This window comes from Alosa pseudoharengus, unplaced genomic scaffold, assembly GCF_046254945.1.
Source record: "Alosa pseudoharengus isolate Yale_2024_CS ecotype anadromous, Long Island Sound unplaced genomic scaffold, YU_APseudo_1.1 YU_APseudo_1.1_scf_18, whole genome shotgun sequence".
NCBI classification, from domain to species: domain Eukaryota; kingdom Metazoa; phylum Chordata; class Actinopteri; order Clupeiformes; family Clupeidae; genus Alosa; species Alosa pseudoharengus.
Genome location: NW_027468650.1, coordinates 3,348,927 through 3,453,926, shown reverse-complemented (window position 1 = coordinate 3,453,926; position 105,000 = coordinate 3,348,927). Strand labels below are relative to the sequence as shown.

General features: G+C 44.9%; 8 protein-coding genes across 11 annotated transcripts in view; 3 read left to right on the top strand and 5 right to left on the bottom strand.

Annotated features, from left to right (window-relative positions):
- The window catches only part of pcyt1ba (phosphate cytidylyltransferase 1B, choline a), a 7,634-nt gene extending 5,958 nt beyond the window's left edge, over window positions 1-1,676 (top strand). The window contains exons 6-8 of the mRNA XM_076291209.1: window positions 106-248; window positions 696-884; window positions 1,434-1,676. Coding sequence (XP_076147324.1) covers window positions 106-248; window positions 696-884; window positions 1,434-1,676 — 575 coding nt within the window. The remainder of the gene's footprint in view (window positions 1-105; window positions 249-695; window positions 885-1,433) is intronic.
- Window positions 1,677-7,259: 5,583 nt separating this feature from the next.
- Window positions 7,260-19,892, bottom strand: pdk3a (pyruvate dehydrogenase kinase, isozyme 3a). Its single transcript, XM_076290076.1, has 10 exons — window positions 19,532-19,892; window positions 17,693-17,834; window positions 17,215-17,286; window positions 16,527-16,711; window positions 15,924-16,091; window positions 15,686-15,762; window positions 14,123-14,224; window positions 12,748-12,861; window positions 12,446-12,559; window positions 7,260-10,161 (listed from the first exon to the last, which is right to left on the bottom strand). Exons 1-10 carry the CDS (start codon window positions 19,632-19,634, stop codon window positions 10,018-10,020), a joined length of 1,221 nt encoding a protein of 406 aa, XP_076146191.1. The 5' UTR covers window positions 19,635-19,892; the 3' UTR covers window positions 7,260-10,017.
- Window positions 19,893-20,242: 350 nt separating this feature from the next.
- Window positions 20,243-33,637, bottom strand: slc51a (solute carrier family 51 member A). Its single transcript, XM_076290074.1, has 8 exons — window positions 32,118-33,637; window positions 25,985-26,136; window positions 25,796-25,869; window positions 24,430-24,588; window positions 23,547-23,658; window positions 23,176-23,322; window positions 21,349-21,454; window positions 20,243-21,020 (listed from the first exon to the last, which is right to left on the bottom strand). Exons 1-8 carry the CDS (start codon window positions 32,188-32,190, stop codon window positions 20,863-20,865), a joined length of 981 nt encoding a protein of 326 aa, XP_076146189.1. The 5' UTR covers window positions 32,191-33,637; the 3' UTR covers window positions 20,243-20,862.
- An 84-nt stretch (window positions 33,638-33,721) lies between these two features.
- zdhhc20b (zDHHC palmitoyltransferase 20b) lies at window positions 33,722-46,129 on the bottom strand. The gene is made up of 13 exons (XM_076290075.1): window positions 46,003-46,129; window positions 45,281-45,307; window positions 44,692-44,786; window positions 44,214-44,334; window positions 42,802-42,871; window positions 41,573-41,605; window positions 41,118-41,238; window positions 40,117-40,249; window positions 39,427-39,553; window positions 38,933-39,022; window positions 38,234-38,346; window positions 37,637-37,684; window positions 33,722-37,295 (listed from the first exon to the last, which is right to left on the bottom strand). The coding sequence occupies exons 1-12, from the start codon at window positions 46,118-46,120 to the stop codon at window positions 37,641-37,643; spliced, it is 1,092 nt and encodes a 363-aa protein (XP_076146190.1). The 5' UTR covers window positions 46,121-46,129; the 3' UTR covers window positions 33,722-37,295; window positions 37,637-37,640.
- Window positions 46,130-46,547: 418 nt separating this feature from the next.
- nup58 (nucleoporin 58) lies at window positions 46,548-65,184 on the bottom strand. 3 transcript variants are annotated; one of them, XM_076290071.1, is made up of 13 exons: window positions 64,767-65,184; window positions 63,956-64,134; window positions 63,723-63,761; window positions 63,258-63,518; window positions 62,656-62,833; window positions 62,262-62,327; window positions 61,210-61,384; window positions 60,482-60,561; window positions 55,933-56,051; window positions 55,282-55,364; window positions 53,334-53,535; window positions 48,324-48,422; window positions 46,548-47,350 (listed from the first exon to the last, which is right to left on the bottom strand). In XM_076290071.1, the coding sequence occupies exons 1-13, from the start codon at window positions 64,844-64,846 to the stop codon at window positions 47,181-47,183; spliced, it is 1,731 nt and encodes a 576-aa protein (XP_076146186.1). In that variant the 5' UTR covers window positions 64,847-65,184; the 3' UTR covers window positions 46,548-47,180. The 3 variants fall into 3 exon arrangements, with proteins under 3 accessions (XP_076146186.1, XP_076146187.1, XP_076146188.1); XM_076290072.1 differs by having other exon boundaries at window positions 48,324-48,419; XM_076290073.1 differs by lacking the exon at window positions 48,324-48,422.
- Window positions 65,185-65,536: 352 nt separating this feature from the next.
- mtmr6 (myotubularin related protein 6) lies at window positions 65,537-81,824 on the top strand. The gene is made up of 14 exons (XM_076290070.1): window positions 65,537-65,751; window positions 67,559-67,678; window positions 70,641-70,803; window positions 72,005-72,162; window positions 72,874-73,002; window positions 74,286-74,423; window positions 74,935-75,067; window positions 75,196-75,305; window positions 75,625-75,750; window positions 76,565-76,614; window positions 76,863-77,063; window positions 77,681-77,815; window positions 80,523-80,649; window positions 81,054-81,824. Exons 1-14 carry the CDS (start codon window positions 65,728-65,730, stop codon window positions 81,396-81,398), a joined length of 1,959 nt encoding a protein of 652 aa, XP_076146185.1. The 5' UTR covers window positions 65,537-65,727; the 3' UTR covers window positions 81,399-81,824.
- Window positions 81,825-85,958: 4,134 nt separating this feature from the next.
- amer2 (APC membrane recruitment protein 2) lies at window positions 85,959-89,016 on the top strand. The gene has a single exon (XM_076291208.1). The coding sequence runs from the start codon at window positions 86,183-86,185 to the stop codon at window positions 88,361-88,363; it is 2,181 nt and encodes a 726-aa protein (XP_076147323.1). The 5' UTR covers window positions 85,959-86,182; the 3' UTR covers window positions 88,364-89,016.
- A 10,441-nt stretch (window positions 89,017-99,457) lies between these two features.
- Window positions 99,458-105,000, bottom strand: part of phldb2b (pleckstrin homology-like domain, family B, member 2b) — an 83,862-nt gene continuing 78,319 nt past the window's right edge. For both annotated transcript variants that reach the window (XM_076290069.1, XM_076290068.1), the window contains 3 exons: window positions 104,373-104,592; window positions 101,495-101,580; window positions 99,458-101,263 (listed from right to left, as the gene is read on the bottom strand). In XM_076290069.1, the coding sequence (XP_076146184.1) occupies window positions 101,123-101,263; window positions 101,495-101,580; window positions 104,373-104,592 (447 nt within the window). In that variant the 3' untranslated portion in view covers window positions 99,458-101,122. The remainder of the gene's footprint in view (window positions 101,264-101,494; window positions 101,581-104,372; window positions 104,593-105,000) is intronic.

The window sequence follows — 105,000 nt, the reverse complement described above, 5'->3', positions numbered from 1 at the left end:
GTATCTATCTATCTATCTATCTATCTAGTGATGGGGCCTATTAGGCCAAATAGAATTAGATGTTTTACTACATAAGCATAATATGTGCTAATGTCCTCTTTGCAGGTATGTTTGTGCCCACTCAGAGGACTGAGGGCATCTCCACGTCTGACCTGATCACGCGTATCGTGCGAGACTATGACGTCTACGCCAGAAGAAACTTGCAGAGGGGTTACACAGCCAAGGAGCTGAACGTCAGCTACATCAACGTAAGAGCCGCTGCCGAGATGCCTGCCAGAGGTCATGACCTGAGGCTGGACTGGTCATTTATTGAGCCTGTTTATTCAACCACCGGTGGTATACAGAGTGATAACTCCTGACTTTAGTTATGTCCATTCCAGAGCCTTTAATTTTGGACAACGTAGGAATCCAATCCAGTTACACACATAACATTAGAATATGGTCATTTATTTGGAGGGTTTAAACTTCGGAGAATGTAATTTTACACTGATTTGGTCTAGATGAGTTATTTTCCACCTTATTTGTTTGCTTTTAATTAAATGTTTCATTACATGTAAAAAGTGGACAGGCATGTTGATCTTCAACCTAACTGCATTTGTGTCAATCCAGAGTGCTTTTTGTAACCTGCAATTAAAAGGTTGTGTGGTCCCCCCTCCATTAGATTAGATATTGATGTGCTGCTGATGTCTTTGAAGGAGAAGAAGTATCGTCTGCAGAACCAGGTGGACCGTATGAAGGAGAAGGTGCGCACGGTGGAGGAGAAGTCCAAGCACTTCGTCTACAGGGTGGAGGAGAAGAGTGCCGATCTCATCCAGAAGTGGGAGGAGAAGTCACGCGAATTCATCGGCAACTTCCTGGAGCTGTTTGGCCCCGATGGAACATGGGTAAGACTATAGAAACGGTACCAACGGTTACCGTGTTTAACAGGTTTATGTTTTGTTTGAGCTGTTGTTCTCTATATGGCCTTTATAAAGACACAAATTAAGCAAGGAAGAAGACAGTTAGTTAGGTCTTCAGAGTTAGGGTCTTCATGCAAGAGCTGTGTCTATGTGTGTGTGTGTGTGTCTGTGTGTGTGTGTGTGTGTGTGCGTGTGTGCGTGTGTGTGTGTGTCCGTGTGCGTGTCTCAAACCTTAACATTGATGACTCAGTTCAATGCTTCCACATGCCACAGTAGTTCATGCACAAGAATTTGACTAGTTGACAGACTTTGCCCACAATTCAAATCAGGCCCCCTGTGTTTAGACTTTTCTGTGGAGTAGACAAACTCTTTAGAAGAATTCAGAATAAAAAACTGTTCAGAATAATGATCAGTCTGACACTATGATCATGACAAGAGAGCGCAGACCAGATCTCCAGACAAGTGTGTGTGGAAACGGCATTTTTGTTGATTTGCCGTTTTCTTTTTATCCCTCCGCGTCGCCCCTCCTGGCAGAAACAGATGTTCCAGGAGCGCAGCGGACGCATGATCCAGGCGTTGTCCCCGCGCGGGTCGCCTAGCAACAGCCCTCCACGGGAGCTGTCCCCTCTGCGCTCGCCCTCACCCCCGTCCCTCTGGGGACACGCCCACTCCCATAGCCACGCCCACTCCCACGCGCGGGCCTCCTCGCCCCCCTCCCCTAAAGCAGCCTCCGCCTCCATCAGCAGCATGAGCGAGGGCGACGAGGACGAGAAGTGAGCCATCACACACACACACACACACACATGCATATGCACACACACACACACACACACACACACACATGCATATGCACACACACACACACACACACACACACATGCATATGCACACACACACACACACACACACACACATGCATATGCACACACACACACACACACACACACAAACACACACACACATGCATATGCACACACACACACACACACACACACACACACACACACACACACACACATGCATATGCACATGCATATGCACATGCACACACACACACACACACACACACACACATGCATATGCACACACACACACACACACACATGCATATGCACACACACACACACATGCATATGCGCGCACACACACACACACACACACACACACACACACACACACACACACACACACACACACACACACACACACACACACACACACACACACACACACATGCATATACACACACACACTCACATGCATATACACACACACACACACACTCACATGCATATGCGCACACACACACACACACACACACACACACATACACTCACATGCATATGCGCACACACACACACACTCACATGCATATGCGCACACACACACACAATCAATCACACACACTCACACTCACACACACTCACACACCTACACAAATACACTCACACACATTTAAACGGACTCACATATACACACACATATACATACACACACTCACAAACACACTCACACACACACACATATACACACACACTCACAAATAGATACAGTACATACATGCGTATGATGTGTGCACCCTCTCTTTCTCTCTCTCTCTTCCTCTCTCTCACACATACACACACACACACACACACAGATGCACAGTCATTTGCACGCACACATGTAAACTCAGTCACACTTGTCTGTAGCTTCTCAAAACCCCCTCTTCATCACACACACATAATGCTAACCAAACCCCAGCACCACGCCCAGACAAACACACACACACACACACACACACACACACACACACACACACACACACACAGTCAGACATGCTTATTGATTCCACCATCGTACCTCTGTCCACACCCACAAACACACTTGCTTGAAAACCGCACCTCTCGCAAACACACACACACACACACACACACACACACACACACACACACACACACACACACACCTGTTTCATCAGACTTTCCTGTAGAGCCCGTCAACTTTTCCCCTCAGACATCAGCACACACACACACACACACTCACACACACACACATTTACACACCGGCAGCAATGACTGAATGCTATATATGATGCTAAACCATAAAAAAATCATCACTGGACTACAGACAGCATAAAGCTAATCATGTGATCATGTGGGCTGAAATAGAGAGCTTGAACATGCAGCATTGTCATCAGTCCGAAAGCCATCACAACTGCCTTGGCCTCCAGTGCAGATGGCCGCAGAAGGGGAACACTACTAGAACAGAGGGGGAACACTACTAGAACAGAGGGGGATGGACACAGAGGGGGAACACTACTAGAACAGAGGGGGAACACTACTAGAACAGAAGGGGATGGACGCAGAGGGGGAACACTACTAGAACAGAAGGGGATGGACACAGAGGGGGAACACTACTAGAACAGAGGGGGAACACTACTAGAACAGAGGGGGATGGACAGACATGTAGAGAGTGAGGGGGGGGGGGGTGGATGCGGATACGTTTGTGTGCAGGTAGAAGAAGACCCTGCTGCTTTTTTTTATTTATTTTTTTCATTTTGCAGTTTTGCGTAGAAAGACACTGTGGGGACACCAGTAAGGCCAGTCCATCAAAGATGCAGTCTGGCTCATGATAACACGGAGTGCCCAGTTGCACTGGACATCAAAGATGCAGTCTGGCTCATGATAACACGGAGTGCCCAGTTGCACTGGACATCAAAGATGCAGTCTGGCTCATGATAACACGGAGTGCCCAGTTGCACTGGACATCAAAGATGCAGTCTGGCTCATGATAACACGGAGTGCCCAGTTGCACTGGACATCAAAGATGCAGTCTGGCTCATGATAACACGGAGAGCCCAGTTGCACTGGACACGGAGCAGAGTTGGATGCAGCACTGGTCAGCCATTTATCATTTGTCTTGCAGGCGTACTCCATAATAAGGGTGCAATGTAGAATCATAAAGAGTTCTAATTAGAACCTTCTAATGAAGGGTTCTTTGTGGAACTCTTTGAGTATTCTTTGTGTAGCATCGTAGCAATTCACTATTGCAGCAGTGAGTAACCATAAAGGGGAAGACGGAGCCTAATTTAGAAACGGGTTCTTTGTGGCAAAGGTTCTCTATACGTCGTTATCTTTTTAAAGAGCTTGCTGAGAACCTTTTTAGAGTGCCACTGAGCTGGTCAAGCTTGCTGATAACCTTTTTAGAGTGCCACTGAGCTGGTCAAGCTTGCTGATAACCTTTTTAGAGTGCCACTGAGCTGGACGAGACATCACTGACATCAAGAGCATTTTAGATTCTTTGTATTTTTTTTTTTGGTGTGTGTATTGCAACAGATTAGCATCAGATTGTATCCTTCGCTTGTAGACATTATGCAGTGTGTCCATCCTGTTGTATATATTCATCCAATCAGACACACGGTCTGAATGAGGGACTGTTTGTGTTTAAATGATTTCAGATTGTGTGAGCACACCAGGTATGAGGCCGCAGGGTAAGGGCTCGTCCGGTCCTCTTGTAGGTCTGACCGCAGAATAGCCACACCTGCTGCACTATCACAAAACTTCTGAACACACAAAGACTTCAAAAATATGATGTCAATCAGATCAAATGTATGCGCACACACACACACACACACACACACACACACACACACACACCTCACACACACACACACACACACACACTCACACACAAAGCCATTTCCACCTAGAGATACTGTAATGTGTATGCGATGTATGGGACCTTGCACTCTGTACAAATGTGTTTTATTCTGTTTGATTTTTATGATCTTATTTTTATGTATGATTTGAAATAGCTTAAAATGTAAATAAATAGTTCAATAACAAATCATACTCGGCAGCCTGTTTGAATCTTTTTGTAATTGTTCAGAGTTTTGTTTACTAACAAGGGTATACAGCACCCTCCACAGACAAAGAGCCCTCTCCTGATACCTATACCATCTCATGATTAGAGAAATATACCATCTCATGATTAGAGAAATATACCATCTCATGATTAGAGAAATATACCATCTCATGATTAGACAAAGAGCCCTCTCCTATACCATCTCATGATTGGAGAAATATACCATCTCATGATTAGAGAAATATACCATCTCATGATTAGAGAAAAGACAGCAGACCCTCCACGGACAAAGAGCCCTCTCCTATACCATCTCATGATTAGAGAAAAGATAACAGGGGGCTTCAGATCATTCTTCTTCACAGAATATCTCTAGATTGTCCAGAACCCTAAGGCCTCTTTTGCACATTCTCATTGTAAAATCACCACACTGGTTTTCCATAGATTCATTTTCTTTTTTTTTTTATTTCTTTTTTTGGGGCTTTTGTATGCCCTTAATTCGACAGGACAGTGGAGAGTGACAGGAAGTGAATGGGAGAGAGAGCAGGGGTGGGATCCGGAAAGGACCACGGGGCAGGAATCAGACCCGGGCCGTCGGCGTACGGTGCAGGTGCCCCAGCCAGTTGCGCCACAGCTGGGGCCTATAGATTCATTTTCAATTTCAATTTAATTTCAATTTCAATTGAAGTCCTCTTTTGCACATTCTCCTTGTAATATCACCCCACTGGTTTTCCATAGATTATAGGATTATCTACATTCAGATTAGGGCAGTGGTTCTTAAACTGGGGGGTCGGGACTCCCAGGGGAGTCCCCAAAAATATGGGAGGGGTCACAAAATGATTTGCATGATTCTTACAGGTTTTTAGACCAACATAGCCTACCTATGAGACTGACATTAATGCCTTTGGTGTTGACATAGCCTACCTAAGACTGACATTAATGCCTTTGGTGTTGATATAGCCTACCTATGAGAGAAAACATCTTTTGCCTCTGCCTCCAATCTCATAAAAATTTTCAAAGTGAAATCAGATTTCGGCAGAATTAGAGAGAAGGGGGTTGCGAGACATGGTCAATATTTTTTGGGGGGTCACCAGACAAAAAGAACCACTGGATTAGGCAGCTGATAAGGGAACTTGATTTTGTGTTTAGTAAACCAATTTTACATTGTTCTGGACATACGTTTTGGATCATCGACCTACTGGATTATCCAACCCTGAGCGACCCACTTTTAGTGTCAGAGGCATCTAGACCTCCATTAGGAAATGTTTCCAATATACCAGCATCATAATGGGCGTACAGTATGGAACATTATGGTACATTAGGAAATGTTTCCAATATACCAGCATCATAATGGGCGTACAGTATGGAACATTATGGTACATTAGGAAATGTTTCCAATATACCAGCATCATAATGGGCGTACAGTACAGTATGCAGTAACTTTGAAATCATTGGTCCTGCCTAACCAGTCACAGTGATCAGTGATTCTTAATGCTACAGTAGGCTACTTCCTACATACTCATATTCTTTACAGACCGATAATATACCACGTCGGGTTCTTTTCAGGATAGCAACTCCAATATTCAGCAACTCCAGCCATTTATATTAATTAAATGACAAGAAAGACTTTTCCTGGCATGGGTTTTAAATAATCTGTAACAGTGACCTAAGGGGATTCCCGAAAGAAGGGTTTTTTTTGCCTCTATGATCATCCTACTGACTGTGCCTAGGGTAGGGACAAACATGAGTCCATTTCCAGGCAAATTTGTAACAGTTCCATTTGATTAGAACCATAAAGCATTCCCTTCGTACATGCTTCCCCTTTGTCTTTACTTCTCTCTCAAGTTGAAATGAATGGGTTACACATTCCCCAGGCATCAACATTGCAGGCGTAACAGCTCTTAATTATTGTTTAACTATATATGTGGGCATTTTCAGGCAAGTATCTGTTTTCATACCCATTTCCTGACTCATCAAGGTCAATGCACCACCTTCCCCTTGTTTGGAGTATTCTGTAATCATGTTGAAGAATGACTAGGGCATTCGACCTCTGTGTGACTATTTTCATACCTTACTGAAACAGGAAATCATGGACTACTGCTTGAAAGATCATTAACACTCTGACTACCTTAAAGAGGGTAAAAAAGATTTATATTACATTTTGTTTATAAGATTTTCAAAGGGTGCCAATAATTTTGGCACTTTTGTTGTCGTTAAAACTATTCCATTCTTCATAAGGATTGTCTTCTTCTCAGAATAAATTTGCTTCCCTTCAAGGTTGGATTTTTCCTCATCATTTTCATTGTGATACAAAGACAAAACGCTAAAATATTTATATATATATATATATATATATATATATATATATTATATCTCTTTTTAGTCATTTTTAACAGAGGAGCCAATAAATATGGAGGGTGCTATCTGCCTGAATGGTCAGAGTGGCCACAAGTGGCCATTAGTTTGTCAAATGAGACACACACACACATGTTTCAAATAAGAACCACACACACAGAATGGTTTCAATAGTGGAATTCTTTAATAGAGGTTTGATTTAATGACGGCTAATAGAGTACAATGGTTTTGCCATTCAACCATTTATACCACAAAGGTATTAAACTGTCTGTGTGTGTCTGTATTTGTGATGATGGGCAGACATTATGCCATGCTTAGACTGCAAGGCTATATAGAGGTACACATATGAAAAGGTCTACAGCACACACACACACACCCACCAACTATACCAAAGTATAGTTGTAATGTCGGCCATGCCTGCAGCCAAGCCTACAATAACAATGAGGAAGTGGGAACACACTCTTTCATACTGTACCTTCTCAGTGTGTGTGTGTGTGTGTGTGTGTATGTGATACAGAAACATTTCTTAGACGCAACGGGATTCATGGCAAACAAAGTGCTTGATTGGCATCTCTACCAGTCAGAGATGACAATTTACAAATAAAGAAATCTTGTATATATTATCCTTTTCACATATTTTCAGATATACTAATCCTCACCTAATAATATATAGTTCTCTTGACAACATGAGCTTGGAAAATACAGGTGGGAATGCCGTCTCTGGCTGAAAAGAGGAGACATACCCTTCCCTTCTCTGTCTCTGCAAGAACCCAGGCTGACACTGTTAGCCTAGCTTAGCATAATTCACTGATAGTGGGCTAGACCAGTTAGCTTAGCATAATTCACTGGTAGTGGGCAGACCAGTTAGCTTAGCATAATTCACTGGTAGTGGGTTAGACCAGTTAGCTTCGCATAATTCACTGGTAGTGGGTTAGACCAGTTAGCTTCGCATAATTCACTGGTAGTGGGTTAGACCAGTTAGCCTAAGCCTATAGCTTCCTTTTAGCTTTAACTGGTTTAACCCATTCTATTGCACGCACAGAGAAGAGGAGGGCATGTATAACTCTGGGGTAGACGGCTAATAAGCTAACGTTCCAAAAAACGTATGTTCCTTTGAAGCCTTCGGCTAAGGAGGCTGCACACACACGGGAGGGTCGCCTAGGAGACCGCTGATTCTGGGCCAGAACTGGGCCCGGTGTGGTGCAAAGTCAGAACCAGTGCCAGAGCTGGTCCAGAATCACGCTTTGAAAGAGGAAGGCACCTCCTGCTGAGATACACAGAACACTCAGATATTATCGGAATAACTGGTTACACTCGGAATAACTGGAATGACAACGAAATGGAGTTCTGCCCAGATCGGTTTCAAAGGGTTGCTAGCAAAGATTTTAGAACAGAGCGCTCTAGAATCTTTGATTGCTAGTGTTAGACACGACCCCTGGGCAGTGATGCACTGTGGGTAGAAAACCTCACTTTTTCACCAGCCCACATTCTAAATCTCTAAGTAACCACTGGCCGGCATATGAAACACAAATATGACAATAACAAAAATTTAAAATCATTTCAATAAACTAATCTCCCCTTCCATAAATAAGAAGTCTGACAGCAAAAAAAAAAACATTGTGTGTTGGACATAGAAGAAAAATGTACACAACAACAACAACAACACATAAAAAGGAAAAGGGAAAAGGAGATTCCCAAGAATTCTGATCATTGCTCCAACTCCAAAAAACCCTGTAATGACTGAAAAGAGCAGAAAGCTGGAGTTCGGTGCTAAGAGAACTGCCCCATGGGAGGTGTGGTGAGTGGAGAGTTGAAAGCATGACTTGCATTGTTCCGTAGGTCCTTAGTTTTCACTCTTGTTGCGTCCCTGCCTTCAACACAGGGTGCACGGGGGTCAGTATTGCTCATGAAGGTGCATACCTGTCTAATTTTCTGCATTCAAAGAAATAATTTTCTTCCCTGCACTTAAAAAAAAAAAATCTGCTCCCTCGTTTTTTAAATTGACCTGTTACATTATTTAGTGCAATCCTCTGTAACTACTTTTAAAGTTTACACATTTGATGTCCTTTAAATTCTTAATTTAATCACATCACGTTTTTTAAATTGACCTGTTACATGATTTAGTGCAATCCTCTGTAACTACTTTTAAAGTTTAGACATTTGATGTCCTTTAAATTCTTAATTTAATCACATCAGAATAAACACACATGCTCTAACTAACCAGACCTCTTTTAAAATACAAAAAAATCATTTCTATATATATTAATGTTACGTTGTTTCTTTCAGAATGTTTGTTCCCATGGTACCTAAGTACACTTTAAGGTATGTGTTCTTTTCTCTCTTGTATTCATCTGGGGTCCCTCAACTGTGAGCTAGCTAGCTGTGAGCAATCACTAGGCCAAGGACTGGTCGTCAAGGTAACGGGTGACTGGACATTTCAGCTTCCACTGAAACGTCCTTTTGTTGCTCTCAGCTGAAACAGTGAAACACCAACCTACTTTCTCAGGGGGGTGGGGGTTGGGGGGTGGGGGGTGGAGAGTCAAACAGGAGCCCCATTATGCGGCAGCACGAACAGAGACCCCCTGCCCTCTCATCCCTGGCACACAATGGCGGCTTTCCCTTTTGCTGTACTGGGAGAAGACCACTAGGGGGCGGCGTAACCATTGTCTCATGCTGGACAATCAGGTATGAGGAAGCCGATGTACCGTCTACATCATCAGGAAAGCAACTGCAGTGGGCGAGAGATCTGGGAATCACTGCTACTCTCAGACACACCAGGAAGGACTGCCGGAGTGCAGGTTGGTTGGTTGACGAGTTGCTATAGCGGCTGAAACTAAGCTAACAGGAAGTGAGAGCAGGGGGAGGAAGAGTGCGGAGTGTTTGCATGGAGTTGGGAATGGGGGTGGGCAGGGAAGGAGAGTTATCTTTTGGCCTTGAACTTGGAGGCATCTCGTGGTTCTCTGCTGGGGTTGCTCCAGTCGTCCGCCCCTGGGCCCATTTGGTAGTGACGCCAGGCGGACTTGTTGAAGACGGGCAGGCGCTCAAACGACTCGCTGGACAGGGCCTGCAGTGAGGAACCAATCAAGAGAGTGTGTTAGGAAGAAGAACTTACCAGCTGCAATTCTGATTGGCTCAGCTTTGTTACATTATATGCCCAACCTAATCACATGATGCCTGTAGTCCTCACATGCACCCTTAAACCATGTAAGTCAATGGTATCTTTGACAAAGTAAAGTATACACTGGCTGAATCCCAATCTCTCCCCTCATAGACTGACAGACAGATGCGTGTTCCCGCAAACTGCGTAAAGGGCCTAGGGCTGTCCGGCTGCGAAATTGTGAAGTGCATGATGACTCACTCACACCCTTTCTGTGCCTTTCCCTAAATCAGCATTACTTAAGCCAGGGAATTACCAACGAGTCATTGTGTTGTGACGTGAAACACAGGATTACACAAAGGGAGGCTGGAAGCTTGCAAAACATCAGTAAACAACTGCCATGGAACATCAGTAAACAACTGCCATGGAACATCAGTAAACAGCTGCCATAAAACATCAGTAAACAGCTGCCATAAAACATCAGTAAACAGCTGCCATAAAACGGAATTAGAAACTTGTGTGCAGCACGTTGTTGGTGTTATCAGTTTAAGGATAGGGTCACAGGTGCGTTTCATTAGCATTTTGAACCCTTACACTTGAGCCTTGCAAACTTGATCACTCACCAACAGATATCAGTTAAGTCTCTGAGGGTTCAGGGCTGAGACCTTAGGGATGAGTTCGGGATTCAGCCATTCCTACTGTGATTTTGTGAGGGACTAAAGTGCCACCTAAATCTGTCACAACGAATGCCTTAAATACAGCATGTTGTTCCACTACATTACATTTCCAAAACATTTGTTCTTCATGTCTTTTGAGACTATATTTGTGTTTATACTCTCTGTCTGCATATGCCTTGGTGCATCTAATGCATCTAATTCTGGTCTAATCTGTCCACTATCACTTCTGAGATCTATATGTTTTTCACCTTCCTATTAAAACTATTAATTAATGAGAGATACAAACATTAAGGTAAATTATCTATTGAACTATCAATTAATGAGAGATTTATACCTTAAGGTAAATGATCTATTAAACTATTAATTAATGAGATATTCATACCTTAAGGTAAATGATCTATTAAACTATGATCTATTAAACTATCAATTCATGAGATATTCATACCTTAAGGTAAATGATCTATTAAACTATCAATTCATGAGATATTCATACCTTAAGGTAAATGATCTATTAAACTATCAATTAATGAGATATTCATATCTTAAAGGAGAATTCCGGTGTGATTTTGACCTAAAGTGTTTTGAAACATGATACCGAGAGTGAACGTATGTCTCATAGCCCATCTCGGCTTGTCCCCTGCACTCCGAAATCTGGCGCTAGTTAGCCGATGCTACCAACAAGGCGGTCAATGGTGGTGCCTCGGCATCGGCATAGCCATGCAAATAAATCACTGTTTTACACCATTTACGAGGCTCAATGTATCTCCACACTTCATTGGTAGACTTCCAAGGGCCCTGACATTTAAAACGAGACATTGAGAACTTTGAAAAAGCACTGGTAGGTTACTTACAAGACGATTTATACAGACAGTATCTTCTCGAAGTTTAGCGTTTGCAGCCATCTTGAATTTAGTCACGATAAGTCGAGCGACGAGTAAGAATGAACAGGTATGATAAGGGATCAGATTCCAAAAATAATTCCGTGGAAATGCATGGATTCCAGTTGCTGCTACTGGAAGAAACTGTAATCCATGCATTTCCACAGAATTATTTTTGGAATCTGATCCCTTATCATACCTGTTCATTCTTACTCGTCGCTCGACTTATCGTGACTAAATTCAAGATGGCTGCAAACGCTAAACTTCGTGAAGGTACTGTCTGTATAAATCGTCTTGTAAGTAAACCACCAGTGCTTTTTCAAAGTTCTCAATGTCTCGTTTTAAATGTCGGGGCCCTTGGAAGTCTACCAATGAAGTGTGGAGATACATTGAGCCTCGTAAATGGTGTAAAACAGTGATTTATTTGCATGGCTATGCCGATGCCGAGGCACCACCATTGACCGCCTTGTTGGTAGCATCGGCTAACTAGCGCCAGATTTCGGAGTGCAGGGGACAAGCCGAGATGGGCTATGAGACATACGTTTACACTCGGTATCATGTTTCAAAACACTTTAGGTCAAAATCACACCGGAATTCTCCTTTAAGGTAAATGATCTATTAAACTATTAATTAATGAGATATTCATACCTTAAGGTAAATGATCTATTAAACTATTAATTAATGAGATATTCATACCTTAAGGTAAATGACAGCATCGGTTCCCACTCCCTCCATGGAGTACAGCTTCAGGTCCCCTTGAAAGTAGCGTGCATACAGTCTGGATATCGGTAAGCCATAGCCAAAGCCAGCCTACCAGCAGAAAACATAAATAGATAAAAAAAACAGTGTCAATAACACAAACTTCCCACCAGCTACTGCAACAGCTTTAGGAATGCTTTTATTGAAGTCTGTGTGTGTCAGATAAGAGCTTCGTATTAGCCAGGGCTTTTGTTAGCATTAGATAGGCCCTAGTTAGCGCTAGCGGAGTGTTCTGTTACCAGAGGCACCACTCGGGCGCCGGGCTCCAAGCTGGGGGTGGGTGCCGTGGAGTACATGTAGTTGAAGAGGCGGTCGATCTTCCTCAGCGGGACTCCTCCTCCTCGGTCACTGATCTGAAAAGTTCAGGCGGACATTTAGAGGCCAAATGTAGCCTAAGTGTTAGTCCAGCGCAGGCTACTGTAAAGTACAAGGCTGATGGGTTACTGGGTGTTATCTTCTAACTGAATGACCTTGACTTGAAAATACCATATAACATTAAAGTCTCATTTTTAACTTGTATGTCTGACGATAGAGCTGACACTCTAAGAAACATAAGAATCATCACTACAGGATGGATGGATGGATGGATGGATGGATGGATGGATGGATGGATGGATGGATGGATGGATGGATGGATGGATGGATGGATGGATGGATGGATGGATGGATGGATGGATGGATGGATGGATGGATGGATGGATGGATGGATGGATGGATGGATGGATGGATGGATGGATGGATGGATGGATGGATGGATGGATGGATGGATGGATGCTTTATTGATCCCCATGGGGAAATTCAAGATCTATTTTTCTCTGCTACACCTTCAGCAGGTGTGACAAACCAGCTGTTTTTATAGCAATGGTGAAAAAAGTCAGACCATCCATGTTTTAATATTGCCGGAGGCTTTCCTTCCTTCTCCTTTCAGAAATCCTCTGGGACTTCGAGTAAGGTGTAACGATATGGTGATACCCCATGATGACGACTCCTAAAATCCCTGCATGTCTGCTGCATGGTGCTCATAACAACTCCATAAAACCACTCAACAAAAAGCGCAGGTGGCCATACATATAGCACTTCTACACACATGCTGTGCATCAAGGTCTTTGCATAAACATTATGCTATTAATAATAATGCTTAATACTTTTTTTCAATACTTGACCAATGGCTGCAACCCTATTACTTCAACCTATTCTTGCACCGATATCATTTTTATATTACTTGTCTACATTATTTTCTTATTATGTCCATATTTATTTTATGCTGGTCTCTAGACTTTATTCACCATGACACTCACTCTCATAGAGCACCTTACCATGCATATGGAACTATAGGCTCAGTCCCTGCCCTGTCACTGCAAGAGCCTCATGCTTGCACACTATGTGGATATTTTATTTAGTTTTTAGTATTTTTTTAATCTTCTGCTGTCTCTATTATGCAGTGGAGTTTTTTTTATATTTATATACTTATTTGTCTTTTTCTGCTGTAAGTGCATGTTGTGTGTGATGTTTGTATGCTACTGAGACCTTGAATTTCCCCTTGGGGATCAATAAACTATCTATCTATTACTGTATTCTTTCCTTCACTTGACTTCAGTCCATCAGTGTGGTCACCTTGATGGAGAGATCCTCCTTTCCCAGAGTAACTTTAGTCTTCACAGGGGGGAGTCCCTCCTCACAGTGCTCGTGTGTCTCCACTGTGGCCCTCATGGAGTTCTGAAAATAAGGGTCAGGTCACAAAAGAAACAGTTGATGGTCACTTTAGTTTATTAGTTTATAATGTTTATTTCTTACAGGAACCTGTGTTGAACTAGCCTAGAAATCTAGACGCACCCTAGCGGCAGCAAGGGCTAGTCTAGCAACTCTCCGTTGGCTTGCGAGCTGGAAAAATTTAACTTCGATAGGGTCAATCACATCATAGACGTTAGGCTGGCTTAACATAATGATTGATGGCAGAGTTGCAACGGTTCGGCTTAAATTCCCTGCTACTTGAAAACAAAGAAGATGGATGTTGCTGTTGGCGAACAGTGTGACACAAGCTAAGCTTTTTTTAAGTTGGCAAAAGTTTGAACTAGCCAACTAGCTCTGCTGGTGGGAAAACGCATGGGACTCATGAGTTTTAGCAATGTCCTATTGCGTGCAGAGGGAATTTGAAAGACAACTGATTATCTCGCCCCTCGGACTGAGCACTGCCAACGGTGAGTCCCCAGACCCTACATTTTAATGTGGGTCTGGCTCATCAGGCTAGTGTTGAACTGCTGGTTACACCCCTCTCCCGTGGAAATATCGTTAAAGGTGCAGTCAGTGATTGAAGATGAGGTCACGTTTGTTTATGTTTATATTTAGCAGACGATTTTGTCCAAAACAATGTACATTATATTTTAATCAAGGACCAAACAAAACACACCAGAGAAGCAGCTCACCCCTCCCTTCAGTAATCACAGAGAAACTCCACAGTGTTTTGTTTTTGTTTGTGGGACAGGCTGCCTCTAATTTGTTTGGGGGACAGGCTGCCTCTAATTTGTTTGGGGGACAGGCTGCCTCCAATTTGTTTGGGGGACAGGCTGCCTCTAATTTGTTTGTGGGACAGGCTGCCTCTAATTTGTTTGTGGGACAGGCTGCCTCTAATTTGTTTGTGGGACAGGCTGCCTCTAATTTGTTTGTGGGACAGGCTGCCTCTAATTTGTTTGTGGGACAGGCTGCCTCTAATTTGTTTGTGGGACAGGCTGCCTCTAATTTGTTTGTGGGACAGGCTGCCTCTAATTTGTTTGTGGGACAGGCTGCCTCTAATTTGTTTGTGGGACAGGCTGCCTCTAATTTGTTTGTGGGACAGGCTGCCTCTAATTTGTTTGTTCCGTTTCGGAACATGGGCTGCTTTTTTTCTTTACAGTGTACTCACGGAATGTACCCTTCTCTTCTCTGTGCGTGCAATAACCCAGTGTGACACCATTAGTCTAGCTTAGCATAATTCACTGGTAGTGGGTTAGACCAGTTAGCTTAGCATAATCCACTGGAGGTGGACTGGATCAGTTAGTATGCCTAAATAGTTCCCATTTAGCTACACTCTAGCTATAGGCTAAACGGTCTGACTTCATACATTTACGGGAAACTGGCCTGGATTGTTTTAATCGACTGCAGGCCTGGTATCTGCCCGCTGTGCCTGCGTGACACACCCACCTTGAAGAGTTCGAAGAGCATGTGGAAGAGATGCGAGGGCACATACACCGCCTGGATGGGCGTCCCAGGGGCCTTGGCTGCAGAGAGGGAACATGTCACGGGCTTTGTAATTTCAACTCAGCCAACACAAAGACTGACCTGAACCACTAATTAAATACACATGCAGTCCTGTGGGTTGCTGTCCAAGGAATTCCTAAAAGCTAAAGTTGGCAAGAATGTGAAGACTACAAGAACTTACCATTAAACTCTTCTATTTTAAGTTCAGGGGATGTAAGATAGTATTGTTCACACAGCATCTTGGCAGTTTCATAGGCATCTTTGACTACATCCGCCACATTGCAGGTAGGGTCGATGCTGCCGATGTGTTTGGGGTGAGCGGGGTTCGTGTCGTTCCCGAACAGGAGGGCTGTGGAAACGGGACACACGACAGGTTTGTTCTAGTGACTGTAGAACACTTGCTTTAGACACATTGCTATAGCCTGCCTGACTGTAGAGTTTGTTCTAGTGACTGTAAAACACTTGCTTTAGACACATTGCTATAGCCTGCCTGACTGTAGAGTTTGTTCTAGTGACTGTAAAACACTTGCTTTAGACACATTGCTATAGCCTGCCTGACTGTAGAGTTTGTTCTAGTGACTGTAAAACACTTGCTTTAGACACATTGCTATAGCCTGCCTGACTGTAGTGATACATTTTTAACAACAGCAGAGGTTCATTTATTTTATAACATGTAATGGTCCATTTTCCAGCTTATCTATTTGCCAAGTTGCCATAATACTGTCTTTTTTTTGGGGACTATTTTTACTGTATACATGGCAGCGTTTTATTTCCATTAACTCACTATGCTGGTTGATGAGCATCCGGAAGGAGATCCGGTTGGTGTAGAAACGATCCAGGAAATACTGAATGTTGCTGCTGACAAACGGATCGAAGCCGAACTTGTCCTTGTACTCGATCACTCCCTGGGCCATGGTGGGAACCACGTCGTTGTGCCTGTTCCGGATCTCGATGAGGATCTCCAAAAAACTAAAAGTAAACAGAACGAGTTGAGATAACATCTCAAAGCAGACGGACAGACAAAAAACTCATTTCAATCTGTGAGCAATTTTCCAAGCACTGGTGATCCGTTAACATTTCCCAAGAAATCGCCTTCATTTCATTCCCATAACTAGAAATCCTTCTCTGGAAATTCACATCAAAAAAGTTTAAATATACAACTGCAATGAGCCTCCTGTTATGGAAAGTTGCTTTGTGCCCTGTCATTGGTTATTTTCTTAACAAATTCTAAAGGCATGAGCATTCATCACTCTTGTACCCAGTCTGGAAGGGGGGGGGGGGGGGGGGGGGGGCAGTGCGGGCATGTTAGCAACTAACAGCACAGATTTTAGTTACCAGGAGCTGGAGCTGGGCCTGTTTGTACATATTTTGGGTGTGCACCCACACGATGCATGCATCACTGGCAAAAGAAGTGCTTCACCCTGAAAAGTCAGCGTTTGGTTTTACTTGACTAAACTAACCCTCTCACTTACTCATGCAGGGCGAGAGGGTCCTCGGGCTTCCTGTTTTCATAATCCAACAGCTCCAGGAAGCTTTGCATGTACCTGCAGGGATGACGCACCACAACAGTCTATATGACATTTACACACACACACACACACGTCGGAACAGAAGCTCGCTCGGAAACAAAAGCTGGTCTGTGTCTCTACCTGAGTCAGTGGTTCAAATAGTAATATAATAATAATAATATTTATTTATATATCACTTTAGTATATAAGCATTGAGCACAAAGTGCTTACAGACAAACATGAAGAGCATATTTCTATGCACAAAGTGCAACAAAATTGCTTCACACACAAGACACAAACAAACAAATAACAAAAATGCCTAACGGAGCGTTTTCCCAGTGTTCAGAAGCATTAGCGGTTTCTAGTTGCGTTCACTTAGTTTAGATAGCAGTGAAAGGAAGGGTACCGCATAGCATAACTATGGCTAGCTGGGCATACTCACCATTTCTGTACCAGTTTGACCGAGGGCTGGCTGACCAGCTTGTCCGGCAGCAGGTTGACCTCTCTCATGGTGTTGGCCAGTCGGACCGGCAGCTCCTTCCGCAGGAACATGTACGAGGTTTTCTCACAAGCATTATCCCTCCCTGAGACAGACAAACAAACAAACAAACAAACTAATATAAACATACACAAGACAGGAGCGGCTAAATGAAGACGTCTGGCAGAAGAGAACCACACCCAACAGGTTCTTACTCGCACACTGACTCACTAACACTGACATATTGGCGCAAGCCTACACGGGTACGATGTGTACAATGTGTATGTGTACAATGGTGGAGGGGGATGGGGCTGGCTGGATAGACGGGGCGAATGTGGGCCTGCTCATTGCTCAGTCAGCGCAACATCCATGTGCCACAGCCATGTGTGTGACCACCGGCACGTCCGTGTTAAAAAGCCTAGGTGTGAATAAGGGGATTAGTCCCGTGTTGGATTAACTTGGAGCGTGACCAAGACCAACAAATTCATTCATCTTCTCCACACACTGCTTTACCGGTCATATCCACACCCTGCCTTACCAATCATCTTATTCACACCCTGCCTTACCGGTCTTTCTATTTAGGTTTACTTATCTAATTGTGCAAAAAGGCACAAAAGGAAAGATGATTAAATCAATCATCCATTAGTCACGCCACTGGAAACATGCTAGTCTGGCAAACAAACTTCAAGCACTGCAGGAAGGCATGTTGCACTAACATGGACCATCTGAAACAGATAAGCCATTTCAGAGGATTGCAGCAAATTGTTTGTCCTCTATCAACTGAATGAATCGGTCACTGTGGGTTTGTACGGTTTCTAGTGTCAATCTTTCCGCAGTCTCTTCAAGTGCCTTATCAGTCAGTCAATGATTACCCAAAAACAATGACTCTCCTTCACAAGTGAGTGACATACCACAACAGTTGCACTGTTTGACTTACTCATTTGCACCATCACCATGACACTCATTCACAAAGAGCACCTTACCATACCTTATGCACAGAGGACCCACTATGTGGATGCTGTTTTTTAGAATTTATTTAGATTAAGTTTTATTTAGTATAATTTGTATTTTAGTATATTTAGTATATTCTTTATCTTCTACAGTCCTTATTGCTTAGTTGTGTTTTTTATATTATATACTTTTAATTACTTTTTCTGCTGTTAGTGAATGTGTGTGTGTATGTCTGTATGCTACTGTGACCTTGAATTTCCCCTAGGGATCAATAAAGTATCTATCTATCTATCTCTCTCTCTCTCACACACACACACACACATCTCTCTCTCACTCTCACTCTCTCACACACACACACACACACACACTTGGGCCCAGTCATATGCTTCCTGATCCCATAGTGTGCTGTCTGATGACAAAAGAAGGTCCTCACAGGCTCAAGGCTTAGATAAATGATTAACAGGTTTTGGAGGGAAAGTTCATAAAGTATGCTGAGTTTTGTTTTTGGTGAAATTAAGGAAGCAAAGTTGTTGGCTAGTGTATGTTGAAGTATAATGGCAGATGACACAAGCTTCTTCCTTGGTAGGCTTTTAACGTTAAAAACACTCAGGATTGACATTCAAGCTAACGAACCTCTCCAAGCCGTTCAGTCGTTAGCTTAAAGGCATGATGACCATGAGCTCTGTATGTAACTTGTTCAGGTAATATTGTTGCAATAGTTCACGCATGATCAAAAACGGCTATATGCCTACTTGTCATTCACAACCTAGAGAGCCATCCAGCCATCCTGTCACAATAACAACAACGGCAGTGCCACAGCATTCAGCCTGGAAGGCATCTGTTTTTACTCACCAAATTCCAAAAACTGTTTGATGGAAAGAGGAGACGGTGAAAACTTGGAATAATATTCAATCTTTGGCGTTGTGTTTTTCAAAAGAAACGTGGTTAACCTCATTGTAAGATGCTGAAAAGTGCCAAAGAATGGCAGAACGATGATAGGTAGGTTTACTGGCAGAAAAAAAAAAATTCTGACAGTAATTTACGGATTGGAAGTATCGGTGAGCATTTTTCTTTTCATCAAGTAACTTGCATGTGTTGGAATCCAGACACGACTGTTTAGTTAAATGAAAAAACGTTAACTTGTTTCCAGAATCGCCCTAGTGCAACATTGTTGCACAGAACAGCACGTACACAAGTATATGGTCTCGACACAACCACCCTTGATAACCAAGTCATTCTTTTGAAAGCAATTGGTTGGTTCAGATTCTTCCTCTTTCATTGCGGAACTGGAGTAGGCAGGCTTTTCTATTGGTCAAAAGGATTGTCTGTCAAAATAAATGTCCTCTTCTGACTTGCGCTTTAGATGGATTCACAAGGTTCTAGGATTACAGTGAATTGTATTCTCACAAAACAGTCATTTTGTAAAGAGTAAGTTCAAGACACTCTTCATGTGACTAATCACATGTTCTTAAAAAAAGGAAAGAACGATAGAAAATAGGTAGAGAACATGGCTAATGTCACTGGATAAGAGACTGGTAAATGTAAGTAAAAAAAAAAACAGTAGACTTTCATAAAATTTATTTGGTCAGTCATAATTTCATGTGTGTATTTTTGTACAGTGGTAGTCGTAGATGCATCAGATTCAATACAGTACTTAATTGTATTTATTGCATGACAATGAAGCATTATCCCTCAACAATAAGATAATAATTCATCATATTATGTCCTAGTAAAAATCTTTAAATGAATTACATGTATACGCATATTCATTTGATCTGATGCATATATTCAACTCTGACTTCACACAGAAAAGAGCACTGAAATGTTCTCATAGTTGTAATATTATTGTGTGTTCATATATATTCATCCACATAGAAATGTGTGTGCACTCTGTCTCAAGCCTTCGAAACAGATTGGATGACTAGCCTTTGGTCAAATTAACCCTTCACTAAGTTTGGTGGACGGGACTTAGCGAAGGGTCAAATTGTGAAGACAGCAAAACCTAAGACAAGCACAAGCACATCTGGAAAAAGGAACCAAGAAGAATGTTGTCTGCGATTACAAGAGAATCTGTTCCTCTCCTCTTCCTCAAAGCAGGACAGGTCACTTCCTTGTGATGCCAGTTAGTGTGTCCCCAGTTCAGTTTACATGCTCACACAAGCACATGAGTCACGCCAGCAAGATCACGCTGCGTTCTCGATGGTCTCCGAGGGCAACACCATCTTCTGGTTCTCGTCGTCGTCCTCCGCGAGGGGCAAAGGGTCGTACTGACGCCGGTAGAGCAGCCGCGTCACCAGCGTGATGATGAACATCTCCAGAATCAGGAGCTGTTGGCTCATCACTGTGGAGATGTGAGGAGAGGCTTACAGAGGGAAACCCAACACACAGCATATCTCACAATCAGTCTGTTCAACTTAAATCTGCATGAAAACACACAGAGTTCTTCATGTGCCTCTAAATTGGGTAGCATACATGATAACCATCCTTTATCCTCCAAATGACTCCTAAATGACCCCTGTACTACCATGCAGTGCTACACGTTGGGGACATCTTTAAACTCAAACTCAAACTAGTGTAGCACTGTAGCTGTCTGGCTGCTCTAGCTGTTGGCTGCAGCTTGGCTGTCGGCTGGAGGAGGAAGACCCAGGGGAGGGAGGGAGGGGGCTTACGGTATCCTCTGGCCTGTGAGGAATAGGGGGGTGCACAGGCAATGGTGCCGTTCATGGCCAGGATGTTGATGATGGCCGACTGCAGTTGACTCAGCACCAGCACCAGCTGGAAAGACACACAATGCATTGTGGGTAAGAGGGAGTAAAACATTTCCTGGAACCAAGAGCGAATTCCAGTAATGAAACTGGTGACAATTAGTGAAACAATATAATATTTAATTTAATATAATATAATATACAATGCTTGTTTTGCATTTCACATAGAACCTGAATAACACGATGTGTGGCATAGCTATTTCAAAACTACTGTTGATAGACATTGTGACAGTATAAAGAAAACAGGTTTTTACATCGTGTTGACATATATATGCTAGACAGACTATGCCTACGCATACACCTACGCACATGTAATGACTCAAGCTAGTGAAATAAGGCCTCTTTGTTTTTGGGGGTAGGACTACTCAGCATGGACCCAGTACAGTGCATTTTGACCAACATGACATTAGCAATTAAAATAAAAAAACAGCAGATTTTTGTACACAATCAAGTGCCTGGATGTACTAAAGCATTGCTGTTCGGAGCAATGGAAATTGCATTTATAATAATAATAATAATAATAATAATAATAATCTTTATTTATAAACATAACAATATTATGATGTGCATAAGTGAGAAGAGTTTGAACAAGCAATTTTGATCTAAATTCACCAAAGCAACTGAGAAAAACTGTAAAATAGGCAAAGAGACAAATGAGACAAAGCTCAGTCCAATTTCTAAAGATACATTTCTACACACACATAGCTAAGAGAGAGCCAGCCCAGTTATATTTCCTAGAAACAGGAGAGACTTCCAGTAATGAGACTAGGGACCGTTACCGTAAGTGAAACACATCAAAAAAGAAAAAAAGACTAACAGAAAGTCTAAGTCAAAATTTGAATTCCAGAGAATTCTATAACTGCCATGTATACAAAGCATGAAGGGTTGGTCCTCTTTTACAAAGTTATTACCAATTCTTGGCATTTTAAACATATATTTCTAATCTGATTCTGCATGAGAAACACTGGTATGGACCTATGGTATGGACATGTGAAACTAAGGTAAATGAATTACCTGTCACTGATTCTCATAATGTGATACTGTAAATCATGGTACTTTCTCTTCAAATAAATTCACATAATATTTAAAATATGATTTCTTCATATCACTGTTTATGTCATCACTCTTTAAGGACAGTAAACCTGGACCTTGATATAGCACAAAGCAAAAAAAAAAGGCATATACTGCAATGGCTTTTAGTGTAACTTCATACCACACCCTACAACCGTAAGCGTTTAACGTAAATGATGAGGCCGCGTTGGGTTTCATAGTTGCTTAACAGCTTATGTATTGGAGGCAAGATCAAAGTCATGTTATGGAAGAACAGCTCAAGGCACTAGACCTCAGATGATCTGAAAAGCATCAAAACATGCCACTTATAAAGAGCGGTAATCTTGACATGGTGTATACATGAGGTGACGGTGAAGCATGCTCACACACACACACACACACACACACACGAGGTGACAGTGAAGCGTGCTCTTACATACACACACACACACGCACGAGGTGACAGTGAAGCGTGCTCACACACACACACACACACGAGGTGAGGGTGAAGCGTGCTCTCACACACACACACACACACACACACACACACACACACACACACACACACACACACACACACACAGACACACTCTCACACACACACGAGGTGACAGTGAAGCGTGCTCTTACATACACACACACACACACACACTGTGTGACGGTACAGTGTGCATGCAGTACCTGGTACATGGCGTATTTGGGGATGATCTTCAGGGTGCGCAGTGTGATGCGTACGTGCATGAACATGATGGCTACGGGCCAGAGAGCGATGATAGTCAGGACGCCCACGAAGGGATTGATCCAGATCGCTGCTCCAGTGATGTTCAACTACAAACAAGACAATCACGCCACTGTGAGATTTTAAATTTGCTATTAAAATGCTGTAGCCATGTTATACTGAACAGAGCATGTATTTTTTCTTTGTATGTTGCATCCATAGGGATGTCATTAGTGACTAAACTTCCGTCAAACTGTGTGTGTTTGTGTGTGTGTGTGTGTGTGTGTGTGTGTGTGCGTGCGTGTGTGTGTGGAGTCTTTTTGGTCGAACTCACATCGGTCAGCTCAAAGTTCCCATTGGTCCACAGGACGATGGAGAGGATCGTGAAGACCATCTTCATCAACGCAAACTGGAAAGAGCCCAACTTGAGGAGGAAGAGACTCCGCCTGGGGTGATAGGAGAAAGGACTTCAACTCCCACAAATCTCTGGGCAAACTGAGTATTTCAGTTGAGTTTTCACTACAGAAATGAACCACTGATTTATAATGAAAACGCACTGAAAAGACATTGATCTGGGTCCTCTGTGTGTGTGTGTGACCTCCGTACCCCTAGGGGGAGCAATGACCTTACGGTGCTGCTTTTGGTGACAGTGCTACTGAACAAACTGGCATAAGAACATGCATATACTGAGGCCATGCTAGAAAAAAAGGGTTGAGCGGCCACACACACACGCACACAGACACACACACACACACACACACACACACACGGGTTGAGCGGCCGGGAGTTCGGTAATCCCAGCTGGCCAACATGCACTCAATTCGCCAAGAGAAACATGATTGATGTCCTGCCAAGTGTGTGTGTGTGTGTGTGTGTGTATGTGTGTGTGTGTCTGTCCTGCCAAGTTTCACTCTCACTCTCCCTGCCCGTGACCTCAGCACCAGACCACACATCTGCCACACATGTTTGGATCTATGGGAATGAACTTGTAGGTGTGTGTGGTATAAGAACACATTGTTTATATGAAACACATCTGCTCAGTTAATAAAAAGTAAAAAGTCACTGAAATTAGCGGGAGTTGGAAGTTGTTGGAAGTGTTGCTTTACTTTAAATGGCATGGTGTGGCGGCACAGGTGTGTCTGTGTGTGTGCGTGTGTGTGTGCGTGCGTGCGTACGTGTGCGCGTGTGTGTGCGTGCGTGTGCGTTTGTGTGTGCACCTTGTGACGGGGACCCTGGGAAGGCATGGGCAGCAGCAGCAGCATGGTCCTGTGCTTATCCTGAAGGTTTTTTTCGCTGACTGCTTCAGGAAGGCTTCATCACCCCCACACTCCTCAATCATCAGAATCAAGAACTTGAAGACCACAACTGCAAAGTATCTGTAGAAGGACCAGAGGTGCGCACACACACACACACACACACACACACACACACACACACACACACACACACACACACACACACACACACACACACACACACACACACACACACACACACACACACACACACACACACACACACACACACACACACACACACACACACACACACACACACACACAGCTTCATACTCTGAGAATGTTTTTTAAAAGGAATGCAGTTTTATCATGCCACATATTTTCATTTAATTGCCTGCAGGTGTACAGCCGTACGCACTGTGCGCACCCACCATAGGCTACTATACTATAATAATACTCTACTATACTACTACAACAACGAGAGAGAATTTCCCCTGTGTGTGAATCCACACCAAGTTGGCCCACCATAACGTCCAAACTCTACACAGTATCCCATTAACGGTATGACAGTAGGCCATAACGTCCAAACTCTACACAGCATCCCATTAACGGCATGACCGTTGGCCATAACGTCCAAACTCTACACAGTATCCCATTAACGGCATGACAGTTGGCCATATGTCCAAACTCTACACAGTATCCCGTTTCCCAAAAGGGCCTGTCCCAAGGAGAACAAGTATTACCTTGAAACTTAAACACACATGGGGAAACTGAACAGTCCAATCAGTAGACTATGATAAGCTAGCCAACTATGCTACTTCGTTTACAATATTTCCAGGCTTCAACCAGACAGCTGAATAGGAGGTAGAGTTGTAATAAAAATAGTAGGCCTAGGCTATAGGTTAATCTGCATACAGTGTGCTGTCATAGGCTAAATATCAGACATTCAGTAAAATCTTTTTATATCAGGATATAAAATAATACTCTATAATAATCATCATGTTATTTAATGAAATGTCTAGACCCCCCAAAAAAAAATAAAGAAAAATCGAGGTTTGTATCGAACCGTGGGTCAAAAATCGTGATACAAACCAAATCGTGAGGTTGGTGTATCGTTACAGCCCTATCATGAATCATTCAATCATGTTTCCTGCTCAAGCTCAAAACTAATGTTGTAACACATTCCAAAATGTTTCAGCAAATGCATCTGTATCTAATTCATCTTCATCTAATTTGTGCAAGTCCACATACAAGAACAAAGGAGATCAGAGAGATTAGAACTGATGATGTTTTTTGTAGATGGTAGTATATGAGAAAGCAGATCATAGTCTCTGATGTAACTCACGTTGCTGAGGTCATGTCAGTAAACATAGTGGCTCTTGGTATCCACATGCCCAAACAAGACATGGTGGCAATTATCTGGAGAATAACAAACAATTTAAAGTTAATGGTAAATGATTCTTCAGGACTTTCTCTTGGTACACATCAAATAAAACATTCTCAATGTCTCTGAGAGAAAAAGGGCAGAACTGACCGGCGCGGCGCCGTTCACCCAGATAATGACGCTCTTCTTATTTGCGGGCACTTTTTTGTAGATATACACGCACTCCTCAATGTACACCAGCATGGCCACGGCAGCCATGAATGTGAGGATGGAATAGAGGATGATTCCAAAAAGGTCTAAATCTGTGGGAAAGAAATCATAGGAAGAAATAAATCAACACATTGAACTATAGGATGAGCTTACTCAAACTAATTCAGGGCAGGCCATGCTTTGTCATTAGTCAAAAATTCAGGAGAAGGCTCTTGATGTCATTGAAGTATTGCTTCGAGTGCTACAGTGCATTGCTCCCCTCAAATTAGAAAGAAAATATTAAGGTAATATACAATTTCATGTCCTATATAAAGTGATGTCCAGAGGGAATATTATACAGAGGAAAAATAAAGAGGAGCCACTTCAAACTGTCTGGAGAGCAGTGGTGTTCCTCATGTCTACTTAACCAGATACTAACCATGTCTACTTAACCAGATACTAACCATGTCTACTTAACCAGATACTAGAGAGCAGTGGTGTTCCTCATGTCTACTTAACCAGATACTAAAGAGCAGTGGTGTTCCTCATGTCTACTTAACCAGATACTAACCATGTCTACTTAACCAGATACTAACCATGTCTACTTAACCAGATACTAGAGAGCAGTGGTGTTCCTCATGTCTACTTAACCAGATACTAACCATGTCTACTTAACCAGATACTAACCATGTATACTTAACCAGATACTAGAGAGCAGTGGTGTTCCTCATGTCTACTTAACCAGATACTAACCATGTCTACTTAACCAGATACTAGAGAGCAGTGGTGTTCCTCATGTCTACTTAACCAGATACTAACCATGTCTACTTAACCAGATACTAACCATGTCTACTTAACCAGATACTAGAGAGCAGTGGTGTTCCTCATGTCTACTTAACCAGATACTAACCATGTCTACTTAAACAGATACTAAAGAGCAGTGGTGTTCCTCATGTCTACTTAACCAGATACTAAAGAGCAGTGGTGTTCCTCATGTCTACTTAACCAGATACTAAAGAGCAGTGGTGTTCCAGCTGCTAGATTTCTTTTTTTTTTTTAAGTAGATTTTTCGGGCTTTTTGCCTCCATTTGGACAGGACAGCGAAGAGCGACAGGAAGCAAGCGGGAGAGAGAGACGGGGTGTGAACCGGGAAACGACCGCAGGTCGGACCCAAACCTGGGTCCCCATGGGCGTCCAGACCCGCACATGGCACTGGCACTGCAGCCCGCTGCGCCACAGCGCCCCCTAGCTGCTAGATTTCTGAAGTTCCCTTACATAAAGGACCCAAGGCGGCCATCTTTGCCCATATTAGGAGATCCGGGTACCCGAAAGATGGCAGCTTTTTTAAATATTGATATATTGGATTCTACACCATAGTCTAAGACTTTTGGACACATTTTATTGTCCTAACAGTCCTCTACTATGACTATAATAGAAAACTCACAGCCTGACATCTTATGTCATTGCTGAGATATACCTTTTCAGTTATGGCTTGACACAACATAGAAAACAGTATTTTATGTGTACCACTTTTTATAATATTCTTCTCAACAAAACCATAATTTCTTTTACCAAAAATGTATACACTCTGGAGTAGTAACTTGTAGATTTCTAATCTCATATTGGAATTACTGTCCTGTACCCACCATTTATGTCCAGTTGATTCAAACAAACCCAGATAAAATGTTTGCAACTGGGAAATGCATCTTTTTTTTCTCAAGTGATTTTGAATTTGGAGCACTTACAATTTCAAAACCTTGCAAAAGTAATGCCCATGAGGGAATTTATACTGGAGATGTTTTGGCATGGTTAGTTGTCTTATTCAAAAACTATAAGCCCTTAAAAAAATAGTGATTTCCCCCTAAAAATAACTATTTTATTGCCCTCTTGGAAGGACAGCATGAAATGCAAATCCAACACTGTTTTTCCTCAGGACATGTCCGAAAGCTGAAAAATAAATAACTAATATCAGAATGGTCAAGTGGGTCAGGTGCTACATGACTGAACAGGTCATGTGTTATAGATAAAATATTAAGGGAGAGCATTATCACATGTCTGTCATACCTTGAGAACCTAATAGCTGATGTTCATTCTCACTTCAGCATATTCCTTAAAGTAACTCAATGTAGGATTAGGAATCAACATACAGTTTAGATAGATAGATAGATAAATAGATAGATACTTTATTGATCCCCAGGGGAAATTCAAGGTCTTTAAGGTTAACATTTAGTGATGAGGTGGTACCCAATTTGTCTAAAACTGACAAAAAGGGTCATGCTCCTAGCCCCATTACTGAGCGTGGCATTCTGAGCGTGGCAATGTACAAGACGCTATTATCCTCACTGTAACTCAGAATGGCAAAATGAGTTTGAAACTGTTATTTCCCATTAAATTAATTACACTGTATTGCTTTAGGGCTGATAATTTATTAATCTTTTCCCAAGTTCAGACATATTCTATGGGGAGTGATAAAAGAGAACACTTTTAAGCTGTCTGAATGAGTGGCATGCAAAAAGATCAAAAGATGACAAACTGGAACAAATCACATTAGCATCCAGCTACACAAAACAAGATAGTCAGTTGAAAGATGATTGTATGTGCTTTATGTAAAAATGTAATCGCTGTAATCCCATATCAATGTAAATGACGATTGAACTGGCAACAAGCAGGCTTAGCAACAATCTACTGTGACAAAGCAAACTACCCATCATCGTTTGTCTGTAACCAATGAAAGTACAAATTGAACAGGTCGGCCTCTTTTGAAACTGAAATGCATTCCTTCTTGTGCTATAAAAGCATGCCTACATGACATGGGGGATAAACTTAATAACAGCCTGTAAGGTGTCCCTATATACAGAATGAATTAACTTGGTGGAGAAAAGTCTGTTTCGCATCGGGGAGGTCTTTGTGTCTGTCTCCTCCATTATTTCCGCATATCAGGAGACCTCGGCGGATGTTATCCCTTACATAAATCCTCATGTCAAAACCATTAAGTGGTTTTAATACTGTCCTGTAGTGAGAATGAACATCAGCTATTAGGTAGTCAAAGGTCATGGGGTCAAAGGTCATGGCCATATGGGGTCATTCACATATGTCCTAATGTTCTCAGTATCTTATCTGTATCGTTTTCAAATTTTAGTCTTGTAGCACTTTACACAATTCAACAATTCAAGCTCCTGAAGTTAGTTATTTTCACCTTTCAGACATGTTTTAAGGGGATGATAAAACAGAAAAGACAGATCTATTGGTTTTAGCTTTTAGGTTGTCTACAAAAAGTGTTTACACCCAATGTTGTCCTTGCAGAAGGGTGGTAAAGTTGACCATTTTGACTCCCTCAGTTGACTTTTATTTATTTTTTTTCCATTATTAGGCATGTCGCGAGGGGAACGTAAAAGATAAAACATTAGATCTAACAATTTTAAGTTGGTCATAATGTGGCATTCTACTGCAAGAAAAAGCAAAAATGGGTTTACATCACACGCTGTCCTTCCAAAAGGTTAATGAAATTGCCGTTTTTATGGACAAATCGCTGTTTAGGTCAACTTTAAAGGTGAATATAGGCAATTGCCCAAGAGATATCACCAGGCACCCTCCCTATTCTTATTGAGTAACCCCAAGGCAACAAGAAACAGCAAAGAATTTTGTTTTAACCGAATTAAGCCTTTGGCTCCCGGACTATATTGCTGGTAAGAACAATGAGAGCAAGGCTGTGTCTCAAACCACCTACTTCCACACTTCAAACTTAGTTTTGAGTATATAGTGTAAATAACGCAAAAAGTCAGTGCACTGAAAGTACCCGGATGACCCCTTAAAAACGGTAAGGGTAAAAAAAACAGTTCAGTGTGGAGCGATGGACACTACTCGCACTAAACGGGGGCCATCTTGACTACATAGCGGAAGGGGAGGGACCAAGGACGTCGGCATTTTTGGCGGACTGGAAAATTGCGTTCACCTGTGTTGCATTGGTCGTGTTCGTCACGCTCATCCCGCTCGTCTTTTCTGGTAAGTGAGTGGCAGTGGCAGTAAGTGATCAGTGCACAACAGCAGTGTAGCCTACTGACGGAGGTGTGGTGAATAACAGCAGTGTAGCCTACTGACGGAGGTGTGGTGAATAACAGCAGTGTAGCCTACTGACGGAAGTGTGGTGAATAAGATAAAGCTCAAGGGAGGAGGCCTGTGCACATGAGTAGGAGCTCACGGATGACAATTGTTGGGATGAAGAACAATAGGCTAGGCTACTAATTGAAGAATATTATTAAAGACTGCCTACATCCTTCCGCAGAAATGGTTTAATGGAAATAACAAAACTGGACACACATTTCCTCAAGGGAAGTGTTGACTGCAAACCATTAAAATTTCATCTTGCACCAACTCCCAAAAAGTGAATCCAGATGCTCTATAAAGGAACTTTCATTTCTGGTGCTTCTGACTCACCACAATATCCTGTTGCAACAACAGATGTGTGTGGTGTCCTCTACTGCTGCAAATAAGATGACTAACGATGATAAGTCTACACATAAATCCAACAATGGGCCCATGGCTACAGGGACTTGTTGTAGGATTTCTCTACATGCTTCACATCATGGAATTAGCTTGTCACTTCATAAATATTGTAGCTGTTCATTTTATCCTGCCCTGCCTTGATCTGCATTTTGCACACAAATGACTGCATTAGCCACTATGAAAGCCTGAGATCATGGGCCCAAAATGAGCCGATCTGCTGTAGATGCTCAGGCTTTAAGTCACTGCAGGTAGTTGTTCTTTAAACTGCTCAAGACCACTGGAATGCTAATCCTTAACCCTTAAAAAGCCAAAGTTCATTGACTCCCTCCTCACTAGACACAAACTGACTGAATGACTGCGTTAACAAATGGTGGCTTGTGTAAAAGCCTTCCCCAAGGGAACATTGCTCAGGCAATGTAGAAATGTGGATTCTAGCAGCGTGTTGGGGTTCAGAAAAGTACACCTGAAAAAGGTAAAATCTCTGACCAAAACCTAAAAATATCATATAAGTTCATTCGGGTCTATTTCCTCCTCAGAAATATAAAACAGGTGGTGCTATTGCTATAGCTAAATGTAGTTTGGTAGAGTGGTTGTGGGCACATCCCATCTTTCTTTAGGCCAAAGTATGGAGCCCGGGAGGTGTCATTACAAGATATCTTTGTATATCGAGAGAATGTGCACTCATTTCACTAAACTGTGGTCTCATTTTACTAGGTTGTGTGCACAATTTAGTATATTGTGTGCTTGTTTTACTAGTGCTCTCGTTTTACTATTGTGGTCTCATTTTATTAGATTGTGCACTCAATTTAGTAAATCATGCCACATTTTACTACATTGTTTTACAAAAATGAAAATAAGGAGCAATTTAGTAAAATGTTACACACCATTTAGTAAAACGTGCGCCCGATTTAGTAAATGGTGCTCACAATGTATTAAAATGTGCGCATGATTTACTAAATTGAGAGTATTAAAATGAGCGCACTATTTACTTCCGTAACAAACGAGCGTAAAACAAAAAAGAGGGAATGTCAGCACACTGGATTTTTTAATTTTTAATTAAAACCATCGACTTTTCGACCCTAGAAAAATCACCTTAGTTTAATTAATGAAACAACTCCACATGAAGGTTTAGGCCGATAAGTCAACTTCAGACGGTCTACGACCCCCCATGATTAATGTAAAAGAAAAAAAACCTCCGCTCTCAAACTGACACTATTGGGAAACAATCCCATATTGCTTCTTCTTCTGAAGCAAATGTGGAATATGTTGAACACAAATAACAACCTTTAGAAACGACACCAAATAGCTGTATTTCAAATGATGGAAGGAAAGTGCACTCTTCAGATTGGTAGACAACTATTTTTCATATAAAAATGTATCTGCTGTGTATCTATTCAGTAAGCAGAAAATACCTAAATAGCCGGCTCATTCAACATTTAAGGAATTCATGGCACCTGCCAAATTCAAAGTTGAAAGCTATGAAACGTTGCGAGTCTGCCACTCAAACACACCCGTCTCCATTTTCGGCCACCCTGGAGCAAAACTGGCTGCTCGTAGGCTACTTGGTTTTAAATTCAGCTGGCATACTCACTTAAGATGATGTCGATCGCGAGTGGTGGCTGCTGCCTGCAGCGAGGATCAAAGGTTTGGTTTGTTACATCCATTCTTTGTAGACTAATTGAGTGTCCTCAGGATAATGAACGGAACAAATAGTTTAGCCTACAAGTGTATTATAATTCAATACTTTAACAAGTTCCCACTGTGGTTCCTTTCTCCCCACACCAATGCAGAGGTATCATTGACAAGCTCGCAGCTTCTTTCGAGCTCGAAGCTGTCTCCGTTATGACAGTGAACAGAGCCTCGGCTAACTTTTTGTAGAAGTAATGAAAACCCGCCCCTGCCCCTGAACAACGCAACAAGCTACACAAATTCGATGCTTCTCATCCAAACCAGCACCTCTGCAAATTGCGTAATTTTCAGTGATGGATCGATCCATGGCACGCCTGTGATTTCGGGTTCAAACGCAGAAAAGTCACAGCCCAGCCCAAACACAACTAACGTAGCCCGTGCAAATGGGAAAATCCATGGGGTGCGAACAGTTTCGGCCTTGCCCCCGAGGAGCGTATTCAAGCGCACCACATCACATGCCCTCGTGCTTCCATGGAAACGCGCAGAGGCTACGTCATGTGATTTTATCTTCTACCAAGATTTCTAAACTCTCTGTAGCCTACTCATTACATTGATGACAAATCTATTGTCTGTCACGACACTATGTTTAAGTATTTCTCAGTTTTAATTTTTATGGAACTATCATTTCGTCCTTCTAACCGGCCAGAGTGTGGCAAAGGAAAAGACACACAAAACATAGTTTAATTCTAACAGAATCAAAGCCCTCAACACACCATCCCACAGCCTACATTCCTTTGCCACATAGTGGTGAGTTTGATTCTTACTGCCTCAACTTTGTTTCAGACTCGCTATGGATGATGCTAGTGTCATAAATAATACACTATTATTCATTTCGGGCCTGTCCGTGGTCCACTGGGCGGATATCCCATTTCTTTTGTATGATCATGCATTGAAAGGAACTGAATACGACACACCCTGCAATAGATTCATCTGTCGTGTAGTAACACATCTCAGTCCAACACATCGTGAGTACTCTGCTGGGCTCCTTATATGGAAGCTTCCAGGTAACAAAAACACATGCAGGTCAATCATGCTCATGTTCAGACAAATTAAGACATGCGAAGGGGGGACAAATTAAGACATGCATGGACTGTTTCCCCAATAAAAGGTTCACACTTTCCTGTGTCTGCATACAACTCTGTAGATGTCTTTGTTAACTAAGGGGGTTCAAACCAGTTTGGGTCCGAAACACGTCGGTCATTAACCCTTGGAAGGTTCAAAAGAACGCCACACACATGCGAGTTTGCAAACACCCCAGCACTCACACACTGAACATAAAGCAACAACTCATTTCTCATTTGCAAAGTGGACATCACCACACATTAGAGGTGTAGGCTACTTGCCTAAATGCTCAATGAAACAGAGCATGCAGTAGAGTGACCACAGAGAGGCTTGGAGAACACTGGCAAACAGAGATCAAAGTTCAAAGAGGGGCAAAAAAATGCAACCAAAAGAACAGGGCATTGAACTCCCATGCAAACAAAGAAGGCATACCAGAGACAGAAGTCATCCTGGAGGTTTACAAAAAGAACATTTATTGTTTCTTCAAATAATTGCAATATATTTATATGCAAGTACTTCATTCACAAAATATTCAACGATAAAGATAATCAGGTGAGAAAAATAAAATGCAAGTTCGTTTCTATGTCATCTCTTTCTCATATGTATTTCTTTTTTAAAACATGATATCAAAAACAAAGGAACCCAAGCTGGCACTAAAATCAGAGTACAAATATCTTTGTACTTCTCATGCAGTAAAACAGGTCTTTCTGTTAACCACCAAAATAAGACTTGAAATGGTCCAAGGTGTTCCTTCCTATAAGTGATTATGGCTTCAAATATATTGTTTTAATAGTAATGATACTTAACAAAGAAGACAAATATAAAATGTTTTCATTAAAAAAACAAATACAATATGAAATGGTTGAAAACAAAAAATCGTTTGTATTTCTACATGCTCGTAAGCCAGGTGCATCTGCAATTGATATGTTCCTGATGTCATACACCATATGAAACTGTTCATGTTGACATTTTCTGCTGCTGAATGGGAAATCAGGGGCAAATCTCCAGTTTGTGTAAACACAGCAAGGATCATGGATTGATGCCAAAAATCTCTGTCACTTATGTTTTTTTGGTCATCTAACAATGACAGCAGCTCTTAAGAGGTTTTGGGGCACTACGTCAGGGACAGGTGGAGCATCCAGGTATCGCCAGAGCTACATTAGGTACCAGGTCTGGAAGAGTCCAATGGTCACTATGGTAACATCCCGGACTGGCCTTTATGTGCATGGCGGAGCAAAAGACAACACAAGAAAATACCACATGGCAAAGTCGGCAGAGGAGCAGAATGATACACACTCTGATGTTTCCTCATACCGCCAAAACGACGACCACCACCACCACCACCAAACCTCAAATACATTCAACAACAGCCACTATACTCAACACACTCAGAGAGCAGCTATGTAGAGACACATTAGTCACCAGAACAAAACAGCAGCCACACAAGTGAACTTTGGATTTCACATGGAACATCAGGACCAAGAAAACATTTCTTTAAAAAAGAAAATCGTAAAAAATAAAATAGGCAAACATCGGAGGCAATTAAAGTCCTTTTTACTGCACATAAAAGTGGATTGACCCGAGTATTGGGGCCAGATATTGCATTGCATGCTGGGTGAGTACTGCCATCAGCTGGCCAGCACTGGTACTGCAGTAGTCCCTTGGGAAAAGGGCAAGTTGAATCATTGAAGTCACCAGGACAAACACAAGTTGTTTCATTTGGGTTGTTTGATGGCACTGGCCATGCTATGGAATCAGAGAGGTATAAATGGACACAAAACTGTAAACAATCCACAGGTGGTCAGCACTCGGGTTGCCCAGTGATTTGTTTGGCAAAAAATATGAGCGACGTCTAACTACATAATCATGAGGTTAGCAGATGCAAACCTCTACATGAACTCAACCTCAACTTCAGAGAAGATCTTCCATGAAAACAGCTTGGGCCAAGTGCACATTGGCTGAGGCTTGCAAAGAATCGCTCACACCGACATATTACACATCCTGTTAATGTCATTGGCCGAGAGATCTTTGATGAGGAAACCAAGCAGGAGAAGAAACATGTGAATTGTACACACATCTCCTGGCTGACTTGCTTTGCACCGTCGCCCAGCTTATAAAACAACTGTCCCCTTCCCATTCTTCAGAGAGGCGGAATTTGGCCTGCCAATTTTAATGTTACATTGTTCTACTGTAAATCAAATCATCCCAAGTGCCAAATGCCAACCCCAGTGGGCAATCTTAGAGTATGATACTTTGGAGAACACGATTTTGTGTGTGCACATTAAGTAAAAACAAAACAAAAACAAAACAAACAACTACTGTATGTACATCTCCTAAAAATAAGTCTTTAAAAGTGCAAATGCCCCTTCGTGTGCTCTTTTCTGCACTAATCTGTAACTGAAACACGCGTCCCAATCATGTTTCTAAAACACTTGTCCCTTTCATGTTTCTGTCTGTAAGGCTTTGGCAGAGAGAGAGAGAGAGAGAGAGAGAGAGAGAGAGCGCAATCCCTTTGATATCTCCAGGTCCTTTCTGAAGGCCAGCGATGGCTATCTAATCTGATATAAAGGTCTGTCCTTTTTTTGTCAGTCCCCCCTTTTTGAACCTGACACATGTAGTGTAAACATCAGGATAGAAATCAGACAGTGAAGTAAACAACAAACAAAAAAGCAGACAGACAGAAAACACCAGCCTGCTCAAACCTCGGGCTCCTTCATTGTTTGTGTAAGGAGCCGGTTCTCCCTCCTTCCTAAAGCAGCATTTGGATAAAGGCCTTTTCCAATCATAGTGCATCTGTTAACAAGCTTTCCACATACAGAATTTACAAGACCAAGGCTGCGCTTGATATCCCTCAACATTACAAATGTTTCTCAGTCTAGAATGGATGTGAAAGCTTCTATTATGGAGCTGTTCTGAACCTGTCAAGGCCCATAGGTTAGACATGCCCACTGACTCATAGTCTGCGTCCTATGCATAAGATCAACATGGCTGCCATGACGTTCAAGTAAAATCAAACAAGTGAAATAAGGCACACGATTCTCCCAGGTGCTTTTGACATGTCGAGTTCTGCTATGACCAAAAGTGAAGGAACAGCTTAGTTCTGGGTCTCCAGCCTCATCCACTGCAGATGGTTTTATGAGTCAAATGCCATTTGGCAAGACCAGGGAGCAGCATTACATTAAAGGAAGAAAAAAATACTTAACTACTAGCAGGTGGCAATAGAGACTGAAATAGATGGGGATGTTCTTATGCTAATATCTACAAGATGTTTTCTCTAGAAAAAGGTTGGCAAGTTGGGAAAGTTCTAACTCACATTTTTTGACAGAAGCTTAGCCACAACCTACACATATCATTAACAAGCACAGTACTTTAAAACTGCGAACAATGCATTGTGGGATTGCTTCACACAGCCACATGGGTCGCATAATGGCCTTCATCTGGCAATGCCTTAACCAACAGACATTCCAACACTAAAGACTCAGAACTGCATAAGGATCTGATTCTGATCTGTTGAGCACTGTTTGTATGAGCTCGTACTGCGCAGAACCCCTTCCTGATCTGAATATGCTGGAGCCGTTACTTTGGGTAGCTGAACACAGGGTTCCGATGTTGTGATTAATGTTATAGGACGTCAATAGCAAGCGTGAATGTACATAACCAAACTAAGATGTGGCAAAAAGGGAGAGGGAGAACAACAACAAACAAACAAACAAACAAATGAATAAACAAACAAATGAATAAACAAACAAACAAACAAATAAACAAACAAACAAATAAACAAACAAACCAAGACTAGAGACAGGAGCAATGGGATCAGTAACGCGATAGCCAAGAGGACAGTGGCCATGCGCCAAACTCAATGCGTGCGGACGGGTTGTCCAACACGGATAAAGTAATCAGATGGAGTCTGTTTAAGGCATCTGATTGGATGGCTGTTCTTTCCCTCAGGAGTCCCCAAACCTGGGCGGCGGAAGAGCACGGAGAGACATCGCAGTCTCCCCGTCAAACTTCACTCACCCTGCGGAACATAGAACACAGCGGAACACAACGTCATCACAACCAGCTCAGACATCACAACACATCAACGTCAGCACATGGAACACTCCAGTGCACAGCCATTCAGCCATGACGCTTAATAGAACACACTAACACAGCCATCAAGTCAAAAACATCACTCCACAAACACTCAGTCACCCCCACACAGTAAACAGCCACACACCATGCCTCATCAAGAGTCACTGAGATGGTGGGCACTAACGATTTCCTGGCAGAAGTAATTAGTAATTGTAAATGCCCCACTAACATGCCATTGCGTGTCATCTTAGAACGTTACCAGACGAGCATTCCAAGACAGCCTACCTGGCTATGATTCACTCTCCATGTACACCGTGATGACCTCAGTTCCATCTGGGGGAAAAAAACTTTAAGTTAAAACTTTCACTTTCACAGAAATTACTGCAGCAGTTTATTATGCCTTCCCCAACATTTTTCCCTTATCATCTTCACACTTTACTTTTACATTGAAAATGTCCTGGAAATAAAATAAAATGCTCAAGCACAACAAAAACACAGCAACAGCTGACAGCAGGACCAAAAGGCTTTGTTAGAGCAGGGCTATTTTCTGGGAAATGCTGAAATTGTTATCGTTGTGGGACAGATAATAAACAATAAATGGAATAACACGGAACAACAACAACAACAACTCAACTGTAATGCATGCCCTCCAACAATTCATTTGAAGACATTTAAAGACATGTTTAGGCCTATCAAAACATATCAAAAACTACATTTAAGGCGTTTTAAGACTATTCAAGGCGTTTGAAGACTATTTAAGACTATTTAGGACTTTCCAATAGTGGGTTTTCTGTACAATCCCTGTCCGTGCTTCTTGTAGTTCTTCTTACAACCAACCAAACAATCTGTTTTAGAGGAGCCATTAATCTGCTGTAGACAGACCTGACTTAAGGGGGTCAATGCTCAAGATCTCATCGCTGATGTGCTGTTCGCTGCCAAGCAGGCGGTTCTGGGAGTCGCTGACTGGACTCTGGGGCACCGAGTCGTCTTCAACACTGTGGGCAGAGGGTGAGTCACTGGCCCGTTAATCACCGGTCGCCGGCACATGCCCACCAGCCCACCCACCCTACTGTCTAACAGCAACTGCACTGCCAACGGGACCCTGAGTCAGAGCTGTCCTGGTTAAATGATGGGCTTTCACATGCAGCATGAGGATAAACACACGAACATAATTAGGCTTGCTTTTTGAAAGTACAAAACTTATTTTCTTAAAGTTTTTTTTTTTTTTGGTCATATTCAGCAATCACTGTAAACAAACGCAGTCTCTGTGGGCAGCCTGTCCCCAAAACAAAAACAAAACCCTGTGTGGAATTTCTCTGGGAATACTGAAGGGAGGAGTGAGACAGCTCTCTGGCATTTTGCACAAAAGCTATTAAATTGAAATATAAATATAAACACAAACAAACATGACATCATGCACAATCCCTGCCTGCACCTTTAAAGGGTGGTGAATATGTTTGAAGAAAGGATGGATCACATGTAGGTTTGTAAGTGTTTTTAAACCATTTACTGACATACTGACATCAAAACAAATTCCTTCCTATCGACCACATTTTACGTGAGCTTTTAAAGGCTGTTTACCTTTTACTGCTATCTGGGTGTTGAATTGCAGTGGGCTGCTCGGGGTCAACATTCACCAGACGGGTTGGGAATGTGAGCCCATCTCCCTGACTACAACAGAGAAAAACAACAAAACCACAAATAAGCATCAACTTACATGCACACAACATAACCTTAAAAAAGGACAACTTACATGCACACAACATAACCTTAAAATAGGACAACCAGATATCACATTCACAACCACCACCATCATCCATCAACTTACATGCACACAACATAATCTTAAAAAAGAACAACCAGATATCACATTCACAACCACCACCATCATCCATCAACTTACATGCACACAACATCATCTTAAAAAAGGGATATCACGTTCACCACCACCACCACCACCATCATTCATCAAGAGTTGGAAAAAAAACATGTCAACGCACAGTGAAAAGAAACAATTTTTCTCAATCATGGTGAGAAGTATAAGGCAGTGACAGTGAATGATATGTTGAAGTTACCTTGTGAAGACAGGCAGTAGCCAGTATTTCTTCTGGTCACCAAACACCTGGGCGATGTTCTTGGTGAAGCCCAGCGAGAAGCCGTTCTTGTCGGGGCCGTTTCTGAAGACAGGGGCCCTAAACGCCTCTGCGCAAAGAGGGGGACCACAAGGTCAGCCCAGCATTAGCACTTTCCTTCACAAGACTCAGTACTCAGACAGTCATAGCTCAAGGTCAGGCAGTCATAGCTCAAGGTCATAGTGTGGAAGAGTGTGGGACATGTGGAACTACTGGGGCCAAAACCCCAAATTCCTTATCAACATTTTCAGCAAAACTGCCAAACCAAGTTTTGTTTAGATTTGTAAAGCAGTCCCATCTTAGTATATATAGGACAAAAAACAAACCTTGGCAGTTAGTGAAACTAACCTTCACCACATGTCATATGTGTGGGTGGGAGTGTGTTACCTATGATGAATCTGGTGATGTGTGGGTGGGAGTGTTACCTATGGTGGATCTGGTGATGTGTGGGTGTGGGTGTGGGTGGGAGTATTACCTATGGTGGATCTGGTGATGTGTGGGGAGTGTTACCTATGGTGGATCTGGTGATGTGTGGGTGGGAGTGTTACCTATGGTGGATCTGGTGATGTGTGGGGAGTGTTACCTATGGTGGATCTGGTGATGTGTGGGTGTGGGTGTGGGTGGGAGTATTACCTATGGTGGATCGGTTCTTTCCCACTAGCCACAGGTGGTAACTGAAGAGGGACAAGATGCTGATACAGAACATGGCCGCCACAAAAAATAAAAATAAAACATGGAATTTGGCGTGAGTATCTGGCAGCTCATTCTGAGAACGAGGGAGAGAAAGAAAGCAAGGTAGAGTGTGTGTGTTTGAGAGAGAGAGAGAGAGAGAGAGAGAGAGAGAGAGAGATTAATGAAGAGAAGAGAGACATAAACAACTCAGGGAGGAGACAAAAACATTTCAATCAGGATAAAGACAAACATGTTAAAACACACACACGGCCAAACACAAACACACACCACAAAAAGTGTGTTAAAAAAAAGTGTTTTCATTGTAGCCCTTTGTGGGACACATGGAGCTAGTGGGGGGGGGGGGGGGACATCAACTGTGATTACCTGTGGACAATTCTCGGCCGATTTCCTCCGGCACAGCTTATTGCAGAGACAGAGACAGAGACAGACTGTTAGACACGAGGACAGCACAGAGGGGCAAGAGGAGCTCAAGCACACAGGAGAGCTAAGTGGGTTAGCACACGGACCATTAGCCGGCCTGAGAGGCCACTTAGTACAGCAGCAGCAACAGCGGCCAGGTGGACAAGGAAGAAGAGAGCGGACGAGAGGGAGGATGTGTGGAGAGACTGAGGAGCTTAGAGGGGATAGAAGGGGGCAAGAGAACCTAGGGGGCAAGAAGAAGCTGGGGGCAAGAGAGGCTAGGGGCAGGACAAACTGAAGGATGAGACGTGGCTGACAGCTTGACGGAAAAAACACAGTCCTGACAACCAAAAGCTGTGGGATGAGCTACAATGAAAATCAATGACCAACACATCCTTTAAAACAATAACTAATAAGAAAAAAAATCATTCACATATACAAAATAAACCAGAAAATACTAACACGTATAAGAAGAAAATGATGAGATGCGGGGGGGGGGGGGGGGTCAGTGGTGTCAGTTTCAACCAGTTTCAAGTACTCACTGTCCAAAACTTAATGAAGTACTGGAGGACTGTGGCCGCGATGAACAGACAGTAGAGCAGTGAGTACGCCAGGAACAGGATGAAGTACTTGTAGTTGGAGAAGCCCACGCAATTGTTTACCCTGAAAACACATTTCATCATTGGCCCAGGCGCACAATCCAACCCTGGCAGATTTACTAGCGCCTGGAGACAGGGTGGAGGGCCAGGCCAACAGCAAAACAATGCCACTGCAATGCCAGTGCCATTCTAAACCACCCCCCTTAAATTCATTACGCTGACAAGCAGCTGATGGGTTCTGCCACTGCTGCAACACGTTTTGGACTTACAAGTATGAGAAGAATTGTTTATGACTTAATTGAAATTAGTCTGAAAAGAATCATGCACACCTTAAAATCCACAGCAAAACAAACACATGACTCACATGCACACGCTGTTAAATGGAAACTTTGACTTACCAAGGACAGTGGTGGTCCATCTTCAGCACACACCTGTTCAAATGGGACACAGTGAACGCATGCTCACTGAAAAACACACCACACACTCATGCAGGAAATAACAAATGTACATGACGAACTTCCCTGTACTCTACACCCTGCGGATCACTGCACTTGCCCATACTTTCTTATTTGCATTGTAGCATTTCACAAGATAAGATAGTCTGTCTGAGTACTGTGCAAGAGCGTGTTTCCCAAAACCATAGTTGCTAACTAAGTTGCAATTTCCTATTGCCAACCAACTAAGTTGCTAACAGGTTAGCAACTATGGTTTTGGGAAACACACCACAGGTTTCTAATGGGGAGCATTGAGTAGCTCTACGCAAAGTGAAAGCAAAACTAGCAAGTTGTGAAAGCCAGACAGAGATGCCTCGGTGCCCTGGGGGCCATGGCTGAGTCAGGAGCATCACTTATAACCACTACATTTAAATTTACTAATAAATAAAATAATAATAAAATGTGTATTCATTTAGCAGACGCTTTGTCCAAAGCGACTCACATGTCAACTACATTACAAGGGCAGTACTTTGTCCTCGGGGTTAAGTGCCTAAGGGCACAACGGTGGAAGCTGGGAATTGAACCCACAACTTTTCTGGCTACTGCATGTTAGCTCAGCTCTTTAACCACTAGGCTACCATCGTCCATATCTACTGCATAACTGCATAGCTAGCTCTACAGGGCACTTACACCTCTATGCACATGACCCATGCACATCCGGCAAGAATTTTAGGTAAAATGTCTTCTGGCAGCTCAGGCTGCATAATGGACAGAGAAAGTGTGAGTACTGGGCCGAGGAGAGGAGAGGGGAGGAGGGGAGGAGGGGAGAGGAGAGGAGAGGAGGGGAGGAGAGGAGAGGGGAGGAGGAGAGGAGAGGAGAGGAGAGGAGAGGAGAGGAGAGGAGAGGGGGGAGGGGAGGAGAGGAGAGGGGAGGAGAGGGGAGAGGAGAGGAGAGGAGAGGAGAGGAGAGGAGAGGAGAGGGGAGGGGAGGAGAGGAGGAGAGGGGAGAGCAGAGGAGGAGAGGAGAGGAGAGGGGAGGAGGGGAGAGGAGAGGAGAGGGGAGGAGGGGAGAGGAGAGGAGAGGGGAGGAGGGGAGAGGAGAGGGGAGGAGAGGAGGGGAGAGGAGAGGGGAGGGGAGAGGAGAGGAGACGGGAGGGGAGAGGAGAGGAGACGAGATGAAACAAAACACTCACATGTCACAGGCGGAACAGTGATGACATCGGTCAGGTTTGATCACCTGACAACGGTCGCAGTAGCGGATGGCTGAGGGGGAGCAAGCACAGCGGTCAGATACTGGTCAGGGAACAACAAGCACACTGGTCAGACTGGGCAGATACTGGTCAGACACTGGTCAGGGAACAACAAGCACACTGGTCAGACTGGGCAGATACTGGTCAGACACTGGTCAGACTGGTCAGGGAATGGGGGAAGAGCTGAAAGATAGGTCCTCAACGCACTCACCAGAGTGTGTGACAACATGCACAAGCACAAGGCCGAGTTTACTCCCCTCTGACCATATATCATGGTCGTTGACAAATGGTTAAAGACAACCACAGAGTCAGAACAACAAAATGACTGTTGCGGTCATATGTATGAGCTGCATTGATGTCTTCTTTATCTTCTGTGCACCTGACTGCAAGACAAGTTCCTGTTTGCGATAATAAAGTGCCTGAACGGAACTGAACAGAATTGAACTGGCGATTGAACTGAACTGGTAAGCTGGCGACCAGTTCCAGGGGGAATAAATGACTGGACTGGGTTGACAGACTTGACTACTGGGCACATTAGTACTTTGGGAAGCATGTTTTTTTTGTTACGCATTAGAGTTCAGGGGCCTATTGCACAAAACTAGGATAAGGGATTAAGCCGGGATATCTTGGTTATCCTGGCTCAATTTATCTGTGATCCAGTTGCACAAAAGCGGGATAGGGGGCAGCAGGATATGTTATGGTATAAATCACCATGGCGATTTATTCTGTGGAGCTAGCCTGCTCCAGACCAGGCTAAGTTCCAGGATCTATTTAATCTCATCCCTTATCTCAGCAGTCAGCAGTCACCACAAACGGAAACCAATAGTTATTCCACTGCCCACTACACATTGTTATCACATATAACTAGACCCACTGTCATTATTTAAACGTTTGTGATCATTAATTAACTTTTACATATCGCCATTCCCGACCTGTCATGCGACAATGTGACGTCACGGGAGTGCCTAACCATTTCGCCCGTGGTAGTCGCGGCATTAGTTGCAATATTCTCCTAAACAGAGGTGCTGCTGTTTGTTGCTGTTGTGAAAAGGCTATCTACCTACTTCACACCGTAGAAGAAGCAATGAAGCCGCTCTAGTTATGTCTAGTTGCCATGGTAAATCAGTGAATCTGTGATCGGTGGCGGCGTCTATTTGAGCGCACACTTATCCAGGATAGGTTTCACCTGGCTTGATGAATCCGTGTCTGCCCATCCTGGCTTGCTCGTTGTGCAACCAATTAAGCCTGTACGCTCTTGTTTTGGATTCATTGAGCGCAGCTCAGTAACTTATCCCGGATGTCTTAATTCTGCTTTTGTGTAACAGGCCCCAGGAGTGAGCAGAGCAGACACTCACCTCCTGCCCCAGTGCGGGTGTAGAGAGGCAGACTGCTGGCCACTCTCTTCAGGATCTCCTGCTGGTTCTCTGGACGTTCCTCCTTCTCATACTGCTCCTTCTCCACTTTTGGCAAACAGAACTGGATGGAGAACACACACACGAACACAACACACACACACACACACACACACACACACACACACACACAGAACTCTCAGGGATTACGATTCTCTAACCGACTGGCATCAGACACTAAAAAAACCAAAGATGGGCCAACGTACTAGCATCAGACAACAGAGCGACATTCTGAAATATAAAAGAAGGAGTTATGAAGCTCCCAGACAAACAGTTGCTGTATTGAGGACACCAATAGCTCTGGCCAGTAATTAACATATCCAGAGCACGATAACTAAACACCACACTTTTCAGCATGACTTGTATGACAGTTTCACAAAGACAATATCCAGGCAAATCAGGAGCTTGCGAGAAGTGTTACCTCTTTGGAGGGGTTTGCTGGTCTAGTGAAAATGGTCTTCCAATACGACCAAACAAACATGATGAATGAGAGATGGAAGAGCACCAGGTACACAACTGCAAGAGACAACCAGTTAGGAAAACACCGACACTCAATGACAAAACAGACACATACCCAGTGGATGGTCAACACTGCCAAGACCTAGGGACTCTTTACATTCCACAAGTAGGTTACACACGGCATGGCTCTCTGGTGTATAGGCCTATAGCCGTGCTCGCTGTTCATTCATGTGTTGTTTTTTGATTACTGGCGCAGTATTCCGTGGTTGTCTGGCCAGCTGCACTCAGCACAATAACAGCAAATGAAGCCTTGAGCTTCGACTACAGGCTCCAGCGTAAGATGCTGGTGCCAAGCTGACAAGAGGCCAATTTAAATAGCCACATTTCATTAGAATCAGACACCCACAGACCACAGACAGGCTATTTTTATGATGGAATGATACTTAACAAGACTTTCAGTCAATCGCTTCAAGTTTTTCCTCCATCTTAAAAAAAACTTTTCACTCAATTTCATAATTGAAATCCAGGGAGTGGATTTCTACTGGACTTACTCTTTTCCCCTGTGCTCGGGATGGTGACTGTAAAGACAAACACAAAAAAGACTTAACAGAATAACAATCTGGTGTTACATTAGCGCCACTGTTACAATTTAGCCACATACTACAAGGACTGACGCTAGTGCTGTCGCATCACCGCTGAACCTTAGGGGATTATTCAGAGATGAGAAGTCAGACCTCGAGATTTGACACCATTTATTCAGTGCTACACATCTACTAGACTAGTTGGTTGAAGTAAAGACTAGTGACATTTGGCAAGCTCCGTATAAGGTAACCATGCTTTTGGGCGTCAAACTTTATTTAACATTAATTTGCTGTCTTGTTATGCAACGTCCATTCTAACGTTACAGTCAGAGATCATTCAAGCTTTTTAAGTTGCACTAATTCAGTCACAAACCAGAGCTTTCATAGACTGATATGGTGGTTGCGGAGCCCTTTGGCTGAAACTAACATTGACACTAGCTCTGTCAACACAATACAGTTACACTGCCGCATTTTAACATTTATTGCGATACAAATCAAGTATCCACAAGACCACGTCTCTATGTTCGCACCTTTGTCAATCACTTCCTCGTTCTCACAAGCCAAGAAGCCTCTTGGCTTCAACTGGCTAGCGGCAGGTTAGCTAATGTCTTCGCTAGCTCACCTCTTCTAAACTGCTCAAACTATTGGCTTATTTTTAACAGATATAAAATTAATGAAAGCATGTAACTTACTTATGCACAGTTCCACAACATACGCGTAATACGACCAACAGACCACTAAGGCAATAAAAATAACTGGAATCCAAGCTAATCCCCGTTGGCAGCATCTTAATACATGCGTGGGCGCCATCTTTACTCCCTTACGACAAAAGGCAGTGGTATCTAGTCACTGACGGCCGTCACTTACGTTCAAGGGTGGTAACCAAATCTCAAAGGGGAAATATCCCTGAAATTAAAATAGCCGCAACACATTTAAAATAGCCAATATTCTGTATTTTGTTGACCTTTGTTAAACGTGGAAAGTCCCCCCCCCAAACCTGTGTATGTTTTTTTCCTCTCAATTTTTAATGTAGGCTACATCCATCATTATCCCTCTTTTTTAGGCTTTTTATCATCATAATACTGCTCATCTAAGTATTTTATTTATTTATTCCCAAATCGTGTTGCGAGTGTTGTCAGTTACTGGTGAAAATGTGGAAATGTGAACATTATCAACCCGATATTCTATAGGCTTTGCATGGTATGGAAGCATATAAATTCAAAAGGTAAAACAAAAAATCATTCATTATTTTTATTATTAAACTGCTCTTTCAAAATTGAAAAATACACATATACACATAACTTCTGCGGACTTGTACAAAAGACCTTTTGCACTATTTGGTAAAGGAAACAAAGGGAGTTCAGAGTAACAAAGAGAACCGACTGACTTTTACACAGGCAAACCAGGCTCCTTGACTTAAAGAAATACAGGACTAACACGTTGAATCAAGACACGGTAAGAGGTCCACACACCCCCTCCCTCACACACACAGTGCACATGCATATGAATGCATAATCAACACAAAGCAAGAAGATTTGCAAGTGTGCTCCAAACTTTCATCAGTTGCTTTAGGTATTCTTAGAAGTTCATCCACAACATCTACAAATGACAACATCAGCACAAACTTCCTGCGTCCATCTATCAGACACAAAAAGGAAGAGGTGCATCATAATCAAGAACGCAGGGAAAAAAAAACACAAAAAGAAAAACAAAGACAACAGAGAGATCTCATTTTTTAAATGTGCTAATGACTTATCCCTTACGTCCCTGCCTGATGTATAAAAATAGACATTTTAACACAGATGCTTCTCAATCTACCACTGCCCTGGACGACGTCTAGCTTTTTACCCCCACCACTCCGCCGGGGGGTTTATCTTTTGCCCCGTTTGTTGCCCGCGGGGGGCTTCTTCAGCTGTAGGAGGGGAGCAGAGGTGCCGAACCCTGCCGCCGGAGCGTTGGACACGCCAAACGTCAGCCCAGCTGAGGCGTTGATACCAGGGTTGCTGAAGTTAAAACCTGACGTGCTGGAGCTGCCAAAGCCTGAGAGGGTGTGGGGGGGGGAAAAAAAAGAGTTATAAGTACAGTATGTATAGCAAGTGTGTACTGTACAGCAACATGTAACCGAGATATAAATCAACAATTCTGGCAAAATGTTGGAGATATTTTGCTCTTTAATGGTGCAACATGTTAATATATCAGTAACAAGTCAATTAGCAAGCTTAAATGCTAATATGTTTTATTTATAGACCAAGGACTGTGTATGAACAAGTCTGAATTGAAAACCTAGACAACCACGATGAGCCATTCTCTGAATTTGGCAAAATGTGGTGAATGGATTACAATCGTGGACAAGATATTATCAACTGCTGTTGAGAGAACTGCAAAGTCTAAACTTGTTTGAGTGATGAGAGCTTGAAATTCGGAGTTCAGGCTAATCTGAGCATGTCATTTCAACTCCGTCTGTTTTACAGGACTTGGGAATTCCATTCAAGGGATCAGCGGAAGCAGGGGATGAGCAGAGGATGAGAGGAAGCAGGGGATGAGCAGGGGATGAGAGGAAGCAGGGGATGAGAGGAAGCAGGGGATGAGCAGGGGATGAGAGGAAGCAGGGGATGAGTGGAAGCAGGGGATGAGTGGAAGCAGGGGATGAGCAGGGGATGAGAGGAAGCAGGGGATGAGTGGGAGCAGGGGATGAGAGGAAGCAGGGGATGAGCAGGGGATGAGAGGAAGCAGGGGATGAGCAGGGGATGAGTGGAAGCAGGGGATGAGCAGGGGATGAGAGGAAGCAGGGGATGAGAGGAAGCAGGGGGTGAGCAGGGGATGAGTGGAAGCAGGGGATGAGTGGAAGCAGGGGGATGAGCAGGGGATGAGTGGAAGCAGGGGATGAGCAGGGGATGAGTGGAAGCAGGGGATGAGTGGAAGCAGGGGGATGAGCAGGGGATGAGTGGAAGCAGGGGATGAGTGGAAGCAGGGGATGAGCAGAAGATGAGTGGAAGCAGGGGATGGAACACACCTGCACTCAGACTGCCGCCTGAAGGCTTGCTGGAGGAGAACCCGAACGAGGAGCTGCCCGGGGCCACGTTGCCGAACCCAGGCCCGCTTCCAAACGCTGCTGGACACAAGAGAGGGCAGGACACCTCTGATCAGCTCAGCCAGTTACACTGGTCATTTCGTCACTTATCAAATCAACCCCACACACACACACACACACACACACACACACACTTGCTTACTCACTAGCAGCCAATGGAGAATTCACTCACTCACTACCTCACTTTCACTTCCTGAGCTCATGAGGAAACACAATGGAGATGAAATAAATCACAGCCACAGGAGGAGGATCGGACGAGTGCAGACATGGAGCATTGAGCAGTCTGAGTGGTCTGCCACAGGAGGTGAAAAGCTACCTCAATCTAATATACGAGAACACAGGAGGGGGTAAGGAGGAGGTGGAGGGGGGAGGAGATCACTTCAATAAGGAAACAACACTGGGTCTCTGTAGTCATACTCAATAAGCTTTTGTCCACATGATTAGGTTTTTTTTGGGGGGTGGGGGTGAGGGGGTGGAAATAGGCAGAGGCAAGAGGTTACACAAGTGGCAAAGCTGAGATGACAGTACAGGAGTTGAGGTACCTCCGAGGCCAGAAGAGCCCATGCCTGGGGCGAAGGGAGCCCCAAAGCCAGCCCCCAGGGCGGCCTGTGACCCTGAGACAGAGAAAGAAAGCACAGGAACTTACTCCCAACGGAGGACCCTGCACCTACCCCCGTGCACTCAACACTCACACAGGACACAAAACAAAGAACAAAAGGAAAAGGAAACAAACAAAAAAAAGCTTCCGGGTTGTCTCCACAGCAACAACATGAGTTCCAAAGCCAAACCTGCAGTGAGGGTTGGAGGGGAAAAACAGTGCCGGTGTGAAGGCCAAAAGCAGTCCCCTGGGTCAGTGTAGAGGCTACTCATGAAACCAACAGTTGGCCTGTCGCTGCTCTACACCTGACTCGCCAATACCCACTTGCTCACTTCTGAAACCTGTACTTCATGCCACTTACCTGAGCCCCTGACTTGCAATACTAAAACATCTGGCTATCAAAAGGTCAGAGGTCAAAGGTTAACACTTTTACCCCCCCCCCGGTCCGTGTGAACCTGCATGCTCCTGTCTCGTTTCCTTTTAGCTGGTTATAACCATCAAGCTTGATTGGCTTATATAATTTAAGAGATGCAGCAAAGAGACATGAATGTCTGCATCTTGCTATCAATCCAATTCATTGTTGAGAAGTTACTTATCAGTCAAAAAGAAACCAAGACAAGGGCTTTTTTTTTCTTTAGAAACGCATTTATTGTCCATTAAACAATTCACTTACATAAAACATGACAAACAGTTGAAGACAAAACTGATTGTTATTTTCTTGCTATATTTCATTTACATGTGTCAAAATTGTCTCAAAGATCGAAGGCTAATATGTGCCAAAAATGCATTTCAAACATGTTATATATATATATATTGTATCTAGGTTTTAAAAAGGCACACCATATAATATGCAATCAACAAGCAAATGTATACTGCACTCATCTTAAACAAAAGCCCTCAAATTAAATAAACTTAGAGACCTGACATTTCTCTGTCTCTCTCTGTAAACTTCCTGATCAAACGCCCCACTAGTATCATCAAGACATAAGCCTAACTATGGAACCTGACCAGCAAGGGGAAAACATCTGGGATAAAAGCTGACTGCCTGTACCTCTAAAAATAACATGATACACAGATCATGACGTGTCATATCTTTAAATAAAAAACATACAACTACAATACAGACAAACAGAAATGCCTGGGAACATAATTTTGTAGAGTTCGGAGTTGTTAAGACGACGTTCCATGACGTGAACTAGGCCAATCTCTTTCTGTCACTCGGACCTCAAAAGCGGGAAGCGGAAAATGTCCCCGCGCCAGGTTTCACTGAAGAGGGCAATCACCACGACAACGAAGGCCTCATGACCGCACTCGAGAGATTATTAAACAAAAGCACCACTTCTACCAAAAAAAAAAAAAAAAAAAAAAAAAAAAAAACCCACAATCCCAGTCTTCTGAATTCCTCAAGGACAACCCCTTTGAATAAATTACCATACTGTTCTCACACACAACGGTGCAAGTGCATAAATAACATTCGGCAGATTGATGCTATCATACTTTCACCAAAACCCAGGAGAAACCACTGCAATACTCATCAGGACAAATCCATGTCATTTCCCATTTTTACTGACAAAGTCATCAACATTCTAGTGTCGTCACCCACCCACTGAAGCACCAAATAGAGTTAAGTCAGAAGCAAGAACTCCAGTTTTGCAAGGATCTGGACAAATGTCCAGAGTAGCAGCTTATTTTTGTTGTGTTTACAGCCAAACATGGCCAAATGGTGTTATCCAATACTGCTTTTGGCATTAAACTACATGTTAACTTGACGAACAGTACATCCACACCTTATACAATAGTAAGCGGTAGATCACTGTAGCCCTTCAATAAAGTGGACTGAAAAATAGAAATTTGATTTCACATTTCTTTGCTGTGTAGCTACAGACTACGCCTTGAGTTTGCTTGAATAGTCCAGATAAACTACACAAGGAAGCCTACAGGTGATGGGGAGTACATTTATATAGATGGTGGATTCTTCTGCATATATTAGGGGTAACATCTTTTATGTTTCTATTATGGCACTGAATATTAAGCATCTTGTCTGTGATTCTGCTGGATCTGGAGGCACATTAAGACAATTACTTGATGCTTTTGAGTAGCTATGCTCCCTGGCAAAAATATCTACCATGTTTTTTTTTTTTTTTTTTCCCATTTCAACTTCAAAATACTATGCTAAGATGTGTACATGGCTTCCAGAACTGTGACTATTCTTGTTATAGACTGTGAAAACCTACATCAATTGCGATATGGAACCTGCAAGTACTTCCATTTGGTCTCCATGGAAACCTGAAGGGCTGCCACGGTTACGGTGAATAAGGAATGGTAGAATCAAATTACTAAAGATGGTGTCAAATATTAATTCCTTCACACAAATGTGTATAATAATAATATAAAAAAAACGTCATGCCAACGGCAAACATGCCATCTAAACAAAAAAGAAATGACGAAAATAAACATTCATATAATGGCACCCATAATCTAAACTCAAAGTAGAAATGCACACCTCACACTTATCTTGAATCCTTAAGCAAAATAGTGAAGTCTCAATGATGAGTCATAACGGATTCAAGGCCTTAATGAAAATGGTAAAACTGGTTGGCAACCAACGACAAACATTAATATTAACGCCATAATCAGCTGGCTTCTTCACGGAAATCCAGGATTTCCAGTCTTGTAACAGATATGTTCTTACATTTGACCGAGGCACGCCAATGCAAAACAGTCCGACAGTGTGATATGCTCTCTGTTTTTAAAAAGAGAAGTTACGTTGTTCTAGGCCAATATGTAGGCTTACACACATGACTTTTGCCTGAGATTTTCAAATGCCAGGAAAATTAGGCAGGTATACATTTGAGTGGGGGAGGGGGGGCTAACCTTTCCCATAATGATTTAATTTAAATTGACAAACAAGAACAACAGTACCTTGCCACTTCCATCCATTTAAAAAAAAAAAGCATTTATAGGCCAAACACACTGTCGTGGCACAAGTGCTTATGTTATTAGACACAAATTTGGTTCAAATGTTGATCACTTAATTTTCATCATGCAAAAGTAAAGTCTAATCAAACTGGGGTGGGATTGTGGGAATAAGAGTAGGGTACTACTGTGTGTGTGTGTGGTAAACATTTTCTTTGATCAGTTAATAATTACATTAACACTGTATTTGGCTATGTGTATTTAACAACAACTCTAGCTTGTGCTTAAAAGCTAAAGTCTCAAAGAGCTTATTGCTAAGGATGACTAGATCTCTTCTCAATCTCAAAATGTAATAATTTATGCATACTGAGATACAGAATCAAGCACACATTTGGTCTACCCTACTGGCAATGTGAGGACACGTACACAAGACAAAGGTGTTTGGGAGCAGAGGGGATGTTTCAAGGCAGGACTGGTAGTGCAAGATGTAGAGTGCAGTGTAGAGGTTATATCTTTTGACGTGAGTGGCCTGCTATGGGGCACCATTTGAGGGGTTCTGACGATCTGCTACATTAGTGCTGTTCAGAAAGAACTTGCAAGAAAGGCAAAATCTCCCTCTAGACAATTTGCAAGATATCCAGGATATACGTCCGACCCCAAAGATCACACACACTGCACTGTAAACCATAATAAAACTAAATACCATCAGTTCAACACACAAGTTCCCAAAGCTGAGTTTCCCAAACGTGTTTCACTATCTCCTTAACAAAAAAAATCCACAAACACACAGCACCCTTAAAAACAATACTACAACACTCAGATCACACAATTTAAGTGAAAGTGACGGCACATTTTGTATTAAGATCGCCACTGTCCATTCAGTGTTTGCTAAAACTGGCTCAACATACTATTATTATGAAGACCGACCTCTCAAGCCCTTTGAAAATCGCATGGCCATTTCTACAGAGCTCCTTACAGCAGACACCAAAACTCCTGAATCACCCTATTGATCATGATAAGAGCTTTTTTCTATTTTATTTCCTCAGAAATGAAAGGCTGAGTGTGGGATCGGTCAGCACACTCTACGTCCATCAATCGAAGAGCAGGGCATTTTAATTCAGTGAGGCAGAGAACGGCTGACAGTGATGGGACACATTAGGGAAGTGGGGAAAATTAAAGAAAGAAAAAAGAAAACCTGCCGCTCCGGAGAGAGCAAGCCTCACGGAAACAGCGAAAGATGATAAGAAAACACGGAGAACAAAGACTAACCGGGTCACTCTTTATTCATCCAACCCTTTTATCTCTTTCTCTGCCTCTCCATCACTCCCCTGCTTTGCTTTCTCTCCCTCTCCCTCTCCCTCTCCCTCTCTCCCAGGCTTAAGAGCAAGAATGGTTCTAGAACTTGAAGGCGATCAGACCTGGAGCAGGCTGCTGTTGCTGCGTCAGTGTGGCTGCCATGGCAACGGCCGTGGCATTGGGGACGCTGCTGAACGGTGCGGGGCCGGTGGTGACGCGCGGGGCACTCTGATACTTCTTGGTGGCGGCACGCTTGGACTCAAACACGTCAGTGGAGTCCTCCAGGAACGCCCTCCGGTAGTTCAGGTACTGGTGCTTCAAGATCTGAGCGGGGGCGACAAGATGACAATACAAGTTAAATTAAATAAATACAAGATAAAGCAATAAAGAAAAGGACTGATATGGATTAATGGATATGCTGACAGTATTGGTGACTACGTATTTAGTTCATATAATTATGGCAAGGACCAAACTCTCATTAAAGATGCTGTCTCTAATTCTGTAATAGAATGTTGATATCTGAACTCAACAGCCAATCATACGACAGAGTATTTGGGCCACACATGTGAGATTTTTTTTTGCCATGACTAGATTAAACTTAAAATGTCGAGAATAAAGTCGAAATATCATGTCGACTTCAATCTCGACATTTCATCTTTATTCTTGACATGCCCATCAAAACTAGTTTGAAGAGAGAGCGAAAATGTACCACTGTGCTGCTTCACCTCTTCATTTAACAACATTCTGTAAGTGTTTAGGAACTGAGGAGACCAGTTGCTAGAGTTTTAAGAATGAAATGCCATCCCATTCCTACCCAATATAGGATTTCTGCTGCTCAACAGTCTGGAGTGTCCTCTATGGAGATATACTGTTTAAATACGTGAAATTTGTTGATGTCAAAGCCTCTGTACATCATTTAGAATTGATTGCCAGGTGAGTAAGGTGTCCATGCCATAGGCACTAATGCACCTCCATAGATGCTGGGTTTTGAACTGAGCACTATAACAAGTGAAGTTGGATATTCCCTTTCCACTTTAGCCCAGGAGGCCATTATTTCTAAAAAGAATTGCAAATTTCCATTGTTTTAACCACAGAACCTTTCCTTTTCAAATGAGCCCAGGCCAAGTTAAGATGGTTCTTTTGCAGGGTAAGATTTTTTCTTTTGCAGGGTAAAGTTTACACTAACATTTGTGAATTGAGTATCCTGAGCCTGTACTATGATTTTCTTTACAGAAACAGGTCTGGTTTTAATTCAGTGCCACTGTCAAACAACCAAGGGTCTAGAGTAATTTCCTGTGTATTAGTCACATTGCACAGGACAGTGTTTCATGCCAATTAAAATAAAAACAAAACCATGTATTAACTGCACCCATGTATTAACCAGAGTGCCCAATAGCCCAATGAATCAGATCAGATTGTTACGGATTTGTCCTTTAATATCCCGGTTGATTCCAGCTGGCTAAAGGAATGTCTAACTTTCTACAGTGTTCTGTACTACTTCAGAGGGTATAATAGCACAGCAACTCCTGACTGAATCTGAACTCTATTTCTTAAAAACCCTCCGTCTCTGTTGAGGCAAACAGAAATTGGGCCATCTGTGCACATTGTTTGCTTCAATACGCAAGGCTTTTTTTAATGTTTAATTGTCTGAAGAACATCGCTATGATGTAACCTATCAGTAGTTGTAACGATGTGTTATGTGTAACATTCAGATTGCACATGCAAATTGCACATTCTAACCTAAACTTAACATTTTAACCTCTAGCAGTTAGCTAGAGCAATACTTATGTGTATTTAACCCTTATTATCGGTGTGGACAAGTAGATAACAAAGCACTTATCCGCGATTTATTCTCTCTCACAGAGGTGGCCATCCCTCTAAGCATATTAACTTTACTACAGATGGAAGAATAGATGCAGATGAACACTAGATTGTGTGGCTAATTCTGGTACATTTACATGGTTTATTTAAAGGAGCACGTTAATTAATGTACACTGTCCCACTTCAATAAATAAACATAAAATTGGGTACCCGATATCTCTCTCACACACACGTGAACATTCGACTCACCTTCACATTCTCATGCACTGTCTGTAGTTGAGCAGCTAAGGCCACAAACGTCTGATAGAGCCTCTGCATGGCCAAGGAAAGATCTGTTTGCAAAAACACCAATAAGAAAATTCAACAGAATGGCAAAAACCATAGCAACAGAGACTTCTTTTGACTGCGTAAAATAAAACAATAAAATACAATCAGTAAAAGCAATATAAGAGTTACTGTATCTTATCTATCTGTAATCCATGTCATGTCAGCTACGCAGTGTGACAAGTACACAAAAAGGGTCTTTTTATGTAGTGTATGCCATCATCCAAAGTGATTAACTTGTACAGCTATGGACACTCATATTAATACAGGTTGATTGATGGAGTATAAGACAACAGGCTGAGTGTAGATGATGAGCACCTGACATGTATGAGCACCTGACATGTATGAGCACCTGACATGTATGAGCAGTGGCTGTGAGAGTAGATGATGAGCACCTGACATGTATGAGCAGTGGCTGTGAGAGTAGATGATGAGCACCTGACATGTATGAGCACCTGACATGTGTGAGCACCTGACATGTATGAGCAGTGGCTGTGAGAGTAGATGATGAGCACCTGACATGTGTGAGCACCTGACATGTGTGAGCAGTGGCTGTGAGAGCAGCGAGCTCAGTACCTTGCGGGGTGATGTGGGAGCCGCTCCCCTGGGTGGTCAGGTGGTTCTCCAGCTCCTCGATCTGCTGGCGGTACTGCTGCAGCTGGACCTCGAACTGCTCCACCAGGCCGCGGAAATAACTACAGGCAGGAGGAGACGCTAATCAAAAACAGGGCTGTACAATACGACCGAATTCTCAATCAGGATACAGGTAATTTCATATCCCAATAACAACATACACCTCCATATATGACACATTTTCTTGGAAATTTAATGTAAAAATGTGTCAATATTACTAACCACATTACATAACCGCATGCCATACTGTACAAATGATGTTCATACTGTACAAATGATGTACACTTGACAAATAAGTTGTAAAATGCAATGTAAATATAGGCCTATTTCAGCAACCTACCATTAAAGATGTCATTCATTGACAGACTTTTACTAACATTTGACAGGCTAATTTTAGACCCTGTGTCAAAACATCATTGTGCAATTATATGATAAATATCATAATGATGACATAGTTTAAATTCTTATAATGGGGATGAATGATCACAATATACCACAGTATGGACTATCAACAAATACAGGCATCATTTTCATCAATGGATGCAAACAGTCGGCCAGAAATCTGATCCATAAGCTGGATAAAATTTCAATGGCCTCTTTGTTAGCAAACTCGTTCAGTGCCCAGAGCCACCCACTGGCTACATACTGCTACACCTCATAAAATGTATAATATTCTGGAATATTTGACATCAGAATAAAAGCTTGAAAGACACCAACACCCAAAAGCAAGTCCAGCACATGTTTTCCACAAAAATAAGTCACGCTGAAAGGCATATATGATTCTAACTGTCTCACTGAATTGCATTATGCACACTCAATTTTCACTGGTATCTGCTAGACAACAAGTACCAAAACATGATTAGTTCATAGATTTCACATGTAAAATACATTTTATACAACCCCACCCCCATCTTGCCTGTTCATAATTCTGAGAAATTCTTGAATTGTGTACATGTGTGCGTGTACATGTTTATGTTTATGTATGTGTGTGTGGGTGGGTGGGTGTGTGTGTGTGCGTGCGTGCATGTGCATGTGTGTTTGTCTGTTTATGTGCCTGTGTGTGTGCATGTGCATGCGTATATATGTCTACTGTGTGAGTATGTGTCATACGTAGGATTACTGTGAATGTATGTGTGTGCGTGTGTATCTGTTTATGCACATGTGTGTATATGGAATGGGTTTACATGACCCCTGGAGGCAAACATATGCAAAAAATTGGTCATCCTAGGCCCTACGGTTCTCAAGACATTCACAGAAAACTGTGTCTGCCCTACCCTCCTTTCGGGGGGTCCAGTCCAGCGGGGGGGCTACAGATCAAAACGAAAAATGATGTTCCATGCTATCCATGTGGGGTTACATGCCCACCAAGTTTCGTGTTCCCCGGTCTTTCAGTGTCCCGGGAATCCTTGTTGGTGTACGGTCACTAAATGTACACATAAATTATTTCATTGTAAGGCCCCCCATGAACGAAAGTCCACGAAACTTGGCATGCATTCGGAGGGTGTCATAATGATCCTACACTTTCAATTTCGTGCAGTTTTGACCATGTCAGCCAGAGATATTGTGATGAAAACACCTAATGTTTTGCTTTTTAATTTTTAACTAGGTGGCGCTATACATGAAATAAGTGGTAATGGGATAGGTTGACATGCCCCCTTCGGACCAACAAACAAAAAAAGTGGACCTCCTAGGCCCTACGGTTCTCGAGATATTCACAGAAAACTGTCTCCGGCCACCTACAGGCCAGTTGGTGTATAGTAACATAAATTAATTTATTGTGTGGCCCCCCATGAACGGAATTCCACGAAACTTGGCGTGCATTCAGAGGGTGTCATAATGATCCTACACTTCCAGTTCCAATTTCGTGCAGTTTTGACTATGTTAGGTCACAGATACCTGCGATTACAACACCTCATTTTTACTTTTTTGTGTTTAACTAGGTGGCGCTATACATGAAATGAGTGGTTATGGAATGGGTTGACATGGCCCTTTGAGATCAACATACAAAAAAAATGGTCCTTCTAAACCCTACGGTTCTCGAGATATTCACAGAAAACTGTGTCTGCCCTACCCTCCTTTCGGGGGGTCCAGTCCAGCGGGGGGGGGGGGGGGGGGGGGCTACAGATCAAAACGAAAAACGATGGTTCCATGCTATCCATGTGGGGTTACATGCCCACCAAGTTTCGTGTACCCCGGTCTTAGTGTCCCGGGAATCCTTGACGGAAATTTGGACATGCGCTTCACTGCGCGACGCTCATAATAATACAATACTCTGGCTCCCCTACAGGTGGGCAAGGGTAATAGCATTCTATCAAAGCAAGATTGAGAGCGCCACTGACAGTAGACAACTTTTTTCTACTTTCAAATCTCTCCTCAATCCTCCACCACCACCATCAACTACTTCACTGTCAGCAAATGACTTTGCAACATTTTTCACTGAAAAAGTTGCTAAAATAAGTGCTCAGTTTGATGCTCCTATAAGGAGGGCTTTGCCTTGTGTTAGTACGACCCCATCATTTGACTCTTTCTCTCCTCTTGATGAGGAAGCAGTCTCTCAATTGCTTCAGCGATGTCGTCCAACAACATGCCCATTAGATCCTGTCCCGTCCACTCTTCTACAGTCTATCTCACCCGCTGTTCTACCAGCAGTCACACATGTATTTAATGCTTCTCTCAGTTCTGGAATAGTTCCTTATTCTTTTAAACAGGCTAGGGTTACACCTCTGCTAAAGAAAAGTACACTTAATCCAACTGAGGTGAAGAACTACAGACCTGTCTCCCTTCTTCCTTTCTTGTCAAAGGTTTTGGAGAAAGTGGTCTTCAAGCAAGTTTGTGACTTTCTTCATCAGAATAATCTACTAGACCCTATGCAGTCTGGTTTCAAGAGTGGTCATTCTACTGAAACTGCTCTTCTGTCTGTGACTGAAGCATTGAGAGTAGCTAAGTCCTCTGCTCAGTCATCAGTATTAATTCTACTAGATTTATCTGCAGCCTTTGATACTGTTAACCATGACATTCTCCTATCTATACTATCTGAACTGGGAATTTCTGGAAAAGCTCTTGACTGGTTTGAATCTTACCTTAAAGCGCGTTCTTTCAACGTGTCTTGGCAGGGACAGGTATCTAAGTCTCATGCCCTCACCACAGGTGTGCCTCAGGGATCAGTATTAGGACCCTTGCTTTTCTCTATTTACACCACTTCCTTAGGTGATACCATTCGCTCCCATGGATTTGACTATCACTGTTATGCAGACGACACTCAACTTTACCTGTCTTTCCCACCTGATGACTCTAGTGTTTCCCACCGGATTTCTGCATGCCTTAAGGATATTTCAGCCTGGATGAAAGATCGGCACCTTCAGCTTAATCTCTCAAAAACAGAGTTTTTGGTGTTTCCAGCTAAAACAGCTATTCCCCAACAGATTAACATCCAGCTTGACTCAACTTCACTGACCCCAACTAGATCGGCACGAAACTTGGGCGTTGTAATTGATGACCGACTTAACTTCTCTGAGCATATAGCTTCTATTGCAAAATCATGCCGGTTTATGCTTTACAACATTAGGAAGATCAGACCTTATCTGACACAAGATTCCACACAACTTCTTGTTCAGACCATGGTCATCTCTAAGCTGGACTATTGTAATTCACTATTAGCTGGCTTACCCGCTTGTGTAACAAGATCATTACAGCTGATTCAAAATGCTGGAGCACGCCTGGTCTTCAATCAGCCAAAGAGGACACATGTAACTCCTCTCCTAGTTACTCTCCATTGGCTCCCTATAGTAGCCAGAATTAAATTTAAATCTCTCACTTTGGCCTATAGGACACTAACTAGATCTGCTCCTAGTTATTTTAATTCAATAATCAAGCCTTACATGCCCAACCGCCCACTGCGGTCTTCTGGTGAGCGTATGTTGTGTCGACCAGTCATAAAAACTGGGTCTAATTCCAGACTCTTTTCTTCAGTGGTTCCATGTTGGTGGAATGAACTGCCCAGTGCTCTCCGTTCCTGTGGTAGTTTTGGGTCGTTTAAGAGGGGTCTAAAGACATTCCTATTCAACATATACTTAGTTGTTTAAGCGCTTATGTGTTATGGTTTATATAATGTTTTTATTTTAATTGGGCTGTTAATTAATTTGACATTATTGTTTATTATTGATATTCTCCTTAATGTAGTCTTAGCATGTTATTGTTTTTATATTATTGATTGAATTGACATTATTGTTTTATTATTGCCTTTCCCCTTTTTTACATTGCTTTTTTTATTAGGCTATTGATTGAATTGATATTATTGTGTACTACAACTATTCTCCTTACTATATTTGACCTAGATTTTAATCTGTTCCCTGTTCATTTTTAAATATTATTATGTTGTTTTGTATTTATATGTCGCTTTGGACAAAGGCGTCTGCTAAATCCATAACCATAACCATAACCATAACCATAATAGCGCCCAGAGAGCGTGTTTCTGAGGTACGGCTTCACTCACTCTGATGGAGCAGTGTTCTCATGCTGCAGTCCCGGCGGGGTCTTTTGAGTTCTCAAGGCAATGTCAGCATTCTTCAGCTCCTACAAAAACATACAATGGCATCATGAAATCCATTTTTATCAGTTCTTCAATGACAAATCTATTCAAATAAATATTCTTTCACAGTACGGTGAAATTTATTTCAGGTTTACGGTGTTAACTCTTTACATCCATTTTAACACTGTTTTCCTTCTTTCTCTTTACTAGTGAAGATTGAGGCCCGGGCGACACCAGGTCCGCAACTTACGAACTGTTTACGGAGTGTAAAAAATAGTTTAAGAAGACTGGTCTAACTTGTTCAAACGTACGCGCCGCCATCACGTCTGATGTAGCCAGTTCCATTGCTTATAGTGGAAGCGAATTGTTGCAGCAGAATGCTTCAGTTACGTACCCGGTGTAGCCTACCTGTGCGGTCTACAGTAGGTGAAGTGAAAGCCCTACCTGTGCGCTCTACAGTAGGTGTAGTGAAAGCCCTACCTGTGCGGTCTACAGTAGGTGTAGTGAAAGCCGTACCTGTGCGGTCTACAGTAGGTGTAGTGAAAGCCCTACCTGTGCGGTCTACAGTAGGTGTAGTGAAAGCCGTACCTGTGCGGTCTACAGTAGGTGAAGGGAAAGCCCTGTGCGCTCTACAGTAGGTGTAGTGAAAGCCGTACCTGTGCGCTCTACAGTAGGTGAAGTGAAAGCCGTACCTGTGCAGTCTCCATCTTGAGCTTGTCGATGGCCAGTGCGTTCCTCTGCAGGCCGCTGGCGCTGACTGAGAGCAGCTGCTTCAGGTTCTTGATGTCGTCCTGCACCTTCAGCATGGCCTTGGACGACATGCGACTGATCTCTTCCTGCACCTGCTTCTGCTCCTTCACAAACTTCCTGATGGACAAAGAAAATAAGATCAGAGGTGAGTTCAAATTCACAACATTTGCAAAAAAAAAAAAAAAAAAAAAAGTCTGTGTGCCTTGAGTTTGTTGCTAACGTTTGCGAACACTTTTGAGTTTGAGAAGGTAATTCTCTGCACGCTAGGAGTTGGACGGAGAGCTACCATTGAGATGGAATGTTTACACAAAATCGTTCAAGTTGATCAGTTTATAGAAACATGTTCACCGCAAACATTCGCTTCTGTTCTGGATAACATACTTAAACGGACAGTTTCCCATACATAAAATAACCCTACGCTCCGCAAATAGGCACCGACATGAGTGTGTGTTTGATATTGGATTAAATTAGATTGAATTAAATTACATCGTTTTCAATACAACCCCACACACCAGTGTCAAACTCTGCCACTGTGTCAATTCAGTTATATTTCTGTCAGCACCACCCAATAATAAATAAATAATACTAAGAAGTTTATTTTATATAGCGCCTTTCTCAAACCCAAGGTCACTTTACATAGTAGGAAGGCAAGGAAACACAACAACAAACAAACAAATACTTGTTAGTTAAATATTTCGGCAATAATATGTGAAAGGCAAGTGTAAAAGCTTTTTTCATCTGTGATTTTCACTGAAGTTTGCTTCTAGACTAGGACTAGGCTCAATCCAGGTATTGGAATCAGGCCCAGATAGTTTAGGCTTCAATACACTTTCGGGCTTTTGAAAACATATAGACTGTGAGGGTTGTAGATAGGTTGTTGATATCTAATCTACACTCACATCTTATTTACAGTAATATACTTTAGAAATGTTTGTGATTAGAAATCACATAGTGGACCTCACACAGTGGCAAGACAGAAAGTCACAATACTTACTGGAAGTTGTCCACGTCCTGGCAGATGACTGGAGGTAGGTTTTCATCTTTAAGAGCCTTGCTGTCTCTGTAGTCAGACAGTCAGAAATAACAGATCTTAAGCAACTGAGCAAATGTTGTGGGCGATTATGGGTGTCAGTGGGTGGTGGTAGCATAGGGACTAAAGAGTTGGGCTAGCAGGCAGTAGCCTGAAAAGTTGTGGGTTCAATTCCCAGCTTCCACCTCTGTGCCCTTGAGCAAGGCACTTAATTCCCAGTTGCTCTGGGGCCAATGGCCCTTGTAATATAATTGACATGTGTAAGTCACTTTGGATAAAAAGCGTCTGCTAAATTAATACATGTAAATGTTGTTGTACACATGTGGCAACAACGGAAGTTCCATTCTGAACTACTCACTGTGGACTGACACCGGAGGACTTGTCGTTCTTCTTCTCCGAGGAGGTGCTGAAGTCCACCCCACCCAGGCCGAGGCTGGGCGCAGCAGCTGTTGTCGTGGCAGCAGAGGACACCAAAGATCCCAAAGTCAAACCTCCACCCAAAGTCAAACCTCCACCCAGAGTTGGCTGCCCCAAACCTGAAACATTCAAACCAGTGTATAATGAATACAATATAATGAAAATTGTCCACTGCTTCTTGATTGAAATTCTGTCTCACTTGGACAGTTATAATTGTTTATCTCACATATAAAATGTCTGAGAAGACTACATCTGGCCTGACTGTGACCTGCAGTTGTCTGACTACATCTCACCTGACTGATCTGCATGACCTACGGATATTCAGATGAAGTGACATATTCAGAGCCAAACATTTAACAGCTTTGAGGAAGAGAACAGTCGAGGGAGGGATCACAACTCTGGACACACTCATCACAGCTATGGAGGGAGGAATCACAACTCTGGACACACTCATCACAGCTATGGAGGAATCACAACTCTGGACACACTCATCACAGCTGTGGAGGGAGGGGTGCAGGGGACGTGTAGGCATGCGAGGCTAACCAGTGGGCACTGCGCTGGAGAAGAGGCTGGAGCCGAGGGACAGGCCAGTGGAGTGGGCCGCGGAGCTGGTTGCCGCGGCGCCGAGGTTAAGAGAGAACCCCGGCAGGCTGGTCTGCGGCACCGTGGACGTGAGGCCCGAGCCAAAGGTGAGGCCAGTGGCCGGGGCGGAGGAGGTGGTCGTCAGGGAGAAAGGTGTGGCGGAGGCAGCCGGCTTCCCAAAGCTGAAACCTGTATTAGCAGCAGCGGCTGCAGCAGGAGCACCTGTAAGAGAAAGCACGAGGGTGGTGATGGACCTAGTCAGGGGAACATTCTAAACACAAGATTCCATTTCAGAACAATTCAAGGTTCTAAAATTCCATGTTGAATTCAACAAACTCAGGTTTCTTTAAGACGTTCATTTTCCAGCATTCTCTTAATGTGAATATAATGGCAACACAAGCTTAATAGTGTGAGGCTGAAGATTACCTAGTGTGAGCCCAGTGGTTGGTGCAGCTGCAGCAGCCCCTAGAGGTAAGTGGTAAGACATGCTGTAATCTCACAATAATCACAAATATGAAACCATCTTGGCTGGTAGGTAACCACATTGAAAATAAGACTAGACTCATTAACTATCATTGCAGTGCAATCGATAGAAATAGTCAACAAATATATACAATGGGTACCAAAACACATTATATCAGCATTCTTATAGAATCTACCTGCGGCAGGTGTACCAAAGCCAAAGCCGCCAGCTGGTTTCTGAGCTAACAGGCCACTACCTCCGAATAAACTTGCGGAGGTAGTTGTTGTGGCAGCAGCAGCAGCAACCGGGGTGGAAGTAGCGCCCCCAAGACCTCCAAATGAAAAACCAGTCGTGTTCGCTGGCGCTGCAGGGGCGCTGAAACACAAAAGCACAGGAAACAAACCACAATAGGCAACGTTATTTCTTACACGGTCAGTCTGGGATATGTTACTGTTCGTTCACAAAAATAACTTACAATACATTACTTACAATATGAGTTTTAATTTAGATACCAGTTTGAATTTTACACATTTTCGCCGCAATGTTTTCCACGTGCAAAAGTATTGTTATTCACATCACACCAAGATAGCTTAGACCGAAAGTAATTGTGCAAATCTGAAAGTTGACACCACATAAGGATGATTATGTTAACGTTACCATATTTGAACAATTCAGAAGGTAGTGCTAGATGTTAACGTATTTGAACGTACACTTAGATGTTAACGTTACCATTGCGCGCCCAACAATCGGATAACGTATTTCATAAAACATTGGGTTACGATTTACATATTTTCACAGAACAAGAACACCACTAATTTAACGTTAAACTAGATTAAGTTTTAGTAGCTCACTGGCTACCCTGGAGTCAGCGAGTATGAGAGCAAGTTGACATCAGCCCAACTTTGGCAGCTAGCTGGTTAGCTTTATAGCTAGCTAGAAGCTAATGTCAGAGCCCGGCTATGGATTAGACATTCTCTGCTAATGTCAAAGCTTAGAAACAATGTTACCTTGTTGCAGCTCCAAAAGAAAACCCTCCTCCAGTATTGGGGGGCCCCAACGTGGTCGTTCCAAAACTGAACCCAGACATTGTATTAGTTATAGAATATGTGGCATTTAAATTCAAACACGTAGTTCTAGGTATGCTAAGTGGCTATCAAAAGTGGCTTGCCAGGCCTAGATAGCTGCTAACGTTATGCGAGTCCTCGTGGAGGCCCTAACACCAATCTACATTCGCAGTCATGATAAACGAAACATTCCGGCCGTTTTCAGATTTCCCGATAGTGTCATAGATATTCTAAATGCTTACAACGTGGCACTTGGTGCATTCATATTCAAATGAAGTATTTCCCTGTAAATACTGAAGGCTAAAGTCGTTGTAGGCTACAACTTGTAGCTAGTTTTGATTCCGCGCCTGATCAGAGAATGTCTATGCTGATGTAGTGAATATTATTTTCCGGTTGAAGCCAAAGGTTTCTGGGATATTGGAGGACTAACGTCTTTCGCGCGAGACCGCATCTCAGAGCCCGTTAAAAATTGAATTATCTTGTCCCGTCTCTGGCTCAACTCAGACATATATTTTCTTTTATGTCGGTTACCCACTTCTGCCGATTTCTTTCTGATTCCCAAAGACATTTTTCATTTATTAATAATCACCAGTTACACCAAAGTCATTCATTTGCTAACAAACTGCCCTTGATGGAGTAAAAAAAAAATACAAGATCCAACATGCATCTCGTGTTTTTGTCGTCTGTACGTGGCGGTAGGATTCTGGGAACGCCCAAGTAGGAAGCTGAGAGCTGCTGCAAACTGGTTAGCAATCAAACCGATGTTGACAACGAATGTGGCTACAATCTTGGATTATACTATTTTTTCCGTCGTAGCATCTGTTCACCTGATGCGCGAACGTATATCTTAACACCATCCACTCATCTGTTGCATGTACTGTGTTTGTGCAGTTGCACTAGCACTATGGAGCATATCCGAACACCAAAGGTAAATGGGGAAACATTACTGGCTAATTAAATTAGCCTGTCAGCTAATTCCGCTGTTGTGCGCCCAGTCTGTCTGTTTAGCTGTCTTTGATGTTTAGGCTATATTCGGCAGTAAGTACAGGATTATTTGCATTTAATTTGTTTTTGTCTCTTAAGACGTTGACTGTTCACATCAGCCGTTGTAATATTTGCATGCAGCGATACGCGTCTGTCAGTGGTAAAACAACTTGCGTTACCAGTCAGCCAAGATTTTATGCAGTTACTTAAGTCACACGATGTCATCTATAGGCCAAAGAAAATGAAATTGTGTGCGTTCAGTTCATGAGCAATGCAACTCGGAATCTTCTGAAATCTGAATGTTTCTACAAGGAGGAACAATAGGCTTCACAGACGATGATTCAGCGCAGGTTGCCGAGACATTACGTACAAGAAAAGAAAACACAGGTTACATATGTAAACTCTGTCAGATTGGGCAAAGGCGGGCACTTTGCCAGTCAACTCACGAGTGAGGCAGATGCTGGTCTTGACCTGCTTTCTGTGCGGCCTAATTCTTTAATATTCAATACATTAGCTCTCTGAATTCAGCAATGTAAACAAGGGCGAGGTACATTCTTGTGGTGTTTTGAAGGTGTAGCCTAATCTAACAGCACATGGTTTAGTGATCCTGATATGCAATCCTGAGGTAGACATTTGTGTTCCTGGTTTATGGTGTGACTGTTAGTGAACTGTAAACAAACTGAAGAAATTCACACAGCACTTAAGATGTGGTGGTAGAAAAGAGGCACAGGGCTAATGAATCTGATGGACAAGGGGCTTGGCAAATGTAAAGAGTGAGCTGGCATCTTGAGACTAATGGGAGATATTTCCAGCATCATGTCCTGCTGTGCCATGCTGCTATAATGGTGCCGCGTCTCCTGGGAATTAGAACTGTGGTACAAGAAAAATGGGCCTATGAGGTCACAGTCAAGATCTGCAGAGCAGCAAAGGTAGCTGGGAGGTGGAGTGGACTTTAAATGAAAGTGTGCGGAATTTAAATGAAAGTGTGCGGAATTTAAATGAAAGTGTGCGGAATTTAAAGGAAAGTGTGTGGAATTTAAAAGAAAGTGTGGAATTTAAAGGAAAGTGCACCTTCAATATCCATTGAGCCCAGAGGGTAGAGGGTTGGGCCTTGGGAGTGTGGAGAAGATAAGAGGCTGATAAAACAGTGGGTTGCAGGTCATTGTCATTACTGGCGGTGTTATGATGACTCAGTACTTGTCAGTAAGCTTTTAAAAGAAGGTCACTGACATGTGTAGCTCATGCCATAGGCTAGAACGGTGGAAGTAGCCTGACTGTAAGGTCTATATAATCAGTGTATGGGAGTCCCAAGTGACATTATTGGTTGTGCATTCTGTAAAAAGATGCTGTTTTGTTATATTTTCCATTTTTATTTTATTTCTTAATGATGGGCAAGCCTTAAATTGTGAAATAGGCAAGGATCCATGAAATATATTGTCTATCACTAATAGAAAATGTTCTTGGATATGCATAGAGTTTACTCAGTTGCTATTACAGAGTTACATTTTTGATTGTCACTTTCTGAAATGAAAATACTGACCTCCATAGTATTTTTTTTTGTTTTGTGTGAGAATTTTTAGTTTGGGAGGGTGACAATGGGACCACAAGGTCATCTCTCTTTAGGGTTTTATTTCAGGCATTTTGCTCAAGGCTGCATGGGTGAATGAAAAACTTATCACACAGCATATGTTTCAGTGACGCATACAGTATCTGGTTGAATACATTTTGAGTCATGTGTTCCCCATTCACAGGTCGAACAGGTGAAGTTGCTGGACCGTTTTAGTAACAAGACGGTCACCGGCACGCTACACTTGACAGCCACCCATCTCATCTTTGTGGAGAGCAACTCGACCAGCGCACAGGAGATATGGGTAAGAAAAAGAGCTCTGCTCTGCTCTACTTTCATCTTCAACTTTCAACCCTTCAACCATCCCCCGTCTCTTTGTGCTGATCACTCAGTGAGAGACATGCCCATTGTGATGAGTTTGCTGATCACTCAGTGAGAGACATGCCCATTGTGATGAGTTTGCTGATCACTCAGTGAGAGACATGCCCATTGTGATGAGTTTGCTGATCACTCAGCGAGAGACATGCCCATTGTGATGAGTTTGCTGGTCACTCAGTGAGAGACATGCCCATTGTGATGAGTTTGCTGATCACTCAGCGAGAGACATGCCCATTGTGATGAGTTTGCTGATCACTCAGCGAGAGACATGCCCATTGTGATGAGTTTGCTGATCACTCAGCGAGAGACATGCCCATTGTGATGAGTTTGCTGATCACTCAGCGAGAGACATGCCCATTGTGATGAGTTTGCTGGTCACTCAGTGAGAGACATGCCCATTGTGATGAGTTTGCAGAGGGTTCCGGAAGCTGGGGGCATGAGGAGGAGGATGTTGGTTGTTGGCCACTTCCTCTTCAGTGTGGATTCAGTGTGGCTGTAAGATGAGGGAAGTAGGTTAGTAATGCCTGGCCTTGGTACCTGTCTGGGTTGCCACGGTAACCTGCTTGGCAGAACCTGTTGCAGAGAAATAGGGGTGGGGCAAAGACTACGCCGCTCCGTCCGGCATCTTTTGTCTTGTTGTTATGTGTCTTGTTTTGTGGAGCGCTTTGTGCTGCACTCTGTGCATGTTAAATGCGCTATAAAAATAAAACTGACTTGACTTGACTAGAGGAGGTATAGATACAGAGAGAGAGAGAGAGACAAAGAGAGACAGAGAGAGATTATTGGATAAAAGAATTGAAGAGATAGAGAGATTAACGGATAAAGGAAATGAGGAGAGAGAAGAATTGTCCGCCAGTGGCCTACATTAGTGTGGTCAGAAACCTAATCTGTCACTTTTGGCCTGAAAAACATTGAGCTGATTTGACTGGTGGCCAATACTGGCCAGCTTATCACAGCTCAGAGCGTCGGCCTTATCTCTCACTCCGCCCAGCAAAGTGGATGCCAACAGCGGATCACTTTCAGTACGCCCATGCAAACAGATGCCCCACCAGACAGATGCCCCACCAGACAGATGCCCCACCAAACAGATGCCCCACCAAACAACACTCACAACAGTGCCATGTTTAGGATCCTCAGCAAGAAGACACTGAAAACCCATTTGAGGTTTTCCTAGCGGAAGCAGATACAGGAGCATTGACTCACACATTCCCCTCTAGACTTCCTGTTCTCTCTGCACAGTACACACAGCTGTGGGTTTTAAAGTGAGACTGAGTGGAACTGTTCTGCTTGGCCAGAGAAACGGGGGGCCCTGGGGTTGTGGGCTTGTGTGTGTGTGACTTCACTGAATGCCAGAATTTTGTGTTTAAAAAATAAAAACCGAGTTCTGGACCATAACCGCTCCGGGTGGCCTCAGCTCTGTTTGCGGTCAGCTCTTTTGACCGAGATCAGGAAGCCACAGCAATTTTATCTCATTTCCCTGCTCTCCTAAAACAAACTGACACATGCTGTGCTGGTCGTTTGTATGCTCTTGTAAAGGTTTCTTGACTGGGCTCTTTTTTGTGGTAACAGGAAGTAGGTTTATAAATCAACTACACCCAAGCTCACTAGTGCTCGTGTGCAAAGAGCTGTTCTCACACAGACATTTGTCTGCACATGGTCGGAGAAAGACAAGGTCCAATCTGTTCCGTAGTTACTCTAGTCATGACGTCCTGCAGGGCTTCAGTGAATATGCAGATCAATGCGCATTTTAATACATTCCCTGGACGGGCTACTCAGAAGCCAACTGCTGTAGCTCATTCAATATGGTAATTGTGTACTTCGAAGGCCCCTTCTCCATCTTATGTGGACAATTACAATTATGCACATAACTCGCATTCCTATGTGGACATTTTACACAGGACTGTAGGTCAAGTTGGCAACTGTCCAGTTTTAACAGACATTTCTATAATGATTTGTTCGGAGTGATCTCAAATGGCTTGGGAGCTGAACACATATTACTTGACATTTATGTTTCCCATTTTTAGTGGTGTTTTCTAGCTATTTCTTAGTATGGAGTGGAAAATAATTCAACACAGTAAACTGGAGAACGGAGTGGAAAATAATTCAACACAGTAAACTGGAGAACCCCTCTTTGCATTACTAAACACATTGTTTACTGACAGTGGTCAAATTGAGTTTCACTGGTCTGAAGAAGTCACTTCACTTTACTTGACCTAACTTGTCCTATCAGAGGAGCGGTCACATCAGTCCTCTCTTGTCTCTTGTGTGTACCCAGGCCAATATTACAGTAAAGGCATTTTATTCTAGTTCAGGCCTCTCTTGCATGGCCTTATATTGGAGTCATCTCATTTGGTTCAGTCTTGAATGAATGGGTGTCTATCTGCTAACATCCAGTCAGATATATGTGTATATATACAGGGAAGGTAGTACATTCCTTGTACTACGGGTAGGAGATTTCTCACAGTGGCCAATCAACAACCAGGCCTATTTCAGTATGAGGTCTGAGTCCAACACCTGTACACATCAAACCGTCCTGCTTATCTTTTGGGAAGATGGTGGCTCAGGAGGGAGAGGGAGAGAAGCCTGAACGCTGCTTGTTCCAACCCAGCCCCTCCTGATCCTGTCGAAGTGTCCCTGAGCAAGACACTGAGCCCCAAACTGCTCCCGATGTGCAGGTTTGCGCCTTGCATGGCAGCCGTGTGTGTGTGTGTGTGTGTGTGTGTGTGTGTGTGTGTGTGTGTGTGTGTGGTGTGTGTGGTGTGTGTGGTGTGTGTGGTGTGTGTGGTGTGTGTGTGTGTGTGTAAATGGGTAAATGTAAGGGCTCGGAGGAGTGGACAAGCGCTATATAAATGCAGTCCAATGACAATTTGCCTTTCGTCTGCCTGTAGATCCTGCACCACCACATCGCCTCAGTGGAGAAGCTCCCGCTGACCACCACCGGCTGTCCGCTGGTCATCCAGTGCCGGAACTTCCGCCTGGTGCACTTCGTGGTGCCGCGGGAGAGGGATTGCCACGACGTCTACAGCTCGCTGCTCAGGCTACTGCGGCCAGGTAGGTTAACACTGAGAGGGAGAGAGAGAGAAAGAAAGAATGGATAGAAAGGAAGAAAGAAAGAAAAAATGGATAGCAGAAAAGAAAGGAAGGAAGAAAGAAAAAATGGATGGAAAGAAAGAAAGAGAAAAAAAATCGCAAGGAAGACAGGAAAAAGAAATGGGTAGCAAGAAAGTCAGAGAGAAAGAAAGAAAGAAGGAAGGCAGATGACTGGGTTGGTGAATGAGATCTGAATAAATAGTGTGCCATGAGTAGAGTGACAGCATGAGGAGCAGGCGTAATAAAATGGACAGAGAAAAAGAGGGAGTGAGAGAGCAAAGACTAATCTTGTGCTGTTGAGTTTGGAGATGGAGGAAAGTCTAATCTTGTGCTGTTGAGTTTGGAGATGGAGGAAAGTCTAATCTTGTGCTGTTGAGTTTGGAGATGGAGAAAAGTCTAATCTTGTGCTGTTGAGTTTGGAGATGGAGAAAAGTCTAATCTTGTGCTGTTGAGTTTGGAGATGGAGGAAAGTCTAATCTTGTGCTGTTGAGTTTGGAGATGGAGGAAAGTCTAGAAAAGTCTAATCTTGTGCTGTTGAGTTTGGAGATGGAGGAAAGTCTAATCTTGTGCTGTTGAGTTTGGAGATGGAGGAAAGTCACAGCACAGGCCTGGAGGGGTTAGGGAGGCTGCAGATGGTGTGATTAAGCTTGTGTGTGTGTGTGTGTGTGTGTGTGTGTGTGTGTGTGTGTGTGTGTGTGTGTGTGTGTGTGTGTGTGTGTGTGTGTGTGTGTGTGTGTGTGTGTGTGTGTGTGTGTGTGTGTGTGTGTGTGTGTGTGTGTGTGTGTGTGTGTGTGTGTGTGTGTGTGTGTGTGTGTGTGTGTGTGTGTGTGTGTGTGTGTGTGTGTGTGTGTGTGTGTGTGTGTGTGTGTGTGTGTGTGTGTGTGTGTGTGTGTGAATGCCTCTGTATGGGTATTCACTTCCGTGTGTCCGTGTTTGTGTCTGTGTAGGTGGATGTCAAAGCATTCCACAAGCAGGAGATGTTGACCTTTGCCAAATGTGTCACACGTTGAGTCAACCATTAATACCCCAACTGAAGTCCTCTCTCTCATCCTCCCCCTCTCTCTCTCTCCCCCTCTTCCCCCCCTCTCTTTCTCTCTCTCTCTCTCTCTCCCCCCTCTTTCTCTCTCCTTCTCTATTCCCCTCTCTCTCTCCCTCTGTGCAGCGTCCTATGACGAGCTGTACGCCTTCTCCTACAACCCCAAGCAGAATGACCAGCAGAGAGAGGAGGGGTGGCAGCTCGTTGACCTGGGCACGGAGTTCGAGCGCATGGGCGTGCCGTGCGACCAGTGGCAGCTCACCGACGCCAACAGAGAGTACAAGGTGGGTGTCCAGCCCTGAGGTCTGCTGACATGTCTCTCTACGAAGCTCAGTCTACAGAGGGAAAAACATACTGTATGTTTCATCTTCAACTTTATTACTCAGGATCCATTCAGATACAGATAACACAGACACCACATACAACACACATTACACACATTATTGTCATTGATGCTTACTTGGCCTGAGCCGTCTTTGTCTGATGGCTGAATAGCCATTTTTTTTAAGCACTAGATGGCCTGTTGCCAGAGACAGGGTCATGATATGGACCAGAGTCGATGTCCAAACATTTCCAACGTTCTACAATGTGGAAGGATTAGCAAAGTGTTAAGGTTCCATTCCAGTGGTAACATTCCAAGTGTAGAATGTTGTTGACTTGCAAAGCCAAGTGAGACGTATGATCCCACTTCGCTCTCCCTGGAGCTTCAGCAATCAGGCGAGTTAATGGACGGAGAGCTTGTCCTCATGTGATCATTACCGCAGAGCCAATCACTCAGCCAGTTCAGCCTCTCATGAGTCAGAGCATGACTTGAGTTACATGCAGAGCAGAGCACTAGCAGAGAGACCGACTCTTTTAATCATCTTAAACGAGGGTCTTTCAGAAGTCTCTGATACACTAAATGCTCTGAGGACTGGCCATTTTATGCATGTCTGAATTGTGGTGATGTAAAGGATTGAGGATTGATTTAGCTATGTGTGTGTCTGTGTGTGTAGGTGTGTGATACATATCCCAGAGACTTGTACGTGCCCATCACTGCCAGTAAGCCTATCATCGTGGGCAGCTCCAAGTTCCGGAGCAAAGGCCGATTCCCTGTCCTCACCTACTTCTACCAGGAGAAAAAGGTAAGAACCCAGCGGCATCATGGGAGATCTCTCTACCTGTCTGTCAGACTGTCTTCTTGCGTGACTATTGAGAACCATCACAGTGTGTTATGAGGGACCATGCATGTTCATGTGCTAAGTCTGTTTGATGGTGGCAAACTATTCTAGCATGTATCAGGGATTATCAGTCTCTCTGTTAATTAATCTGTTTTGTCTGTCTGCCTGCTTGTCAGTGAAACACGCCCCCCCACGTAAAGAACAGACAAAAGGCTTTCTCCTCAAAGGTGTCTTGTCAGTTTGCTGACTTGTTTTGAAGTGTGTTGCTGAGGCAGCTGCCTGTTGTACTGGCTGTGGGCAGGAGCATATTATTATTATTATTATTATTATTATTATTATTTATAATCTTTACACACCTCTAACAGGTTAGAGTAGACCCAGACACACCCACAGAAACAAACACACGCACACGCACACGCACACGCACACGCACACACACACACACACACGCATGCATGCAACACAATGCTTATCAGAAGTGATTTGACTGGCTAAACAGGGGTGTGTTAATGTGTCCACAATAAACACCTGCTCGTCAGTCACACAGATGATTCCTAGTGGGCGTGTTTGATCATCATTTGAAATGACTCCAGATCATCTTCTGGAGTCATTTCCTATGGAAATCTGGGGGCTCGTTTGTAAATTACACAAGAGGAGGTGGTTCATTTGTTTAGCAGATGTTTTTATCCAGTGGAAGTCGTACTGTGAAGAGCATGTGAGATGGAAACCTGTAATCTGGTGTTACTGAAGCCTCACTCTACCTGTTCAACTACTGCCTCACGGTGCCACAGCATTTGTGCCAACTTACATATTCCAACAATGGGTGTGTGTGTGTGTGTAGTTCAGAATGAAAATAGCACAATGCATTCTGTGTTTTATCAGACCTGCCTAAGTGTGTAACTTACTTCCTTCGATGTTTGGATCTGTGAATCTTCCCCTGTGTTAAGGTCCAAATAAAAGTGTTAAAGTGTGCGTGTATGTGTGTGTGTGTGTGTGTGCGCGTGCGTGCGGTGTGTGTGTGCGGTGTGCGTGTGCGGTGTGCGTGTGTGTGTGCGTGTGGTGTGTGTGCGTGCGTGCGTGCGTGCGTGCGTACGTGCGTGTGCGTGTGGTGTGCGTGCGTGCGTGCGCGCGTGCGTGCGTGCGTGTGTGTGTGCGTGCGTGCGTGCGTGCGGTGCGTGCGTGCGTGCGTGCCTGTGTGCGTGCGTGCGGTGTGTGTGTGCGGTGTGTGTGTGTGTGTGGTGTCACAGTCAGCCATGTGTCGGTGCAGTCAGCCCCTCTCTGGCTTCAGCGCGCGCTGCCTGGAAGACGAGCACATGCTCCAGGCCATCAGCAAAGCCAACCACAACAGCAGCAGGTTCATCTACGTGGTGGACACAAGGCCCAAGGTAACGCACCACTCACCTGTAACGCACCACTCACCTGTAACGCACCACTCACCTGTCACCGGCGTATGCCTACTTCTCTCTGGGGGAAGAGGAAGTCAACAGTTTCTCCATTTCATTTTCAGTTCCTTCATGGCATCCTTGAGTGTTAAAAGTTCAAATGAAAAGACCATACGAAGGGAAGTTTTTAAGGAGCTCTGTAGAAATGATTAAACTGTTTTGTCCGCCACGCCTTCGGACTTTATTGGTTCTGGCCGGGACAGATATGAAAGGAAATGAGCAGTGCTGTGGCTTTCAGAAATATACTTTGATAGTTAAAATATAAACAAGTTTGACAAAAAAAACATGGTTTCTCTTCAAAGCTTCTTCTTCTCTCATTAAGTTTAGGGGTGTGGTTGTTGGTAATGTCTTTGTTTGATATTGATTCAGTTTGTTTTGATGATTATGGTTTAACTTTTAATTTGAATTCATTGTAACAATCCTAATGACATTTTCTGTGGATGTGGTGCCACAGCTGAACGCTCTGGCCAACCGAGCCGCAGGGAAAGGCTACGAGAACGAGGACAACTACTCCAACATCCGCTTCCAGTTTGTGGGCATTGAAAACATCCACATCATGAGAGCCAGTCTTCAGAAGCTGCTCGAAGGTCAGAGACACAACCGGAGCACACAGGAGGAGGCTTAATGACTATTAAAAAGCCTTGACCAGTACCCTGGCAGAATTGATGATCTCCCCCCCCCCCCCCCCTCTCTGTTTCTGATCAATCTCTTTTAGTGGTGGGAACACGCTCTCTCTCTGCCACGGAGTATCTAGTGGGGATTGAGAGTTCGGGCTGGCTGAGGCATATCAAGGCCATTGTGGACGCTGCCATCTTCCTCATGAAGGTTTGTCCCCTGCTGTGTGCTTCAGAACGTGCTACTAAATGGACAGTTGTGTTGCATTAAGTACGGAACAAGGAAAGGAAGGAATATAAAACCTTAATTATTGCCCTGATTTACATTTGTCCTGCACTCACAGGAGCAATGGCTGAACTGTGTAGTGAGTGGACCTTCAGACAGAAGGGTTTTATTTCCCAAGATGATCCACAATTGTGAATTATATATTTCATTTATGACCGTTATGTCACCAGGAATTTTACCCAAAAGCCAGATATCCCTAATTCTTTGTAAGTAGTGTATGTTAAGCATGATGTGTGTCTTTCAGGCTATGACAGTAGAGGGCGCCAGCGTGCTGGTCCACTGTTCAGATGGCTGGGATCGCACGTCCCAAGTGTGCTCCTTAGGGGCCCTGCTGATGGATCCATACTACCGCACCATCAAGGGCTTTATGGTACATCCCTCCCTCAAACCTCACAAGCATACTCACTCACTCACTCACTCACTCACCCACTCACCTTTTCACTCACTCACCCTCTCACCCACTTACTGATAGTATATTTTTACTACCATATTTCTCTTAAGACTCAATCAGGACGATGCAAGATCAGGATCCAGGCTTTATTCTTTTCAATGAGGGGCCAGTGGCCCTCAAGGGAGAGAAGTACATGTTTGTTTCACCCCATCATGGATTTCACCAGATTCTCAGTATTCTCTGACTTCTCTGCAACAGTATACTAACTTTATGTTACAAACAAAAGAAGGAGTGACCTCTAGGTCCAACCCAGTTTGAATATGCAATAGAAAGGGAGGATGAGGATTAGGCCTTCATCAGGTCTGGTCAGCTTCTATTGTCTTAATTAAAACTACCCCCTTTTCTGGGAAGTTCCTCAGAGGCCTGGACACATGCTGTTCTACAAACATTAACATTTTACACCTGGTGATAGGCAAACGGCCTCTAGACAAGCTTTCATTGAATTCTAATCATTCAAGGATAAACAATGGATACACTGCATACAGACCAAAGACACACACAGGGTACACATGGGTACAAAAATCACAGATGACCATAAGAAGTACGCAGTATGTACATTTACAGAAATGAGGCTGATTCACAACACTTTCATCACCCTTTCACTCACTCACCCACTCACTCACCCACTCACTCACTCACTCACTCACTCACTCACTCACTCACCCACTCACTCACTCACTCACTCACTCACTCACTCACGCCCTGTTCTCTGATGTTGGTTGTCTCCTCCTAGGTACTGATTGAGAAAGACTGGATCTCCTTCGGACACAAATTTGCTGACAGGTAAGTGGGATCTATAGGCTATCTGGTGTAACCCACTACCAGTGAGTTATGCTAAGCTAGGCTAACAGTGTCAGACTGCGTTATTGCATGCATAGAGAGGAGAAGGGTATGCATCCCCTTATCTAACTTAGATGGCAGATGGCAAATACTGTAAGATTATTTCCCAAAAAGTTGGTGGTGTGTTTCTTAAAGTAACAAAGAACTGGGCAGTGGGCTCACCCATCTATCTATCTCCTCTTCCTCCTCAGGTGTGACCAGCTGGACGGGGACCCGAAGGAGGTGTCCCCGGTCTTCACCCAGTTCCTGGAGTGTGTGTGGCAGCTGATGGAGCAGTTCCCGCAGGCCTTCCAGTTCAGCGAGTGGTTCCTCATCCAGATCCACGAGCACGTGCACTCTTGCCAGTTCGGCAACTTCCTGGGCAACTGCCAACGCCAGAGGGAGGATCTCCAGTGAGTGACCAAGACTTTAGAACCGCACTGTGTAGTTCTTTTACCTCAGAATAACGCCTTCAAACTCATTCTAATGTCACACTGGAGTGACCAAGACTTTAGAACCGCACTGTGTAGTTCTTTTACCTCAGAATAACGCCTTCAAACTCATTCTAATGCCACACTGGAGTGACCAAGACTTTAGAACCGCACTGTGTAGTTCTTTTACCTCAGAATAACGCCTTCAAACTCATTCTAATGCCACACTGGAGTGACCAAGACTTTAGAACCGCACTGTGTAGTTCTTTTACCTCAGAATAACGCCTTCAAACTCATTCTAATGCCACACTGGAGTGACCAAGACTTTAGAACCACACTGTGTAGTTCTTTTACCTCAGAATAACGCCTTCAAACTCATTCTAATGCCACACTGGAGAGTGGAGTCTTTGACAATGCAGACGTGCGTCCTGAACGCCTAGCATTGCACTATGCAAGCAATTATGTGCGTACGGTGCAGTTTAGATGGACAGGCACTCGTATAACATGCCTAACATGACATGCTTACCTACACGCCACACACTGCAAATGTATTGTTATGGTGTCCCACTGACTCTCTCTCTGTGTGTGTGTGTGTTCAGTCTGAAGGAGAAGACACACTCTCTGTGGGCGCACCTGTTGGCGGAGCAGCAGAACTACCTGAACCCGCTATACGACCCCACCTTAGCAGAGACGCAGCCCGTGCTGGAGCCCTCCACGCAGCCGTTCCACTTCAAGTGGGTGCCACACGGCTTCTGTCTTTTTCTCTCTTTCTTATTGATTTTTTTCATTCTATTCCCTTCTGTTTGTCTACCTTTACCTCTCTCACCTGCTGCCTTGCCCTTTGCATTCTATTCCCTTCTGTTTGTCTACCTTTACCTCTCTCACCTGCTGCCTTGCCCTTTGCATTCTATTCCCTTCTGTTTGTCTACCTTTACCTCTCTCACCTGCTGCCTTGCCCTTTGCATTCTATTCCCTTCTGTTTGTCTACCTTTACCTCTCTCACCTGCTGCCTTGCCCTTTGCATTCTATTCCCTTCTGTTTGTCTACCTTTACCTCTCTCACCTGCTGCCTTGCCCTTTGCATTCTATTCCCTTCTGTTTGTCTACCTTTACCTCTCTCACCTGCTGCCTTGCCCTTTGCATTCTATTCCCTTCTGTTTGTCTACCTTTACCTCTCTCACCTGCTGCCTTGCCCTTTGCATTCTATTCCCTTCTGTTTGTCTACCTTTACCTCTCTCACCTGCTGCCTTGCCCTTTGCATTCTATTCCCTTCTGTTTGTCTACCTTTACCTCTCTCACCTGCTGCCTTGCCCTTTGCATTCTATTCCCTTCTGTTTGTCTACCTTTACCTCTCTCACCTGCTGCCTTGCCCTTTGCATTCTATTCCCTTCTGTTTGTCTACCTTTACCTCTCTCACCTGCTGCCTTGCCCTTTGCATTCTATTCCCTTCTGTTTGTCTACCTTTACCTCTCTCACCTGCTGCCTTGCCCTTTGCATTCTATTCCCTTCTGTTTGTCTACCTTTACCTCTCTCACCTGCTGCCTTGCCCTTTGCATTCTATTCCCTTCTGTTTGTCTACCTTTACCTCTCTCACCTGCTGCCTTGCCCTTTGCATTCTATTGCCTTCTGTTTGTCTACCTTTACCTCTCTCACCTGCTGCCTTGCCCTTTGCATTCTATTCCCTTCTGTTTGTCTACCTTTACCTCTCTCACCTGCTGCCTTGCCCTTTGCATTCTATTCCCTTCTGTTTGTCTACCTTTACCTCTCTCACCTGCTGCCTTGCCCTTTGCATTCTATTCCCTTCTGTTTGTCTACCTTTACCTCTCTCACCTGCTGCCTTGCCCTTTGCATTCTATTCCCTTCTGTTTGTCTACCTTTACCTCTCTCACCTGCTGCCTTGCCCTTTGCATTCTATTGCCTCTCTCTCTCTCTCAAATTCAAATTCAAATATGCTTTATTGGCACGACAAACCATATGATGCATTGCCAAAGCGTTCACAGGAATAATAATAATTAAAGATAATACAAAATGATATAAACATGTACAAACATTACAAACATTGTTACACTTCGTCACACACACACACACACACACACACACACACACACACACACACACACACACAGCACGTCACAACCATTGTCTGTACACGTGCATAGGAAAACCAAGACGGGACAAAACAAAACAAAACAAACAGGAGACATGGTGTAACAGACTGGGGCTGGGGAGCAGTGTTATGTTGAAGGGTGGAGGTAGTGCGGTGATTATCTTAAGTAATGCCTTCTCTCAGGTTATGGAGTGAGGACACATAACTGGCTGCCAGTATGCATGTGCTGGTGTCCTCACCCAAAACTACAGCAAGTTTTTTCTGTTCCTCCAGTTTTGTGAAGTTGGGAATGATGTTGTTCAAAATGGTGAAATATTTGTCTCTTTGGGACCGATATTTGTCACAGTGTAGCAGAAAGTGCACCTCTGACTCAACCTCCCCTGTCATACAGTGACCACATGTCCTTTGCTCTTTGGGCAGCCATGAGTTATTGTGCCTGCCTTTCTCTATGGCTAGACTGTGGTCACTCAGCCTGTACTTGGTGAGGATCTGTCTCTGCTTCGTATCTCTGACAGTGTGGAGATACTCTGCCAATTGATAGTCTTTTCGTATGCCAATGTAACATTCTAGTTTGTGTTGTAATTTTGTTTCTTTCTTCCAGTGTTCCAAATAAAAATTCTTGTTGTTCTTGTTAATTTGGTTGATTCTGATTGGTGGTTGGGAAGCAGTGCTGGTCTGGACAATTTGTGGGTTAGGGGTTATTGGGTTAGTTAAATCCGAGACCAACTGACATAGGGGACTGGGCTTAGGGCTGAGCTCTTGGGATTTAAGTGCTTTAAAATGTAGTGAATTTTGAGGGCTTAATTTTAGATGAATCCAGAATTTTAGTGATCGTTTTTGGATATTAATCAATAGTGGAAATCGGCCTAATTCTGCCCTGCTAGCATTTGTGGGTACTTTTCTTTGGATATGTAACAAATTTCTACAGAATTCAGCATGCAGGGCTTCTATTGGGTGTTTGTCCCATCTAGAGTAGTCGTGCTTACTGAGTGGACCCCATATTTCACTTTTTGCAATTGGCAAAATGACTGTGTCAAATATTTTGGACCAGATTTTAATTGGTATATCAATTTGATGAAAATGTCTTTTTATTGCATAAAATGCTCGTCATGCTTTAGTGCATTCACTGCAAGACCAAAGTTTCCAGAGGTGTTAATTTTTAAGCCAAGGTAGTTATAAGAAGTAACATTCTGTAGGGCGGTGTTACCACGTGTTACCTCTCTCTCTCTCTCTCTCTCTCTCTCCTGTCCTCTACATTTCTGACTTTATAGCTTTCCCTTACTTATATTCTATGCAGCAAAATAAGTTTGTGTGTGTGTATCTGCGTGCTGCCAGGTTCTGGAGGAACATGTACCATCAGTTTGACCGCTCCATGCACCCGCGGCAGTCCATCCTGAAGCAGGTGCTGACGCTGAGAGAGAGCAGTCGGGAGCTGGAGAACACCATCCGCAGCCTGGAGTCGGTGAGTCGGCTTCACACTTACACACTTACACCATCCGCAGCCTGGAGTGTGTGAGTCGGTTTCACACTTACACACTTACACCATCACACCATCCGCAGCTTGGAGTGTGTGAGTGGCCTTGCTTACTGTATCTTTCTCTCACACTCACACTTCCCTCAAATTCACACTCAAATGTCCCTCATGCGATCAAAAGAGGATATATACTTATATACTTACTTATACTTACACACTTATGTACAAACTGCGTATGTGCTGTACATAAATACTATTTCTCTGTTCACGTTTATCCATCTCCATGTATTCAGGGTCCTTACGGATCCTTATAAACGTCATTGTCTCACCCATTGTCTCACCCATTGTCTCACCCATTGTCTCACCCATGTCTCCTCTCTCTCCCCTTCCAGAAGCTACAGACGTATGGGGTGAGTGTGTCCCCAGTGGCGGTACGAGTGACCCGTCGTGAGCGCACGCTGCCCGCTCGGCCGCGCTCCCTCATCCTGGGCGCCCCGCTCAGCTGCAAAGAGGTGCAGCGGCAGCAGCTGGAGGACGAGCCCGTGGTGGAGGCGGAGGAGGCGCGCGAGGCGGAGGAGGACGATGGCGGAGGGCTGGCCCGCAGCTGCGGCACTCGGACAGTAGAGGGCAGCAGCGCTACGGAGAACGGCTACGCGGAGCTGGACGAGGCGTTCAGCGGCAAGCCCAAGCCGGCCGTGGTCAGCCTGGAGTTTGGGGTGGCGCGCATGACCTGCTGAGCCGGGCGAAGGAGCAGAGATGGCGTCAAATGGACTGGAGGAATGGACTGGGTGGGGGGTGCCTTGTAGATATATACGCGGGGAGGGGAAATAAGGTCTGTGTGTGTGTGTGTGTGTGTGTGTGTGTGTGTGTGTGTGTGTGTGTGTGTGTGTGTGTGTGTGTGTGTGTGTGTGTGTGTGTGAGAGAGTGTGTATGTGTGTGTGCGCGCGTGTGCTTGTGTTGTTTGGCTGCACCGATGGCACTACTCCCAATGTTGGCTGCCATGTGTAGAGTTGAGCGGGAGGACAGATGGCATTGTCTGTGTTGTAAAATGGCTGTGTGAGAAATGTTATCACAGGCATCACCTGGAGATTTTTTTAAAACAAAAAGAGAGAATATCATAGCACTAAAATGAATAAATGAATGGATATTACCAAAAATCTTCATCAAGTAAACAGTATGTTGTTATTTCCCTAGGACATGGCAGTCTAGCCTATCCATCATGATTAGTCTAGCAGACATGCATATGATTGTCCCTAAATGGCAACAGACTCTGGGGATTTACACTCAAGCTATAAAATGTGAGTGATTTTTCATTACTGTGTCGAAATTGCCCTCCTCCATTATGCTTCATTAAACCCAGGTCTGCAAGGCAAGCCACTATGGGGCGCGACAAAGGATGGCCTGACCTTAAAGGCTGTCAAGAGGGTCAGCTGAGGAACAGGAGAACTTCAAGGGGTCACAAGAGGTCAATCATATACATTATAGGTTTTAAAAATGACAGAGAGAGATTTCCCATCTAACTAAAGTGATTTATGCTCCACATTAGCTGTTCCTGCATGATTGGTTTAGTGGTCCTTAAGTTTTCATTAAGGGGGTCCCTATGATGGCCCTTAAGTGACATTGAGCACTACATGCCATCTCTGGTCTGGCCTAGCCATGCGGGCGGGTGGGGGTTGTTATTGGGCAAATGCCCGAGGGCCCTGTATTACTGGTGGAATAGGATTACTGGGATGAATGGGGCTTTACGTTGATCCCTCGGAACAGGCGCTGGGACACAGCCAAAAAACCCTCGCGCCACGAGCCGCGTAAACAAGAGACATTTTTTTATTAGAATTCGCGCCAACGAGCGTGGCGGGATGAGTCGATTCTGGACAATTGCGGCGCACCCACATGCCCCGCACATAGAGGTGAAAAGTAACGGCTCAAAACGCATGATTAACACTTGATAGATGGACAAGGTTTTTTTAAGAAGAGTTAGGCTACTTCATGTGTGTGGAATAAAAACGTGCAGCTGCCTCCCCTGTGCACCTAGGGCCTGAACTGTGACAAACACAATGCATCTCTTGCACGGCATTTTACAGCTAGCAAGGGCTTTTAAGCGTGATGCTCACGGCCGACAGAACAGGCTACCACCGGAACGCAAAGTAAACAGGAGAGGAAATTGTGAACTTTTAACCTACGGGAGCGTATCTGGGTTGTGAAATCAGAACAGCGCCTGACTTCCCCTCTGCGCTATAAAAACCAAGTCAAGGTTTGCGTTTCATATTTGTCTTTCGTCCTTTATCTCGGATATGCTTTTAACCAAGGCGGTTCACGGTGGAGTCGAGGAAGTGCTGTCTACGCCGCCACTCCCTGATGAAACATAGATAAGTAGCCATACGGAAGCTTTGTCGTATATGGTCGTATAAATCCCGCCAGCACAGAGCATTAGGTCTACCTGTCTAAAACAGTAGGGCTAGACGCCTGAAGCGTGTCGAAAATCCACGGGTTCCGTCTGTAAACCTGCTAATTTGAAGCAAAAAATGAAAAGTTCATTAAAGTAACAAAGACTGTAGGCTGGCAGAAGGGTAGTCACAAACCCCTTTGTATGTGTGTGTGTGTGTTAATCCCCAATGGTGACCCACACCCCCCTCAGCTGAGACAGTCCCCTGATAATGAGAGATATATAGGCTACAGCATTAGAACGTGTGCATCTGTGCGTGCTGACCGAGGCTGATTAATTACCTCCCTGAAGGACAGACAAGGGAAAGGTCAGTGGTCTTGGTAAGACAGATCATTATTGGAGTCAGTAATTTATGTCAGCTATGCATCTTCAACAGCCTAAAATTGTTGAATACTACTACTCACTATGTCAGTCACCCATTCTCATCAGTCGCTAGCTACCACTCACCCACTCATACATTTGCTAACTAGAGGACTATATATTTGACATTCACATATGGTACAGTCATAGGATGCTTGTGAATTGTGGCAGGGCGGGTGAGAACCAACTCAAAACAATCTAATTGAGGGGGCCCATCTATTGTGTCAGTAGCCTACAAACAGTGGCTCCTCTAACAGCCTTCAAATGTCCCAGTTGTTCTGCCGGGTGAATGTTACTCTTGATGAAAAGCAACAGAGGGACCTCAAGACAATAGAACATCTCTCTGACAGCTGAATAGGTCTACAATGCATTAAAAGCGGTAGAAAATTAAATGAAGAAAAAGGGCTATATTTAATCAACTGAACTATAGCATTGTTCCTCAAACCTTATTCTCTCCGCACCCCCCCCCCCCTCCCCTTATTCTCTCCCCCCCCCACACGGTCTCTCTCCTGCGACTTTGATTAACTCGGGCCTCTGGTACCCCCCAGCAGAGATGTGGCACAGATAGCACAGCGAACGGGAACCATGGAACTAGCGCACATTAACCCACAGACGCCGAGCGGGGATGAGGAAAAGCTATGGTGATTAACACATCCGACATGCATTCCACCCAAGACACTCAAAGTCAATCCAAGGTCAGTGTGGAAGCATGTAAGATGAGCACAAGTGACAGAACCAGAAAAACAAGTAGTCTGGTCTATTGAAAAGGAGCGCACACACACACACACAAGACAGATGGGGTCCCTGACATACGTTTGATCTCTGTTGTCTAAAGGAAGATTGCCTTACCTCAATGAGGTAAAGGAATGGAGGCGTATATGAACAGAATGGGGGTTGTATTGAAGACAGAGAGAGAGAGAGAGAGACATATTTTGCTATACAGCTTTAGTTTTTGTAATGCCAATTAAGATGATTTGAATTTGAATTTTGGCGAGAATGAGAGAGTATTCATATCAAAACTCCTCAGTTGTGGAGCCACATGTCACCGCCTAGAGAATGCACCCTGGGGATCTTATCTGAACATTCTGTACTCCAAAGGTTCTTTCACAGATTTCACAAATGTTTTGTTTCTTGCCTTTCTGTAACTTTTTCAGGAAACCTTTTGACCACTCTGTTATGAACAAGGCAAAAACTCCAGGGACCTGTCCTGACAACATCTCCTGTTCCTTCGACTGAAATGGCTCATCTTGTATTTGTAATAGCAAGTTTTCATTCCTGTTAAACTTGGACAGAATTTGATCACTGGTTATGTTTGTGTCCTTGAACAGAGAGAGAGAGAGAGAGAGACTCATACACACACACAAACACACACAGGCACACACACAAAGCAGAAGGTTATAGACTTGTAAGAACTTGGGGCTGTCATAACTGCCTGAATGTCCATATGTTGTTGTGCAGATGGGTCCTGGTGATGGGAGGGGGGCTCTTGGAGGTTCATCACCAGAGCAGACAGGGAAGCCGGAATGGCTCTCAGAGCGGACCTGATCAAAAAGATTATCATATTTAGTCATCTTTTCCCGATCTGTTTGGCATGTGAGTAAGTGTATGTGTGAGAGATTGTAAGCTCGGATGTTATAGCCGAAATATTTCACATCATTTACTTCTGCGCTTATCCTCAATCCCTATAATAATTTTTTAACTCCAGTCAGCAGCTTTGTACAAATCCGCCACATACACACCACAGCAGATATTCAGCTTGTGTTTTTTTCCCACAGTCTCCTCATCCGAGGGGGATTTTCAAAGGCTTACTTTTGTTTACTCCTAGTTTCCCCCTTCGCTCGGTGTTCATTTGCGTACTACATGTTCACATGTTAAAGAGTTAACGCACATAATTGCTAGTCCTCATATATCTATCGTATCAAAGGGACAGTAATTCTATTACTGTACCTCAGTGGTTAAAACCAAAAACAGAGGACACTCACAAACACACACACTCAGATACACACACACACACACAAGCGCACACATACTGTTTTGTTTTACACTCTGACTACATGTGTGTGCCTTCACGTTTTCTACAGGAGCAGTGTGTGTCGCATTCAGCATGATGGATATTTTACCCGAGTGGATGCGATGAATCTGGGATGGGAGGATGAATAATTGAAGGAAAGAAAAGAAAAGAGAGGAGGGATCCGTGGGGGTGAGGGGAGGCGTGTGTGTGTGTGTGTGTGTGTGTGTGTGTGTGTGTGAGGGTAGGGGGAGTCGCAAGCATTGGGGGTGTTTCAGAGGCGGGGGGGGGGTTGGGTTGAGGCGCTGGCTCCTCTCCAACGCTGACGAAAGCTGCTTAGCCCTCCCCAGTTACCATAGAGACTGTCAGCAGTAGCAGCAGCCAGCCAGAGTGAGTGAGCGAGAGAGAGAGAGAGGGAGCGAGAACGAGAGAGAGAGGGAGGGAGATAGAGAGAGGGAGGGAGGGAGCCAACAGGCAGGAGACAGAATCACAGGGGAAGTGCGAGAGAGAACGAACAGTTGGGAGAGAGAGAGAGAGAGAGAGAGCAGCGTGAGCGTGAGCAAGAAAGAGACACGGCGTAGAGAGATAAAGACGGATAAAGGAGAAGAGGACATTCACAACCCACAGCAGCACCAGCAGCAGCAGCAGGAGGAGCAGGAGGAGGAGGAGGAGGAGCAGCAGGAGCAGGAGGAGCAGCACCAGCAGCAGAGATGGAGGTGCAGACGGACAGCAGCAAGCCTCCTCCGGTCGAGCCCCAGTCATCCGGAAAGATCAACAAAGCCGCCTTCAAGCTGTTCGGCAAGCGGCGCTCCGGTGCAGGCATGGCCAGCATCTTCTCCGTGCGCAACAAAGGCGAGGGGGGCGGCAGCGGCAGTGGCGTGAAGGCGGCGGGCAAGGCGCTGGAGCTCGTTAGGAGCAAGACCCACGACGGCATCATCACGAGCGACGCCTCATCCACCTCGCCGCTGTCCGACGGGCCCGAGGGGACGCCCGGGAGGCCGGCGGAGTCGTCCAGCAGCGACCAGCTCCAGTCCGCCGCGACGCCCCAGACCAGGAGCTCGCTCAGCAAGTCCCTCAGCTTCTTCTCCCTGCTGAGGCGCAACAGCGTGCGGGGAGGGGACGCAGGGGTCAGCGGGGGTCCGGCGGGGGCCGTGGTGGGGCGCAGGGGTCGCGGGGGGCTCAGGGGGTTCTTCAGTAGCCTGCGCTGGCGTCGGAAGGAGCGGCCGAGCCAGGAGGAAGTGGCGGCGCCCGCGGCGGCCGGGGAGACGCAGGAGGGTCAGGAGGTGCGAGTGGGAGACGTCGTCCTGACCGCCTCGCGCTCCGAGAGCGTCGAGGTGATCGAGGAGGGTGCGACTCTGACACTGGACCCCGACCGCCAGGCGCCGGCCGCAGAGGACGGTGGAAGCCGGAGTGCTCCAGTGCATTCTGGGAAGCTGGAGGCGGAAGCTCAGGGTACACGAGCGGAGTCTGGGAGAGAATCTCCCCCACTGCCGCACGCTGTTTTCGACGAGAGGTCTCCGGACGTCTCGCCACTCAGGGTGTCCATCAGCAGGGCTCGCGACGGGGGGGTCAAGCTTGACAGCCCGGCCCGCTTGGCGTCGGACTCGGCGGCGGACTCATGCTTGACCCCTCCCCTGGAGCGCAGCCTGGCCGACCCTCCATCTGAGCCTTCGGTGGACCGCTTGTGCTCCATGTTCAACGACGTCACCTCGCTCAAGAGCTTCGACTCGCTGACGGGCTGCGGCGACATCATCGCCGACGTGGAGGACGAGCCCGGTAACGGGAACGGCGGGAGTGGCACGAGCAGCGGGACCGCCAGCAGCGGGACGACCGGTAGCAACGGCGGAGGTGGCGGCGGTCGCAGAGCGTCCGAGAGAGGCTCCCCGGTCAAACCCACGCTGACCTCGCAGGTGACCGCCGTCACCTCCATCTCCACCCCGGTGCCCGTGTCCACCTTCCTCCCGGCCCACCAGCGAGCCCGTGCTGCTGCCGCCGCCACCCCCACCAACGCCGCGTCCACTGGCGTCTCCGCTGCCGGCCCCAAGAAGCCGTCCACGGGGAAGCCGTCGGCTCGGGGCAGCGGGGTGGTGGCGTACATGGGCGGGGGCGAGGAGATGGCCAGCCCGGAGGGGGTGGACGACGCCGACATGCAAGGGCTCTGGCACATGCTGCCGCAGAAGGGCGAGGACTCGCCGGACCTGCCGCGGTCTGACCACGGCCTGCACCACGCGCCCGTGGCGCCGTCGTCGGCCCGCGCCGAGAAGCAGTGGACGACGCCGCCGGTCAAGGGGCTGGGGCTGACCAAGATCCCCGTGTGCGGGAGCGGGCGGCCGGGCAAGCAGCAGCAGCCCACGCGTCCATCTCCGCCGCCGACGGACAAAGAGCTCCAGGACGCGCCCCCGAGCGACGAGGGCTACTGGGACTCCCCGACGCCCGTGGCCGAGGACGAGGACGCCGGCCTCCTGCGCAGGGAACTCCGCCTGCCGCGGGAGAGCTGCTCCGGGGACGCCCTGTACGACCTGTATGACCCGGACAGCCCCGGGGCCGCGGCCTCGGACGAGGATGACCTGAGCTCGCCGTCTCCCTCCACGAGTGACGTGACCCTCACGCAGGCCCCGTCCTCCTGCTCGTCCTCCTTCCGCTCCATGAAGGGCAGCACCAGTCTGCCGCGCGACTCCAAGATCCCCGTTAGCGTCCGGCACACGCCGCCGCCTCACTCGTCCAGCCAGGGCGAGCTCTCGGCCGCCGTGAGCCCCACGTCCCCCGTCCAGCCCCCCGCCAAGAGCAACATCCCGCCCCCACGCACCCGCATCCCCGTCTCCAAAGTCCCCGTGCGTCGCTCCGCCGCCAACGGCAACAAGCCCGCCAGCGCCACGCGCAACAGGAAGTAGAGAGACTGGACTCGACCTGGCCGCTGCTCTGCACGGACACGCTGCCTGGACATCACGGATTACCGATTGCACCACTAAGAGCTTTTTTCAAATTCTTTTTTGATACAAACAGCGAACAACAATTTTTGTTTTGGAACGAACAGCTCACTTCACAGGCCTCCTGGCCTCATGGACAATAAGTGGACGCTTTTGCACCTTTACCTACACACACCTTTTGAGTTTTATTTCTCAAGTCCATCCTGAGTAATATGTAACATATTACACTTAATCTAATGCAAATGTATGTAGTATACTATTTAATATGTAACATATTACTTCTTACTGATTTGAAATGTTTGAGTTTGTCTTTTGTGTTTTTTCCCTTATCATATACGTACATTCTCTTTTTTCTACAAATCGTTTTCTTCCTGCACTGAAAAACAACCCTCTTAAATGCACTGGAATGAGCAACAGTCTCATTTGGATACAACCCTCCGGACAGACTCAACCTTAACCAGCAACAACTGGAGTCCCTGGCTCAGCTTCACACACACACACACACACACACACACACACTTATGTGATCCAGGGAAATGCAGCTGCATTCTGTCGCAGTGGGATTTAAAACGGGGAAAAAACACATACAAGAAGAAACACGCAGGAAGCCACCACCAGGCCTGGGACCTGAGTTCCTCTCCCCCCCCCCCCCCCCCACCACCAGGCCTGGGACCTGAGTTCCTCCCCCCCCCCCCCCCCCCCGCTTCACCACCAGGCCTGGGACTTGAGTCCCCCCCCGCTTCACCACCAGGCCTGGGACTTGAGTCCCCCCCCCCCCCCCCCCCCCGCTTCACCACCAGGCCTGGGACTTGAGTCCCCAACCCCCCCCCCCCCACTTCACCACCAGGCCTGGGACTTGAGCCCCCCCCCCCCCCCCCCGCTTCACCACCAGGCCTGGGACTTGAGTCGTCGTCCCCCCCCCCGCTTCACCACCAGGCCTGGGACTTGAGTCGTCGTCCCCCCCCCCGCTTCACCACCAGGCCTGGGACCTGAGTTCCTCCCCCCACAGCCCCCCTCTCCCTTCACTGCAAGTGTTTCAGTATGCACTGGATCAGGGAACACAAGCTCAGCTTGAGACTCTCTTTCGTAACTGCACTCGGCAACTTCCTACCAATACAGTCAAGCAAGCTTCCTTTTTTTACTGAATGCTTTTCTTACTCTTTCTATGGGATATGCACACTGTCACTGGGCCACGTTTGGATACAGGAATGACACAAGCTCTTGTTTCTGTCTGTGGAAAGCGTCACCTGTGGGATTGGGTCCAGCAGGATTCAGAAGCAGAACTTCCCCCTCACACACTCTCCTTAACACCAGGAGATCTCAGAATGTAGCAGATCACCTCTGAACCCCATTCTGTTCATGTGGGGGCACGTTTGAATGTGTGTGTGTATGTGTGTGTGTGTGTGTGTGTGTGTGTATTAGTTAAGCATCTTTTACCTGCGGCCGTTCAGGGTAAACTCACCCCATGCCTCTCTCCTTGCCTCAGGAGTAGCAGGCTGAGACAATAGACAGATCTTTCACTGTTAGAATGCTACCTTACCTGTTCTGTTCTGTTAGAATGCTACCTTACCTGTTCTGTTCTGTTAGAATGCTACCTTAGCTGTTCTGTTCACCTGTCTTTCTTCAGAACTTCTGTTGCCCTTACTTGCCATTTATAATCTTATTTGTGACGTATGTTTTCACGAGAGAGGGAGCGCAAACAGCCCTTTGTTCTTTTCTCTTCTCTTGTTATGGTATGTGACTCTAACATGTTTTACATCTCTCTCTCTCTCTCTCTCTCTTTCTCTCCCCCTGACTTACTGAATAAAGCATTGTGTATGCTGAGGACTAGGCTCCAGACTTGTGCATGCCAGACGGCCAGCGAGAGAGCGAGAAAGTGTCCATTTCACACGCACGCACGCACACACACACACACACACACACACACACACACACACACACACACACACACACACACACACACACACACACACACACACACACACCATGCAGGTGAGGCAGAGTGGGTTGCATGCTGCGCAAAGTGGTGTCGGGGGGTTGGAGGGTTGAGGAGGGCAGGTGTCTCATCTGTCGGCCCCAGAAAGATGACCCTCCTCTGGGGCTGTTTTCTCCTGCTGCACTCATCCCTCTCAGCTCCTCTGGCAGAGATGGAGAGAACAACAGAGCAAAAAGGAGAGAAAGAGAGATAGAGAGAGCAAGAGAGGGTGGGCTAGAGGGAGGGAAAGGCGTTGTTGTTAGAGAGGTGTATTGTGTGTGTGTGTCAGCGAGGTGTATTGTGTGTGTCTGTGTGTGTGTGTGTGTGTCAGCGAGGTGTATTGTGTGTGTGTGTGTGTGTGTGTCAGCGAGGTGTATTGTGTGTGTGTGTGTGTGTCAGCGAAGTGTATTGTGTGTGTGTGTCAGCGAGGTGTATTGTGTGTGTGTCAGCGAGGTGTATTGTGTGTGTGTGTCAGCGAGGTGTATTGTGTGTGTGTGTGTGTGGTGAGGAGCACTGTGGCTGGAGATGGTGGACGGAGGTGGTGGAGGTGACGGAGAGAGAGAGAGGTGTTAAGTGTGGCTTTACTGCTGGGGCCAGAAGCCCCTCTCCTCTCACCACCGGGGGGCTTCTAGATGTGGAGGAGAGCCGTGAAGTGCTCCACCAGGGCTGAATACAGATGAGACGGGCTCTTCACATAGCAGAGGAGAGGAGGAGGGGAGGAGAGGAGGAGGAGAGCAGCTCTTATTTACGTGGGAGGAAATGGGGGAGAGAGACAGACGTGTGTGTGTGTGTGTGTGTGTGTGTGTGGTAGGTGTGTGAGTGGGAGGGTGGGGGTGAGAATGGTGCAGTGTGAATCCCCAACGTTTAATGGTGCAGTGAGCACACTTACCCCTGATCATCCCCCCCCTTCTCTCTCTCTTTCTCCATCTTTCTCTCTCTCCTCATTTCTCTCGTTCCCTCTCTCTTACACTCTCTTCCCCTTGCGTTGGCTGTCTGCAGTGAGAGGCCTTTATGTAAATGTCTTATATAACACCCTAACGCTCATCAATGGCGACACACCATCGATCGGTGCCTCAGACCATGTGAGGAGGGTGTGTGTGTGTGTTTGTGTGCAGTGTAGGTATTAGGTCAGCCTGTGTGTGAACGGTGTGTTTGGGGTCAGGGACTCGAGGCCATTCGCTGACTTTATTGCCACAGGGATGAATGGCCTTGTATGTCCAGTGCTCATGGGGGACAACACAACGATTATTCACCAGAGAGTTGTTCTGTGGGAGATGAGCTGAGCATTATGCCAGTGTGTATTATAATGCTGTGTTGGTGATAGTGCTGCATTATGGCTGAGCTGTATGGGTGTGTGTGTGTGTGTGTGTGTGTGTGTGTGTGTGTGTGTGTGTGTGTGTACGTACACGTATGACTAATGGTTGGGTGCCCCAGTTTTTCTAAAGCTTGGTGACGGATGTGCTCAGAGAGAATTTGGCGGCTGCTGCAGCTGTGTGTTGTGTGATAATTCACTGTGTGTGTGTGTGTGTGTGTGTACACCCATAATTCGCTGTGTGTGTGTGTGTTGTGTGATAGTCATTTAGACTAGTGGACGTCACAAAGCTCCTCGTCACGGAACAGTTGTTTCACAGACCTGAGACCTGCACATGTGTGTGTGTGTGTGTGTGTGTGTTTAAGCAGAGGTCTTAGTGTTCTCATGGGTGTATATGCATGTATGGTGTGAGAGAGGTGATAGAGATGTGAGGAGGAGGAGGACAAAGAGAAGAGAGAGAGAGTGTTGTGTAAAACTGTAAAATGGACGTGTGATGGCGATGGCAACTGAGAGGGTTTGAGTGGCAAGGGGAGTGTGAGGCTGTGTTGCTGTGTGTGTGGGCATATGGTCGTGTGTGAGGCTGTGTTGCTGTGAGTGTGGGCATATGCTCGTGTGTGAGGCTGTGTGTGTGTGCATATGGTCGTGTGTGAGGCTGTGTTGCTGTGAGTGTGGGCATATGGTCGTGTGTGAGGCTGTGAGTGTGGGCATATGGTCGTGTGTGAGGCTGTGAGTGTGGGCATATGGTCGTGTGTGAGGCTGTGAGTGTGGGCATATGGTCGTGTGTGAGGCTGTGTTGCTGTGAGTGTGTGCATATGGTCGTGTGTGAGGCTGTGTTGCTGTGAGTGTGTGCATATGGTCGTGTGTGAGGCTGTGTGTGTGGGCATATGGTCGTGTGTGAGGCTGTGTTGCTGTGAGTGTGTGCATATGGTCGTGTGTGAGGCTGTGTTGCTGTGAGTGTGTGCATATGGTCGTGTGTGAGGCTGTGTTGCTGTGAGTGTGGGCATATGGTCGTGTGTGAGGCTGTGTTGCTGTGAGTGTGGGCATATGGTCGTGTGTGTTGCCTGTGTGCGCTGTGTGCCATGTGGGCACTCTGGGGCCCAGTGCCAGTGCCAGGGAGCTGGGTGAGGTGGCGCAGCTTAAGTGGCTCTGGGACACATACGGGCACTGCCAGCCATACGCTTCCCACTGCACTGGACACTGCCAGCCATACGCTTCCCACTGCACTGGACACTGCCAGCCATACGCTTCCCACTGCACTGGGCACTGCCAGCCATACGCTTCCCACTGCACTGGGCACTGCCAGCCATACGCTTCCCACTGCACTGGGCACTGCCAGCCATACGCTTCCCACTGCACTGGGCACTGCCAGCCATACGCTTCCCACTGCACTGGGCACTGCCAGCCATACGCTTCCCACTGCACTGGGCTCCACACATTAGACAACAAGTATCAAATGTCACGGACACTTTTACCTCTATCTCTCAAACACTTACATAAACACACACTCTTTCTCTCTCTGTCTCTCCCTCCCTCCCTCTCACACATGCATGCATGCACACACACACGATGATCAGTGAGAGCATGTGTATGGCCCGGGGTGTGTGTGTGTGTGTGTGTGTGTGTGAACCTGTGTTCTGCGGGGGGGGGGGGGGGGGCAGACTTGGAGGCTACGCTGGGTGGAGTTTAATTGAATTTGCTTACAGAGGGAGACAGAGAGTAGATACAGAAGAGTGCTTTTACACAAATGAGAGGGGGAGAGAGAAATGGACAGAGAGAGTGAGAGAGAGAAAGGAGCTCTGTTTTTGGATGTGACTGGGAGGACTTAAACTAAACTCTAAATGTCAACTGATTCTTGATGAAACATTGATGTAAATGAGGCCCCTGTGGGCCTCAAACACTAAGCTCTCTCTCTTGCGCTCTCTCTCTTATGCTGTCTCTCTCTCTCTCTCTCTCTCTTGCGCTCTCTCTCTTATGCTGTCTCTCTCTCTCTCTCTCTCTCTCTCTCTCTTTCTCTGCGCAGTTGTTGTATTCATATGCAATTCAAGTTCTTATTCATAAATGCATTATGTAGTGGAGGACAAAGGGTACAGAGATGCATTGTAAGGAAGCTGGAATGTCAACAATCTCTCTCCTTCTCTCTGTATTTCATTCGACTGTCCCCTTGTTTTTCTCCAGGAGAGCTAAATCTCACTCTAAGCCAAAAGACTGTCACTGTACACTTTGCAAAAGACAGGAAAGACAATCAAAAATGGCAGAAAAGCAGACATGGGGGAAAATCCCCTACATTTGGCACTTAAACCTCGCTTGCTCCTCGTCCATCTCTCTCTCTTTCTCTCTCTCTCTCTCTCCCTTTAATTTTTGCCTTCTCATGCACAGCTTCCTCCTGCCTGCCCTTTACACAGCTCTGCACAGAGAGAGAGAGAAAGAGAGAGTAAGAGAGAAAGAGAGAGAGGGAGAGAGAGGGAAAGAGAGAGAGGGAGAGAGAGGGAAAGAGAGAGAGGGAGAGCTGCAGCTGAATGGCAATGTGGAAGCTCCCAGTACTTTGAGTCTCTGAGCTCTTAGTGAGAAACCCAACAGAGACAGACATTCTGTTCATGGACGGGCTGTTTACGTGGACTCTTACACGTACACGACTGAGTTTATGATAGGAAATGGCCATTCAAAATCTGAATTGGCAACACCCCCCCCCTCTCATTTTGCACGCCTGTCTCACCAAGGAGGTCTCCATAGCAACCTCAGTAGGTCATCCAATGGGAGGTGGAGGTGGGGCTGTTTGGGGGGGGGTTACTTGTGTGTGTGTGAGTGTGTGTGTGTGTGCATGTGCGTGTGAGTGAGAGGGGGGGGGGCAGAAACAGAGGTGTATGAGGTGAAAGGAGTTGATAATATGGGGTGCTGACTGGAATGAGGTTGATGCCATTTCACACACACACACACACACAGTGTGCGCTCACAAACACCAGCAGCAGGTTAGTAGCAGCAGAGAGTGCTTCTCTCATTTCACTCAGACACACCCCGGTACTTTTGCTGCAGCCTCCTGGGACCCCTCACATGATCACATGACCACCACTCCTCTCATGTCACGCAACATGCGGCCAGTCCTCCCAAAGTCACCTTGGCAGGCCAGTGTGTTAGTACGGGCCCAGAACCATGTGATGAGGTCACTTCCTGGAACCAGGTCAGTCTTCTCTCTCAGATTGCTGGACACATGCACAAGTGCACACACACTCTCACACGCACACACTTTGGGAGCCAGCTGTGTAACAGCAGCGGCGCTCTCATCCATATTGCATGGCCAACCCGCGTCTCAGCTTAAGTCCATAATTCATTTTGCGTGAGTGGTGGGAACAAGGTTCTGCATCTTTAAAACACGGCAGGGGACTGCTGTTTGCACTCCTGTTCTGCAAAGTCTGTGTCTTGCTGTGTGTCTACTGAATAAAAGACATCAGAGAACCTCCCATCACACTCTGCAGAAGAGAGACTGCGATCTAGAATCCTCAAAGGTTCCTCAGTTTATCTCTATGAAAGTAACTATACAAAATCAACTTTGATTGCATTTCTTTTGGATCATAGAGAACCTTTTTTAGCCCTGAGCTACCTTGTTCCGGGTCCTAAGTGAACAGTTCTTTGTAGAATGCTTAGCTTCTTAAGGAACTTTGTGAACTTTCTGTAGTTCCGTAATAGAACTCTACCCTCTTCTCTATTGACCCTTTCAAGAGAGTTCCATTATCAGCATCATAGTTGTTCCCACAAGGCTTCCGTTTTAACATTCCATAATGTTATCTTAATGAAGCGGAAGTAGATTGGGAACAAAATAGAACGTTCAAGCATTGTTTTTGTTGTTCTTGTTGAAAGGGTCTAGAACATAATGCAGCAAAGTCCCAGGTTCTCTCAGCTCTAGTAAGCATTTGCGGGGATGGCCCTCTGGAGGGTGCTCTCAAGAATCAATTTTCATCACGCCGGCCGCAGCTGGACCATCCATCACATGTAATCCACGGCGTCATGTTCACACACACATACAGCCCCGTCACTGGATTGGGTGATCGGAGAGTTCATAAGCGCTCATGGGACGCCGAGGCAGAGAGAGGTATTAAGTGGAACGGACACTCCCGCTTCTCTCCGTGATCTCCCCCTGTTGGACCAGGTCACTCACCACTGGGCGGTGTACAGGTCACTCACCGCTGGGTGGTGTACAGGTCACTCACCGCTGGGCGGTGTACAGGTCACTCACCGCTGGGCGGTGTACAGCACACTGGACTGCTGCTGATTCCAAAGGGATAAAATGCTATTCATCAGTAAAAAGGCTCAGAGAGACCGAAACACTGCATCTCGGATGGAATTAAATTGACACTGGTTTTAGTTCCTGTCACTGACACATACTGTACACACACACACACACACACACACACACACTGACCCAAAACAAAGGTTACGTAACAGTATTGGGTGTGCCCAGCTGTGCCCAGCTGTTGCGTTGTTTGTAATGGTAGTAAATCTCTGGTCCTGGTGTCCCCCAGCTGCGGCTTCTGATTGGCCGGCTGGGGTCCGAGAGAGGACAGAGAGGCGGAGTCAGCTGTCCGTCACCAGAGCACCAAGCAGCGGGGACACCCATGACGCTGAGCAGGGGGGTGTGTGTGTGTGCGTGTGTGTGTGCGCTGGAGGGAGCAGCTGGGTCTGTGATAAAGAAAAGCCTCCTTGCACTCCTGGGATTGTGTCACAGCGGGGGGACGCCCCCTACACACACCCACACACACAGACAAAGAAAGACGGTCAGTTTGCCCATCCCCCCCACCCACCCACCCAGGCACAGTTACCCAGCAGCAGCAGCAAGGCCCAAAACAAAGCATTAGAAGGTCAAGTTCATTTAAGGCTTAATGAGGACAAGGTCAGCTAATTGGACAAGCATTTTTAGAGCGCTATTCTCCACACACACACACTCTAACGTATCTCTCAGTGATGCGTAAGCTTGGGAGTCGCCCCCTCTGACTCGTCTTACCACATGTCTTTGACCCCAGGGGCTAGCTGTGCTAACGCTTATGAACCACATGTCTTTGACCCCAGGGGCTAGCTGTGCTAACGCTAATGAACCACATGTCTTTGACCCCAGGGGCTAGCTGTGCTAACGCTAATGTATGCTGTTGCCCCTAAAAATGTAATGTGCCTCTCGCCATTTACTAAAAACAACAGTGATGAAACATGCATGAGGTGAGGGGTGAGAGAGGAGATGTGTGTGTGTGTGTTCGGGGGAGAGAGAGGAGATGTGTGTGTGTGTGTGTTTGGGGGTGAGAGCAGAGATGTGTGTGTGTGTGTGTGTGTTTGGGGGTGGGAGCGGAGATGTGTGTGTGTGTGTTGGGGGGTGGGAGCGGAGATGTGTGTGTGTGTGTTGGGGGGTGGGAGCGGAGATGTGTGTGTGTTGAGGGGTGAGAGAGGAGATGTGTGTGTGTGTGCGTGTGTTTGGGGGTGAGAGAGGAGATGTGTGTGTGTGCGTGTGTGTGTTTGGTGGGTGAGAGAGGAGATGTGTGTGTGTGTGTGTGTGTGTTGGGGGGTGAAGGAGGGAGTTAAGATTGGGGGGCAGTGGGGATGGGTGACCTCCTGAGCGTCCCCCTGTCAGCGTCATGTGGCTGTCAGCACTTGTTTAACCAAATGACCACCACAAACGCCCCCACCCCCCTAAATGCCCCCCCATCTGAAAATGTGCACACACATCCACACCCACACACATGCACACACACACACACACACCCCTGCCCCCACTCTTCCGCTGCTCAGCTGTCCGTCAGTGTTTGGGTGAAGGTGGGAGGAAAGAGACACACACACACACACTACACACACACACACTCACGCACAGTGGAACTACACGGGCTGTCCCCTGGGGAACACAGAAACAGGAAAAACACGCCACCCTGCGCGCTCGCGCTTCCTTCCACGGCTGCTCTCCTTCATCCCGGCACAAAGGGACGGCTCTGAAACACACCACTAGCCACCGCAGGGGGTCACCACACAACCACCCCCATCCTCATCTCACACACACACACACACACACTACCCCCACCCCCCAATATTTTAGGACGCTTACAGCGCACCGGATTCACCACACACCAGCATTGCGTGTCTGTGTGTGTGTTGGCGTAAGCGTGTGTGAGTCACTCTGCAGGAGGTTCATCTTCAAAGCGATTTTGCTAAACCGAGGGGAGGGAGACACAGACAAAAGATGAGCAGAAATGAAAGGATATCAGGAGCTGGAGTGGGGGAGAGAGAGAGAGAGAGAGAGAGAGAGAGACAGAGGGGGAGAGAAAAGGAGAGAACCCGACAGAGAGGGAGGGAGAGAAAGGAAGGCTGGATAAAGGGGTGAACAGCACCATGACCACAACAGACAGTGGAGAGCAGGAGCATCGTCCACTCTACACAACAGCCAAGACCTGATCAATAGGCACACTGAACCAAGGTCGCATGAGGATGCAGATGCTTAGCATGCAGATTAATACCCCCCAGATGAGCAGTGGAGCCGCTCCACGTCTCTCAATCCCACCAACAACACCCCACGTTTCTCTCCCCAGCCCTGGCAAACCCACACACTGCAATCCCACCAACAACACCCCACGTTTTACTGCCCAGCCCTGGCAAACCCACACACTGCAATCCCACCAACAACACCCCACGTTTTACTGCCCAGCCCTGGCAAACCCACACACTGTGAATAGGCTTTCGGTTTAAACTGGGTGACGGTACACGCTAATAACTTAAGGGCATTATTGCCTATGCCCATGCAATAAGTAGGCCATTCACACACACACATTTGGCACCAGTCTGTGTGTGTTGGTGCCAGCGTGCTGAGATGGGCTCTTGCATACTTCATACATGTGTGCGTGCGCGTCCACTCCCATAGACACATTGTTGATAAACTGGTGAACTAATGAAGATGGTCGCTGGCTTTGCACTCGCTGACCGTCTGGGCTGGAGAGCACTGTAATCGCTCGACTCCGTGGAAGGATCAGCGGACGACACACTTCATCAGGCCAAATCGGGCTTGTTTGAAGGTTCGCCAAGACACACTGCGGTTGATTGAAGAGTTGGGTCAGTCCTGGCAATACTATAACATGGGTTCATGCACACGCACACACAGACTGTGTCCTCAAGTCATAGTCAGAATCCTATAGCAACATTAGAGTGTGGTTAAGGCTAAGCTCTCTTGACATGGCAATTTGGCACAGTTCCTCAAGCTCTCTCTCTGTGTGTGTGTGTGTGTGTGTGTGTGTGTGTGTGTCTGGGGCTGGCTAGCCCAGACACTCCTCTTCCTCCAGCGGTCTGACTGGGACACCGGGAGTGCGGGAGTGCAGCAGAAGAGCTGCAATGTACCCATAATGCACTGGCCAGTGCAGCGTCCACCCATAACTCACTGGCCAGTAAAGTCGAACGTTTTTACTGCTCACTCTCCCTACTGCTGGCACTCGTTCACTCCACGCAGTTAACAGCGCTTGGTTTACCCTTCCTTCCTTCCTTCCTTCCTTCCTTTCTTTCTTTCTGACAGACAGACAGACAGACAGACAGACAGAGACAGAGCCAGCACAGGTCCAGCCAAGCTGGTGATTCAGTGATTCAGTTCAGCACTTCAATTAGATTAGACATTCAATCAGGCCATCGGCAAATGCTTCATTACTTGATTAATCAAATGGCAAATTGCAGATGGTGATGGCCCTTTGGAATCGCTGCACACACACGGACACTAATTTGTTTACTTGACTTAGTTGATAATTGAAAATTCTGATCACATTACAACGTGCATGTTATGCTCTCACTTTATTTCTTGATTGAAAAAAATAAAGATGCATGCATGATTAACAATATAAATATTTCTATAAAAAACTGAGCAAATTCTACTGATGTAAAAACTGGATCAGCTGAACAAAGGCTGCCCTTGGCTATGAGGGTCTGGAAGGTAGTTGCTGCCCCCTACAGGTTGAAAGTTGCATAATTGAAGCTTATACACTGACAAATCAGTGGACAACACATCTTGACATGATTGAACAATTGTACATGAAAATACATTTGTGCAAAAAAAAATATATAAAATCACTTAAAGCTCTTAGCACTTAAATATATCTAAATATTTCTGGCAAACCAGAATGAAAATGTTCTCTTTGCACTTTGACGTTTACACAGAGTAGTAGAAGTAAAAGTGAAGTTCATGGCACCCCTCACAGATAAGAATACAAACCAGCAGAGTATATTTAAAATCTGCTCTTACAAACAGATCCGCTTTTATACACAAAACTAACAGAAATCTCTAATTGGCACCCCAGTGGGAAGTTCATACAAAAGTAATTCTATTTTTCTGTGAAAATAGTCTGTCGTTTTTGTTGTTAAAACTACACCACATGGACCTGAGGCGGACACTTCAGGGGTAAAGCATTCTGTATCAAATCTAACATGGTACTTACAAAAAGGCTTTAAAAATTATGACAATTTTGATCAGTTCTGAATAAAAACTACAATACAATAAATGTACATATTTTGATGTATTAAGGAGTGCTATTTAAAATATATATCAACATTATCTAGACTAAAGCTGAGTAACCTAGGCACTGAATTTTGATATGAGATATTTACATTTGTCTTAGCACCACAGGTTTCAGTGAAGTCCCTCTAGAAGGGGTTTCAAATCATGAACCAGACTCATCACACTAAAGTACACACAAACCAATACACACACACAAACATCAACACACACACACACACACAAACATCAACACACACACACACACACACACACACACACACACACACACACACACACACACACACACACACACACACACACACACACACGCATTTCTCTGAGGATTTCAGCTTTATGTGTGACCCATTTCCAATTGTAACCAGTACCAGCTAAATAGTGTTAGAGTGTCCTGTCCCTGAGAAAGACCACTGTCCCAAACACCACGACAACACTGAAATGACCTCAGGAAAACACACAAACACACTCACTCTTATCTCTCTCCACCAACATCATGGTGTAGTGGAGGCACTCACTCATTAAGGCACGTAGGAACGCCGGTTTAGCTCAATATGCGTGTGTGCTTGTGCACTAAATCACACACACACTGAAAGAGCAAGAGCAAGCTCTGCAAACACCTTATTAAAGTTTGCAGAGCTATTCTGATTGCAAAACCCACTTTGGTTTTAGAACAGAAGAAATAGACCTGTAGAATAAGACACGTGTATGAAGTGATAAGGCACAGCATGAAGCCATGTTCACACATGGAGTCCTCGTGAAAATATAAAAAAATATATATACACACATCCTAAATTATATAAACACATATACTGAAATAACTAGACTGCAGTCAACTCTAAGTTCACAGGGGAGGGGTAGAGAATGCCCCGTGACATCATGTCAGGTTCTGTGAAATATCCCTCCACCTGGGCCAGCTCACACCCCCTAAACCATGAACTGCGTGTATCCCTCCGCCCCGGTGACGATGACGTCCATCCAGATCCGCATGGCTTCAGGGGACGGCGCCACCATGTAGTAGACCCGGTCATGAGTCTTCACACTGAACGTCAGAGAGGGGTTGGGGCTCTGGGGAAGTACACACACACACACACACACGCACGCACGCGCACGCACACACATACACACACACACGGTCAAGGTTTTTTTTCAACTGCAAAGTATGTATTTGTTGCTTCTCTGTTAACACATATTCAATTATGAGAAGTGAGATCAGTTCACAAATGATTATGATGATTGTTATTATGATTATGAAGACACTAAACATTTTTAGTGAGTTGTCTTAGAAATGTCCTTTACCTTGTGTGCGTTCTTTAGGTGGTCATAGTACACCTCCTCAATGGCCTGGAAGTAGATCACTCCCTTAAGCTTGGCCTCATGTTTATCTGTAGAGAAATAAAGGTCACTGAAGTGGACGCTTGTGGCGTATCGTGTTTATGCACTGCCGTTGGCCTTTAGGCACATGCTATGCAAACATGCGCTTCACTGATCAATAGATCTGGCCACAGTTCAAACATGCGCTCCACTGACCAATAGATCTGGCCACAGTTCAAACATGCGCTTCACTGATCAATAATCAATAGATCTGGCCACAGTTCAAACATGCGCTTCACTGATCAATAATCAATAGATCTGGCCACAGTTCAAACATGCGCTTCACTGATCAATAATCATTAGATCTGGCCACAGTTCAAACATGCGCTTCACTGATCAATAATCATTAGATCTGGCCACAGTTCAAATGCAAAGATTATGTGGCCAGCGGGGACAATGTACAACGGTGAAATCAAAAAGATCCATGAACTCTGTTCTCCACAAGACTTTCAAGACTATTCTGCTCCACATCAATACGTTCAAATAACAACAAAAACATTTCATACGTCCAATATTCCCAGGGATTAAAGTGAAAAAAAAAATCGTTTGACTGAACCTTTTTCAGGCCATAAGTCATACGTTGTTCATATCTACCTATAGAGATAGCACCCCTTTTGCTGTCGCGACCTATTGGTTTTTAATGTACAAAAAGATGCAAACAGCAAAGTAAAGGGAGTATTTGCCTTATTCACATGCCGGCCATTGTTTAAACCAAAACGAGGCTACAGGGTACACTTACTATATAATTAATGCCACCTACAGGTGAATGCATAGAACATAACAATCCTATGGTTTGTACCCTGTAGCCTCGTTTTAGCCGCCAATGGCCGCCATGTGAATAAGGCGAATTGAGAGTGTTCTTGATTGAGATTGAGTTTTCCTGATGAACAAAAATATAATTTAGTACCATCCCTGACCATTGCTGATTAGCCATTGCTGTTCTTTTCTACTGCAGCAATATTGTAGAAAGGCTTTAACACACTCTTATTTAATTACTTCAGGCCAAAAGTGTTTAAAGGGGAGATTTTTTTTCTTGTTAATATGCAATTCAACACCAAGTAAAATCTATAAAATCAAGTTTGCAAGACTTCCCATTTCCTCATCAAAGTAACGAATCAGAACATTCTAGATATTGTTCATATTTTCATTTGTTGCCCCATCCGCATTTAATGAAAACATGGTAATTTTGAGTTTTACAGACAACTCAGTTTTCCAATGAGCAGCAATACTGTGTGTGCTCATGCAGGTCTGAGCATTTGATAACGACAATCTGGAGACGGCGCGTTTGTCTTCAGCAACAGATTGTATAAGGTTGACAAGAGGTTGCGATATGGTGAAGGACAGGTCGTGTTGCGCTATGAAAGAACATGCGTAGCCTACTTTCTAAACGTAAAAACGGTCAGCCATAGATAAACGTAGCCTACCTCTGTCTGGTGGCTATAGTTGCACCAGGTAGGGAAGATGTCCTGAAGTGCACGAACGTTAACCTTATGGCGGTCTTCTGATTGGTGGCGTGCTAAAACGTTTTCCTATTGCATCCATAAACAATTTTCTTGCAGCGAACCGCGCAAAAGCAAACCCCTGGCACTTTAATTTCTTTACACCATGGCTTGTTAGTTCTCCTCCGTTTCCAACAGCTGCCCATCTCCATTTATTTTTTAACTTTTGACACCTGCCTTCCTTTAGCAACAACGCATCCATGACAGCTAGTGGCCTGCCAAATAGACGCACACAAATCATGACGCTAATATGCGAGGTTCTGGTAGGCCTACTGGTTATGGTTTTGTGCTATAAATTAATAATATTTTATAGCAAAGTTTTAAGTTGACTATTTTAATTGTCAACATACACTCACAACCTACTGTCGTTAAAAGTGAGGCCTAAGCAAAATAGGCTACAAGGCTGTCTGTGCGTCACAAACACGACTGACCCCCTTACTCGACAGTTCGCGATGATGACAATATTATTATTATTTTATGTTAACACGCTCAGTCAAAACCTTCCGTCACAAATTGTGAAAAACATTGTTGTCATAACAGACGGGATAATAAATTGCATAGGCTACGGTTTATATTGCGTCGCTTCACACATAATGTTAGTTTCATTGATTAAAAACTGTAACAATAATAGTAGCCTACATCGGGTGGCGTAGCAGGATATCTGTTCAAGTCATAGGTGACACCCAAAATGAATGACCTCCCCTGACAAGAGTTTGCGATAGTAAGAAATTGTCTACATTGATGCACGGAAAGAACACAGCCTACGCTTCTTCTCATATCCAAAAAAGTTAAACGGATTGGCCAACCTCATCAGCTGTCTCGATTGTGTCACTACTAGAATCCAACTTTTAGACCGTTATAGTCCTCCATACGTGTTCTTTTTTTTAAGCAAACGCTCGAGACAAGTGTGTAGCTACAACATAAACAAAGCGAAACTCATGGCTGATGTAGGCTATCTTCTTGAGCGGTCACTGATCGAGACACAGAAAGTTCTCAAGAACACTATTAGGTCTTTAAACATTTACCTAATATTTGTAGTTGCCTTAAAAAAGGAAAAGCAAAGGTGACAGCCCCCCCCCCTATTTTTTTCTCATCGGATCTGCATCGATCTCAAATATGACATTTCTAAAATCAAATTGACGGAAATCCGTCCTACGACGGAGAACTTTAATCCTTGTATTCCTTAAACATTTAACGAAAAGTTAACGACTCTCGATTCTCTGAGCTTGGTCTATTTGTCCATTTATTCATCCATCCACCCATCCATTTTACCAGCGTAGTAGGACAGTGTCCTGCGGTCTTACCAGCGTAGTAGGACAGTGTCCTCCGGTTGCGGTCGAAGACGAACCACCGCTTCTTCCACGTTTTGATCTTGCCCCCCATCTTGACCAGGAACCCTCGGCAGGTCTTCTCGGTGATGGAGATGTGGTAGCAGATCTCGATGTTGTGTCCAGCCGACTCGATGTGACCTCGCAGGTCAAAGTCATCCTTCCTGACGGGCAGGTACCGAGTCAGGGGACGAGCCTGGGGGAGAGGAACAGGAAAGGGTCAACCTGACGGACGTCTCTGGGTCGTGCGTTCAACACACCACTGAAGCGGAGACCTAATGCAGTTGGTGCTACAATATGCAGGGAGATCTATACAGTCATTCATCAGAGGCATCCTACCTGTCCTCTATCTATCTGCCTCCAACTCTGTCCCTTCAACTCACACACACACACACACGCTTGTGTGCACAGTTGCACACACACACAGACACACACACACACAAAAGCTCATACACAAACACACACACACAAAAGCTCATACACAAACACACACACGCAAAAGCTCAAACAAACACACACACACACACACACACACAGACACACAAAAGGTCATACACACACACACACACACACACACGCACACACACACACACACAAAAGGTCA

Bases quoted from the DNA above. Each gene is read 5' to 3' on its own strand.
- slc51a (XM_076290074.1), bottom strand. From the start codon at position 32,190: ATGGATGTAACAAACCAAACCTTTGATCCTCGCTGCAGGCAGCAGCCA. The intron at 26,137-32,117 runs GTGAGTATGCCA...TCTTTCCCACAG, and splicing joins CGCGATCGACATCATCTTAA to ATTTAGACCTTTTTGGAATC. The intron at 25,870-25,984 runs GTCAGTTCTGCC...GTTATTCTCCAG, and splicing joins GGGTGAACGGCGCCGCGCCG to ATAATTGCCACCATGTCTTG.
- mtmr6 (XM_076290070.1), top strand. From the start codon at position 65,728: ATGGAGCATATCCGAACACCAAAG. The intron at 73,003-74,285 runs GTAAGAACCCAG...GTGGTGTCACAG, and splicing joins ACTTCTACCAGGAGAAAAAG to TCAGCCATGTGTCGGTGCAG. The intron at 80,650-81,053 runs GTGAGTCGGCTT...CTCCCCTTCCAG, and splicing joins CCATCCGCAGCCTGGAGTCG to AAGCTACAGACGTATGGGGT.
- amer2 (XM_076291208.1), top strand. From the start codon at position 86,183: ATGGAGGTGCAGACGGACAGCAGCAAGCCTCCTCCGGTCGAGCCCCAG.
- pdk3a (XM_076290076.1), bottom strand. From the start codon at position 19,634: ATGAGGTTAACCACGTTTCTTTTGAAAAACACAACGCCAAAGATTGAA. The intron at 15,763-15,923 runs GTAAGTTCTTGT...CCCTCTCTGCAG, and splicing joins TAAAATAGAAGAGTTTAATG to CCAAGGCCCCTGGGACGCCC. The intron at 10,162-12,445 runs GTATGAATATCT...TCCTCACTGCAG, and splicing joins ATGCTGTCATTTACCTTAAG to GCCCTGTCCAGCGAGTCGTT.
- zdhhc20b (XM_076290075.1), bottom strand. From the start codon at position 46,120: ATGGCGCCCACGCATGTATTAAGATGCTGCCAACGGGGATTAGCTTGG. The intron at 44,787-45,280 runs GTAAGTCCAGTA...TGTCTCTTGCAG, and splicing joins CCCGAGCACAGGGGAAAAGA to TTGTGTACCTGGTGCTCTTC. The intron at 42,872-44,213 runs GTGAGTGTCTGC...GCTCCCCCTCAG, and splicing joins CACCCGCACTGGGGCAGGAG to CCATCCGCTACTGCGACCGT.
- nup58 (XM_076290071.1), bottom strand. From the start codon at position 64,846: ATGTCTGGGTTCAGTTTTGGAACGACCACGTTGGGGCCCCCCAATACT. The intron at 63,519-63,722 runs GTAATCTTCAGC...TTTCTCTTACAG, and splicing joins AACCACTGGGCTCACACTAG to GTGCTCCTGCTGCAGCCGCT. The intron at 62,834-63,257 runs GTTAGCCTCGCA...TGAATGTTTCAG, and splicing joins CTCCAGCGCAGTGCCCACTG to GTTTGGGGCAGCCAACTCTG.